Source organism: Bos indicus, chromosome 2, assembly GCF_029378745.1.
Source record: "Bos indicus isolate NIAB-ARS_2022 breed Sahiwal x Tharparkar chromosome 2, NIAB-ARS_B.indTharparkar_mat_pri_1.0, whole genome shotgun sequence".
In the NCBI taxonomy this organism is placed as follows: Eukaryota; Metazoa; Chordata; class Mammalia; order Artiodactyla; family Bovidae; genus Bos; species Bos indicus.
In genome coordinates this window covers 110974977-111119155 of record NC_091761.1, presented here as the reverse complement: position 1 = coordinate 111119155, position 144179 = coordinate 110974977, and the positions used below count along the sequence as shown (strand labels likewise).

Genomic DNA, 144179 nt, shown 5'->3' with positions numbered 1-144179 from the left:
AGGCGATGCAAGAGACATAGGTTCGATCCCTGGGTCCCTGGAGGAGGAAATGGCAACCCACTCCAGTATTCTTGCCTAGAGAATCCCACGGACAGAGGAGCCTGGCAGGCTACAGTCCATAGGGTCGGACAGAGTCAGACACAACTGAAGTGACTTAGCACACACACACGGAAGGTGGAAAGCAGGCAGCTACCAGCTGACAGTGGAAATACAACTGCTAAAATGGCACCCTACCACCCTCATCATCCACCGTCTCCTGGTTAACCCTCAGGTTACTTGTTGTCCCTCCCTGGTATCTCCCAGCTAGGCTTCCTGATGTGGATGCTCTCATTCCAAGGATCACATCTACTCTGGACATTCTCTTTGACTAGATTTTTCCTGTATTCCAATTTCAGGTGAAGGGTATGCCCCCTCCCTCACCTCTGGTGCTTTAGAGCTACTGCCGCCAAGGGAGGACCATTGGTCTGGATACTCCAGAACAAGGAATAAGGACCACTGTGAGCCATTAGCCCCTTTCCAAGCAGATTCTACTGAGTGAGGGAGCTTTCAGAACTTCTAGAGTAGCACAATCTCCTGGGAAGATCATTGTCAGTGATACTGGCAGCTAGGTTCTAAGTGCTCTTGCCTCCAGCATGACTGTCTCTTCTTTAGTCCAGAGCATCTTGCAAAAGTACTTTTTCCAAGCTGTATTCACATAAAGGGTAAAAAGATACCACACTAAAGATTCTTCACCTAAACCTGCTTCCCCAATTTAGACAGGTCAACAGTGCTGCTGCCCATTCACCCACATGGAAAAGGCAGCACGTTTCCGTATTCGTACTGAACACAGCCAAGACATTACATGCTTAGTTCTCAGGAAAAAATGAGTTGTCAGTGGAAGACCATTAAAGTCTAGCTTTTAGACTTTAATAATGGATGGCTAAATGGGTCCCAAAGGCCCTTTGGGGTTGCCAAGGTCATGTTTTCTTGTGATCTTCAGCTGAACAGGCTGGAAGGGAAGATTCCGAAGAGCTGGGAGTGAGTATGAAAAGGAAAATAAACAGAATGGAGAGACAGCTGGAGTGCGGGTGCCTGAGCTCCTTCTGAACTCTGCACAGGGAGACCTCACGTGATCTCCTCTCTTCCCTTGGAAGCAGGGACCAAAGGACAGGGCCCTGCCTCAAAGCCAGATCGGGAACCCCAACTCGCTTTTCAAAAGTCCATGGGGATTTTCCTCTCTAGTCTTGAACTTGATACTCTAATATTTAATATCAAGAAGGGCCTCGATCCTATTTGCAAAGAAGAAATAAGGACACAGATGTAGAGAACAAATATATGGACACTAAGGGGTAAGGGGGGTGGGAAGAATTGGGAGACTGGGATAAACATATATATACTATTGATACTATGCATAAAATAGAGAACTAATGAGAACCTACTTATAGCAGAGGGAACTCTACTCACTACTCTGTGATGACTTGAATGAGAAGTCCAAAAAGGAGGGGATATATGCACACGTAAGAGTGATTTACTTTGCTGCACGGCAGAAGCTAACACAACACTGTAAAGCAACTGTACTCCAATAAAAATTATTCTTTTAAAAAAGGATAGCTTTGTTTTCACTTCTTTTCTGTCTCAAGTATTATTCTCTGTGCTTTGCTATTGTTGTGTAGTCACTAAATCGAAAATCCTACTCTTTGCAGCCTCATGAACTGTAGCCCGCCAGGCTCCTCTGTCCATGGGATTTCCCAGGCAAGAATACTGGATCAGGTTGCCATTTCCTTCTCCAGGGGTTCTCAATGCTTTAATCTCTTCTAATTTCCTTCCTTTCTCTGTTTTCCATAGCTCTGTTCTTGGCCCTCCATCCCATTCTCACCAAAATAAACGGGAAAAGAATTCTCAGGAGGGGAAAATATAACTTTCTCATTACAAAAATAAACTTCTGGTGTTTGTCCTTAGAGATTATCCTAAATAACATATAGGTTTCCACTCATTCAATAACTATCAAACTCTACCGAGTCCTGTGCAGAAGACATCAAGGAGAACAGAATAAAAACCTTGCTATCCTAGGAATCCTGTTGTTAGAATAATTTTTTGTGTGTGTGCCTTAAGCCTTTCATACAGATAGAAGCCAGACATTGTGGAAATATAGTGGAATAAACTCTTAATTGTCCACAGATATATAGAAGAAAGCTTCTTAGAAGGGGTGACATTTGAGCTTAAAGGATGAATAGTAAATCTCTGTGCAGTCAAAAAAATGGAAAGAGCTTATGAGACTGAAGGAAAATCATCTTAAAACGTGAGAAGATGCAAAATGACTTGTCTATTCAGGAGACTGCGTCCAACAGCAGTATTTAGAGATGAGGCTAAACAAGTAGGTGGCAGCTGGGGGAAAGGGTCTTACGCTCTGCATTTAAAGGTTGAGACATTGTCTCATTTAGACAGGGGAAATTGAAGTGTTTAAGTCAAAGAGCATCATGATCAAGTTTGCATATTACAAAAATTCCTCAGGGGACTTCCCTGGTGGCCCAGTGGCTAAAACTCTGCACTCCCAATGTAGGAGGCCCAGGTTTGATCCCTTGTCAGGAAACTAGACCCCAGATGCTGCAATTAGGACCCAGCACACCCGAATAAATAAATTATTTTTTTTAATTCCAGCTATGGTGCTGGAGATCATGCAGCCAGGACAAGACCAAAGGCAGGGAAACTAGTGAAGAGGTACTGACAAGTCCAAGCCAGGGGCGGCGAGGCTCTGAACTAGAGCAGTGGCGAGGATTAGCAGAAGGGGCTGCATGTTTTTGGCATTCAGTTCCCAAGGTAACATTTTTTTTCTGCCTCACCCTGTGATGTAGAATCAGACGAGATATTTGCATTCTAAGGCAAGGATTGTGCATTTTCTTTGCTTATCTTTGTTAAAAATTCTCTTGCCCTGAGTCCAAGTGACTAGCTCAGTTAAGTGACTAGTGGTGACTAGTTAAGTGACGAGCTCAGTTAAGTGACTAGTGGTGGGGGCAGGTTGTCATTTTTGATGATGATGATGATTTTGATAATGCTCATGACAATCCTCATAGAATGTGAGAACAAGCTTCATAATCCTTTCAATTAAGATTGAACACCAATTATTCCTTCAAAAGGCTTGAGGTTAGGGTGAGAATACCATCATTGGAGGCCATTCTTTTCTTCAACTAAGACACTCCCAGACTCTACTAAACCTCCAAACCAAAGAACAGAAACATCTACTGAGTTTATGATGCTGAGACTTAAATATAGAGCTAGAGGCTTCCTCAGGTACATTCTTTAAAGAAAAAAAAAAACTTTTTATTTTATATTGGAGTACAATTAACAATGCTGTGATAGTTTCAGGTGGACTTCAAAGGGACTCAGCCATACATACACATATACTCATTTTTCCCCAAACTCCCCTCCCATCCAGGCTGCCAGATAACATTGAGTAGAGTTCCCTGTGCTATACAGCAGGTCTTCATTGGTTACCTATTTTAAATACAGCAGTGTGCACATGTCCACCCTTAACTCCCTAACTACCCCTTCCCAACATCCTTCCCCCACTTGCATGCATTCTTGCTGATGTTTCCTCTGCTCTTTACTGCTCCACCAACACCTCCAGGCTCATCTACTATCTTGCCCCTTCTTGTCAAACTTTCACCAGATTTTTCATACCTCTCACCCTTGAACATGTTGTTCCATCTGACTAGGCATCCTTCTCTCTGTCCATTCTGGCTGGGAGACTTCAGCTCACCTCTCAGTTTTTAGCTCCAAGGACATCACTGCCTCTGCAACCATCTCTGATTCCAGAATGGAGTTGGTTGTTCAATACTTTGTCCATAGTACTATGCACAACACTGTGTTATAGTACTTACATACTACACTGAAAGAAAGAAAACTTGATATGAACAAACCAGTGAAGAACTTAAGAAATGGCAATCCACTCCAATATTCTTGCCTGGGAAATGCTATGGACAGAGGAGCCTGTTGGGCTACAGTCCATGAGGTTGCAAAGAGCGACACATGACTGAGCGACTAACCAACAAACAGCATAATCATAGGAAAAGACAAATACAACAGTGAAGTATAGATTATAAAGCTAATATAATCCAGTAATGACCAGTGATTAAGAACTGGGACAAAGTAGCATCAATATGTGTATTTTTCTGGAGAGAGAGACAATAGCTTATGTGACTCTCAAGGGGGGTCTACAAAACAAAATATTTAGAAATATATTTGTTCTAAAAAAGTGAGAAAAAGTTAACAAAATATTCTAAAGAAAATGAAATGCTCTAATATATTTCTGTTGAGGCTTGTTATACAATCATTTTATGGAACTGATTCATTAAATGCATCAATAAGGAACAGAAATAGTAAATGTAAATACATCAATTAAAAAGGAAATTTTAGCTCAAGCAGGAAAAATAATGGAAATGATCCAATGAGCTTGGCTCTCAAGTCAGACAAAGCCATATAAGCTATCTAAAATCCCACAGCATACAATTTTAGAATCTGTAGGTGTTAAAAGTCCCTAAGAATATAAAAGTTTATAAAAGTGTATACTTACATTTCTTAAAATTCCATAAAATTCAAAGATTTGGACAAAGAAGGGAAAGACACGTACATATTATGAGCTTATCGACTTGGTGGGAGCCGTGAGCTTCTCCCATGAGACAGAGAAGTTAAAGCAAAATCAATTAAAGTGCATAACTTGTATTCATGAAAATGGAATAAGTGATCATTCGCCTCATAAACTTAAGGAATCTTTGACATTACAACATAAATACAGTTAGCACATATCCTTAAGATTACAAACAAGAATCTGGATGTATTCCAGGCCTAAATCTCTGCTGATAATACTATCAGTAGCAACAAAACAAGCTTCAAGGGCCCAAGGTCCTTTCATCTGTCCTCACATGGTCCTCAGGAACACGGCCTCTGCGGCCCTCCTAAAGGAGTCAATTCTTTTCCAGTTATTTCTTCCAACACCCAGAAGACATGTTGCTGCTGTTGCCCTTTGACAGCATGAGAGCCAGCTAACAAGCCAACAGCAAGCTTCACATCAGCACATCCTGTCCATCAAGAGAATGGGTCCACACAGAGAAAGCTTGAAGAAAGAGCTGTCTTGACGCTAGAGGGACTGGGCCCTGTGAAATTCTCCTGACCACTTTCACAGACAAAGCCTCCCTTCTAAGTCAATCAAGCACCAGAGACCCAGAGACCACAAAACTTACCCTCGTACAAAGTGCCATCAAACAATGATGAGCTTGACTCTTCTGCAAATCACAGGTACCTTAAAAATCTAGGAAGGAATGCTCATTGTCTTTGCCCTGTGGCAGCTTTAACCTAGAATACAAAGGTAGTTTTTTGAGGCACCCTGACTGATCAACATAAAACCACAAAGAGCTATGAGAAGACACAGGACAAGAAACATCAGAACTGCTAGTATATTCTGGAAAACCCCTAAACTGATGATACTCACTGTGGAATAAGAAAGTCTTGACCTTTTCTCTAGCTGCGGTTTGCTTCTGCCCACTAGGAAGGGCCTCTTTCCCTTCCTCATCTTGTCCACTTCCTTCAAATCTCTCTTACAGTAACAGCGAAGAATGATAATCCCTAGAAAGTCATAGTATCAGCTTGGGACTTTCCCGGTGGTCCAGTGGCTAAGACTCCACCTTCCAGTGCTAGGAGTGTGAGTTCGATCCCTGGCTGGGAACTAAGATCCAAATATGCCGTAGGATATAGCCAAAAAGTAAACTAAAAAAAAAAAAAAAAAAAAAAACTTATAATATCAGCTAAATTAGAGTATAAGTATAATAGAGAGGCCTGGTGTGCTGTAGCTGATGGCCTGGCATTTTTCCACCCAATATTTATCCAGAATAAGCTCCTTACTGCCAATTGGATTATCATATAGGTACTTACTACTGAAAATGTGGTCCCCAGACCAGAAGAGGCAACAGCACTTGGAAACTTATGAGAGAAATTCAGAATCTCAGAGCCCCTGCCCAGAGCCACCTGATCATAATCTGAATTTTTCTAAGATTCTCAGGTGGATTCTTGTGCATGTATTAATGTTTGAGAAGTCCTGATGCAGAATATGGGCCTCCCAGCCAGGCTGTGCTAGTAGTAAAGAACCCGCTTGCAATGCAGGAAATGCAGGAGACGTGAGTTTGATCCCTGAAGTCAGGAAGATCCCCTGGAGGAGGGCATGGCGACCCACTCCAGTATTCTTGCCTGGAGAATTCCCACGGACAGAGGAGGCTAGTAGGCTACAGTCCATGGGGTTGAAAAGAATCTGACATGACTGAAGTGACTTAGCATGCATGCACGCATGCAAGAACAGTGCACAATATACTATCTATCCTGTCACTGGCACCTGGAGGACAAGACAGGGGAATGGCAGTCACATTTCTACTTCAACTATTGGAGGAAGGAAGGAGCAAGCTATGGGCCCCAACATGTTCTTAGTACAGGAAGAGGAGATTTGGATGGTGATGGTTATATGCCACTCTCAGATAGACTGGGGCCTTGCAGACTTGAATGATTTTTGTAAATGCAATTCAACCTCACTGTACCTCTATTCTAACTAGCTAACTTTTTTTTTTTTTTTTTTTACCATTTACTGTATGCACAATTTCATATAATCCTTCTCATGACCTATCAGTCGGTTCTGTTACCACCATTTGCAGAGATGGAAGCCGAAGCTCAGAGTCATTAGTTAACTGGCTCAAGGTCACACAGCTAGGACTCTGTGTTTCCCTCCAGGCATGTCAACCACAGCATCCACGCTCTTATCCTCAACACCAATGTCACTGCTCCTGTGTGGGACAGAGGTTCACAGCATGGCAATGAGCAAAACCTTTATGCACATCCGCATTCACATGACTGAGCTACAGATGGTCAGCCAAAGAAGATAACGATGAAAGTTCAAGGTTGCAGAGAGTCAGAGGCACATATTAGCTTTAAAGAGAAAGTCAGTACTTTGTAGGGAGGGGCCTTCCTCTGGTCCCAGGGAAATGGCTCCCAGGCTGTGATGCAGGATAGCCGGGCTCTGTGAAAAGGCTGCCTTTTGAAGCATTTTTCTGAAAGAGGGATGATCAAAGCTGATATCCTCCACAGGACTTTCCTGGCAGTCCAGAGGTTGGGAATTAGCCTTCCAATGCAGAGCATGGTGGCTCTCTCCCTGGTTGGGGAACTAAGATCCCACATGCCTTGGGGCCAAAACATAAAAACAAAAGCAATATTGTAACAAATTCAATAAAGATTTTTAAAATTATTCACATCAAAAAAATCTTAAAAAAAAAAAAAAAAGCTGACGTCTTCCTTGAATGAAGCACTCAGAGCCACTGAGAGCCCCACAATAGCATCCCTGAGATGAGTGCTTGTCCACTTCTGTGCTCCCGCTTTAAGAGGAGGGTGGGCAAGGTCAGGTTACTGAGGGTGCAGGTAGAGGGAGGGGCGAGCAGTGGGGACAATGACTAATAGTGGGAGCCCTGTAAAAGGGCAGCTGGGAAGATTGTCACAAGCACAAGCGGGAGACAGGGGGCAGACATCCAGAGGAAGTGGTTTTCCTGAAGGCTTGCTAAGAGCACCAGAGGTTCTGGGAACACTGAGGACGCCGTGGGAAGGTGAGTGACCCAGAGCTTATAATATGTGTGTGCTTCTTGAGATCAGAAGATGTCTACTGACTGGCCCCATTTTTTAAATTGGAGCCCTCGTGGATAAACAAGGCTTCCAAATCTAAAAATCTTCATTTTAGTCAAATTCAGCCTGATTTCCATTGAAGGCCATGTTGTTGTGGCTTCAAGACAAGGCTTGAAAGCTCTCCTGAACTTCGGGACACAGGTGCCAGGCTCCCAAACAATTGAGTCCACCTTCGAGGATCAGAAGGGAAAGCAAGAGCAGAAGCACTTGGTCTGTTGCAAAGGTGAGTTGTTTGTGTGAGACACAGGCTGGCCTCGGGTCTTCCAGATATCAAAATCAAAGTGACTATATCCAGTGCAAGTGACTGTATCCAGGCGGCACAGCACTAAAGAATTCAGCTGCAATGCAAGAGATGCAGGAGATGTGGGTTCAATCCCTGGGTTGGGAAGACCCCCTGGAGAAGGAAATAGCAACCCACTCCAGCATTCTTGTCTGGGAAATCTCATGGACAGAGGAACCTGGCGGGCCACAGTCCATATAGTCGCAAAGAGTTGGACACGACTTGGCGAGTGAGCAGACACATACCCAGTGCGAGAGGCCAAAGTGCCCCCCACCAGCCAGATAGGTGCCCTCTGGATTCCCCAAGGCCCTTGGCCTCCCTGCAGAAACAGGGCTTGAAAAGATGAGAGTTTTCAGCAGCCGTTCCATCTGAAATCCTGGGGTTCAAAGATGTCGACAGTGTAGCTCATGAGGGAAGCTGGCCAGCAGTGTTGCTTTCTTTAATCTGAGCATTTAATTTTATTTTATATGGGAAATTCTCTTTAATCTTACAACAAAGAGGTTTATTTTAAGTCTTTAAAAAATCCCTTAAATTAAGGTTTGAGCCATAGGGCCAGAAATAGAGACAGGCTACATCAAGAGATGATCGTTGATTTGTCTTGTGTTGTCTTGTTTTCTTTGGTTTGTTTTGTTTTCTCATCCCCACTTCTTGATCTTTTTCCTTTTATTTGTAATCTATTTAATAAAAGATGAAAGTGGACTAGTTCCGAAGACAAAGCTGAAAGGTTCTTTTACTCCAGCGAGAGTGTGTCCTCATTCAGTGAACATGGGCTGGGCAGATCTGAATAACAAAGGGAGAGGGAGATTGATGTCTTACTCTACGTCTTGTTGTTCTGCTTATCCATTAACTAATTTGTGAAGTTATGTGCTTTGCTGTGCTGTGCTGACTCACTCAGTCTTATCTGACTCTGTGACTCCACAGACTGTAGCCCGCCAGGCTCCTCTATCCATGATTATTCTCCAGGCAAGAATACTGGAGAGGGTTGCCATGCCCTCCTCCAGGGGATCTTCCCACCCCATGGATCAAACAGGAGTCTTCCACATTGCAGGAGGAATTTTTACCATCTGAGCCACCAGGGAAGCCCTTGCGAAGTTAGAGACATCCTTAATTCTTTTTTTAACTTTTACACTAAAATCAAGAGCAATTAACATGCAACTATTATACTAGTGGGCTTCCCTGGTGACTCAGTGATAAAGAACATGCCTGCCAATGCAAAAGACTAGGGTTTGAGCCCTGGGTCGAGAAGATCCCCTAGAGAAGGAAATAGCAGTCCTCTCCAGTATTCTTGCCTGGGGAATCCCATGGACAGAGGAGCCTGGTGGGCTACAGTCCATAGTGTCACAAAACAGTCAGACACATCTTGGGCAACTAAATAGCTGCAACATTTCACTAGTACCGTATTCCATACCTGTCTTTATATTTATCTCCATAAAGTGAGTTTTATACTCACTAAATTGCACACATTTAATCTGTGCAATGGAGAAGGCAATGGCATCCCACTCCAGTACCCTTGCCTGGAAAATCCCATGGACGGAGGAGCCTAGTGCACTGCAGTCCATGGGGTTGCTAGGAGTGGACACGACTGAGCAACTTCACTTTCATTTTTCACTTTTATGCATTGGAGAAGGAAATGGCAACCCAGTCCAGTGTTCTTGCTTGGAGAATCCCAGGGACGGGGGAGCCTGTGGGCTGCCGTCTATGAGGTCGCACAGAGTCAGACACGACTGACGTGACTTAGCAGCAGCACAGCAATCTGTGCAATTTTTTGTGTACCAACAAAGCAGTTTAAAAAAATCTAATTAAAAAAAAAAAGAGGGGGAAGAGGAATGTCAGGCCACTTTGTCACACCCTTAGGCACGAGGGAGGAAAGTGTCAAGAGAAACTTTTAAAGAACCATGGACTCAAAGGGACTTCTGGGTTGAAACAGCCTTGGACTATATTTTAACCCCCAAAAGACTCATTGTCACCAAAAGCAGGGGGTCTGGTTGCTCCCTGCTCAAATACCATTAAAGAGTCAAAGTTGGTCAAAAGGAAAGTTTGCTTTACTTTGGATGCCAGCAACCCTGGGAGTGATGGGGGACTCCAGTCCAAAGACTGACTCCCCTCAGTAACAACCAATGGGCAAGAGCTTTTATAGGCTGAGGGAGGGGGCTCCATGCAGAAATAGCACAGTCAGCTCTGACAGTCATCTTCAAATTGTTCATCGGTGATCTGACCGGCGTCATCTTGATTGTTTTAAGTACAATTAACCTTCACTTCCAGGGTCGACTTGTTCCCATTTCCTTGAGGCCAATTCTTGGAATTGTGGCAGCTTATGTCATGGCCACAGTCTGGTCATCATGTAGTTAACTTCTTCCACCTGCTGGGGGTTGCAGACTCTACAAGACAGCTCACAGGATATGGCTCAGAATATTATCTATAGTCCTTGAGAAGAAACTAAAGGTCCTTGACCACGCTTAATGACTAAATTATTATCCGGGCTCCTTTGACTGTTTTCCTTTGTTTCTGCATTTTCTCACTTCTCTGAATTAAACTTGGCGGTGCTGGTTTAGTCGCTAAGTCGTGTCCAACTCTTGCGATCCCATGGACTGTAGCCTGCCAGGCTCCTCTGTCCAGGGGATTCTCCAGGCAAGAATACCAAGTGGGTTTCCATTTCCTTCTCCAGAGGATCTTCCCAACCCAGGAATGGAACCCAAGTCTCCTTCATGGCAGGCAGATGATTTAACAACTGAGCTATGAGGAAAGCCCTCATAACTTAGTCTTTGGCTAGTTAAACTTAGTCTTTGGCTAAAGTTTTTCCACAGACAAAAGCAGGTGGAGGACGTGGCCAGAGGGGAGGGAAAGCAGGGGGAAGGACCATAGGGTTCCACTCCATTTCATTACCACTACCGCAGATAGTCTTGAAAGTGAAACTGTTAGCCACTCGATCATGTCCAACTCTTTTTGACCCATGGACTGTAGACCCCCAGGCTCCTCTGTCCATGGGATTCTCCAGGCAAGAATACTGGAGTGGGTTGCCATTCCCTTCTCCAGGGGATTTTCCCAATCCAGGTACTGAACCCAGGTCTCCTGCATTAACAGCAGATTCTTTACCTTCTGAGCCATTCAGTTAAGTTCAGTTGCTCAGTCATGTCTGACTCTTTGAGACCCCATGAATTGCAGCACGCCAGGCCTCCCTGTCCATCACCAACTCCCAGAGTTCACTCAAACTCATGTCCATCGAGTCGGTGATGCCATCCAGCCATCTCATCCTCTGTCATCCCCTTCTCCTCCTGCCCCCAATCCCTCCCAGCATCCAAGTCTTTTACAATGAGTCAACTCTTCACATCAGGTGGCCAAAATGTTGGAGTTTCAGCCTCAGGATCAGTCCTTCCAATGAATATCCAGGACTTGTCTCCTTTAGGATGGACTGTTTGGATCTCCTTGCAGTCCAAGGGACTCTCAAGAGTCTTCTCCAACACCACAGTTCAAAAGCATCAATTCTTCGGCGCTCAGCTTTCTTCACAGTCCAACTCTCACATCCATACATGACCACTGGAAAAACCATAGCCTTGACTAGATGGACCTTTGTTGGCGAAGTAATGTCTCTGCTTTTGAATATGCTATCTAGGTTGGTCATAACCTTCCTTCCAAGGCGTAAGCGTCTTTTAATTTCATGGCTGCAGTCACCATCTGCAGTGATTTTGGAGCCCAGAAAAATAAAGTCTGACACTGTTTCCACTGTTTCCCCATCTATTTCCCATGAAGTGATGGGACCGGATGCCATGATCTTAGTTTTCTGAATGTTGAGCTTTAAGCCAACTTTTTCACTCTCTTCTTTCACTTTCCTCAAGAGGCTTTTTAGTTCCTCTTCACTTTCTGCCGTAAGGGTGGTGTCATCTGCATATCTGAGGTAATTGATATTTCTCCCAGCAATCTTGATTCCAGCTTGTGCTTCCTCCAGCCCAGTGTTTCTCATGATCTACTCTGCATATAAGTTAAATAAGCAGGGTGAAAATATACAGCCTTGACGTACTCCTTCTCCTATTTGGAACCAGTCTGTTGTTCCATGTCCAGTTCTAACTGTTGCTTCCTGACCTGCATATAGGTTTCTCAAGAGGCAGGTCAGGTGGTCTGGTATTCCCATCTCTTGAAGAATTTTCCACAGTTTATTGTGATCCACACAGAAAATACTGAAATCCCCAAGAATGCAGAGAAGGGGGAGGATAACAGTACAGAAGGGGACATGGAAGCCAATTGAGAGTGGTTCTTAATGAGGGATGGAGACAGGGTGATGGAGGGAAAGGAACCTCCAGCCTCACTACAGGACGTAACCTACACAGAGTAGTCAGGTGTTTTTACCTGATTTGCTGGGTGGTTTAAAAACTTGCTGGAGGAGGAAATAATTGCAAATGAAGCAACTGACAAAGGATTAATCTCCAAAATATACAATCAGTCATGCAGCTCAATATCAGAAAAACAAACAACCCAATCAAAAAATGGGCAGAAGAACTACACATTCATCTCTCCAAAGAAGACATACATATGGCCAATAAACACATGAAAAGATGTTCAACATCACTCATTATTGAGTGAGTGAAGTCGCTCAATCATGTCCGACTCTTTGCGACCCCATGGACTGTAGCCTAACCAGGTTCCTCCGTCCATGAGATTTTCCAAGCAAGAATACTGGAGTGGATTGCCATTTCCTTCTCCAGGAGATCTTCCTGACCCAGGGATTGAACCCAGGTCTTCCGCATTGTAGGCAGATGCTTTACCGTCTGAGCCACCAGGGAAGATCATTATTAGAGAAATGCAAATCAAAACTAGATGAGGTATCACCTTACACTGGTCAGAATGGCCGTCATCAGAAAGTCTGCAAAACAATAAATGCTGGAGAGGGTGTGGAGAAAAGGGAGCCCTCTTGCACTGTTGGTGGGAATGCAAACTGATGCAGCCACTATGCAGAACAGTGTGGAGATTCCTTAAAAAAACTACCGTATGACCCCGCAATCCCACTACCAGGCATATACCTTAAGAAAACCATAATTCAAAAGACACGTAAATGCCAATGTTCATTGCAGCACTATTTACAATAACCAGGACATGGCTAGATGTCTTAAATAACCTAGATGTTCATTGACGAATGGATAAAGCTGTGCTACATGTATACAATGGAATATTACTCATCCATTAAAAGGAACAAATTTGAGGTAGTCGTAGTGAGGTGAATAAAGCTAGAACCTGTTATACAGAGTGAAGTAAGTCAGAAAGAGAAAATCAAATATTGTATATTAACACACATATATATGGAATCTAGAAAAATGGTATTTGCAATAGCTACCATCAAGTTTTTCAACATAGGATCACTGGTAGGAAAAAATTAGAATCAAACTAAGTTGAGGGTGAAAGCAAAAGTGTTACTCATTCAGTCATATCTGACTCTTTTCGACCTCCTGGACTGTACTTTGCCAGGCTCCTCTGTCCATGGAATTCTTCTAAGCAAGAATACTGGAGTGGGTCACCATTCCCTTCTCCAGGGATCTTCCATACCCAGGGACCAAACCTGGGTCTCCTGCATGCAGGCAGATCCTTTCCTGTCTGAGCCACCAGGGAAGCCCCAAGTTGAGGGTAGGTAGGGTATTTAGTGAGAGAAGGCAATGGCACCCCACTCTAGTACCGCTGCCTGGAAAATCCCATGGATGGAGGAGCCTGGTAGGCATAAGTCCATGGGGTCGCACAGAGTCAGACATGACTGAAGCGACTTAGCAGCAGCAGCAGAAGCAGGGTATTTAGTATCATGCTGGAGTAACCGTGGGCTCCTGCAATACACCTGAAGACCAAGTTGGTGTCCATGAAAGGACCCTTTCTGCCTCTTAATTTCTGTAGCGCTTTGCTGGAAAGCTTTCTTAAGACATCCATTATAGTCTCCCTTGTTTTGTGTTTATTTGTACACTTTTCTTTTCCTTCATAATAGATTGTAAACTCCCTAAAACAGAAACCCGGTCTCTTCAACTTGTTCACACTCACTCTCACTCCCCAGGGAGTTGCACCCACCCACCTGCACCTCGATGACCACGGATATGACAGGTGGACCAGCAGCCTGAGTACACCTCCGCGGTGAGAACAGACCCCCAGGCGAGCGCACACTAGAGACAGCTCATGATACTGCAAATGCATCTTCTTGAGCCCGAGGCATTGCTTCTTTTCTAAGTGAAAATAAATTGCTTGAATTCAAGAAGACATTTCAGCGAAACAGACACCTGGTGAAGACAGCCCTTGTGGCAACATAAATAGCAGACAGAGAAGGATGGAGAGGTGTTTTGAAGGAGAAAGACAAGGTCGCCCTGCCCTCGGGGCTCATTAGTGGAAATAACACTGCCAGGAAAATAACATCCTTTAAAGATGTCTGGAAGTTTCCTGCCTGATCATAAAATTTCTGGTGGCAATTTAAAGTCTCCAGAATATACAGAGCATACTGTCTGAAAGCAACTTGATTGGCAATTAGGACAGCACAGATTCATGGAGCTAGTCTTGCTCTCTTTAGCTGATAATTAAAAAATCAGTGACATAGTAGGGCCTTGATGCTACTTAATGGGCTAACACCCTTGATGGCAACAACTAATAATATTGGTGAATTCAGGATTTAATCCTCAACTTGATTTCCTGGGATGATTAGACGATGAGCAGCAAGACAGGTCATTTATTCATTTATATCGCAATAAAGCAGGCTTCCCTGGTGGCTCAGACAGAAAAGAATCTGCCTGCAATGCAGGCAGATGCAGGTTTGATCCCTGGGTCTGGAAGATCCCCTGGAGAAGGAATAGCTACCCACTCCAGTATTCTTGACTGGAGAATTCCATGGACAGAGGAGCCTGGCAGGCCACAGTCCATGCGGTTGCAAAGAGTCAGACATGACTGAGCAACTAATACTTTCAATTCACTTTCATGATTCCCCACAGTGGGAGCTATTGCCCTCAAGTTGAGGTCAGCAGCCTTCACATACAGATGGTGTTCTTGGAAAGATGTACAAGAATCTACATTGGCCAGACTGCTTCTGGATCCAGTGCCTCCACGATGCAGAGATCATATCCAAAGCCCACAGAGGGCAGTGTAGCAAAGACGTTTAAAAAACATGAAGTCAAGAATCAAGCAGACCTGGTTCCAAGCCTAGTTCTGCCTCTCAACACCCTCTTCTTGTAAGTTTCTTAACCCTTCTGAGCCTCAATCTTACTTATCTGTAAAATGACCATAATGTTAATAACTCCCTCAAGATTGTTGTGAAAATTAAATGAGATTAGGCTTAGTGGAGTGTTTAGTTGCTGATAAGTGCTAACAGAAATAATATTATCATTATGTTTATTCATCTCTGAAGATGCCTTGTAAGTGAACCATCTCTCTTCACAGAGAATGAGCCATTTTGCAAATATTACTCCACCTGGGAAAGAAGAAAAGACCCCTGCTGATGGTGGGGAAACAAATTAAATGGACACAGGTAGACTTCTGCCTTCAACTCTTTGATCAAGGCTAGTTAGGACTTTGCAGGGAGCCTTTCAGATCCTACAGAGGAGACACTCCTTAAATAGTTCACATCATTGTATGTTTATGGTTTCAGAGTAAATGAGGATCTTTGAAGAGTGGTCTTCCATCAGTCATGTTCTTTCCTCTGCTCATAGAAAAAGATCACTTCATTTGGTGCTGGGATGTGACCATAAAAATAGGGATGGCAGACACAAGGCAGTGAAGTAAAACCCTGCCAGCTGAGTGGGACTTTGCATCATGACTAATGAAAAAGGTATGGCATGACAGTGGCCGTTCATTAGGAAACGTTTGCCTTTCCCCATCCCTGATGATGGAGTTATACAGCCAAGCTTGCCAAGAGGACATGAGGGATGAGTTTTTTGAGACTGAGACCTCAAAAGAGAGAAGGTATGAAGTCCATCATTTCAGCTGATTGCACACCAAGATGTATAAACTATGTTGACAAATTCCCACCAACACGTATAAACAACTTTGGCCAGCAGAATCTCATCGCAGCTGCCTATGTCAGGGCATGCATGTGAGTGTGTGTGTGTGTGTGTGTGTGAGTGACTCAGTCACTTCAGTCATGTCCAACTCTTTACAAACCTCTGAACTGTAGGACTGTAGATTGCCGGGATCCTCTTTCCACTGGATCCTCCAGGCAAGAATACTGAAGTGGGTTGCCATGCCCTCCTCCAGGGGATCTTCCCAACCCAAGGATCAAACCGCCATCTTTTGCGTCTCCTGCATTGCAGGCAGGTTCTTTACTGCTGAGCCACTGGGGAAGCCCTGCCAGGGAATCACCGGCCAAAGTACAATAGTGCTAAATGGTAGGGTTCATGGCCAAGATGAACTGGAAGAATTAAAAAAAAAAAGAGAGAGGAATGAAGAAGTTTGCCAGATGTTCAACAGGAATCTCCCTAAAACAAACAAAAAAATCAAAAGCCATTTTTCTCAGCTATATATCTGCTATGATATTAACATCTTCATTTAGATATCAATTTGTTGACTTTTAAAACATGGAGAAGTCAGGGTCACAGAGTTAAAGAACCTTTCCCTTGTCTAAGACCTACAATGTCTTCATTTCTATTAAAATTGGGCAAATAATTCCCAAATACCAATGGGGAGTCCAGGGCTGGTCAGAATCATCTGAGAAACATACGGGAACTACGGATGCCGTGAACTTACCCCACACAGACTTACCTGGGACCCCAGGGGTGGGGCCCCATGGTTTTAAGCATCTTGCCAACATCCGCTGGATCATGGAAAAAGCAAGAGAGTTCCAGAAAAACATCTATTTCTGCTTTATTGACTATGCCAAAGCCTTTGACTGTGTGGATCACAATAAACTGTGGAAAATTCTTCAAGAGATGGGAATACCAGACCACCTGACCTGCCTCTTGAGAAACCTATATGCAGGTCAGGAAGCAACAGTTAGAACTGGACATGGAACAACAGACTGGTTCCAAATAGGAAAAGGAGTTCGTCAAGGCTGTATATTGTCACCCTGCTTATTTAACGTATATGCAGAGTACATCATGAGAAACGCTGGACTGGAAGAAACACAAGCTGGAATCAGGATTGCCGGGAGAAATATCAATAACCTCAGATATGCAGATGACACCACCCTTATGGCAGAAAGTGAAGAGGAACTCAAAAGCCTCATGATGGATGTGAAAGTGGAGAGTGAAAAAGTTGGCTTAAAGCTCAACATTCAGAAAATGAAGATCATGGCATCCAGTCCCATCACTTCATGGGAAATAGATGGGGAAACAATGGAAACAGTGTCAGACTTTATTTTTCTGGGCTCCAAAATCACTGCAGATGGTGATTGCAGCCATGAAATTAAAAGACGCTTACTCCTTGGAAGGAAGGTTATGACCAACCTAGATAGCATATTCAAAAGCAGAGACATTACTTTGCCAACAAAGGTCCATCTAGTCAAGGCTATGGTTTTTCCTGTGGTCCTGTATGAATGTGAGAGTTGGACTGTGAAGAAGGCTGAGCACCGAAGAATTGATGCTTTTGAACTGTGGTGTTGGAGAAGACTCTTGAGAGTCCCTTGGACTGCAAGGAGATCCAACCAGTCCATTCTGAAGGAGATCAGCCCTGGGATTTATTTGGAAGGAGTGATGCTAAAGCTGAAACTCCAGTACTTTGGCCACCTTATGCAAAGAGTTGACTCACTGGAAAAGACAGATTCTGGGAGGGATTGGGGAGAAAGGGATGACAGAGGATGAGATGGCTGGATGGCATCACTGACTGAGTGAGTCTGAGTGAACTCCAGGAGTTGGTGATGGACAGGGAGACCTGGTGTGCTGCGATTCATGGGGTCAAAAAGAGTCGGACATGACTGAGTGACTGAACTGAACTGAAATGATGATTGTGATGGGTGACTAACTTTGGGAACTGTGGGAAAAGGCCATTTCCTTACCCAACTTTACAGAATCTACACCAGAACATCATCTGCTCATTTGTGATCATCCTTGGAACTTGCCTTTGGGAAGTTGTCCAGCAAGTTCCAAGAAGATAATGTGATACCAGTAGCCCGTTTCCTCTAAGTATCCAGGAGTTTTCCTGCTCCTTTGCTGCAAAAAGTCCCTCCTTCCAAAGTCCTCACACTTCCTGCTTAAACCAGCCATTATCTTGAGCTGTATCTGAACCTCTCCACTCTCAAAGCGGAATCCTGCTTACCCCTTTCCACACTGAAGTCTTTTCCTGTTGAGAATCTGGTAAATGCAATGTAAGTTTACCCTTGGAACATAGTGGTTAAATGTCTAGTAAAAGAATAGTGGGAACCCACTCCAGTATTCTTGCCTAGAGAATCCTGTGGACAGAGGAGCCTGGTGGGCTGCTGTCCATAGTGTCGCATAGAATCAGACACAACGGAAGCGACTTAGCATGCATGCCTTGGAGAAGGTAATAGCAACCCATTCCAGTATTCTTGCCTGGAGAATCCCAGGGACAGAGGAGCCTGGTGGGCTGGCGTTTATGGGGTCGCACAGAGTCAGACACGACTGAAGCGGCTTAGCTGTAGCAGCAGCAGTGCCACAAAGTGAAAATATAGGTCACTAACTACAAACCACCAAACGGTTCCATTTCCACTTAAACCAAGGTCGTACACTTTATGTCTGAACTTTTTTTATTTTTTGTCTTCATTCATATCTTGGTAGTTTTCCCTGCTTTCCAATAAAGTTTTTCTATGAGGGCTATTAAAAAAAAAAAAAAAGAATAGTGGGGAAATAATTAGTCTGACAGGTGCTTAGTAAAAGTCCTAATGCATCCATGGAGTTTCTGCTCAAAAAAAAAAAAAAAAAGACTTTTATTTAGGCTGGGGTGTGTGTGTGTGTGTGTGTCTTGGAGGGGAGGAGAGTTTTGAGTCAGATTTAAGCAAAGCAACAAATTAATTGTGTGTTCCAATAGGGGAAAAACGATTTGACCTGGTATTTGGAAACTAAGGGAAAGACAAGCTTCTCTTTTATCCTTTTGGAAAGATGCCAGGGGTGGAGAGGCAGCAGAGGGCTGTGGAAGAGTAGTTTTCTTTTTCAATCACAGCTTTTAAATGGTTTAATATGTATTGCTTTGTCTACTCCCTAAATCATATTTCAGAGGGAAAAAAAAATCCTTTAACCTCCAGCCTTTCTTTGTGAGAAAGAAAGATGTCATGAAAATATGTTTGTGCCAAAAGCCGGAGACGGTGGAAATGATAGGATTGTTGCCATGACTCCGAAGGAAGTTGTCAGTCTCCCCACAGAGTCGGTAGTCAAGCATCAGGAACGGTCCCCTGGCTGAGACGCCCTGGCCCACTCTGTCCCATTACCCCTGCCAGTATTCAACCCAACCTCTAAAGTCAAATTCAGGTTGATCAGCTCTTCCATATCTTCCTCCCAACTCGGTGAGAGATCTTCCTTCCCCTAAACATTAGCTCTTCAGACCTTGAGTTGGAGCGATGGTTCTTAATCGCAGGACTTTATGCCTCAGGAGACTTGTGACAATGTCTGGACACATTTTTTTTAATTTATTTTTTAACTGGAGAAAATTTGCTTTACAATGTTGGTTTCTGCTGTACAATGCAAAACAGTCAAAATTTTATATATATATATATATATATATATATATATATATATATGTATCCCCTCCCTCTTGAGCCTCCCTCCACTCCCCCCAGTTCACCCAGGTCATCACAGAGCACCAGGTTGGACTCCCTGTGTTATACAGCAGTTCCCACTAGCTATCTGTTTTATACAGACAGTGTACACATGTCAACGTTACTTTCTCAGTTCATCGCACCCTCTCCTCTGCACACTTTAACTACAAGTCCATCTTGTACATCTTTATCTCCATTCTTTCCCTGCATATAGGCTCATCAGTACCATTTTTTTAGATTCCATATGTATGCATTAATACATGATATTTGTTTTTTCTCTTTCTGACTTATTTCACTCTCTGTAACAAGCTTTTGGTTCATTCACTTCACTACCACTGACTCAAATTCGTTCCTTTTTATGGCTGTAATACTCCACTGTATATATGTACCACATCTTCCTTATCCATTCATCTGTCAATGGACACTTAGATTATTGCTTGCATGTCCTGGCTGTTGTAAATATTGCTGCAATAAATACTGGAGTACATGTTGGACACATTTTCGTGATTCAGGTATAGTTAATTTACAATGTTATGTTTGTTTGTACAGCAAAATGATTCAGTTATACACATACGTATATATTCTTTCTCATATTCTTTTCCATTAGGTTATTACAAGATAGTGATAACAGCTCCCTGTGCTATACAGCAGGTCCTTGCTGTTAATTTATTTTATACAGTACTGTGTACCTGTTAAGCACAAACTCCTAATTTATCCCTCCCTCTACCTTTCCCCTTTGGTAACCATAAATTTGTTTTCTATATCTGTGAGTTTGAGTAAACTCCAGGAGTTGGTGATGAGCAGGGAGGCCTGGCGTGCTGCAAGTCATGGGGTCGCAAAGAGTCAGACACGACTGAGCGACTGAACTGAGTCTATTCTTGCTTTGTAAATAAGTTCATATGTTTCCATTATTTTAGATTCTACATATAAGTTGTATCATATGATAAACCTTTCTGACTTACTTCACTTAGTACAATAATACCCAGTACCCACGTTGCTGAAAATGGCATTATTTTCTTTTTTTCATGGCTGAGTAGTGTCCCACTGTGTATATATAAATACATACCACATCTTCTGTATCCATTCCTCAATCAGTGGATGTATAGGTTGCTTTCATGTCTTGGCTATTGTAAATAGTGGAAAACTCTAATTCAAAAAGATACATGTACCAGGGAGCTCAGCTCGGTGGTCTGTGATAATCTAGACGGATGCAGGAGAAGGGAAGGAAGGTCTAAGAGGGAGGGACACATGTATAAGTGTGGCTGATCCACTTCATTGTACAGCAGAAACACAACATTGTAAAGCAATTATGCTCCAATTAAAAATATTTTATTTCAAAACGAACAAAGAAAAAGAAACATGCACTCTGATGGACACACTTTTTTTATTGTCACCACTGGGAGGGAGGTGCTACTGGCATCTAGTGGGGAGATGCTGGGGGGTGCTGCTAAAGATCTTTCAGCTCAGAGGACAGCCCCCCAACAAAGGATTTCCAGCCCCCAACATCGGCAGCTGAGGTTAAGAAAGCCGCCCTGCTGGAGGCTGCCTCGCGTGCCGGCCCAGCTGACACGCAGAGCTCTCCCTCCTCTGCCCTTTCTCCCACTTGGCTTCCAGGACACCACGCCTGTCATGTCTCCTCCGGCCGCCCTGGTTTGTCCTCCCATCCCTCTGTGTCCCCGCCTCAGTGCCCCAACTTCTAAACACCGGTGTGTGTCAGGCTCGGTCCTTGGATTTCATCCTCCCGCCCAGTCTCACTCCGGTCCACACCTTGAAATACCTGCACCCCTACCCAGACCCCTCCCCTGATTTTAAATCTTGGTCCGGACCTCCCCCCCACCCCTGAATTCCAGGTTCACAGATGTTAATCGTTTCCCATGGACATCTCCAAGTCATCTCAAAACTCAGCACATCCAAAAGTGAACTCCTGATCTTTCCCCCCAAATCCTGCTCCCCCAACCAGCCTCAGTTTATGGCAATTCCATCTGTCCAGTTGCTCAGAGAGATAACCTTGCAGTCACCTTGACTCCTCTGTTTCTCTCACACTTTCAGTTTACCATTAAATCCTATTGACTCAAAACACATATGAAATCTGTTATCACCATGGCCCAAGCCACCCTCATCCCTTGACCAAGAGCATCACAGTGGTCTCCTAACAGGTCTCCCTGCTCCTACCTTTAACCCCTTCTCAGTTCAGGAGCCAGGGTGATCCTTTTATAAGACGAGTCAGAATCCTGTCACTTCTGTATTCAGAATCCTCAATGGCTTCTATCAAAGCCAAAATAAAGCCCAGTTCCTATAATTTCTTAGCAAGGTTTTACACGATCCATCTGCTTCGAAATCCCCTAGTCTACCCCAGCAGTATCTTGCTGACTCATATCCTACTGCTCTTCTTCCTTCACTCTGCAGCCATGCTGGCCAATCAAACACACCCCCAAGTTCAGGATGTCTGCCTTTGCAGTACCCTCTGCCTAGAACAATCTCCCCCGAAAATTCCCCATGGCTTGCCCCATCAGTCTTTCAGGTCTTATCCAAATGTCACCTTCTCAGAGAGACCACATGATTTATTTTTTTATTTTTTTTAATTTTATATTTTTTTTAACTTTACAATATTCTATTGGTTTTGCCATATATCAACATGAATCTGCCACAGGTATACACATGTTCCCCATCCTGAACCCTCCTCCCTCCTCCCTCCCCATACCATCCCTCTGGGTCGTCCCAGTGCACCAGCCCCAAGCTGGCGACTCATTTCATATATGATATTATACATGTTTCAATGCCGTTCTCCCAAATCATCCCACCCTCTCGCTCTCCCACAGAGTCCAAAAGGCTGTTCTATACATCAGTGTCTCTTTTGCTGAGACCACATGATTTAAAAATTGCAGACTTCCACCTCCCTTTGTCAATTTTAATACTTTTCCCACAGTGCATATCACCATATTTTTCTTATCTAGCTTGTTTATCACCATATTTTTTTTTAATCGAATTTGTCTAATCTTCCCAAGAGGATGCAAGCTCTCCACAGGCTGGGGACTTTTGGCACAGCCGCCAGAGCAGAGCCGTCTGCAGTAAACGCCCAATGTGATGAAGGATCGAATCCTCAGCTAGACTTCAAGATGCTCTGGGAACGGGAGATGCTTTGCATCACCCCACCCAGAATTATGTCCAGTCTCTCCTTTCGCTTCCGTCTGGCACTCGTAGAGGCACTCGTACACATTCGTAATTTCATTTAATTTATTAGGAACTCCATCCACTTCTAATTGAACATTCAGTCTGAATACTTAAAATGTCAGAAGGTATCTTCGCCACGGTGAAGGCTTCATTTATCAGTCTACCAGGAGTCTTGCTGAGACTACAAATCTCGCCTCGGAGGAGAGGCTGAGAGCGGAGTTTCTGCACCATCTTGTGGACAGAGTGGGAACTACACCTCCTGGACCGGTTTTTCCTGTGTTCCAGGGCCTGAGACTCGAGGCTTTTGTTTACCTCTCTCCTCCCCATCCTAAAAGCAATGCAACTCCTTCTCTCCTCACCATCTTGACGTCCAAACTCCTCCATGACTGGGAGTGTTTTAGATTGGTGATCTCCTTTTTCAGGAATAAATCGATTTCCTCCTGGCCCAAAAAACCGAGGGTGCCTGAGGTTTTGTCTTCTCCCAAACTGTTCTGCTTAGCAGCTTCACCCAATTCTAGTCAGTAAGTCAGGACATACTACAGGTAACTTCAGTGTTTCATGTGGAAAACAGCTACCCTACGAGGCACGATTTCCATGTCATCATGGAAGGCCAACCATCTCACCCACCAGCCTGTTGGAACTGCTGTAATACGATACCTTTGATTTCACTATCAGAACTCAGGCTTCAGATTAAATACTCCTGGGAGAAGTGACAGCTTAATTTCCAATCATGTCAACTTACATGTCCGGTATCCAACCTTCAGGCATGTGTTAAAGAGTGAGGACAGAGGAAGGTCACTTGTCAGCCAGAAGGTGAAGTTTAAAGGCAGATCCCAAGGAGCAGAGCTTGGGACAAAGAAAGTTCAGCAGAGCCTTCAAATTCAACTTCACACACCCTACCCTTTGCTTCCTGCTCAGCCCAGAGTGATCTCACTACCTCCGTCCTGTGTATTTGGGCTTGAGGAGGGGAAAAGGGCAGATCAATCTTCATTTCTGAAAATTCAACATTAAAACAATTGATAAAGCAGTCCTATAACCCTTAAGAATCCCAAACTACAAATTAACTACAGCCACCAAAGTTTCACAAAAGACTGTGGACACAGATGGATGGTTTGTCATTAACCCATGAGTTGTTTGAAAGGGGCTGGCACTTCCAAAGGATAAGAAGTTTCTTGAAGCACTTTAGCCAAGATGCAGGGGGGTTTTGTTTGTTTGTTTGTTTTTGTAAGATCTGTAAAGAACATGAAAGAGTGTGGGGTCTTGAGTAAATGTAAACAGGAAGGAGAAGGGAAGAGAATAAATATTTATTGAGAGCCTACTTATGGAAAGTTCTATCTAGACTTATTACACACATAATTATCTAAATTTAACAACTCTCTTTAGAGATCAGCTCTGTGATCTTGCACTAGTAATGTAACCTCTTCAAGCCTCATTTTCCTCATCTATAAAATGATTCTGATGCTGCAGAAAACTTTGATGATTCCTTAACACCTTAAGCTTAGAACTACCCTCTGGTCCCACAATTCCTAATCTGGTGTTACATCCCAAAGAAGTGAAAGCAGGAACTCAAGCAGATATTGTACACCAGTGTTCAATACAGCGTGGTTGTCATTCAGTCACCCACTGGTGTCTGACTCTGTTCAACATAGCATTAGTCACCAAAAAATTGAAAAATGGGAGCAGCCCAAATATCCATAAACAGATGAATGAATAAACAGAATGTGCTACATTCATACATATAGTGAATCCAGCTTTTAAAAGGAATGAAATTCTGACACATTTTACAACATGGATGAAGCTTGAAAGCTGGGTGAAATAAGACAAACACGAAAGGACAATTGTTGTACATGCTGCTGCTGCTGCTGCTGCTGCTGAGTCGCTTCAGTCGTGTCCGTCTCTGTGCAATCCCATAGACGGCAGCGTACCTAGAATAGGTCAATTCAATTCATAGAGACAAAACACTGAACAAGGGTTACTGGAGGGCAGGGCAGGTAATGGGAATGATGCTAATGGGCACAGTTTCAGTTTGGGATGATGAAAAGTTCTGTAAATGAAGAGTGGTAATACTGGCTCAACCTTGTGAATATGTGAATTGCTCACTTAAAATGGTTAAAATGCTAAATTTTATGTTACACGTTTTACCACAGTGATAAACAGAAAGATAGAGAATGATGCTGAGTTATTATTCAAAGTTGTGTAACTCAGGCTCCCAAAATCAATGTTCTTTTGACTATATTGTCTAATTCCAAAGGGGTTTTATTATGGATTTGTTAAATTTGATTCTGTGAGAATATCTTGAATAGATGTTGTGAATTAACTGTGGTGGTTTTATTAATTACTGAAGCACAGAAAGAAAAGACATGACCATGAATTTTTCCAAGTACACAATATGAAGTAGAAAAGAATCTTCCAGCTTTCCTCCCAAGCTGGACCAGGCATGTCACTGGGAGACCCCAGCAGAACACAAATTTTTCTTCTTCGGCAGTTCAATGAGAAAAGTCTCCATGATGGACTTTTTTTCCATGCACAGTGTAGCAGAATGACTTTTGTCCTCTACATTTAATTGAGATGGAACATTCCAGGGCCAAGAAAAAGCCATGCATTTGAGGATGAGTAAGCTGGACATTATGGGAATGATGGTTACAGGACGTAGCTATTTGCCAAAAATGCGGCCTATGGGATTTAAGGACTGTGTCACAGTGTTCCGCTTGATAATTTTTATTTAGATGAAATGAAAGTACCAATTTGATTTTCTTTTGAGGGGAAAAAATGTCCAAAGTATACTAGGATGTGTGTGTTGGGGGGGGTGGTCATGCAGGGGTGCTCCCCAACATATTCAGAGCCATGGGGAAGATGGGACATCACCCCCGACCCAGAGAACAAACAAGATGAACTAGCCTATGTTTCCCAGTGAACCAAACAAGGCAAGAGATAAGGGATAAATGTCCAGGTTATGCTTTCCCCCGGAAAGAAAATAAGCCAAGAGGACTATCACTCTGAAGACAAGTTACAGAATGAATTTCTCTAGATAGAGTACTTACCATATTTCCTCACCTCTTTCAAATCCTGCAGAAGTGCATAGTTAAGACAGAAAATAGAAAGGCCATAAAGTGAAGATTCAAATGGCTCTCCAGATGTAAGTCCATTTTAGGAGAAATTGCACTTGTGAGGATAGATAAAATTGGGAAACAGGAAGAAAAATGGGGAGCTTAAATGTTAAAGCTCAGTTGAAAAACCTTAATGGAGCACCCACATAGAAAAAATTGGGCTAGAGTCCATGAAATAGAGAATAAACATGATCTAAAAGAATATATGCACACACACACACACACACACACACACACACACAACTGAATCACTTATCTGCACATCAAAAATTAACACAATATGGTAAATCAACTATACTTCATTAAGGGGGCTTCCCCAGTGGCTCAGCAGTAAAGAATACACCTGCAATACAGGAGACAGGTTTTATCCCTGGATTTGGGAAGATTCCCTGAAGGAGGGCATGGCAATCCACTCCAATCTTCTTGCTTGGAGAATCCCATGGACAGAGGAGCCTGGTGGGCTATAGTCCATAGGATCACAAAGAGTTGGACATGACTAAAGCGACTTAGTCTGCATGCACACTTCATTGAAAATAAATAGAAAGAATAAACATCATCTATCGCCTAGAGTAATGAAAATAAAAACAAAAATAAACAAATGGGAACTAATTAAAAACTATTGCACAGCAAACGAAACCATAAGAAAAATGAAAAGACAACCCTCAGAATGGGAGAAAATATTTGCACATGAAGCAACTGACAAAGGATTAATCTCCAAAATATACAAGCAGGTCATGCAACTCAATATCAAGAAAACAAACAACCCAATCAAAAAATGGGTGGAAGATCTAAATAGTCATTCCTCCAAAAAAAGACCTACAGATGGCCAATAAACACATGAAAAGATGCTCAACATCACTAGTTATTAGATAAATGCAAATCAGAACTATAGTGAGGGATCATCTCCCACTCGTCAGAATGGTCATCATCAAACTATCCACAAACAATAAATGCTGGAGAGGGTGTGAAGAGTGTAGAGAAAAGGGAACCCGCTTACACTGTTGGTGGGAATGTGAACTGATCCAGCCACTATGAAGAACAACATGGAGGTTCCATAAAAAACTAAAATAGAGCTAACTTATGACCCAGCAATCCCACTCCTGGGCATATATCCAGAGAGAATCGGAATTCAAAAGGATGCAAGCACCCCAGTGTTCACTGCAGCACTGTTTACAATAGCCAGACATGGAAGCAACCTACAAGTCCATCAACAGAGGAATGGCTAAAGAAGATGTGGTATATATATGCAACAGAACATTAGCCAGTCATAAGAAAGGAACAAGATAATGCCATTTGCAGTGACCTAGAGCTTGTCATACTGAGTGAATTAATTCAGAAAGAAAAAGACAAATATCATATAATACCATTTACATGTAGAATCTAGAAAGACAGTTCAGATTACCTTATTTGCAAGTCACAAACAGAGTCACGGACTAGAAAACAACTTATGGTTACCAAGAGGGGAATGAGGGGTGGGATGAACTGGGAAACTGGGATTGACATATATATACTGCTACATATAAAACAGAAAACTAATGAGAACCTCCTGTATAGCACAGGTGACTCTACTCAGTGCTCTACGGTAGGTGACCTAAATGGGAAGCGACTCTAAAAAAGAGTGGATATATATGTAGGTATAACTGATTCACTTTGCTGTACAAAGAAACTAACACAATATTGTAAAGCAACTATATTCCAATAAAATATATATTAATTTAAAAATACTCCAAAATAAAATCAAAACAAACAAGAAAAAGAATAAGCATGATCCTCAACAGCCCAGTTTTTCATTTTTAAAAACCTAGTCTCATAAGCAGAAAACTATGTTGATTTGAATAGCTCATTAAATAAATAGCATAGAAAGTTCTATATGAAAGGTTGAATATATTAACTCCTTAGTTTTTGTTAAAATGGTAACCAGAAAATTTAAGTGGACATGAACCAGCAACAGTGAAGAAAATTAAAGGGAGTTGGGAGCTTAATGATAACTTAACACAGGTCTGGAAGTGAAAAGATGGCTGAAGACATGTTAAAATGAAAATAAGAAGAAATCACAGTCTAGTGAGTCTGTGTGGAAAGGCCTCCATTTCAGGAAAAAAAAAAAAAAAAAGTTGTCTATTCTGCCAATAGACAATCCCCAGTGAGGTTCAGAACTCAGAAACAGCAGGAATGACGAATGTAGTGAAATGAAGGTACGTACAAGAAGCAGTTGCTCTGCCCCACTGCGCTCATCTAAAATGCCTGGAAGCCAGACAGCATTTCCCACCCACCCAACTCCCTAAACACCAGAGAGGTCTCCTCAAAACAAATCAAAAGGCCCCCCTAGAAATATCTCTGCATTCTGGCATTCAGTTCAGTTCAGTTCAGTCGCTCAGTCATGTCTGACTCTTTGCGACCCCATGAATCGCAGCACGCCAGGCCTCCCTGTCCATCACCAACTCCCAGAGTTCACTGAGACTCACATGCATCGAGTCAGTGATGCCATCCAGCCACCTCATCCTCTGTCGTCCCCTTCTCCTCCTGACCCCAATCCCTCCCAGCATCAGAGTCTTTTCCAATGAGTCAACTCTTCACATGAGGTGGCCAAAGTACTGGAGTTTCAGCTTTAGCATCATTCCATCCAAAGAAATCCCAGGGCTGATCTCCTTCAGAATGGACTGGTTGGATCTCCTTGCAGTCCAAGGGACTCTCAAGAGTCTTCTCCAACACCACAGTTCAAAAGCATCAATTCTTCGGCACTCAGCTATCTTCACAGTCCAACTCTCACATCCATACATGACCACAGGAAAAACCATAGCCTTGACTAGACGGACCTTTGTTGGCAAAGTAATGTCTCTGCTTTTCAATGTGCTATCCAGTTGACAGGTACTGCCCACACACAGGACACTGTGTGTGGGCAGTACCTCACACTTTAATTTGAATGAACACAAGGCTAACCAGCCATTCAGGATAAAGACCTTTATTTTTTAATGACTCCAACCAATTTAAAGAAAAATGGGGTATAGATGAGAACTCAAAAAAAGAAAAAAAAAAGAAAACTCTAATTAGTAACTGCACCATAAAGCTAAATAAAGGAAAATTGTAGACCAAAATAAGAGCTATTAAATTTTTTTAACTGTCAACAGAACAAATCATCAAAAGAGTTGGAAAATAAAACCTTGATAACTTTACCAGAATCAGGTCCAAAATATGAGAGATAAAAAATGATGATATAAAAGATAGCAGAGAGGCATCCCTGGTTGTAAAGAATCCTCTTGCCAGTGTGGGAGACACAGGTTCAATCCCTGGTCCAGGAGTATCTCACACTGTGGAGCAACTAAGCCCATGCACCACAACAACTGAGCCTGTTCTCTAGAGCCCAGGAGCCACAACTACAGAAGCCCATGGGCCTAGAGCCCATGCTCTGCAACAAGAAAAGTCACAGCAACTAGAAGCCTGCACAGCACAACTGGAGTCGCCCCTGCTCCCTGCAACTAGAGAAGAAAGAAATGAGAGAAAAGAAGCAATATACAGTCAGCCCTTTGTATCCGCGGGTTCCACATCCATAGATTCAACCAACCGCCAATGGAAAATATTCCAAAAAAATTCCAGGAGGTTCCAAAAAGCAACGAAGACCCAGCACAGCTGAAAATAAGTAAGTAAATAAATAAATGAAGCTATTTTTTTAAAAAATATGAAAACCTAGAAGACCAATCTATGGATCTAATATCAGACTAACAAGACTTCTCGAAAAAAGAGAAACAAAACAAGTAGAAGAAGATATCAAAGAAGTAATACAAGACAGTGAGAAGTCAGAGGTTCAGGTAGTAAGAAAAGATGGCAAAAGGGGGGTAGTTTTCATCTCAGCCTGGAAGGATGAGCCAGATTCTGACCCATGGGGAGAAGAGAGAACCCAAGACCTGTAAACAAGAGTTTAGACCAGGAAAAAGCATGGTTTGTGCCCATGGAAACCGCATAGAATCAGGCCATTTCCCTAGCATCAGCATCTCCAGGTACTAGTCTAAGCCCCTGCGTACTGTAGCCAGTGGAATCATCACAGCCAGCTTACAGCTCTCATTTATGGATCAGAACACTCAGCCTGGGAGAAAGAAGCAATATATAGCCCTTTGTATCCATGGGTTCCACATCCATAGATTCAACCAACCATCAATGGAAAATATTCCAAAACAATTCCAGGAAGTTCCAAAAAGCAAAACTTGAATCTGTCATTTTCCAGCAACTGTATTAGGTATTATAAGTAACCTGAAGATGATTTAAAGTATACAGGAGGATTGTGCAGATTTTATGCAAATACCATGCCATTGTGTATAAGACACTTGAACACCCGTGGCTTTTGATATCTGAGGGGGTCTTGGATCCAATCCCAGAGGAAACTGAGGGGCAACTGTGTTACACAGCTGGTTGGTGCTAGAGTAGAATTCACCCAGGACGTCCTCAGGTCCCAAATCCATCACTCATTCATTCAGCTGAGACTGATAAATGCTACAACATGGATGAACCTTGAAAATTGTATGCTAAGTAAAAGAAGCCAGTCCCCAAAGACCACATACTGTATGATTATAGACAATGTCCAGAATAGGCAAATCCATAGAGACAGAAAGTTAGTGGTCACTTAGGGCTAGGAATATACCACAATGGAAGGTCACTGCTAATGGATATGTAGTTTCTTTGGAGGGTGATGGAAATATGCTTAAAATTAGATCATGGTGATGTTTGCACTACTCTGTGAATATATTAAAAAGCATGAATTTTATACTTTAAATGGGTAAATTATATGGTATGTGAATTATACCTCAATAAGACTTTTATTTAAGGCATGATTAGATTTATGTTTGGGAAAGATCAATCTGGTAGCAGTGTGGGAAGAATCAGGAATATAGAAAACGAACACATAAAGATCAGTGAGGAGGCTATTTTCACAGTTGAGGTGGGTGTTGGTGACAGACTGCACTACGGTGGTGGTAACAGGGATGGAGATACAGATCATTCAAGAGAGATTTAGAAGGTGGGATACACAGGAGTTGGTGCCTAGTTGACTAGTGGAAATAAGCGTGAGAGAGAAGCCCAAGATGACACCCAGGTCATGTTAGATGGATAAATGGTTCTATTCACTAAGAGAGAGCATACTGAAACAGCCAAGCTTGTTTTATGGACAGGATCATTATGGGTTTAATTTAGAGGTGCTTTGGGGCTTTTAAATATAGTTGTTCAGTAAACAGAGTCTCTGGATTGGTATTCAGGGAAGACAGCTGGGGAAGGCAGTGTGTGGATGGTATGCGTGCTAAGTCACTTTGGTTGTGTCCAACTCTTTGAAACCCCATGGACTTTAGCCCACCAGCCTCCTCTGTCCCTGAGATTCTCCAAGCCAGAATACTGGAGTGGGTTGCCATACCCTTCTCCAGGGGATCTTCCCGACCCAGGGATCAAACCCACATCTCTTATGTCTCCTGCATTGGCAGATGGGGACTTTACCACTAGCGCCACCTGGCTGTGGGTTCCCAGTATGTTTTGGTAATGAAGTTTGGGGCTTGGACAAGATTACCATGGGAGAGAAGAGGGCTAGGGGCTGAGCCTGAGCAACCCTGTCTGTTTAAATGGCTGGCTAGAAGGAGGTACACCCATACAGGGAAGCTGAAGAAAGACCTAGAAATGTAAGGGGAGTGGTGCCAGAGGGGAGTTATGCTTCCAGGAATCTATATTGTATTTATATTTGTCTATGATGTTATTACCTCTTTTATTCAAATGTTCATTGCTCTATATTCATTCTCTTTATCTTCATTCTCCTTTTTGTTTGCATGTGCTTCATAATGTTCATTCTTCTATGGAGTGAGTATGGGTGTTATACATCCCATGCTGGGCTGAAGTTTTCACTCTGTGTTTATAAGCTCCATTTTTTCCCCCATAGCTTGTAACTGGCTCAATTGCTCAATTAAATAATTTTATGATTTTGTTCATTTATTTATTTTGGCAGTGCTGTGTCTTCACTGCTGCACAGGCTTCTCTACTTGCAGCAAGGAGGGCTACTCCTAGTTGTGATGCACTGGCTTCTCATTGTGGTGGCTTCTCTTGCGAAGCATGGGCCCTAGGGAGCGTGGGCTGCAGTAACTGTGGCCTGTGGGCGCAGTAGTTGCGGTTCCTGGACTCTAGGGGGCAGTCTCAGTTGTGGCACAGGGGCTTAGTTGCTCCATGGCACAGGGGATCTTCCTGGACCAGGGATTAAAAACCCGTGTCTCTTTGGATTCTGTGGGAGAAAGCGAGGGGGGGATGATTTGAGAGAATAGCATTGAAACATGTATATTACCATATGTGAAATAGCTCACCAGTCCAAGTTCAATGCATAAAGCAGGGCACTCAAAGCCAGTGCACTGGGACAACCCTGAGGGATGGGATGGGAGGGAGGTGGGAGGGGGGTTCAGGATGGGGGACACATGTACACCTGTGGCTGATACATGTCATGCATGGCAAAGCCACTACAATATTGTAAAGTAACTAACCTCCAATTAAAAATAAATAAATAAATAAAATTTTTAAGTGTCTCCTGCACTGGCAGGTGGATCCTTTACCACAGAGCCACCAGGGAAGCCCTAAATAATTTTAAATAGATGAATTTTAATAAGCACATAATAGTCCATCATAGGATTGTACCTTCATTTTAATCTATACCTCGGTGTTGGGTACAAGATTTCTTCCGTGAGCCTCGTTACATTCCCATCTGCAGACAGGCCCCGTTTGTGTGTATCTCTGCCGTGTGACCATGTCTAGTTTATTTAATGCCTCTAAGTCTCAATTTTTCTCAGCCTCAGGATTGTGTATGCACGTGGAGCACTGGTGTGTGAAGTACCCAAACAAGAGGTGAAGGGATTGCTGTGGACCAAGCGCCCAGGGAAAACAAAGATTTTAGATTCGACGTAGCTCAGCTCAAGGAGCCCAGTTCCTGGTGAGAGGATCTCAGTCCACATACAGTTCACAAGAGGCACATCTGCCTGGCGACTTTTACAAACGAACAACTACGTGAAGTGGACGGAGAAGAGGGGTCTGGGGTTGCATAGGAACACAGCACACTCTCATTCGACTGCCTCCTGAGGTGGGGTGGGGGAGACACTCCATCTACTGGTGCTCTGCTCAACAGCAGAACTGGCAAGCCACCCCCAGGGCTGCCAAAACTGGAAGAAAGATCGTGGGAAGATGACGCTGCAGCCTCATGAGACGGGAGAAGCCACAGAAGCAAACCCACCCACCACCACTCCCCCAAGCTGAGTGGGAGAGCATCGTGGGGAGGGCTGCTCTGACCATGAACCCAGAGAAGTCTGTCTGTGGTACCCAAGGACATGCCATCTCTTTCCTCCCCCATCTCTCCATCAAGGTGAAAGCGTGCATGTGTGCTCAGTTGCTTCAGTCGTGACTGACTCTTTGCGACCCTATGGATTGTGGCCTGCCAGGCTCCTCTGTCCATGGGCTTCTCCAGGCAAAAACACTGGAGTCGATTGCCATGTCTTTCTCTAGGGGATCTTCCCAACCGAGGGATCAAACCTGCGTCTCTTGTGTCTCCTGCCTTGGCAGGCAGGTTCTTTACCATTAGCACCACCTGGGAAGCCCATCAAGGTGAAAGAGCCCATAGAAAGACTGGGCGGAGGCCGGAGGGGAGCCTTCTGGGGCTCCAATGGGTGTCTGTCCCCTGTAGCAAGAGGCTTTGGGTGAAGTCGCCAGGGGAGAGGCGGCAGGTGTCTGAGGTCTCCCTGAAGGAGCCAGCCTCTGAAGCCACAGAGTTTAGAAAACCAACAGCCAGGCTGTTTGCACTGATGCCATACTAACGAAGTACCAGAGGGTCCACAGTGCAAATTCTGTCCCCTTCCTTGAGAAAGAATTTAAAATCCCAGGATGGAGGCAGGAGGGAGCAAAAGAAGCACTCAGAGTGGCTATAAATGGGCGTGGGACATCTTTATGAGGTCAGAGAAACACTCTATAACTGGCTCGTGGTGGTGGTTGCCCAACTTATAAATTGACTAAATTTCATTGAATTACACACTTAAAATGGGTGAATTTTATGGTATATAAATTCTACCTCAATAAAGTTTTGTTTTTTTTTTTAAGAAAAAGGAAACCAGTGGATGGAAAATTTTAATGGAAAATGTGGCTCTCATCATCAGATGCAAACCAAAATAGAAACTACTAGAATGACTTGCATGTCAGGAACAGGAGAGCTAGATTGCCCCCTCTCAACCAAAGTTAACAAAGCTCCATTCTAAGGGTATAGTCGTTTTCCTGTCTGCACATAGCCAACGTGTGGTACCCAAGGACCATCATCGGTTTCAACATCATAGGCAGGGAAGTGACCCCTAGTCGTGGGTGTCTTGCTACAGTGCCTGTGTCCACCATTCTCTCTGCCTCTGGAAATACACTTTCCTGCTGCCCAGAGTCCCCCAAGTCTGCAGGAGATCGGCTCTGTGTCTCTGCCCCATTAGGAAAATAAGAAGCTGCAGTTGATGACCATCCACATGCATGGTGGACAGCATCACAGGGCTGCTGATTCGTGGGAGGAGAAGGGTGGCAGACGGTTGCAGACAGAAGCATCAGTTATCCCCACGCAGCCCTTCCCATAAATGCTCCAGAGGAGGGAAGGCAAGATACACGACAGCAAGGCTGCCTCAAATTCTACAGCAAATGCCCATGTGCTCCTCTTCTGCTCGATTCATGAAACAGTATTGGGCTTACTGTTATTATTAGTCTATTTCCTAGGAAACAGAATGACTCAAAAGGCATATGAAATTATGATTTATAATCAGGGGGAAAAGGGAGGGATGGACGGAGGAAACACATGACCAAAGATCCTAACCCAACACAGGGTCCATAGTGGCTGACTTCTTTCCCCTTCTTTCCTGCATTTTAGCCCAAATTAAAGACTAAGTGATGAACGCAAATCTGTACAAAACACTTACTCAGAATCTCTTAGGAGAAAGACATAGTACACTAGACTTGGAGGATATAAAGAAATCACTACCCTCCAGAATTTAAATTTACCAGAGGAGTTAGGTTACATACAGTCGAAACAAAATACCAGTTGAATAGCCTGCAAAAATTCTAAGGTTTGATCTAGCCAGTCCACTATTAGGGAGCTATCCTGTAGATGAGTTTTAACTTAGGCACAAAATATTAGTAAGAATTGTCTGTTGTCACACTGATCCTAGTAGTAAAAACTGAAATAACCTAGATGCCCAGCAATAAAAAATAATTAAATACATAACAATACATTCATGCTATGGAATACCATAAAGCCACAAGAAGATCAAATTATTAATTACTTAGGTAAACTTATGCATGGGTTTCCCTGGTGGTTTAGCAGTAAAGAATTCACCTTCCAATTCAGGACACCATCTGCAATGCAAGAGATGTGGGTTATATCCCTGGGTCTGGAAGATCCCCTGGAGTTGTTCAGTTGCTAAGTTTTGTCCACCTCTTTGCAATCTCATGAACTGCAGCATGCCAGGCTTCTCTGTCTTTCACTATCTCCCTGAATTTGCTCAAACTCATGTCCATTGAGCCAGTGATGCTATGCAACCATCTCATCCTCTGTCGTCCCCTTCTCCTCTTGCCCTCAATCTTTTTCAGCCTCGGGGTCTTTTCCAATGAGTCAGCTCTTCCCATCAGGAGGCCAAAATATTGTAGCTTCAGCTTCAGCATCAATCCTTCCAATGAATATTCAGGGTTGATTTCCTTTAGGATTGACTGGTTTGACCTCTTTGCTACCCAAGGGATTCTCAAGAGTCTTCTCCAGCACCACAGTTCAAAAGCATCAATTCTTTGGCACTCAGTCTTCTTTATGGTCCAACTCTCACATCCATACATGACTACTGGAAAAATCGTAGCTTTGACTAGATGGACCTTTGTTGGCAAAGTGATGTCTCTGCTTTTTAGTATGCTGTCTAGGTTGGTCATAGCTTTTCTTCCAAGGATCAAGTGTCTTAATTTCATGGCTGCGGTCACTGTTGGCATTGATTTGGGAGCCCAAGAAAATGAAATTTGACACCGTTTCCATTTTGTCCCCTTCTATTTGCCATGAAGTGATGGGACCAGATGCCATGATATTAGTTTTTTGACGGTTGAGTTTTAAGCCTGCTTTTTCATTCTTCTCTTTCACCTTCATCAAGAGGCTCTTTAGCTCCTCTTCACTTTCTGCCATAAGGGTAGTGTCATCTGCATATCTGAGGTTATTGATATTTCTTCCAAGAATCTTGATTCCAGCTTGTGCTTCATCCAGCCCAGAATTTCACAAGATATATGCCACATATAAGTTAAATAAGCAGGGTGACAAAATACAGCCTTGACGTACTCCTTTCCCAATTTGAAACCAGTCTGTTGTCCCATGTCCAGTTCTGTTGCCTTTTGACCTGCATACAGGTTTTTCAGAAGAAAGATAATATTGTCTGGCATTCCCATCTCATTAAGAATATTCCACAGTTAGTTGTGATCCACACAGTCAAAGGCTTTAGCGTAGTCAGTGAAACGGAAGTATATGATTTTTTGGAATTTCCTTGCTTTATCTATGTTGGCAATTTGATCTCTGGTTCCTCTGCCTTTACTAAATCCAACCTGTACATCTGGAAGTTCTCAGTTCATGTACTGCTGAAGCCTAGCTTGAAGGATTTTGAGCATAATCTTGCTGGCGTGTGAAATGCGTGCAATTGTGCGGTAGTTTGAGCATTCTTTGGCATTGCCTTTCTTTGCAACTGGAATGAAAACTGACCTTTTCCAGTCCTGTGGCCACTGCTCAGTTTCCAAATTTGCTGGCATAATGACTGCAGCACTTTAACAACCTCATCTTTTAAGATTTCAAATAGCTCAGTTGGAATTCCATCATCTCTACCAGCTTTGTTCATAGTAATGCTTCCTAAGGCCCACTTGACTTCACACTCCAGGATGTCTGGCTCTAGGTGAGTAACTACATCTTGGTGGTTATCTGGGTCATTAAGATCATTTTTCGTACAGTTCTTCTGTGTATTCTTGCCACCTTTTCTGAACCTCTTGTGCTTCTGTTGGGTCCTTGCCGGTTTTATCCTTTATTGTGTCCATTGTGTATGAAATGTTCCCTTGGTATATCTAATTTTCTTAAAGAGATCTCTAGTCTTTCCCATTCTATTGTTTTCCTTTATTTCTTTGCACTGTTCACTTAAGGCTTTCTTCTCTCTCCTTGCTCTTCCTTGGAACTCTGCGTTCAGTTGGGTATATCTTTCCTTTTCTCCTTTGCCTTTCACTTCTCTCGGCTATTTGTAAGGTTTCCTCATACAACCATTTTGCCTTCTTGCATTTCTTTTTCTTGGGGATGGTTTTGGTCACCACCTCCTGTACAATGTTAAGAACCTCCGTCCATAGTTCTTTCTGCGCTGTCTACCAGATCTAGTCCCTAGAATCTATCTGTCACCTCCACTGTATAATCATAAAGGATTTGATTTAGGTTATACATGAGTAGCCTAGTGGTATTCCGTACTTTCTTCAATTTGAACCTGAATTTTGTAACAAGGAGCTGATTATCTGAGCCACAGTCAGCTCCAGGTCTTGTTTCTGCTGATTGTATAGAGCTTCTCCATCTTCAGCTGCAAAAAATATAATCAATCTGACTTTGGTACTGACCATCTGGAGATGTCCATGTGTAGAGTCCTCTGGAGTAGGAAATGACAACCCACTCCGGTATTCTTGCCTGGGAAATTCCATAGACAGAGGAGGGTGGCAGACATGACTAAGCAACTAAACCATCACCAAACTTATGTGTACTGACCTAGGAAGATGATCATTGTCCACTCACAATGAAAAGGCTAGTTTCAAAATATACATTGTGGTCCAATTTTGTTCTATACTAACTTGCTGGGGCTGCTAAGACAAATACCATGACCAAAATCTATTTTCTCACAATTCAGGAGGCTGGACATCAGAGGTCAAGGTATCAGCAGGGCTTTTTCTTCTGAAGCCTCTCTTCTTGGCTTGTCTCTCACGTTCTTCCTTCTGTGCACGTCTGTGTCCTAATCTCTCCTCGTAAGGACCAGCCATACAGGGTTAGTAGTAGTGTTGGTGGCTCAGCTGTTTCTGGCCCTTTGTGACTCCACAGACTGTAGCTTACCAGGCTCCTCTGCCCGTGGGATTCTTCGGGCAAGAATACTGGAGTGGATTGCCATTCCCTTCTCCAGAGGATTTTCCTGACCCAGGGATTGGCAGGTCTCTTGCACTGCAGGCAGATTCTTTGCCATTTGAGTTACAGGGAAGGCCCACTCTAAAGGCCTCATTTTAGTTTAATTACCTTGCTAAAGGCCCTGTCTCCAAATAGTCACATTCTGAAGTGCTGAGAACACATGGGCTTCAACACATGAACTGGGAGGGGCATGGGGGAGGGGGCAGAGGGGGGGAGCTGGGGCGGGGAGGCGGGGTTGGGGGGGCGGAGTCGGGGGTTGGATACAATTCAGCCCATAACATGCTCTTTAAAACATTCTGTGTGTATATGAAAAGTTTTCATTTTCAATCTATATTTCTGAATTGCTAGAAATTTTATGAGTGTAAATTCATGTTAAGTCAGCCATTCTTTAAAAACATTTTTCCAATGTTTTATGTCTATAATTACTTTCAAATGAAACTTTCTTTTTTTTAAAGTGCCAAAAAAAAAAAAAATAGTGTGTTTCAGTAGGCTGGAGCCACAGTCAGGTCCTTTAAAGATGCTTGGTGTCATCACTGCAGGGGAGGCTGCTGGCCTGGGGACAGAGAGGAGACACGACAAGGACACACTGTGCCGAGAACCAGAATCAGAAAATCAGCCAAAGACAGAACCAAAAGGCAAACGAGAACTTTTGCTTTCAGGAAAAAGAGGAGGAAGGTGCCATCTCTCTGATTTTCCATTTCTTGTGGGAGCTGCTTTTAAAGATTTGCAAATTCTCTACATCTGTGACCCTCAGACCTGTAGCTACCAAAGGAGGGGGGACAAATTAGGAGATCGGGATTAACATACATATATACACTACTATGTATAAAATTGATAATTAGTGAGAGCCAGCTGTACAGCACAGGGAACTCTACTCAATGCTCTGTGGTGACCTAAATGGGAAGGAAATTTTAAAAAAAGAATGATATGTGTATACACATAACTGATTCACTTTGCTCTACAGCAAAAACACAGCATTGTAAAGCAACTATATCCAAGAATTTTTTTTAAAGAAAATATTAGCAAATTATCTACACTTAATTAAATGAATGATCTGAAAAACAATATACCACCTGACCTGATACTGATAAAGTTGCACATTAGAGGGGAAGGAGAAGGATGTATAGGATGGATGTACATGAAGGGCCTTAAAAGGTCTGCTTGAAGGACAAAAATGTCCACAGAATTCAGTTATGGTAAAACTCAAAAAGAGTCATGAAACAGTAAATAAGAGGAAAAAATCAGATGAAGGACGTGAAAATAAAGCTATTCAAAAGAGGGAAGGAACTACCAGAGGAAACTTTTTTTTAATGTAAGGGTGGAAGATAGGGGCAGGTAATCACATATCACATTATAAAGACAGAACAAGCAGAACAAGACTGATAAGCAAGAGTGTATTTGAAGAAAGCGTTTCAAAAAACACCCAAATTCAGCTCCAAGCTGAATTGTGCCCCCTGCTCCCCTCCCTCAAAAAAAGATACACCACAGTCCTAGATCCCAAAACTCAGAAAAGAAAAGGAAATTGAAGTTCCTTCAGTTGTGTCTGACTCTTTGCAATCCCATGGACTATAGCCTGCCAGGATCCTCCTTCCATGGAATTCTCCAGGCAAGAATACTGGAGTGGGTAGCCATTTCTTTCTCCAGGGGACCTTCCCGATCCAGGGATCAAACCTGGGTCTCCTGCACTGCAGGCGGATTCTTTACCGACTGAGCCACCAGGGAAGCCAATAGGAGCTTACTTGGGGACAGAGACATCACTGATGGTCTGGTTAAGATGAGGTCATTAGGGTGGACCTTAACTCAATAGGACCAAGTCCTTATGAAAAGAGGAAATTTGGACCCAGAAGATGATGTGAAGACTTGGGGAGAATGCCATGTGAAGACAGAGGATTGGAGGATGCATCTACTTGTCAAGGAATGCCAAAGATCATGCAAACCTCCAGAAACAGAGACAAGGCAGGAGCCCAGCCCAGCTGACACCTGCAGAAACACGAGAGAATGATTCCTGTTGCATTAATCACCCGATTTGTGGTACGATTTTATGACAGCCCTAGGACACTAATATAAATACCAGATTAGAAAATACAAGTCTCTGGTTAGTTCTTTACCAAAACATGAAACAATTTCTAGCCTTCTTTCTTAAAAATTACTATTTCCAGGATCAGAAAAATAAGGCTTTAAACTAGTTGTTCTCACAGTGGTGGTTTAGTCACTAAGTCGTGACTGACTCTTTGTGACCCCATGGACTGTAGCCTGCCAGGCTCCTCTGTTTATGGGATTTCCTAGGCAAGAACACTGGAGTAGGTTGCCATTTCCTTCTCCATAGGATCTGCCCAACCCAGGGATTAACCTGCATCTCTTGCATTGCAGGCAGATTCTTTACTGCTGAGCCATCAGTTGTTCTCATAAGCTTGGATTTTTATGACAGCAGTAATGCCATTGTAAAAAGTTTTTAATAAAACATGAAGAGAAAAATAAGTCAGTCACACTTCATAAACCACCATGTGAGCACACTTCCTTCCAGGCTCTTCTCTAATGCAGTATACACACAACACATACACACGCATTTGTACATACATGTACATACACAATTTCATGACCAGAAGGACCTACTGAATTTTTATTCCCACTTTCTTTTCCCAAATAATGCATAACATTAAATATAAGAAGTGGTAGCAATACTTTTCTTGCCTATGTAATCAATCAGATGAATGTTACATAACACCTAGCTGTTTAGGTATTACTATAAACAACATCAAAATAAAGGTCTCTTGTAGGAACTCTCAAGCCACATTTCAGGTATTTTCTTAGATGCCTAGAAGTGGAATTAATGGGCAGAAAAAAATAATAATATTTTCCGCTTCTTCTGGATTTTGCTTTTCAAAATAAGATGAACTATTGATCAACTGAACAGGTTTAAGTCGGATTCTGGTGGCTACTTGTGACTGGCTATAGAATAGCTATCTTTTCTCCATTTGTGGGAATTTTTTCTTTTTTTTTATTCTCCAAGGTCTTGATGCACTCCTCCTGAGGCCAAAAGTCATTAGACCCAGAGGTAGGTAAGTGATGCTGGCGTCAGCTCTACAACTGAGCAGAGGGCTATTTCGCAGGGCAGGCCAAGTACATAAGCAAAGAAAGGGAGAATGCCCTGGGCTTGCCTGGGAAGTACCCAAAGGGTGCGTGGGGCCTGGGGTGGGCTCTCCACAGGATGGGGGCAGGGTGGAGGGAGGAGTTGGATCCCAGGGCACACACTGCTGGGCTGTTAGGGTGTTATTAATGTCTTACACATCAGCACCTTCCTATCCCGTCCCCTCCCTTTCCAACCCAGCCTGAACCCCAACCAAATGGTAGGAGTTGCTTCTGAAAGAATCCCACCAAAGTGAACAGTATTCAAAGGTATCAGTAAAAGGGGGCGTTGATGGGGGTTTGCTGAAGGCTGTTTTTAGAAGCCTGGAGGGACTAGAAAAATGCATTTAACATTAAACATGGACACACATATGCATTGTAATAATGTCAACACTTGAATCTGTTCAAAAAAGTTCAGTCCCATGTCAAGGTCCTGGGATGAGAAGTGATTTCTAAACAGACATGCCCTTACAGTCTGCAAGCTGCACATGGACCAATGAGAAGGGAATCAGAGACAGGAGTAAAGTTTGGGGGGAATCCAATTGAAGAATAACCTGTTTTCATGACTCAAATCAGGCTACACTGGTATATAGCCTGCTGTTTTTAAGGGTTATGTCAGAGGAATCTTTCCATGACAATCTTTCCATGACCTAGCGACCTCATCCTAAAAGTATAAGGTGTATTTAGGATGGTAGAAACATTAAGCTACCTATGTTTAATAAACCGAGCAAAGCTAATGACAGGAATTAGGCACAATCATCTTTTTAAACTGACTCAAATAAAACAAACATTGAAGTTCCCCAGATGTTCTATTAGTTACAAGACTACATTCAAAGACCTACTTTTTACAAAAGTTTAAGTTAGTACAAAGGTACTTATACCCAGTCTTATCAGAAACCAACATAAATGGCAGCTGAAGGCAGGTTTCTGAGACATCAGGCAGGACAGAACACTTCCTCCCACAACCCCAGGATTCTAAGTTGGCACAAAATCTAGTTATTTTATTGCTGCAAATCAGGAAAGGAATACATCAAGGCTGTATAGTGTCACCCTGCTTATTTAACTTATATGCAGAGTACATCATGAGAAACGCTGGGCTGGATGAAGCACAAGCTGGAATCAAGATTGCTGGGAGAAGTATCAATAACCTCAGATATGCAGATGACACCACCCTTATGGCAGAAAGTGAAGAAGAACTAAAGAGCCTCTTGATGAAAGTGAAAGAGGAGAGTAAAAAAGTTGGCTTAAAACTCAACATTCAGAAAACGAAGATCATGGCATCTGGTCCCATCACTTCATGGCAAATAGATGGGGAAATCATGGAAACAGAGACTTTATTTTGGGGGGCTCTAAAATCACTGTAGATGGTGACTGCACCCATGAAACTAAGACACTTGTTCCTTGGAAAAGAAGCTATGACCAATCTAGATAGCATATTAAAAAGCAGAGACATTACTTTGCCAACAAAGCTCTGTCTAGTCAAAGCTATGGTTTTTCTAGTGGTCATGTATGGATGAGCTGGACTATAAAGAAACCTGAGCACCAAAGAATTGATGCTTTTGAACTGTGGTGTTGGAGGACTCTTGAGAGTCCTTGGACTGCAAGGAGATCCAACCAGTCAATCCTAAAGGAAATCAGTCCTGAATGTTTGGAAGGACTGATGCTGAAACTGAAATTCCCAATACTTTGGCCATCTAACGCAAAGAACTGACTCACTGGAAAAGACCCCCATGCTGGGAAAGCCTGAAGGTGAGAGAAGGGGACAACAGAGGATGAGATGGTTGGATGGCATCATCGACTCAATGGACATGAGTTTGAGTAAACTCCAGGAGTTGGTGATGGACAGGGAAGGCTGACATACTGCAATCTATGGGGTTGCAAAGAGTCGGACACGACTGAGCAACTGAACTGCTTTTACCCCACAAATTTTAATGCCAAACTTCATCATCTCAAGACTTTATGCTATGTGAATGCTTACGTGCAGAAAACCTTTTATCACCAGAGCATGGCTCCTGTGCTGTCAAAACCCAAGGGAGGACAGGAAGGGCAAGGGCCCAGAGGGCTCAGGGCAAGTGAGGACAGATGCTAGCAAAGTACATCAAGAACAGAACTCCTAGAATCAAGTCTCCCTTCAAATGGATTGCCAGCCCAAGAAAGACAATTCCCCTAATGCCTTTTTCAATGAGTATTTCAGGAATGTCAATTAGCTTTTATGGAGAGAGCTTTTCTTTCTTTGGAAAAACAAAATATTGAGTTTTAGTATCAGAAAATTTTTACCTATCTTTATTCTTCAAACTTCATGTCAAGTCACAAATATATAGTCCATACCACATAGTAGCTATCTTGCTTCTTTTTGATGTGCACTCTTTCAGGCAGAAAGAGCAATAACCAAGAAAACACTGAAAATGAATTCAGTGAACAACCAATTTTCAGTATATAAAGTGTACAGTACATTCCAGTGTGGTCCATTATGTACAGTTTAAAAGTGCATCTCCTCTAAAACATCACAGATGTGCATAATTCTTATCACAAAAGAACCCACACAGAGATTTATTAAGCTTCAAAGCTGTATCACAGGGAATAATTTTTGAAAACTATAAAACCTTGTGTATTCTGGAAGCAAAGTCATTCCAGACTTAACATTGCTGAAAAAACATCAAGCTTTAGAGATCACGGACATCAAATCCATTACTTAAACCAAGTAGCATTTAGAAAGTAGCTAACTTTGTTTTGTTCTGTTGTCAATAAAACTTTCTAATGAAGTTTAAGCTGAGAAATACCAGCAGGGAGAGTGGGGACCTGGGGAGAAGGGAAGAGGGATGGAGGTGGGGGGCTGGTGCAGAGCAGAGATGGCCACCCATCTACCTGATTGTAAACTGCCATATTGTTGGGCTTCCCTGATAGCTCAAGAGGTAAAGAATCAGCCTGTAACACAGGAGACATGGGTTCAATCCCTGGGTCGGGAAGATCCTCTGGAGGAGGAAATGGCAACCTACCCAGTATTCTTGCCTGAAAAATCCCATAGAGAGAGGAGCCTGGCGGGCTACAGTCCATGGGATTGCAGAGTTGGACACGAGTAAGACTGTTTCAGGAGAGACTCAACAATTTTCTATATAGCTTACTTCCAGAAAACAACAGTTAGAAAACATTCTGTTTAGAATTGATACACATATCTGAAAAGAGACTGTTAGATAATTCTTGGAAGTTTCCCTTCAAGTTCTTCTGGTTAAACCAATATTTATTTTTCTTATATTCAAATTATAATTGTCGGGTCAGTTCAGTTCAGTCGCTCAGTCGTGTCCGACTCTTTGCGACTCCATGAATTGCAGCACGCCAGGCCTCCCTGTCCATCACCAACTCCCGGAGTTCACTCAAACTCACGTCCATCGAGTCGGTGATGCCATCTCATCCGTAGCCCACTCCCACTTTTTTTTTTTTCAAATCAACCAACTTTTTATTCTTGAAAGGATAATGTTAAAACATACAAGTTTCCAAGTCACCACAGATGGTTTGGATTAAAGTAATTGGAAAGGGGATGCTACTTAATCTCATTTCTTCCGTGTCATCTGACACCTGGTATCTGATATTTTAGGAATGACAGGAACCATAAAAAGTGAGAAAAATAAGACTGTGTACAGATCAAGCCAGCAATATTAGATGTTTCTGAAAAATAACTTTTATTCTGAATCAGTGATAAGCTACATATTCATCTGCCACTATTTCAAGTCACAATTATACTGACATCTCTCCTTTGAAACAATGAACCGTTTTTTCTACTTTCCAAACAACACTTGAAAGCAAATAATTATTCTAAAGATAAAGCATCAGAAACAAATTCTCTCCACCCAAGGTGACTTTAAGTTTCAGATCACAACATTTTAGAGATACACCATTTAATTTTTCCTATTTTTACTTCTTCTTGGCAGTTTTTTCAAACTGAAAATTTAAACTATGACAAGAAAAGCATTCAAAACATAATACAAATATATACAAGAATACAAGAAAAGTTTAAAACAAAAATATTGTATTGCAGTATCTCCAAATATGATGTGTTCTTGAAATGACCAAAAACCACAGGGTGCAGGCCCGCAACGCTCTCTCATCCTACACAGATCTATGTTCATCTCTCTTCATATATATGTGTTTTTATTTTGCCTTTTGGTGCCTAAAGTAACTGAGACGCAAAAAGATACTTAATATGACATGAAAAACAGGGTACCTATGATTTTTTTACATCCTAATCTGAACACATCTTAATTGGTGCAATATTACTCTTAATAATAGGCAAGCGATACATATGAAACGACATACTATAATACAATGTTTTCAGAATCAAACAATTTCCACAATGACATGAAAAAGCTGCAAATTAACTCACCTCATTATAAAGTGAAATTCTCATATATCATAGTAAGAATGCTACTATTAGAAGCATTCTAAAGTATCTCATTTTCTAGTGTAGAAAGGTTATGGTAGAAAAAATAAGGTGCATTTTTTAATAAGCCACCAACAGACACTTTATAGTGCCTGACACATATACACCCAGTGCAAACTATCCAAGAAAATAATCCTTATTTTAATATGAGATGTTTCACTACACAGCTCGACTAAAGGTAAAATGAGAAATAGCTTTCCATCATTAATATGGCATAATCACAGACAATTCAATGTATATATATATATATGCGGTCAGTGAAAATAAAGAATAACATTCCATCCTTTGATTTATTGTTTTTAAATTCTACCTTACCTTTTAGAATTGTTCCCAATTCTAAAAATTTAGATAGTTTCCTAGTTTCCATAGCTAACTAGAAGACTAGATATTTTGATGGTCAGCTACTAGAGATTAATGGTCCACTGGCGATACCCTCGCTGTGTTTCTTCTTTACTATGAAACCATAACCCTCTATTGCTATTGTTTCATGCAGCACCAACCCAACTTCATTTTTCCCTAAGAAAAAATAAATATATAAAGAAGACACTGTGAGGCATATATTCACAAGGTCTCAATTTCTTAAAACATAAGTATGGGTATATTTATTTCTCTCAAATGCATACAAGACAATAATTACACAGCAACAAATCTTTAGTTCAACAATGATTTGATTCAAAAGCATTTGAATGAAATTTACATAATTTCACATCCATACCTTTGCATTTTAAATACTGTAAGTAAAAAAGCCCCCCAAATAACCAATTCTTATATTTCCTATTTAGTCCTCTATACATCCAAACTTTAAAAAGTTACAAACTGAACATTATACAGAACATATAAATCATGTTTAAAAACTTGAGGTTTTTTAAAATCACTGTTCCCCAATATGATTCATAAAAGTCCTCATGCTGACAAGTGCAGTCCTAGGTGGTAAAGTAAACTGGAGGAGGGGAAGAAAGAAGAGACAGACACAAGTTTGCTGTCTTAATATTTTACTAATCCTGTCAGTTAAAAATGGTGATGTCATGAGAAATAACAGTTTAAGTTTAATATGAGGAATGGACTCTGCCTCACAGTTTGAGACATGCATTTCAAGTATTTTCCTATTTGATCTGAGCTCCCTGCAGCAAACTGATGCTGAAAGAGAATAACTATTTTCTTCCATACATTCGCTCAATGTCCGCCTGGTAATGTGTTTTAAGCTCTTTTCGTTTCAGCTTGAAGGCATCTGTCACCAGACCAGTTTCAGGGGTCCACGGTTCAGGGCTCAAACGAATTTTTACTGGAATTTCAAACTTTTCCAGACTTGCTGAGGTTGTGGAAAAAAGAAATTAAAAAGTAAACACAGAGCCATGAAAAATATACAATTAAAATTCTTAGCAAACAATTTTAACTTCCTCAGTCTCCACACAACCATCAAAATGTAAAATCTACAGCTAATAAATCTCACTTCTAAGCAATTTATCCCTCAGAAATACTAGAAGCAAAACATATATATATATAAGAATTATAATAGCAAAAAACTGTTTAGAAAATCTACATGTCCATCAACAGAATGAGTTGGGTAAATTATGATATAGGCATAAAATGTACACAATTCATTCTTTAAAAATAAGTTAGATCTATTGGTATGGGTATATAAAGATACCATATATTGTTAGGTTTAAAAAAATGATTTTGCCTTGTGTTTGAACACTATATAAACTTACATGCAACTAGATGTGTAGGATGAGGATACAGATAAAATAAACCATATGCTCGAGGGGCTAGTATCCAGGATTAAAAAAAGGAAGTGTCACTTTTGATCTTATACCTATTTGTTTTCTTTGAATTTATTTTTAAAAAATCACTTTAGAGGGCTTCCCTGGTGGCTCAGTGGTAAAGAATCCACCTGCCAATGCAAGAGACACAGGTTCAATTTCTGATCTAGGAAGATTTCACATGCCTCAGAGCAACTATGCCCATGCGCCTCAACTACTGGGCCAGTGCTCTCGAGCCCGGGAGCTGCGACGACTGAAACCTGAGCGCCCTGGAGCCCATGCTCCGCAACAGGAGAAGCCACGGCAAGATGAGAAGCTCACGTGCTGGAATGAGAGGAGCCCCAGCTCTCTGCAACCAGAGAAAAAGCCCACACAGCAACAAAGACCCAGCACAGCCAAAAATAAAATAATTTTCTAAAAATCACTTTAACAACTAAGAAATAATAAAGTTAAAACAGAAATCTAGTGACTGAGCCAGGACAGTCGCCGTGAGCTCTGAGGAAAACTGTGTGCTCCCTACTGTGTTTCTCACACACCGCTCAATATCAAGGAGATCCACAAGAGGGGAAGGATAGGGGGTGGTGGGGGAATGAGATCTGAAGAAGCACGTTTCCTTATTAAGGCTGATTTACTTTTCCAGCACTTGTTTCACAAATATTTACCAGCAAAAATTATTGTGTAAAATGCTTTAGTAAACATTGTTTTAAAATACAAAAATGAATAGTTTCTGCTCTCAACTGGTATACTATTGGGAAAAGGGTAAACACTTAGCCATAATAATACATACATTTTAAAAGAATTGAATTCAAGATATAAATGCCTTAGGAAGAAAAATGATATATTAACTCAAATAACAAAGTTTTATTCTTCAAAGATTACAAGTATTTCAGGAGTGGTTTCTAACTGGAAAAGCCACCATGAGAAAAAGCAGTACAGTAGGGACCAAGCATTAAAGGACACGAGTTTGACAGCACTGAGAGGCGTGGAGACTCGCACGCAGGCCCTGGAAGCCCACGCTCAGCTATAAACACTCAGCACTGCACTCATGATCGGACTCAAAACGATGCTAGCAACAGCGATATCATCTACACCAGGTTTTAGAAAAATGAACAGAGCAACAATCACATGACCAGTTGGGGAAATGGGGACTCTAATAAAAACTATGAGTATTTCTTCCTTATTTTGTTGTGAATATGTTTGTATATATGGTAAGCAAATACTTTTGTTTTCTTCCCCTCATTCTCTTGTCATAATATATTAATAAGTTAACTTTATATCACAGTATTTAAGTTACAGGATATCAAAGTAGCAGAGTTAAAAAATCACTCAGGGGTGTGCAAACACTTCTGGAGAAAAGGTTCATGTATTTTCAGTTGCACACAAGATAACTGTTTAATGTTAGGTGACAGTCTGACTTTGTTACTGTCTTTACTTGGAACTTAAACTATGGTTTAAGGAAATGTATGTGGGTGCCAAGCTGACAACAGGAGGACTGTGGTGGTTTTATGCCTCATCTGGACTAGGCTGGAGTTCCCAGTTATTCAGTTTGAAAGTGGTTTTATAGATATGGCTAAGTCAGTTCAAAGACCTTGAGAGCTGAGCTGAGGCCCCCTCAAAAAAGAAGCAATTCTGCCTATGGACAGGGGCTTTGACCCCTGCCTAAGAGCTCCAGTCCACTTTTTCAACAGTCTGTCCTACAGATTGCCAGTCTGTCCAGCCAGCCCCCAGTGAAAAGGCAAACCAATTCCCTACCTGAAAAGTTTCTATAGTTAAATATATTTAACCTACTGATTCTGTTCTCTGGTGTGAATTGAATATAGACTTGGCTTAAAAATGAAGTTGGATCCCTTCTTCACATCATATATAAAAATGGATTAACTCAAAATGGATTAAGGACCCAAATGTAAGGACAAAAACTACAAAACTCTTAGAAGAAAATAAAATATTTACTTGTAACTTAGATTAGGCAACGGCTTCTCAAATGTGAAGTACAAGCAACCAAAGGAAAAAAAGGAAATTGTTTCTTATAAAAATTAAAATTGTTGTACTTCAAAGGATACCATCAAGAAAGTAAAAACACAACCCAAACAATGGTAGAAAATACTTACAAATCACATATCTGATAATGGATTTGCATCTAAAATATATAAAGACCCATATAGTGACAGATTTTATTTTCTTGGGCTCCAAAATCACTGCAGATGGTGACTGTAGCCATGAAATTAAAAGACGCTTACCCTTTGGATGGAAAGCTATGACAGACCTAGATAGTATATTAAAAGGCAGAGACACCTCTTTGCTGACAAAGGTCCATGTGTAGTCAAAGCTACGGTTTTATCAGTAGTCATGTACAGATGTGAGAGAGACCACAAAGAAGGGGGAATGCCAAAGAAGTGACGCCTTTGAATTGTGGTGCTGGAGAAACTTGAGAGTCCCTTGGACAGCAAGGAAATCAAACCAGTCAATCCTAAAAGAAATCAACCCTGAGTATTCATAGGAAAGACTATGCTAAAGTTGAAGTTCCAATACTTTGGCCAGTAAAAGGAAATGAAGTGTTGATACACACTACAACAAAAATATAGAGATGAACATTTCATGCTAAGTGAAAGAAACCAGTCACAAAAACCCATATACAATATGGTTCGACTTTTACAAAATCTCTAGAACAGGCAAATCTACAGAAACAGAAAGATCAGTGGCTCCCAAGGACTAAGAGGTCTAAGGTATGATGAGAAGTGCCTGCTGATGGACACAATATTTCTTTTTTGAGGTGATGACAAAGACAATGAGGTGATAACAATCTGAAACTGATATGGCAATGTGTACAATTCTGCCAACATACTAAAAACTATTGTATACTAAATGGTTGAGATGTTTGGTGTGTAAATTATATGTCTGTTTACAAAATTTATTTTTAAAAAATATATATTAAGTATATACACTTTAAATTATGCTTGTTTCAGTATTCTACCTTACGGAGAAACAATATAGGTTTCTAACTTAATTCAGCATCAGTGCAAGGATTTTGAGTTACCTAGAAAAGCTGGAAACTATATTCAGGCTGACATGCTAAAAAACATAATTACTCCTGAAATACAGGGTCAGAATAACTTCATCTGATTAAATGAGATCTACATTTTTCATTATCTTGAATGACATATCTAAGGAGAATAAAAATGCACACTTATATTTCACTTAACGCTGATGACTCAGACAGTAGAGCTGTTTTTATTAAACCAAGAATATCAAACTACATCTCTCTGTGCCCACTCCACAAAACACACATACACATACAAAAGGGGTAGAGGACACATGATAGCAGTGTAGAAAGAGTCTTGGACGGTTCACTGTGGGCTGGGGTGTCTGGGAAGCCCAGCAGGGCCTTGGAAACAGCAGAGCAGAGTGGAGAAAGGGCCAAACCGGAAAACAGAAACTGTGAGAAGAGAACGTTCTGATACGTGTACATCAGTGGTGGGCGTGGTGGCCTTGTGTGTCCCCAGAGGAGCTTGAATGGATGGGGGTGACAAGCATGTTCTCCAAACTAATGGTAGGAAAATATGATTGGTTTCTGAGCAGGAAATGTAACCTAAGCCCTTGTAACAAAAACAGAACAAACAAGTTAAAGTATTCTCTCCCCATCTCAGTCCCAGAACCAGTTACCACTCTCACTCACCTGAAATAGCAGCTTCAGAAAGCACTTTCAGTACCTCATTCTCCATTTCACAGCTGTTACACAGCTCCTCCCAAGTCCCATGAAGTCCTTTCCTTCGTGCTAGTTCTGTTAGTTCCTTTTGATTTGGCACAACAAATCCGATGACATAAGAATGATAACTGAAATACATAAGGGACAACTTGGTTAGGGCACTAAATGGCACACCATGTTAACTGTGGTTACTGATTACACTCAAGTTTAGAAGCCAACTCTCTACCATTTTAAAGAACATACATAATATTTGCCACACTTACTTCATGCAACAGCCACTTTTACTGTCTAATTCATAACACGTTCTGATGCTTTGGCAGAATTCATTGCTAAATAAACCTTAATCTGACATTTCATGATGAATTTCAACTATGTATATAATAACTATTATGAATCATGCTTTTAAAAGAAATTAGAAAATTTAGCTTTAAAAAGTCAGTAATTCACATCAATAGACTATAAACGAAAATAAAAACTAATGAAAGTAAGAAGCTGTTTTTAAGAAAATCTGGCAACAAGTCAAACTAATGTGATTATATATTCTTTTATCATGAGAATTTGTATTCTAGAGGAACTCTAAGCACGCCCACAGAAAGCAGTCACCTGAAGAAACGACAGCATCATCAGAAGAAAGACAGTCCTGGTTAGTATCACACCAGAAAATCCAGAACTGTTAGCATCACTAAAGAAAACACTTCATGACTAACAGAGGGCAGAATCATTTATAAATCGATATGGTAAATCTCTAAAGTGGGTTGTACCTCAAACTCTATTTCTAAATTGGTTCTTCTAATATCAGATTTTATTTTTTCACAGTAAGTATTATGTTAACTGCAGCAGTAAGTCTTCTAGGCTGGCCACAAAACACCCAATCACTACCACTGGGGAATGATTGCCACACACAGTAGTGTTACGGAAAAATGTGAACAGTGTGTCAATCTGAAATTCCAACACATTTCCCAAGAGTGCATTCCTGGGATTAACTTTAAACTCTCCTTCCCAGCTGCCTCTGAATCATCATGGGCAAGAGACGCTATGTGTTAAGCCACAGCTTAACCTAGCTTAAGGGGGGAAGGAAGCCCTCCTTTGGGGTTCCTGGGGCCCCAGGCAGGCTCGAATAGAGAAGTGGTAGTAAGAACTGAGCAGAGCACTGTTAGCCGACCAATTTCCTTCTTTACTCAGCTCTCCTCTAGACTGGTTGCGGGAAGCCTCCTCGTGTAGAAGGACAAGTAGCTCAGAGAACCAAAGCAGCGGGAAGGAGGGTTTATTTTCTTCACCTTCCAATCACATGGGATTCTGCACCAAGATGTAAAACAGAAATCAGACAGAGGACAATATGGAGAGGAGCATCACAAGGCAAGAATCAGCCAGTGACTGTAATGAGAAGAGGAAAACCCATGAGAAGGAAGAGGTCTTAGTATAATTTTACAGAGAAGGCCAGCAGAGAAAGGAAGGGCCGACAGCATTACCAAATGTTTTAAGCAGCATAAATTCTATGCTCTTACCTGTTTGCATATGCACAAATGTTATCTATTAGTGGGAGATTCTTCAAAGCAGCCTCCACCTTCCCAAGAGAAACATATTCTCCTGCCTGTAGTTTTACAAGGTCCTTCTTACGATCTGTGCAAAAACAGGGCCAGGAGCAGGGCACATTGGAGGATAGTATCAACACACCTTTAATACATACAAATACTGGCTATTCCCCACAAATACTGGCCATCCCCTACATAATTTGCAATCAGTTAAGTTCCTTATAAGAGTTATACTGAAATTTAAAACACATAATAAAATGAGGCCCTTATTTCTGTACCACTGAATACATTTTTTTTTAAAAACTTAGCTTCTTAAGGGACCCCATCCTCAGGGCTTCGGGTACGTTCTGCTCGACAGATTACGTCCACGGGACACATTAATGCCAGAAAGGTCAAGAATATATACTCAAGTGCCCTGTGAAAGCTCACAGTCTATCTGAAGAGAAGCAGGATGAAAAACTGTATTACTTCAGTACAACATGGTAGTGCTAAGTGTTCAGACTCTCCAACTTGCTGATTTTGGAAGAATTCCTGCAAGTGAGGCCTGAACTGAGTCTTCAGAGAAGACTGAGCAGCAGCCAAGTGGAATGGCACTGGCAAAGAACAGAGCTGTGCCAGTTTGCATTACTGCAGCACAAAAGAGATGGGGGCAGATGGGTGACCGGGGCCACCCTCAACTGAGCCTCTGGGAGCCACTCAAAAGTTTCCAGCAGGAAAGCAGTCAGGGAGATAGGGGTTCAGTAATCACGTGGTGGCCACGATAGGGTGCATTCAGCAGAGGTAGGCACTACAACAGAAGGAATTTCTTGCAACAGGGTGGCAAAAGGTGCAGACCTGACCTACAATTACAGAAACAGGGAGAGATGGACAGAACGATCTTGAGGCATATTTTATAAGGTAAAGTAATGGAATATGGATTAACTATATGGGAGCTGGCTGCAGAGGCTGTCATCTCCTGCCAGTGTCTAGATGGCATGACTGGGATAGAAGTGCCATTAACTGAGACAAAGAACCCAAGAGGAGAAGCAGGAGAATGTATTTTTCACCTGTCAGTCCTGGTACTGAGCTGCCAGGCATTCCTTAGCTCTCAATGGCAAGGGAAGGAAATGCTTCAGACAGGCAAGAGTCTTGCCCAATAACCTCTACATACACAAAAATGATGGCTTCCCAGGTAGCTCAGCTGGTAAAGAATCCGCCTGCAATGCAGGAGATCCCAGTTTGATTCCTAAGTTGAGAAGATCCCCCAGAGGAGGGCATGGCAACCCACTCCAGTATTCTTGCCTGGAGAATCCCCATGGACAGAGGAGCCCAGTGGGCTACAGTCCATGGGGTCGCAAAGGGTTGGACATGACTGAGCAACTAAGCACAGCACACAAAAATGAATACTCCCTACTAAGAATTCGACTCTTTAAGGGTTATCTAGTAGTAATTAAAAATACCACTTCTGAACAGACCTTAAGGCCTCATAACATGTCAAGCCTTATAAATTCCGTACAGTCCCTCTTGTGCATTTTTACACTCCAGGGCTGATACAGAAACCATACCAACATTACAGAAAGATGAATTCTTACACTATTAAACAACTTCTCTAAATATACAATCTCTTTTTTGAAAAGACACTACAGGAACATCTACTTAAAGAAAAACAGTATCAGCTGGCTCACCAATGATCTTCAAACAACCATCAGGGTCAAACTCCCCAATGTCTCCAGTACAGAGCCACCTCTGTCCATTTTCATCTTCAAAAAAATCAGCTTTTGTTTTCGCTTCATTTTTGTAGTACCCCATTGTCACATTTTGGCCACCAATAAGAATCTCACCCCTGGGATGTGGTTTATCGGTATTAAAGTATCCACCTAATAAACAGAATAATTTAGAGTTAATTGAATAGTTTTATCCCTCACACATCAGGTGAATATTTGAAACTGCTAGTTTCCAAATAGGGACATCTGATTTTGATCCAATTAGGGTTTCTCAAAGTAAGGCAGACACTATGAACAAAATTCATCATTAAATCTAGCTACAAATTTTCAGTTACTTAACCATAAGCACTTCTGCTTTCAAACTACTATTCTGAGAAAAAAAATAAATGCAAAAACCCAACATCTAGTGTATAAAACAGTTACATATGTACTATGCAGGTCAGTTCCTTTAAGGATTCTGTAGAGATGCTTAAATATCATACTAATTAACTGATAAAAGTGCTAAATTGTGCATTTTGAGAATCAATCTCAGTATAAAGTCAAACTAGCATACATTTAGAGGATTTATTCCTTACAGATAACTTCAGAATAGTTCCAAGTTTATGAAACATTTTCACTAGTTTTACTAAAAGACAGCTGAAAAGTGACACCCAAGGCTTAGAATCTCTTTGTATAAAAGAAAAGTGTATCCAAACAAACCAGAAATAATATGCACATGTTAATAGGATCAAATATTTTAAAAGTGACTAGTATTTAAACAGAATGAGCAAGACAATTTTACGTAATTATAGTAAAAATTTCCTTCTGATAATTTTGGGTTGAAGCCGTCAAAGAAGAGAAAGAAAAAAGAAAAGAATAGGTAAAAATCTTCCGTTTCATAGAATGAATTTTGCGATTTTGTTTCTATAAAATAGGATCATTTGCAATTTATGGGCATTATTCATTTAATACATCTTCAAATTTTCCCCATAATTCTTACTTGCATTTATGTAATAAAACAAAAAAAAAACAATTCTTCAAAATCATCTCTGAAACAAGCATAATAAATTCACTCACAGCTCTAGATAAAAATATTTCTATTTACAAAAGACAAAAGTAAGCACTTATGGGTGATTTTATATTCTAAAATAAGGAAGAAAATGAAGTACAATTCTAATACTATACAAATTAATGCTCTGGGGTTAAAACAGGTTATTACCTTCCTCCCAGTTCTTTAATTTGATTTCACAGCAAACTAATGGTGCTCCCACTCTGCCAGTATTGTAGTCCCACACTATGACGTAAATGAAAAAAAGTATTTGATTATGGTAGTTAATAAATTGCTTCATTTTTTTTTAATTACAAAGATTTATCCCAAAGCTTAGATATCCCCAGAGAACCTTTACAAGCAGAAGTAGCACACTGGTGAACCAGGCTGTGTAGCCCACACTGAGGTGTTTTGTTTCTTTAATCTTAAGTGGTTATAAACAAGACACTTTACAGAAGAGTACAGAATCTCCAAGAGCCGTGGGTCCACATTTCCAGCACAGCAACAACTATAGCCCCTAACAGACAGGACAGGCCTGCTCCAGTTTTCCCAGATTCCATACCATCACATTTTCGAACACCCACTAAGTAGCTGCTTGGTTCATGACTCTGCCTTCCCTGCTTTTAAGGATGAAAGAGTACAATGGTTTACAGCTATTCCACTTTCTTACTCAACTTCACACAGCTTTGCAGGAAAAATAACCTCTCCAGTCTTCAAAGTGAGACCTCTGAAGCTCCCCTCACCTCAGCTTACGCTACCATACCCTATTTAAACTCATACAGTAAGAGTTCAGAGGCCAGGCTGGAGGTTCAGACTGTTCACTTTCAAAGATCTGGGGCAAGACTTCACCACTATTATGAATTACTACTGCATTAGGTTTCTTTTTCAAGGACCATTCAAATATCAGAAATAAAAGTTTGATACATGATACTTTACAGATTTATTTACAACATAAACCATCACTGCTTAATCGCACAACCAATGGAAACCTTAAAAATCAAAGAAATTACAGCTCCTTGGGAACTAAACGTGCATGTTTTTAAGAATGCTTGTGTGTTTTCTGCAAACCAAGACTTACAAGCAGCTTCCAAAAATATGAAAATGATAGAGGACATAACAGAAAACTGGAAAACATGGAAGTAGTGCAGGATAAACCTGGCATAAGAATGGTACACAAAATCACTTAGGGCAAAGAAAGGAACATGAATAAGGTTTAGTGTCTACAAATATCTAGAGAAAACAAAGGAGAAGCATAATTTTTTCTTGGACTTGAGAACAAAGTAACTTTCCTCTATAAAAGAGCACATGGGGCACTAGAGAGTCACCTGGGAACCACCTGGGTGATGGACCAGTCACCTAAACTCGTCACCATGATAAACTCTGGGAATTAGATTCTCCAGACTAAAATTAGATTCTCTAGTTTCTCACTGCACTTATTTTAACACAGACCACTCACCTCAATAAACATTTCTGAATTTGACCCTTTTATAAACCTAAACAAACACACTAATTTTTCTACATAAAAAGAAATTTAATAACTGATATAAGATCATATATGTATACAATACAGCTAATGCTTGTTACTAAACCTTCTTTTCTAGAATGCTGCTGCTGCCATTAAATGCAAGTAGTTTTTAATACTACCTATCGTAAGTTTAACATGAAAAACTCCTCTACGTGAACTAGTGACATTCAGACATACCTAATACATTCTGAAAACTGATTTCAACAATCACAGTACTTGGGATTTACACAAATATTTTAACTGATTTTCTATATATTTGCAAACAACAACCCATACCAAAAGGGCCAGGAGTTGTACCCCAGCCTCTGTTATAGGCACCACTCTTCAGACAACACTAACCTTCTGTAATTGTTCCAGCCCCACAAGATTCAGTGAGTCCATACCCCTGACCAACAGGACAGCAAAAACAGATGTTCATGAATCGCTGTGTGGTTGCAGAAAGTGGAGCACCTCCACACAACAGAAGTCGAATATTTCCACCTAGCAAGCCTCGAACTTTCCGGAAAATAAAGCTAAAAAAAAAAAATCCAATCACAGAATTTTAAAGCTGAATGGGATTTTCCAAATCATTTAGACTAATCTCCCAATTTTGATATATAGGAACACCTCGAAGATAATTTAGGGTTTGGTTCCAGACCATAGCAATAGAGAGACAATCACAATAAAGCAAGTCACTTCAATTTTTGGTATCTTGGTACATACAAAAATTATGTTTATACTATACTGTGGTTTATTAACTGTGCAACAGCAGTATGTGTAAACAGCAATGCATACCTTAATTAAGAAATACTTTATTCTTGGCAAATGCTAACCACCTGACAATAGAGGGTCGCCACAAACCTTCCATTTGTTTAAAAAGAAAATCACAGTTACTTGTGAAATACAATAAAGCAAAGCGCAACACAATGAGGTGTGCCTGTGAGACGCTGAGACCAAGTGATTTATCCAAAGTCACAAAGCCAATTTAAGAATTCTCTTGATGCACTATTTAAATCTAAATGTCTATCCAACCAAGTTTACTTGACCAAGAAAATGTGATTTTCTCTTAAGAACTGCAAGAAATATTAGAATTCAAAATTGCCAGGTTTAATTTTGTATAGTAACGGAAATCCTTTGCTTATGGCCAGAATAATTAGTTTTATATCATTATATAATACATATTCATACTGAATAACTTGACTGTATCTTCATGAAGTTTATTATTAAAAGCAAATTATTTTTTTGCTTTAGCTTATTTCATTAGAAATGTATACATATCTGTAAATAGCAATTTAGCTCTTTAGAATTTCACTAATTCAAAGTATCCGGTAAATTTAAAAAGGAAACAACTCTAATATCTAATTGAAATGCTTCTGAAAATACACTAAATAAAGAGACCGCTTACTACCTTGATGAAAAGAGGGGAAGGGTTTTGTCTGTATTTTAATAACTTTGAAAAAGGCAAAGATCAAAAGGCAACCATTTAAAATATGTGTGTATATAAATATATCTAATATATATGTGTATATATAAATATATATGTGTGTATATATAGTAGTGATAGTCACTTAGTCGTGTCTGACTCTTTGCAACCCCATGAACTGTGGCCTGCCAGGTTCCTCTGTCCATGGGATTTTCCAGGCAAGAATACTGGAGTGGATTGCCATTCCCTTCTCCAGAGGATCTTCCTGACCTAGGAATTGAACCCAGGTCTCCTGCATTGCAGGAAGATTCTTTACCATCTGAGCTACAGGAAAGTATACAAATACATATCTGTGTATATATAAATACATATATATATGCACATAAACATATGTGCACATATATATATTATGTGTGTGTATAAATACGTATGTATTATATATACATATATGTATATATGTGCACATATATTATATGTGTGTATAAATACATATGTATTACATAAATACATATATGTATATATATAAATATATATAAAATAGGTTTACAAAGCAGTTATGTATCTCACTGGAGAGATTAGTAAAAGGCAGGAAAAAATTATAAAGCTTTAAATGTGACACATTTGAAAACTATTAATATCCCCATAAAAAGTAATTTGAATGTCATCATACTGTTATTTTCTAATTTCTCAACTACTTTACAGTTAAATATACTTATCCTATTAGTGCCATGGGGGGAGGGGTGGAATAGGTCACAAAACGTTTAATACCTGGTTGCCATTTTCTATTCCTATCAAAATAAATTTAAAAGCAAAGAGAAACTACTTCTCAAAATAATTAAAATCATGTAAGTGGCCACCAAAGATATAAACACACTATTAGTACAATAAAATTTTTGGTGATATTTTTCAAATAACTGCTCATATTCTTATGCGAGATGGAATTTTTAGAGACCCTTAAGATAATTAATGTGAACAAATGATCAAATTATGACGGAGGAAGAGCCTTTTACGCACCTATCACACAGCGGAGTACTGTGCCCTTTTGAAATCTGTTCCATTTTGTAATTATAGGCCAGAATAAACAGATTGCGTTGAAAACTGCTCATTTCATTCACTTTATTCATGACATTTTTGTAGATTCGATCCATGATTTCCTAAAAATATACAAATTACTTAATATAGTCAATAATGCTCTCAGCTACCTTATTTAAAAGCTTAACATCAGATTACTATTTCCATTAAGAGAGACATTTTAAAAGAGACATTCTGTCAATAATAAACTTTTAAAATAGAGCCACACTTTGTTTAAAAATGAGATTTCAGTAAAAGCAATTTTTAATAGATGTTTAGCAGTAGTAAAGAAAGGGGAAATATTAAAAACCTTAGGGCAGTAATATGCCACCACTGATTCTTTACACTGCTTTGTTTATTTATCTTACTTGTGTGTGTACTCAGCTGTGTCCAGCTCTTTGCAACCCCGTGGACTGCAGCCTGCCAGGCTCCTCTGTCCATGGGACTCTCCAGGCAAGAATACTGGAGTGGGTTGCCATTTCCTTCTCCAGGTTATCTTACTTATTCTGAGCTAAAAACTAAACTCACTAAATAAATGAACATCTATATGAAACGACTTTTTAAATTCTCCTAATTTTATCTTATGAAGATATGAAGTACTACATTCTTGGCTCACAAAAACCATGGGGTTATTTTGCTTGCTGGTTTTGATTTTTAATGCTGCACCCAGGAAAAAATTTCCTTGCCTGAACTGTATTTTGCTTGCTACTGCTATTACTATGACATACACTTTACTGACTTGAAATAGTTTCTCTCCACAATTTTATACTATATTTAATATTCATATGAATCAAAAATTTAAAGAAAGATATTATTAAGGAAACTACATACCTACTGAAACTTCAAAACTACTGATCATTTATATTTGCCTTTAGAAAAACTACATAATAATGTGAACATTATTATGTGAACATTTGGTGTGTGCAGCAGTTCAGTCATGTCCTCCCTTTGCAACCCTTTGGACTGCAGCCTGCCAGGCTCCTCTGTCCATGGAATTCTCCAGGCAAGAATACTGGAGTGGGCTGCCATTTTCCTCTCCAGGGGATCTTTCTAACACAGGGATAAAACCAGTGTCTCTTGCGTCTCTTGCACTGGCAGGCAGATTCTTTACCAGCTGAGCCATCCGGAACATTTGGTATCCAGTTAAAATTCAAACAAAATCAGAAAGTCTAATGTAAAATGTACATTAGGGGCACAGAGAATCACTATCGCCCCATTTCTATTGGTCTCATTCCCAGGCCCCTCCCTATGCCTGACACGAAATTAAGATGCATAGTGCTTCTCTGTCAGTCATCCAGTTGTGCCCAACTCTTTGCAACCTCATGGCTGCAGCCTGCCAGGCTCCTCCGTCCATGGGATTTTCCAAGCAAGAATACTGGAGTGGGTTGCCATTTCCTTCTCTAGGGGATCTTCCCAACCCAGGGATGGAATCCAGGTCTCCCACATGGCAGGCAGACTTTACCATCTGAGCCATCACAGAGATTCTCGGACAATTCAAAGTGGCACCAACTTCTCTGTCACTTTTTTCTGGTGTCTAGGCCAGACTCTCCCTAAGGGACTCAGGAGGTGTGATTTGCTTAGGAGGAGATGATCTCCAACCTTTCCTCCTATCTCCTGCTGGGCTTCAGGTCTCTACTAACAGCAAACAGATATCACAAAACTGATTTGAGCAAGCAGCTCTTTAAGGAAAGGAATTGATAATATCATATGGAAGCTGAAACTACTATTAAGTTGACTGCTTAATAAACAAGATGAAAAAGATAAAACATGACCGAATAAATACTTCAGAGCTCAAGATAACATAGGTAACAAATAAGGAGTAAATCCTACATAAACTACCTTGTCAACAATGTCTTTTCCACTAGCAGTTACATTCTGGAGATGCTTTTTTTTTTAGCACTCAATATTGATTAATGGTCAATTCTTACCGGGACAGCTGCCATCAGTGTTGGTTTCAACATGGATGTATCTCCTTTGCTTCCTTTTTTTATTTTTGAAGACTACAAAGAGAAAACAGGTTTATATAAAGTGATCATTATTTTAAAAATTCAATGAAACACTTAAAAAATATATTTCAAAATTCTGTAATTTTAATCTGTGATGTGACATGAAAAGTCGCTCAGTCGGGTCCAACTCTTTGTGACCCCGTGGACTATACAGTCCGTGGAATTCTCCAGGCCAGAATAGTGGAGTGGGTAGCCTTTTCCTTCTCCAGGGAATCTTCCTAACTCAGGGATCGAACCCAGGTCTCCCACATTGCAGGCAGATTCTTTACCAGCTGAGCCACAAGGGAAGCCCATTTTAATCCACTCATATTCTAAATAGACCTTAAAAGGCAAGTTCTTTTGAAATGATTAACTGTTATCCTTATAGTATACTGTCATACTGAATGAAAATTGTGTTAAAGATCATTATGGTTTCTTAGTATCTCAAGGAGAAGGCAATGGCAACCCACTCCAGTACTCTTGCCTGGAAAATCCCATGGATGGAGGAGCCTGGTAGGCTGCAGTCCATGGGGTCGCTAAGAGTCAGACACGACCAAGCGACTTCACTTTCACTTTTCACTTTCATGCACTGGAGAAGGAAATGGCAACCCACTCCAGTGTTCTTGCCTGGAGAATCCCAGGGGCGGGGGAGCCTGGTGGGCTGCCGTCTATGGGGTCGCACAGAGTTGGACATGACTGAAGCGACTTAGCAGCAGCAGCAGCAGTATCTCAAATCACAGAAATTCCTTTACCTGATCTGCTAAAGTCTGTGGTGAAGAGTAGCCAATGCGGCATCCATGGGAGAGACAGACAAGCTCAGCACTTAATTCTAAGACGTGGGCCAGAGGCAAATATCCAATGTAAACATCTTTCTCCCTAGAAGAAAAGGAAGATGCAAGAAGCAACAGTCAGGTGCTGTTTCTGTGAAAAGTGACTCCAGCGGGAGCAGCTTTAAAAGGCAATGGGAGGACCCTCTGGGCTCCATGCATGCACGTGTGTGTATGACAGACCCTGGGGGTGTCAGGAGAAAAGCATTACGATACAGCTCCATCTGAAGCTGAGGAGGCAGACACACAAGAAGTGGCTCCGTTTCCAGTCCTCCTGGAAGGTGCTCCCTAACTGAGCGCTGCACAAGCAAAGCTCTACAGCAGAAGAGATCAGGACTCGGAGTGGGTAAAAACATGAGGGATTCTGAAGCACAGAAGAAATCCCCCAAGGAGTGATTTGACAACTAATGGGATATCAAAAAGGACCGTTCAAAGAGAATCCACAATTGCCTGCCAGGAATCTCAGGAAGCGATTCTTGTTCCGAAAGTTAAATTATACATTATATAACAAAATGTATATGTATACATGTGCATATTATTTCAAGAACTGTTCTCATTCTCAAAATATGAAGGGCAACTTCCTAGAAGGAACTAGTTGCTCTTAATTTTTTTCCTGAAAGTTTTGCATACATAAGAGATTTCTATCTGCATCCCCAAATTCAATTCCACAGTAACATGTGGGTATTTATAATTGTTACACTTAAAGGCAACAAAAATATCCAACTGCTGTACAAGATCAGTCATCACAATACTGATTCCATCTCTGGGAATGTTATCCTTGCTTCCCTAAAACTCTCTCCCGTCTGGCTTCCTCACTGATCTCTTTCACATTCCAGGAGACCCACTCTCCCCTTGCTACTACTCAACTGTGTCTTAAAAGGGAAAATCAGAGACTGAATACAGAAGCTCAATAAATACGTAGTGGATATATTATCTGTTCACTTGAATTATAATATTAAGGTATAAAAATGACTATGATGGTAATAATATGAACTGATTAAAATATTTAAGACATTTAAATCAGGTCAAGTCTGCACTTTTAAAGTAAAAAGTAAATATTAACAATGATACCTTTTAAATCCCACAACTATAATTATTTTGTAATTTTAATGTCTCTTTTGAAGAAATGCCTAACTGTAAACAGACTCTGAAGGACTAATTTGATCATATACTAAGAAATGACATAAATGTAAATAATTAACGTAAATAATAACATACCCGAGTTCTGGAATCCTTTCCGCCATCCCAGTTATACCAGCAATAATGTTACTATGAGAGATCATGACCCCCTTTGGAATTCCTGTGGATCCACTTGTGTACATGATTACTGCAATATCTGAGGGCGCTGGTTTGCTAAGGGGTTTGTTTTCTGCATTAGAGAAGACACATACTCCTGAGAAATTTAGCTATGTCACCAATTTTTTCATAATCATTTGTTAACTCAACAACTACTAACTGTACTCACACAAAGGCCGATAAAATAGATCAAGTCCCTGCACATGAGACATAGTCTACTTGGATAGATGTACACAAATCTATAATTTATAAGAGTTATGAAGAAAAATAAAGCAAGACCAGGTGAGAAAATGTTAGGAAAAGTGGCAGGAAACGAAGGTGAAGTAACTGCCAGGACCCCATCGTGCAGAGTCTCCAAGGTCAGGCCCACGACTCTGGATATCACACTGCGTGGAAAGCAACATCACTTTGAACAGGGGCTTGTCCGCAACAAGGATCACGTTAGCTACTGTGTGGCTACCTAACTTAAAAAGGAAACAACAGAGGGAGAGAGACAAAAGGCTATGCCAGTGATTCAACTAAGAAATTAGACCAGGGTACCGAGGCATTTGCTAAAACTGTTCTCTACTTCACAGTGTGAAGCTAACATGGCTACACTCAGAATTCTCCCCGCTTTGGCACAAGCCCAGGAACAGCAGCCAGCATCCCAGACAGGTGACACAGTAGAAAGACAAAGAGAAGTATGTCACGGGCAGCACCACTCCTCTGCCTGAATTAATCTTGGAACTACCCTAAACGTGGTCTTCTCAGTAAACAGGGAAAACATTTTAAACTTGTTCCCAAGCGCACCCTTGCTCTCGTACCTGTCAAGATGTATTTCTTGACAACTGTTATTACTCAAGTTCTTGCTTCCTAACCTGCCATTCACTCCTCTGTCCCATGGTACCATTCTCCACTGCCACCATTTTCTAGAAACTGTTCTCTGAAGCGACTCTGGCTAAGAAGTCCAATGGTGCTCTTGCAGTCCCTGCGTCACTGGGCTCCTCCAGTGCACCTGGTCCTACGAAAGACTCCCGCCTTCTGAGAGGCTCCTTCACTCGACCCCCATGAGTCACACACCACCGATCTCTTCCTTCTTCTTCGGCCAATTCGTGGTGGCCTTTGAAGGTACCTTTCTCTATGGGTGTCACCTACTCCCTTGGCTTTAATTAAAACCTGTTCTCAGCTTCTAAATCGTTTAACTCCAAACTCCAGCATACTAGACTTGAACACGCCACTGCCCACTACAAAGCTGTATGTGAATTTAGTGCACCTAAATTCAACATGCACAGAATTAACCTCAGCATAACCCTGTTTCCAAGCCGAGTGAAGTACAGTCCCACCATCCTAACAACTTTTGTGAAATCCTACACGTTTAATGACATTATTTCTAAAACTAACTTTAAACCATCTAAAAAGGAGAACAGGAAAACTGTATCATGGAAAAAAGTATTTTAAATTAATTTCAAATAAATACTACTTTTAGAACATTGATAAATTAATGTTTGTATTTTTCCTTAAGTTTTTTTTTTAAAGAGTAGAAGATGGTATACTTAGGGTGACCTTTCTTCCCAAAGTGATGATCTAGAAAACCAGTTTATCACTTGATCTAACTTTAGAATCAGATACTTGGATCACATCTAGAGAACACAGTCACTGCAGAACACACACAAGGAAGCAAGGACCCGCCACGTACCCATGCTGGCCTTGGCTCCCAGAGCCCGCACGGCCGCCATGGTGTGCACGATGACGCCCTTGGGGAACTCAGACCAGGTCGGCGGCTTTCCATCTACAGTGATGATGTGCCGCAGGCGAGGGACCAGAGAAACGATGTCCTGGAAACACACAAGGATCCACTGCAGTTTTCTCTGAACATGAGTGAACGTGTGTGCGTGCTCAGTCGTGTCCAACTCTGCAACCCCATGGACTACAGCCCACCAGGCTCCTCTGTCCATGGGATTATCCCAGCCAGAATACTAGAGTAGCTTGTCATTTCCTACTCCTGGGGATCTTCCCATGCAGGGATCGAACCCGCACCTCCTGCACTGGCAGGTGGAGGCTTTACCACTGCGCCACCTGGGAAGCATATTCTTCATTACTCTATATTAATGAGCGTGGCAAATAATCCAGGGCACAAGAAAAGTAGTTTACCATGTTTCAAATTGTTAATTTCTTGCCTCAAAAAAGCAAGGGTGAAGTGTACTGGCATGACTACCCCTTTTTTCGGATGGACAACTATTGGTTTGAAATATATGTTACTGCTTTATAACATTAGATTTACTGTGTATACCTGTTCTTTGGTATAATTTTAATCAATAAAGTTAATTCCTTGCAAAAATGGGCATATAAACACATACTGCCTGAACTACAGGGTAGCCAAATGTTCCCCATGCTTTAAGAGGCAAATAAAGATATAGGGAGAGAGGAAGGGAATATTCTTATAAACTTGTTTAAAAAAGGGGGGTGGGGGGATCAGATATTATTGTTTTCATAGAGTTCAGAAACTAAAATTCCTTTCTCTTGTAGTTTCGTAAAGTCATTAACTTTCCTTTAAAAAGTTCTGAAACTTGTACTCAATGCTTCAGAATAAGTGAATTACTAGTTTAAAAATAACGCTTAAAATTAAAAATTTATTGAACATAGACTTGAAAATAGATGAGCACAAGGTAGAAAAGCTAGTTCTCACCTTCAATTTTGTCTGCAAGAGTTCTTTACTAGTAATGATGTTGGTCACCTCTGTTTCATTTAATCCATGAACAATTGCTGGACCCCCTAGAGTAGCATACAGCGTAACAACTACAGGGAAAAGAAAGGGCAAGTCAAATACTTGACATTTCATAGAAGCACCAAGTGCAATTAAATAAAGCCTCTGACCACTGACGGAACATCTAAACCCTAAAATGTTAGATCCATAATTTGTGGTCTAATTGTGCTGTTATTCTAAATTATTTTAATATATTAACATGACGCCTACTCACTCTTCTATAATTCCCCCACAAAATTTCAACATTTAAAAATTTTTTTGTTTTCTTTCACCTACAGATGCTACTCTGAAACTGTGATGTTGAAAGGAATTATATTTGACTTCTAAAATGTCAAAGTCATAGATGTTAACTATTTGATACCAAAATATAAAAAATATACCAATAAAATAAGACACTGAATGTCATATTTAAGATATTATTTCTTTAAAAAATAGCACTAATGAGTGGTAATACTACTTATTCTAAAGTAGAAAAATTTTAAGAAAAATAGTCTTAGAAATGTCAAAATTAAATAATAATGAGAAGTTAAACAAAGTCACTTTAAGAGATAATTTAAAGCTTCTTAAAAGAAACATACTATAAACCCAAACCTATGAAAACAAAAAGGTATACCAGTTTAAAAACAAAATACAGTGGAGGCATTTACAAAAAGAAATTTGATGATAAAAAGTATCCTTTCCATTTCATCTGAAGTATAAAACAATGTCCATGTTTAATACCACAACTGACACCATAACCTCTGAACGAAACTTCTCAGACGACCTCACAGGCATCACAACTTCCACAAGTCGTCTTATATTTATACAACATAAAAAGTCTCTATCGTTTAACTAGCAGCTAGGTTTGAGTGTTGGAAGTGCTTTAGAGGCCAGCTGTCAACTGTAAAAATGGCCTAACAAGATGACACTAACTTTAAAGGACAATTCTGAGAAGGGGTAGCAGAGCAATGACCCACAGGTGTAGATTTAGTTCCCCAGACCCACAAAGTCCCCTCAGAATAGGTTCAAGTCCTCTTACTACACGGGTAATTTGTTCCACAACTGAACAAACCAGTATGTCTTAAATTGTAACAAAGGTTAAAATTAACATCAGAATTTTATCCTGGGAGGAAATACTTATCATAAATAGTAAGTATCATCTCTCCCACAACACCAGGTCCATGCTTCAAGAAGGTAAGGAAGCCCACGTACGCTGAAAATTATACATGAAGCAGGCCTGTGCAGCAACCATCCACTCTGCCCTGGTCTCACAGAAGATGGCGATGTTGGTCTTGGGCTTCTGACCCAGCATCTGTAAGCCGTTTCCAAAATTAAAGGCTCTCACAAAGACATCTTCGTAGGAAAGCCAATTATAGCTTCCAAGAATAACCTGATAAAACAAACAAAAAAACACACAAAGAGCTTTCAATCATCAAAATATTAATCTCCAGAAGGATGCCAGGATGTGTTCCAAATTTCAACAGAAAGTTATGTCTGTATATAAACTATTTTGTTCTAACAAAAAGCTAGAAAGCAAGTTTCAAGGGAAAACTCTATTTTGAAAATTAGCTATTTTGTGGTATCTTCTATGACAACTTAAAATTTTCTGCTAAATTTTTATCATTTGGGCAATTGTTTTTCTTTTAAAAATAACTTCTACTACTTAAGAATTATTGGATTTCAATATCAGATAGTACAATATGATTCACAAACAGACACTGGCCAGACCCAAGCTAACAGAAATGTTTATGGCCATTCAATTTGAACTGCTGTAACTAATTCTGGATACACAAAGTACTGATAGACAAGTCTCCACTGATACAGCCAGGTGGGGTGTAGCTACACTAGTCACCAAAGTCCCTCTGTAGAATACTCACTGGCTCAGCAGGGCTTTCAACATTTCACTTGTGCAGGTAACATCAAGTCTTATCTTAGTAGCAATCCCCTTTCAAGTGTCTAGGAATTTTCTCCAACTTAGATCAAACCATAAATCCTTAATTTTACACAGGACAGAAAGCTATTCTTGCTGCAAAAATCTATTGACAGTTCCCAAACATGCCTGTGTCATTAACATATGTCTCACACACCTTAAAACCATCTAACCATATTCATTTTCAAAAATGCATTTCGATAACAGAATTAAGCAGGTTGGATGAATATAAAAATGGAAAAATAGTTGAATACTGCCCTCTAGGGTCCAATTCCAAGTTGGACTTGAGAAATAAATTCTTACTTTAATGGATAAGGGGCTTCCCTTGTGGCTCAGCTAGTAAAGAATTCGCCTGCAATGCGGCAGACCTGGGTTTAATCCCTGGACTGGGAAGATCCCCTGGAAAAGGGAAAGGCTAACCACTCCAGTATTCTGGCCTGGAGAATTCCATAGACTGTATAGTCCATGGCAGAAAAACATCTACTTCTGCTTTGACTATGCCAAAGCCTTTGACTGTGTGGATCACAAGAAACTGTGGAAAATTCTTCAAGAGATAGTAATACCAGACCACCTGACCTGCCTCCTGAGAAATCTGTACACAGGTCAAGAAGCAACAATTAAAACTGGACATGGAACAACAGACTGGTTCCAAACCGGGTAAGGAGTACATCAAGGCTGTGTATTGTCACCTTGCTTATTTAACTTATATTCACAGTACATCATGAGAAATGCTGGACTGGATGGAGCACAAATGGGAATCAAGATTGCCGGGAGAAATATCAATAACCTCAGATATGCAGATGACACCACCCTTATGGCAGAAAGTGAAGAAGAACTAAAGAGCCTCTTGAGGAAAGTGAAAGAGGAGAGTGAAAAAGTTGGCTTAAAGCTCAACATTCAGAAAACAAAGATCATGGCATCTGGTCCCATCACTTCATGGCAAATAGATGGGGAAACAATGGAAACAGTGAGAGACTGTTTTTAGGAGGCTCCAAAATCACTGCAGATGGTGACTGCAGCCATGAAATTAAAAGACGCTTGCTCCTTGGAAGAAAAGCTATGACCAACCTAGACAGCATATTAAAAAGCAGAGACATTACTTTACCAACAAAGGTCCGTCTAGTCAAAGCTATGGTTTTTCCAGTAGTCATGTATGGATGTGAGAGTTGGACTATAAAGAAAGCTGAGCACTGAAGAATTGATGCTTTTGAACTCTGGTGTTGGAGAAGGCAATTGAGAGTCCCTTGGACTGCAAGGAGATCCAACCAGTTCATCCTAAAGGAAATCAGTCCTGAATGTTCATTGGAAGGATGGATGCTGAAGCTGAAACTCCAATACTTACTTTGGCCACCTGATGCGAAGAACTGACTTGCTGGAAAAGATTCTGATGCTGGGAAAGATCAAGGGCAGGAGGAGAACGGGACAACAGAGGATGAGATGGTTGGATGGCATCACTGATGCAATAGACTTGAGTTTGAGTAGGCTCTGGCAGTTAATGATGGACAGGGAAGCCTGGCATGCTGCAGTCCATGGGGTTGCAAAGAGTCAGACACAACTGAGCGACTGAACTGAACTTGATGGTTAAGGCAACTGAAATTAAGATACTTGTTTAACTTAGTAGTCCCAAACTCTCACTGCACCCTCCCCCCACAAAATGCTCAGCACAAGGAGCTCCAATGACTTCAAAAGGAGCTCTGTGGGGGTGAGAAAGCAGATGAGAATTTGGCCAAAACGTGTAGGATTACAATTTTTAAGAATTTCACACTCCAAAGATAAGCCTATGAGCTACCTCCTAGATTCTAGAATCTAAATGAGTTTCATAAGTTTCAGAGAATATATGTGCTCTGAAAAAGCACTAGATATATAACCCAAATATATAAACTCAAAAGACTCTGCAAAGAAATCAAGCTAAGAGTTTAATTCAAGTGTAAGGGAATTCTGAATTTAATTCTTTAAACCACTGAATTTTCTAGGAGTGATCTTTCCCATAAAGATTATATTTAAGGGACTCCCTACACTGTAATTTTATCTAATTTCTGCTAGAAAAGGCTTCTGATCCTAACTTGGTCCCTATGGTTAATCCAACCTGGAGATTAAATTATTCTATTCCCTGTCTATACTGTTGAACACTGCTGAAGAATACCAAACTTTTAAAATCCAGGATCACACATCTCACCATCCAGCAATCCTACTGCGCTTCCTTGGCATATTCATTTTCTCACCCTATCTGAAACCTCTCTCCTCAAATGTCCTCCACTCTTTCTCTCTCCCTTCTCCATTTCTACCTGATGACACTACCTCACACTCCACTGAGAAATTAGAAATTAAACCGAAACTCCCTTGCTTTCCTACCACCAAGCTCAATACCATACATGTACACACACGGTCTGCAGTCCCCAGGGCATGACAGTGGCTGAAGTGTCCCTGAAGGAAATCCAACTCACTAGGACTTTGAAGAGTTTCCTAAATTGCCATCTCTAGGCCTAACTCGTACTTGGGTACCCAACCTACTTTTTCACTTGATTATTCATCTAAGGATGACTTTAACTGATACTCCCCTCAAAACAGACACTTCCTCCATCTTGCCCTGTCATCCTAGCCCATCTCTCCTGAACTAATGAATGCTGACTGGCCAACTTCCACTCTTATTCCTCTTTAGCCCCTTCTCCCTACAGTAGTGAGTTTTTAAAAACATAAATCCACGTACTGCCCTGCAAGTGTTCTGCCTTTCCAGTAGGAATGGGATCAGAACACCACACTCTGCCTTACAAAGTCCTAAGGGCCCTAGACTTTGGCAGTGTCCCTGGGCCCATCTCAAACCCTCTGTCCTGACTCACTGCCTATAAATACAGCTTTGTCCTTTCTGTCCTTCAAAGAGGCAGCGCGGGAACCAGGATGAGGGAAGACAGGTGCTTAGGACACAAAATTTAAGGAGGCACTCAGTCTCCGGTCTGAGCGCCATTATGAACTCTGCACCCTCATGCTTCACCCAGCTGGGTTGGTTCCTACTTCAGAGCCACTGCACCATCCTGTCCCCATGCAGAGAGGGTTCCTACCAGATCTTCACAAAGCTAGCGCCTCCGTGTCCTTCAGGCCTCCACTAGGCCATCACTGACTCGAGAGGCTACCCCTGATCTCCAATCAGCTTTCTTTCTTTACAATTAAATCTGTTACCTTCTTACTTATCATCTCTCTTCCTCCCATAGAAACGTAGGATCCAGAGAAGAGTAACCTGTGTGTCTTGCTCAGGAAGTGTCTTCCAGTGCCTAGGCCACTATTAGCACATAGCAGGCACCCAGCAATTATTTGCTAAATGTGTGGAAAGAACTGGTGCAACCCAACAACTTCAGTTCACTCTGGGCCTCAGAGTCTTCCACCTCTCCTCCAGAAGACTCATTTTCTAAAAGATTTCTTTTTTAAAAAGTCTATATGCACCTGATCATTTAACTTCCACGGCTTCTTTTGTTCTGATCATCCTTCAATCGCATACGTCCTGTGCTCCCACCTCAAATATTCTTTTCTGTGACCCACAAGACATAAACATGTCTGACTGTCCTGAGTCAGGAAAATACACAACTAGTGTACCACGGAGTCTGAGCAGTTTCTTCATCTGTAAACCTACTTGGGGGCTAAAGAATCCCTCCAGTCACTTTGCTCTCTCACATTTGATTGGCTGTATTCTTACTCTGTGACAGGTGTGACATACACACAAGTAAACATCAGTGCTATCACTCAAACTGTTGCTGCCAGGGCCACAGAACTCAGGAATTTACTTTTGTTCAGGAACCTATGAAATTAGATACCTAGATTATGCTGATGAGGAAGGCCTCTTATCTCAAAAGAGGACTATAAAAATAAAATGGAGATAAGATACAGAACATGCTATAAAACAAATCACACAATACTTAACCAGTCAGGGCCCTGGAGAATGAGACAGTCTATAAAAATTAACTTTTCAGGTAGCTGAGTTTAACCTTTATCAGCATTAGAAGTTTTACTTTAACCATGCAAAATAGAGGTATTTCAAAAGTATATACTTCCTACCTTCAACAAAGTATACCTGGCTTCATTTTACATTTCTCTCTGCAAATGAGCATCATTCTAAAGAAATTATTGTGAGGGAGCCAGAGAGAGTGAAAATATTCAGTAGATCTGGACAGTTGGTGATAACCATGATGATAAGAAGGCAGCTAACCTCAACTAGTGTTTACTATGTGCTAGGCATACTGCAAGTAACACTCACAGGATTCTAAGATAGTTACTATTATTATCCCTATCTTACAGATGGGAATATTGAGATACTGAGGGAGTAAACATAATTTGCTCAAATCCCAAAGTTATTAAGTGACAGACTAGAATACGAATCCAGGCAGACTCACTCCAGAGTCTAAGCACTAAACCACACACTCCAATTGCACTACAAGAAGGAGTTGGGGTGTTACTGGGCAGGCGAGTCAGGTGGCCTGAATAACAAGTGTAAAAGGTCTGTGTTCAAATGGACTGTATTAATAGTAGAGGCAAGAGTGGAAGCAGAAGACTTGCTTAAAGGAAAGGAGGGGATGGGGGGAGTGGAAAGAGCAGTAAGGAGGGAAATGAAAAAAGAATCAGACTCTTGGGTTTCACCTTGAGCCACCTGGTACACAGTAGAGCCTTTAATAAATGACAGGGTGAGGAGCTAGTGTGGAAAGGAAAACCAAGAGTTCTGGCTGGGGAGAGTATTAATATAATAACCAACCACAAATTCTGACCAAGAGATCAGCCATTATTTTTTATACAAATCAAGCATGTAAATATCCTAATAAGTTAAAAATAAAAGTCATACATGTGCAAACGGGATAAAAATGTGACTCAAGAATGAAATAACACAAAAGCAGGCACTAAGAGGGAAAAAAAGCTAAGTCAACTCCTAAGAACAGAAACAAGTATTTCTAGTATCTTTTTTGATCAATTCAGAAGGAGTAACAGTGAAACTTCTCTTTCTAAGCACTATGACTGCATGCTGCTGCTAAGTCACTTCAGTCGTGTCTGACGCTGTGCGACCCCATAGACGGCAGGCAGCCCACCAGGCTCCCCCGCCCCTGGGATTCTCCAGGCAAGAACACTGGAGTGGGGTGCCATTTCCTTCTCCAATGCATGAAAGTGAAAAGTGAAAGTGAAGTCGCTCAGACTCTTAGCGACCCCATGGACTGCAGCCTACCAGGCTCCTCCATCTATGGGATTTTCCAGGCAAGAGTACTGGAGTGGGGTGCCATTGCCTTCTCCAATTCCTTCTATTTTCTTCTAAGGTATGTAAAACATATAGGGAAAAAATGTAAAGTGTCTCTGGTAGTTAGATCACTAAATGTTTAAGCTGGTTTCATGTTTTCTGTTTCACTGTAAAAAAAATTTTTATTCTTTGCAACTGTTTTATTATAAGTGCATGTATTTCAAAACTGTTCCAGAAAATGATCACTTCATTATTAATTAATTTCAAAAAAACATCAGTACAAGCACTTGCTCCGGGAAGTCTGAAATCAGGAGCTACCAACACTGGTTCCACATGCTTCACTCAGCCACAGTTTTATAAAACCATAGGAGACTCAGAATGACAGCACAACAGTCCTGGACAAGCTTGCTCGGCCTCAGGAACACAGCAGCCTCTGCTCCTCTGCCTTCTGTTCTTGGTGAAGCTGACAGTATCAGCCTGCCCACACTACTGTGGTATGCCCACACTACCACGGGCACAACTGTAGCAGAACCATCACCACCACCTTTTCTCCCACTTACCTTCCCTTGGGAGCTCAAAAAACAGGTTAAGATAAAACGAAAACAAAGCTTCAGAGTTCATAGATTTGAAATAAAGTTTTCAGTATCTTTGTTTCAACCATGCCAGATACATTCTAGGGTTAATCCCCAAAGCTCAGTCTCCCAAAACAGGGAGACAACTTTTGGATATTGCTCATCATTAGCTTTTTTTTCCAACATAAGATTATCTTCAAATATGGAAACTATTAAATGATGATACACTTCAGCAAAAATATTTCCCACTCTCAGTAAGAACTCTGAGCAAAGGCCACACTGCCTAAGCAACTCCACTCTTCCACTGAAGGGCAGGCTGTGAAAGGTCCCCTTCCCTCTATTCTTTCATAGCCAGCTCTGCTACAGCTGCAAGACAGTGGCTGTTAAGTAAGAAACCAAGGGGTGGGGGTGGGGAAGCCTAGTTTAAGACACAGTGGGGATACCCCTGTCCAGCGTGCAGACCAACAGAAACTGGAGTCTCGGCTAACCCACGGTATAGCACATCTTCTTGAGAAAGTTTAACAGAAAATATTTGCTTCATTTATGATACACAAAACCTACTTTCCCAATGAGTCTAATTTCAAATAAGAAGAAATATTATGTATTTTTTATATCAAAGTTTATATAAAGGCTTTTGGAAAAAGTTTGATGAATTACATGCAAATTTAATGGCAAATGTCAGTGTTAGGTAGACCCTCTAACAGTGATGTAGTAGAGACAGAAACGATTAACTGAAAATAGTTTTTCTTGACTTCTAACTTTTACTGGAGTTCAAATATTTCTCTGTTGAATAAACAATGAATACAAACGCAAGAGGGTCAAGGAGGGAGGAAAAGAACCATGTAACACTCACATACATACATACAAACACACATGCAAAAACATGCACAGGGCATAAAAACTTTGCTTGTGACCACTGGGTTATCTGGCCACATTCAAGGAACAACTATGATAGCTCCAGGATTTTATTTTGTCCTAATTACACAGATAACTTGAATTAAGAAGAATTTCATATTCACCATATTTTTCTCCTTTTCAAATACTTGGGAACTAGTTTGCTGCTGTGAGTGCTGAATGACTGATAGTGCTAACTCCATAAAACGCATGTTGTGTGTGGGGGAGACTGGAGAAAAATAAAACTTTCTGCTAAGATAGGATTTTTGTGATATACGCTACATTAAACGTAAGAGAACCCTATCTTTGAATTCAAATAGCAGGAGTTTGTCAAAGGATAGATGTGAATGTTTATTTTAGATACAAAAAGCACAGAAAGAAAGTAGTGAAAAACTTTAGCACTTAAAAGGTGTTTTTATTACCTTTTATAACTACCAGATCTCTCAGAGACAGAAAGAAGGATGGTATGTTTAATCATAAAAAGTAGTGACTAAATATGACAAAAATCAGATGCCACTATAATAAAGTATTTTGCAAATTATAATCTATAGGCTAGAGACGAGTAATCAGACATGTTTAACCATATGATCTCAATTTCTCGAAACGTGCCGTTAACTAACCACAGCTAGATTTCAACTTAGCACCCCCTCCCCGCAAAAAAAATCATTTAAGTGAGGCAAAACTAAGTCAGCAAAAGAGATAGGAAAAATGCCTTAAAAGTAGAGTGAACATAGAATTTATCCAAATCACTCTTGAGATTGCAAGGGGGGGCACTGTTAACGTCTGAGTAACAAGTACAAGTCAGGACTGTTCATATAAAACTAGATAAAACATCAGTCTATTTGAAGGTTAGGAACACATACAGATTCTGCTGTCCAGAGTTAAAATAGAGTTTTTTTAATTTCTAGGACTTACTGATATTAACTTGCTTGACATCTCCTTTATGTTTTGAAGATCACTACAATTTGTGTGGTAAAATTCATGGACCATTAAGTAAAATAATATCATTCTCAACCCCACCACCACCCCCTCCCTACACATTAAGTAAAACAACACACACATACAGACACACACACACACACACACACACACATTCTGCAGTAATGGGAGGAAATGGGAACATCTCATTCCATCGCTGTGCTTACTTGGACTCTCCTCCAAGATCTGGGACTTCCTTCATGACCGACAGGAAAAAAAGCAGCTGGAGTCAGGATGCAGTTGGAAAAGGTAGTTAAGAGAAAAACAACTTCACCTACACAGGTATTAAACCTCTAACCTAGCCAAATTCTCAACTAACAGATCATCTTACTGACTCTAAAAAAAAACTGTATCTTCAATTTTCACCTACCAGAGCTTCAAGAACAGTTTATAAGAAACACACACACCCGAGTTTAGAAACAGCATTTTCACGCCATTCCTGTTCTTCACAGGGGCTGCACCACGTGCCTTCAGTCACTCACACAGTTCTGCCCAGTGAATTCCCAAATGATAATAGAAGCTACAGCGTTTACACTAGATACCACAAACTATTCCACACACATAAGTATAGAACATACACTCACACACACAAAATCTCTCTCTCAGGCTCTTTCTCTATCAGTTCTCTCAACAGCCCTGAGCTGGGATTAGTCTAAGGAGCACAGAGCTGGTCAGCCTGGGTTCTGCCCAGCGGCCCCCGCCAGCCGCAATGCCCTTGGGCAAGTGACCTCTGTGTGCCTCAGAGCTGTCATCTGAAAAGGAGGGTGTCCCTTTTCACCCTAACCCATGGGGCTTTTTAAGTCTTATCTAAGTTGATAAATGTAAAGCTCTTAAAGCAGCCTGGCTCATCAGGAATGCTAATAAAATGTCAGGAAGGATCATTACTTCCATGTTAAAGATAAAGACCCTGGAGGCAAACTTGTTACGTAGCTTTTCCAAAGCCACACACAGCTGGTGGGCGGCAAGGACAAGACATCCACCCACAGCCTGGATCTGGAGTCCGGGCTCTGAGCCACCAGGTGACACTGCTAGTACAGGAGGTCTTATCCTCTGTTTTCAAATCAATAATGGATGGCTTAATATTTGTGAAAAGAAATTCTCCAAAAGAAAAAAAACAAGGCATTTGTCACAACCCAAGTACCAAGACATTAAACATCCAATGGAACTTACATTATAATCAGAAAAAGCAGGTCACACCCCAAAACCCAGAGCAATCTCAAGCACACAGGTGCTTCTGGAACTACCAGGGAATACAGCTTCAAACCCCAAACTGCCCTAGACCTTCTATTCCAAGCCTTGTAGACACTCAGGTGGCTCAGAAGTGCTCCACACTCAATGTCTTTGTAAAATTCAGAATAAATCCAAACCAGGGGTACAGAAAGGAAACAGACTGCAGTCTAGTCCCTCATACCTCCATTTCTCCTGCCACATCAGCAAATTCCAATAGAAGCAGGTCGCATTTGTCCCTTGTCACCATTTCTTTATTGAGAGCAAATTCAAAGGCTGTGAAAGACCACATTACCTTTTTAAAAACTTTTCCATTCGGTTGCACTTCATCTTCCTCATTTAGTATTTCACGTGTTCCCAAGAGTCTTTTGTCCTTGAATTTGTTTTTTGCATGCATAAAAACTTTATCAAGTGTATCACATCCAGGGTATAATACGGAGGCCAAACCATCCAAGCTGTTAACAGATCTGTATGCAGAGTCAGGTTTTGAATTTACAGGCTTTGCTTTAGTTCGGTTTGATTTTTCTTGTCTTGACTCAGACAAAAAATAATATGGAATGTATGTTAAAATAGTATAAAGTGATATTATGAACTGTATGAAATACAAAAGAATGGGGTTGATGGTGTGTTTCAGCTTCATGGAAGACGGTTTTGAAGACCCGTGGTTATTCATAGTGTTCAAAAAGAATTAACAGCTTTCTGTAAGAATCTAGAAGGAAAAGAAAGAAAGTTATTGGTCAAAAATCATTCTCCAATAATTTTAAAGGAAAAGTCTTCACATTAGTTAGGCAGATGACTTCCCCCGCCCCCCCCCCCCCATAAGTAGCCAACATGCTGTCCACTCCTGCTATTTGTGGGACACTTATTTTGTGCTGTTATCTATTAACCATGGAATTTTTTACAGAAAAGCTTCCACATCATTCTGTAAACAGGTGGCTTTTCCAACCTAACCTCAAGTAACCACAAAGACTTCCCAGTGGTGAAAGCAAGCCAGCAGGCCTACGACAGGATGGAGACCAACACTGCACCACTTCCTGTTCTTTGGGGTCTCACTACATTCAGGATGGCAAACACTTAGTACAAGGCCACAGTCTCCTTTCTCCCGGCCCCTGGAGCCACTGCTTTCTTTCCCAGGGCGCCCCCTTGTCTCACTCCAGGCAGCCGCAAGCAACTGGAGTTAGCAAACCGCATGAAATTCCCTTTCCACAGAGATTCTAGATATTTTTCACTTTAGACAGGTTACATTATAAAGCAAGAAGGCAGCGGACTTTGATCATTTTATATGTTGCATTTCTCAGATTTATTGAGAATCTTCTATGTGTTAAGTCAGGGACTGGAACAGGGAAGGAAACAGCCTAAGCCTCTCCTCCCGTGGAGCAGATACATTCCTTGGGAGAGTTTAAGACAACTAGCGCCAGGTGGTGGGTAAGAAACCCGATGAGGAAAGAGTGAACCCAGTCAGGGAAACACGAGGTGACCAGGCAAGGCTGCAGAGGCCGCTCTAGGATTCGGGTGGGCCTCTCTGGCCAGTGATACCTGAGCCGAGTGGGGAAGAAGGACACTAGGCAGAGGACGCAGCCTTTCTACCGCGGGTAGGTGATACTATCAGTTAACAAACTACCAACTACTCCATCCAGCTCTGCCTCCAGGATTGTGATTTCTGACACTCTTCACCTCCATGCTGCAGAAATTCTATTCCAGGAAAGTGTGGCCGAGAGCCCTGAGGAATCCCTTCACCCCGTCTCCGCTCAGGGCAGAAGTTCTACTGCTGATGCAGCAGACCATGAATACTGGGCACTGTGGTTCATCAGGTCGATGCGGGGAGAGCAGCTCCAGACACTAGTGGCTGCACACAAGGCCAGGACCAAGAGCAGAGGACAAGGTGCTGCCCCTGCAGCAGTGGGACAGAGATTCTCCACAAGCCAGAGAAGCAGGTTGAAAGGATACAGAGCCCCTTAGCAGTCACTAACTTAGGACTGACTTAGTTGGAACACAGAACAGACAAGTTCAAGCTCAATGGCACTGGAGAAAACAAAGGAGACATTGGTTGTGAGCACCTAAGATGCAGCTGGTAGGTCCACAATAGAAAACATGCCAAAGGGAAGTTTGGTATCCAGAGAAGTTCAACAGAATCATGGAAAGAGACACTGAGGAAGACCCCTCCTGGAGCCAGGGAAGCTCAGACTGCCTCAAACACAACTCCTACAAAGAGCATCTAATCTAACTGGACACACTGTGGGGCATCTTAGGGCCCACGGCTTTGTCCAAAACAAGAAAGCAACTGACTCGCTAGCAGTGGACAATATGTGCTGGGTGTGGCGCCAACAGAGGCAGGTCATGGAGACAGATGGCTAAAGGGAGCCCTACTAAAACCGTGCTGTCACCCCCTGAAGAGGGCACTTCCAAGTAACTGCATGTGTTCCCAAGGCTAGGCCCTGAAGGAGCACCATCAGAGGACACCCACTGCAGAAAAGGTGAACTTCACCAAAACCGGTCAGCTAAGTCACTAAACAAGCAAACAACACAGGAAGGTGTAGAAAAGGAGGGGGGGGGCATTAGTCTTTAGAACTGCTATCTAAATAAATAACTAAAATGTCCAATTTACAACAAAAAATTAGGAGGCATGCAAATCAACAGAAAAGTATGACCCACACATCGGGGGAAAAACAGGCAGCAGAAATCCTCGAGAGACCCCAAATGTCAGGCTCAGCAGACAAGGTATCAAAGTAGTTATTACAACTATGCTCAGAGAACTAAAGGAAACCATTATTCAAAAATTAAACCACAAATTCTGCAAATTTTAAAAGGTAAGGAACCCCTCTGAATTTGCTCACACATAAAGAAGCAGCCAAAGACTTTGTGAGTAGCCAAAGACTCCCAACTCATCTCTGGGCTCTGTTCACCATTCCCAGCTCTCTTCTTTGACAATGTGTTAGGTAGTACCTTGAAGAATGAGTCCAAAGGATCTAGATTTCTGCCAGAAAGGGAATGGGGAGCCACTGAAGGTTTCCATACAAACAAGTGGTACAATGAAAATAAGGGCCCTACCACTTCCAGGATACCAGAACTGCAGAGAACAGATGCACTTAATAACCCAGGAGAATGACAATACCTCATTAAGTACTCTGAAATTTAATACTGCATATTTCTATCTTAAATTTAAAAATACTGTGATTTAAAAAAACTACCTTTATCCACAGATGATATGACTGCATTATAGAAAATCCTAATGAATACACTGAAAACCTAACAGAACAGAATTCAGCAAAAGATTGCATAAGGTAAATATTAAAAAAAAAAATCAACTGTATTTCTATACACTAGCAATGAATAAAGAAAAGTGAAGGTAAGAAAACAATTTTTTTTACAACCCTTTCAAAAACACCTAGGATGAGATATAACAGGAAATGCAAAACTTGTACCATGAAAACCACAAAACATTGTTTAAAGATTTAAACAGAAAACATTGTTTAAGGATTTTATGACAACATTCCCCAAACTGATGTACAGATTCAATATGAAGCTTATTAAAATCTCTGCTGACTTGAGAGTTTGTTGCTCTTAAGAGAGTAATTGTTTCTAAAATTCACAAGGAAATTCAAACTAGCCGGAACAGCCTTAATACAATGCAGTATTAATCAAGACACTGTGCTACTAGCAAGAGGACATACAGACTAATGGAACAAACGGAGAGTCCAGAAATAGACCTTAGGACAACTGATTTCAATAAGACAGCAAAAAACTCAGCAGGGAAAACACAGTCTCTTCAACAAACAGTGGAACAACTGGACTGCTGCTGCTGAGTCACTTCAGTCGTGTCCGACTCTCTGCGACCCCATAGACGGCAGCCCACCAGGCTCCCCCGCCCCTGGGATTCTCCAGGCAAGAACACTGGAGTGGGTTGCCATTTCCTTCTCCAATGCATGGAAGTGAAAAGTGAAAGTGAAGGCGCTCAGTCATGTCTGACCCTCAGTGACCCCATGGACTGCAGCCTACCAGGCTCCTCCATCCATGGGATTTTCCAGGCAAGAGTACTGGAGTGGGGTGCCATTGCCTTCTCCGGAACAACTGGACAGCTACATGTAAAAGAACAAAGATGAACCCCTTATACCATACAAAAAAATTAACTTAAGACAGATCATAGGCCTAAATATAAGAGCTGAAACTATAAAACTTCAGTAAGTACTAATCACTGAGAATGAGTAGTGTTTCAGGAAGAGTACAGTAAAAGGAAGAGGTGGGTTCAGGCTTTTTCTGAAAAGTCTTCTTGGCCCAAACAGTAATTTACTATGATCTTCAAAGTGTGGACAGAGGAAGAGAGATTTTGAATAGATGATACCATATAGCGTGAACACCAAAAGTTCAGGAAACAATCAGCCACCCAGGAGAGCAGGGTAGGGATGAGGAGATGAGGGCAGGGTATTAAAGGCCTCAAATTTTAAAGGTCAAATTGTTGTGGCCTTTGATGCTGAGGAAGAAACTTAGTTTACATTCCAAAGTACAGAAACACACAGTATTAGAAAATAACTGTACACCAAAGATAACCTGAACTTCCCTGGTGGCTCAGATGGTAAAGCGTCTGTCTACAATGTGGGAGACCTGGGTTCGATCCCTGGGTCAGGAAGATTCCCTGAAGAAGGAAATGGCAACCCACTCCAGTACTCTTGCCTAGAAAATCCCATGGACGGAGGAGCCTGGTGCAGGCTACTGCCCATGGGGTCGCAAAGAGTCGGACACGACTGAGCGACTTCACTTTCACTTTCAAGGATAACCTGAAGGCAGTAGGAACTGGAGGGAAGGAAAGCACATTAAAGATAACAAATAATCCTCCCCTCCACGGTTAGGAGGCTGTGTTGAGTAGGACATGGAACAAGCAGCTAGGATCCCCAGCTCCTAACTGCCCAGCGGGTGGCAAAGGTGGCAGCTGTTCCTGCAGCCTTTCCAACTGAAATCTTTCTGCTTTAATACCTGAGGGTGGTTCTGTACCTGGATTGCAAACAGAATAAAGCTGCAAGTTACAGCAGAGGCAAGGAAAGGAGGGCAAACAGTGTGGTGCCTTCAACTGAGACCGAAATACAATGAAGAGGCTGGTCAGTGGCTGGAAGACTGGGGGAAGGGAGGGGCATACAAGTCTGAACATAATGGGTTTAAGATGTCTGTGAGTCATCCAAACACACCAGCTGTGAAAGTTACAAGAAGTCAGAGCTACCCAAAGAGAACACACAGGAGATCGCCAAGATAAGTTCAAGAACAGAAAACTTTGGAGGGAAACAAATGCCAAGACTGAGGGAGGGGAAATCCCAAGGAAAAGATCAATGAAGGAGAACTTGGAGAGGGCGGGGTTAGGAAAGTCAAGGGAGGAAAGAGGCAAGTGGTGTCAGATGCAGCCTAGATGCAACAGTCACATGCAAATAAGATATCTGACTTTTCTACAGTGATTTAGACAAACTAGGTAAAATAACAAAACTCTGCATCCTTCTATCTGCTCAAGTATCTACAGAAAATGTAGACTAGTGTTGACTGAAATAAAAAGAACACACAACCAAAAAGTCGAGTGTTTATGTTTTATTCTGCAGACATACTGAGGACTGAAGCCCAGGAGACAGGCTCTCAGATAGCTCTGAAGGACTGCTGCAGAGAGATAAAGATGGAGCCAGGGTATATATGAGTTCTGCAGAAACAAACCAGGTAGTTGCACATCAAAAGATTTCTGATAATTGAAGAAAAAAACAAACACCAAGTTAATTAATTTATTAATGCCTTTCTATGCATAGGAAGATGCAAGAGCCTGGCTCGCTGAAATCATTCCTTTGATACACACCTTAACTGTCTAGGGCCGGTATTCTGTTCTTCTCTACCCTGAATCTCCTGAGGATTCAGTTCAGGCAGTTGCAGAGGCTTGTGGCTTCCTGGCCACAACATCCTCTGTTTACTGATATGAAAGGCAACATTCTTCATCCACATTAGGAAACCAGTCACAGCTACTGCATTATGTTGCCACACCTTAGAATATGATTATCACCTTCCATTGAACCATTAAGTCTATTAATCTTTTCCTTCACAGTGTGGACGTTTCCAATCTAGTTTAAGAAGGCCTCATCCATGCCAGGATTAAACCACTAGCACCCTATGCCCTATATTTTTTCTAGTATTTGCAAATTCTTTATATTTAATCAACATGGAGTTTATTTTTCTCAATTGTAAGGGAGAAAGCTAACTTTTTCTTTCAGATGAACTGTCTGAACATTTATAAAATAAACCATCATTTTCTCAACTAACCAAAGTGTCACCTTCAATAATTTACAATTCATACTTGGATTCAGTTCTCAGCCCTGTTCTGTTTCTTGGATGTACCTGCCCACAGCTCTGCTGACACACCACACACCAGGGACAGACTCACAGCAGCGCTCCTTTATCTGTGGTCCATGGACCAACCCCTTCAGAACTACCTTAGACCATATTTAATGGAGATTCCTCAGACCCGTCTTTCCCTTTCTCACCTTCCCAATACCTACAAGCTGAAAACTACTGGTGGACTCGGTTTTAAATAGCAACCATGGGATTTTAATGGACACTAATATTTGAGAACTGCTGCTTTAAATATCTGATGAGGCCTTCACTAGTCACAATTTTCAAAATTTTCTTATCAATTCTTACAGATAAAGGAGATCAGTCCTGGGTACTCTTTGGAAGGACTGATGCTAACGCTGAAACTCCAATACTTTGGCCACCTCATGCGAAGAGTTGACTCATTGGAAAAGACTCTGATGCTGGGAGGGTTTGGGGGCAGGAGGAGAAGGGGACGACAGAGGATGAGATGGCTGGATGGCATCACCAACTCGATGGACATGAGTTTGGGTGAATTCCGGGAGTTGGTGATGGACAGGGAGGACCAGTGTGCTGCAATTCATGGAGTTGCAAAGAGTCGGACACGACTGAGTGACTGAACTGAACTGAATTATATATAAATTTTAAAGATTTAATATTTCTTTATGGTGAAACACAATTTAAAAAGATCAAAAAGGAATAAACATATATCACTTATATGGAAAATCTAAAAAATATTATACAAATGAACTTCTTTACAAAACAAAAACAGACTCACAGACATTGAAAACAAACATGGTTACCGAGGGGGAAAGGGTGGGGGTGATAAATTAGGAATCTGGGATTAACAGATAAACACTACTATATACCAAATAGGTTTAAAAAATACAAGGACCTACTGTACAGCACAGGGAATATATTCAATATCTTGTATCTATAATGGAAAAGAATCTGAAAAAGAATATATATAAATGAATCACTATGCTCTTCACCTAAAACACTATAAATCAACCACATTTTGACATTTACGGAAAAAAAAATACCATGACAAGATATACAAAGAATTTCAATAATTTTTTTAATTCAAGCAATAAAAAGGAAAACTAGGCGAAGAACACATACAGAGAAGCCCAAAAAAGGAAAAGCAGATGGCTAAAACATACAGACAATATGTTCTCCTAAACTTGTAATCAAGATTCAAATGAAGGCATACTAATTTTTATCCAATAGTTTCACAAACATGTAAAAGACTACAATATCCAGAGTGCACTGAGATAATCTGGCAGTATTTAAAAAACACACACACACCCCCTTGGCAATCCCACATTCAGAACACTATTCTACAGAAAAGCAAGTGCTTACCAAACACATAAAAACAAGCATTCAATCACTCATTTGCCAAACAAATATTGAACACAGACTCCACACCCAGAACACTTTCAGAAGACGAAGTCATGGTCATAAACAAAATCTGGGGAGCAAACAGACCACGCACAAATAACTAAATACCAAGAGGTACCGGAGCTACTAAGAAAAACAAAGCAGGTGCAAGGGAATAAATTTGGGAGAGCAGACAACTGCTGCATCATAAAACTGTAAGAGGCGGCATCTCGCAGGTTGTGAGTAGACAGTCACCTGGTACCTGGAAGAAGAGCATTCTAGCTGAGCCCAGGGAGGAAGGGAACAGCGAGTGGAGATAAGGGTGGAGAGGATGCTGAGAGGGATCAGATCCTGCAGGGCTGGCACCACCATGAGAACTGAGCTGGCTCGAGTGAGACCATCTGATCTACCGTGCAAAGGATGACTGTGGCTGCTGCGGGGGCTCTGACGGGGATCAGATGATGATACTGGCTTAGATCAGAATGGGGACGAAGGAGGCAGTGAGAAAAGACCTGCTTCTGACTGTGTTTTGAAGGTACAGCTTTGGATACAGTGAGAGAGAAAAAGAGGAGTCAAAAGCAACTCTGAAGTTTGGGGCTTGAGACATCGAAAAAATACTGAGCTGCATTTACTGAGAAGGGAAGACTGCAAGACGGCAGATTTTGCTCCCCTCCCCTCCCCGCCCCGGCCAAAAAAAAACTAATTCTGTTTGATGGAGATAACTTTGGGAATTCTCAGCCTATTTATGATATTTCAACTGTGAGACTGGCTGAGATGACCTCGGAAGTGGGAACACATGCAAATGGCAGACCCTGTGGCATGTCCACATGTAGAAGGGCCAGCAAACAGGGCAGGAGAGGAGAAGCCAGTGTTGACAGAGGAACAGGACAGTGGAGTCAAGGAGGACCGATCAGCTGTACACGTGCTGTCAACCAAGACAAATGTAAACCGAGGCACCGATGAGATGAAACTTCACACCCATTATCAAAAAGGAAGGAAAAAAAAGAATATGACAAGCACTGGCCTGGAGGCGGAAGTGGAGAAACCGGAACACTTACTAATGCTGGTGGGAATGTAAAATGGTACAGCTGCTACTGAAAACAGATGTCCCTTAAAAAATTAAACAACAATCCAGCAATTCCACTTGTGGGCATACTTCCAAAAGAACTGAAAGCATGGACTCAAACAGGTATCTGTACACCAAAGTTCACAGCAGCATTTCATAACAGCTGAAAGACACAAGCTGAATATTCAAGACAGGTAAATGTATAAACAAAATGTGACTGCCACACAATAAAATATTATTCAGCCTTAAAAAAAGAATGAAGTTCTGATACATGCTATATGTATGAACCCTGAAAACATCATGCTAAGTGAAATAAGGCAGACACAAAAGGACAAATATCTGACTCCGCTTATGTGAGATACCTACAATAAGCAAAGGCACAGAGACGGTGAGTTGCCAGGAGCCGAGGGAATGAAAGCTGTGTTTGCTGGATGATGGGAACGTCTGGAGACAGCTGACGGTGCACAACAGTGTGAGCATGCTTGATGCCAATGCACCAGACAACGGTAAACTGTTATATATACAATTTTTTTTTAAATGAAAGTGAAAAGAAAATCAAGTGAAAGTCACTCAATTGTGTCTGACTCTTTGCCACATCAAGGACTATATAGTCCGTGGAATTCTCCAGGCCAGAATAATGGAGTGGACAGCCTTTCCCTTCTCCAGGGGATCTTCCCAACCCAGGGATCGAACCCAGGTCTCCCACATTGCAGGCAGATTCTTTACCAGCTGAGCCACATGGAAAGACAAAAATTTTTTTTTTAATTCAAAAAAAAAAAAAAAAAAAGGAGGACTGAGAATTAGACACTGGATTTGACAATGTGAAGGTCACTATCAACCTTGAAAAGAACTGAGGTTAAAGATCAGAGCCCAACTGGAGACAGTTAAAGAAAAAATAAGAAGAGATCTCTAGGAAGAGGATTAGAGAAATGAGTAATAGGGCAGGACAAAGCCATTCCTTTTGTTTTAAAATTAGAGAGACACGGGAATTCCCTGGCAGTCCAGTGGCTCGAACTTGGTGCTTTCATTGCCAGGGTCCAGGTTCGATTGCTGGTCAGGGAACTAAGATCCCACAGGCTGTGTAGGGTGGCTAATAAAATAAAATTTATAGTAAGAGATAGTATAGCTTGCAAGGACAGTGATGGCTATGACCCAAAAGAGGAAAGATAAGGATTACAGTCATTACTCTGAATCCTAGGAAGACCGTTTCCAGGAAACTCCTGGGATACTCCAGCTGTCTACGTAAAATGACACAGTACAGCCAGCTCTCCATATCCATGGATGCAGATGACAGATATCAAGGGTCAACTGTGTGCAGAAGACAGTAACATCTTTGGGTAGGAGAGAGGGTGAGCATGGGACCCAAGTGGAAGAGGCTGGCCTCAGACAGGAACAGGAAGGCATGTGGGTGGGAAGGAGCTGGTGGGAGATCCTCTTCTGGGTGCTTCTATGTGATCAGAGTAACAGGAAGCAACACCAGCTAAGAGGGAGAAAGAAAGGAAACGCCTAGAAAATTGAAAAAGAAAAATGTAAGATAGTCATCTATCTTACAGGAGACTGAGTGGAGTAGGAGACACAGCAGGCTCACCTGGCAGCTCACAAGGCCCACCTGTGGTCAGCAGTCATGGATGTGAAGTGACACGGATCAAGCCAGCTGTGTGCTTCCCTGACAAGGCCAGCTGGCGGAGCACAAATACGGATCAGGGAGAGCGTAATGAACCAACAATGGGATTTTATCAGGCAAGCACCAGAACCAGTGGCACCCCACTCCAGTACTCTTGCCTGAAAATTCCCATGGACAGAGGAGCCTGGTAGGCTGCAGTCCATGAGGTCGCTAAGAGTCGGACACGACTGAGCGACTTCACTTTCACTTTTCACTTTCATGCATTGGAGAAGGAAATGGCAACCCACTCCAGTGTTCTTGCCTGGAGAATCCCAGGGACAGAGGAGCCTGGTAGGAGGCCGTCTACGGGGTCGCACAGAGTCGGACACAACTGAAGCAACTTAGCAGCAACAGCAGAACAAAACAGGGTAAAGCGGGGGCGGGGGGGGGGTGGTAATTAAGACTATTTCCAAGGCAGTGAATTAAATGACTGATAAGGGAATTTTAGCTTGAGAAAGGAATGCCATGAGGAGGGAAAGGTTTATGAGGACACAGATCAACAGAAGGAGATCCTCTCTTCCAACAGAATTGTTGGAGTTGAGGTACTAAAAAGGAGTAAGTTGGAACCACAGGAGGTAGTAAGTAGTCTGCGTAGAATGTCTCAAGTTAGGACTGCTGAGGGTGTTTAGTTACTGCTCATGGGGAGGTATACATATAGTAATGGAGAAAGGGGAAGCAGAGGCAGACTGGAATATGAGATCATTTAATAAGGACAGGAGGCCAAGGAGCGGAAAGGCTGTGGTAAGACTGAAACCATTAAGACTCAGGATAGGACAGCAGTAATGAGTGACAGAAAGCCTGAGGTTCTAGTATTTAAGGAACAAAAGGAGAGATGACTATAACAACAAGGAATTATGGTAAGCATATAGTTGGAAGGCAAGGCTTAGAGGATGTAGGTAGTACTGCTTCAAAGGCAAAAAACTGTTGAAGTAACCAGATTAGGCCCAAGATGGAGTAGCTCATGCTAAACCCCATGTTAGCAAAGTACAACCTGGCTAAGTTTCTGTGCTCAGCTTTCCCAGAAACTGCAGGCGTTTGTTATCCAATCAGCCTTGCCTGCTCAGCACAAGTTACTTGACCCGGCTCCAATCCCACCCTTTGCTCCATATAAAGGAAAGTAACCCTCTTGAACCAAGCAGCAAATGCCCAGCATAATTTCCTTTCTCTCACTTATTGTTATCTATAAAAATCTCTTGCTGGGATTTCCCTGGAGGTCCAGTGGTTAAGAATCTGCACTTTCACTGCAGAGGACACAGTTCAATCCCTAGTGAGGAACTAAGATCCTGCATGCCACATGGTCTGCCAGGGGGGAAAAAAAAAAATCTCCTGCTTCGTACAACTCTTTGGAGCTCCTTTCTGTCTGCTAGACTGGATGCTGCCCAATCCCTGAACTAATCCCCAATCCCTGAATAAATCCTACTAGATAGGAAAATTGTCTGGAAATTTTTTTTTGAACAACTGAAAACAGAAAACAATTTAAAATCAAAGAACGGTTAAAGAACTTATACATCCACAATGTAGATGATATACAGCCATTAAAAATAAGTTATATGTACATGTAGTTAACCTAGAGGGACTTCAACGTACCGTACTAATTATAAAAAAATTGAAAGCAGCTATAATTGGTCAAAGTACATTAATCTTTGAAGACTATAATAACGTCCACCTTTACTATACTCTTACAACTGCTAATTAAAATAACAAGATGAGTCAAGTTTAACTTTAGAAGATGACCCATCGTTATTTTGGAGAAGGAAATGGCAGCCCACTCCAGTGTTCTTGCCTGGAGAATCCCATGGACAGAGGAGTTGGCAGCAAACAGTCCATGGTGTCTCAAAGAGTCAGACACAACTGAGCGACTAAGCACTGGCACCATCATTATTTATGCAATGAAAGATTAGTCAACACTAAATCTTTAAATGTGAAACTGTGTGATTATACCTAGTTAGGTTCAAACGCCTGAAATGTTTTTAAAATATTCTATATAGATTGGTCAACTGTATTACGTCAAAATAAGTTATTTACATCTTACATAATTTTACTTAGCTTTTGTTTAAACTCATAATGATCAAGTTAAAAGAAAATCTTTCCCTGTGTGGTATCTATTATTTGAGAAGAACACAGGAGACTTAGAGTGGAGGCAGAAGGAGGGCAGACAGAATTATGAGTAATTGTCAGAAAAGAGAAGACAGAAGTTGGAGTTATGAAAATAATTATACATAAAGTAATGGAGATGAATACTCAGCTGCAAAATCACCTTCAAATAATATGCTTCAGGAGTATATGAAATTCTGATGTTAAATTGTTACCAAGGGGTATCAGTAATATCATAGTCATACAACCTGTATTAACTCCCCCTCCCCACAAAAAGCTACAAATCCTCATATGAAAAGCTTCCAGAGACAACGTGTTTCAATAACAGTAAAAAAAAAAAAAAAAAAACTGTAAATGCCTGAATTTATGGGGTAGGGGGCACAGGCAGTCAAAGGGACCACCTTCACACTGTAATATTCCATGGTTCTGCCTGCTCAGACATGTTCATCTACAACAATGTCACAGGCTCAGGAGAGATGCCACATAACAATGTCTCAACCCATCAACCTCCACAAGTTGGAGAACTGACAATGGAAACAGGAGTTGCTCTGAATCCACGACCCTTGTCATAGCCACAGGAGGGACAATAAACCTTATTATGTTTACCCTGACAACACAGAGAGTCTTCTACGCTCCTATACTCACCCCCACCAAGAAAATACATCTGAAACTTCAACTTCCAGAGCAGAGAAAGAACCCCTACACTTGAAAATTCTCCTACAAATTCACTGGGGGCAGAGAGAGTGACCCACACAGGGAGAAAAGGTGACAAGAAAATGCTCCAGAGGGGGCATTGTGATGCCCACAGACAATTAACTGATGTCTTGGTTAAACCTTGCCCACCACCCAATTCTATTCCCCGCTCTGTCTTCCTTGTAGCCTACAACACTAAATATGCATCCAGACTACATAACTATTCATATCTGGAAAAATATTCAGCTTAGCATTTTATCTCTAACAAAGTTTAAGTAAGTGAATTGCACAGTGATGAAAAGCAAAAATCTGTATTTGGTGGCAAGAAGTCTAACTATAATTTTCACCCAACTTGCAATAAATGGGAAGCAATTCTGAGTATCAAGCAAAGAAGTACGGTGTAGGGAGCTTTGTATCATCTCATTTTAATTGTCACAAAAACCCAATCTCAGGCAGATTGTGTCCAAAGACACATCTAACAGATGAGGTGAAATTTTAACCAAAATGTTTGACTCCAAAGCCCACCTGAACTTTAATTCCCCACACTCCCTAAACTCTAGAGCTAATACTTTATTATTAGTTTAAAAGGGGGGAAAGGAAGATAAAAAGGCCCTCACGACTTATATATTCTCCTTTCCACAAAAGTTGCAGTCACATTCCTACAGAACCAAAAGAGTCCTGATAAATTATCCAAATTACTTATTCTGAAATGAGAAACTGGGGTCACAAGGGCAGAAAGAAAGATTTCCTTCCCAGAACTAGGCTTTATGAGTTGTAATGGGAAATGCAGCCAGCAATTATGATTTGCTATCAGTAAAGCGTTTCTTTAGGCAGGCCCCTGGCTCTGATGAACATGTTTGCTTCCCAGTCTCCCAATACTAAGATCCTAATAAAATTATGAAACATACACATCTGCTTCAGAAGGATGGTTTTAACATTCACTTACTGTGCGCACTGCTGGAAAAACAAAAACACACCACCCAGACCCAACTGTAGGAAAATTTTTAACTCTTACATATAAGCTAATTTATTACCTTGACTCAGTACTGCACTTATTCTCACTCTTCCTTTACTGAAAAAGATTTTTCCTTTCTAAAACTTCAAATATTAATAAAATCTTTAACAACATTTAAAATCTGAAATCTGACCTCACAGCTGTTACTGTTTTATGAATGAAATTAGACTGTACAGCTAAAAATCAAGCCCATTAATCCATGTAAGTACTTCCTCAATACAACAAATTAAAAAGGTCAAGAGATTCTGGACCAGAAAGTCTATTAAGGACATTTTTAGAGGACTGAGTCATGTTACCATCTGGATTAAATGAACTTTCAGTTCACAACTAGGAAATGTGATGAGGAAATAATGGTTTGATCTTTTCTTTTTAAGAAAACTACAAGGCTTTTATTTATTCTAATCTCAGAAAATAAAGCTTTTGGCGCTAAAGACACATTGGAAGGGAAGAAGAAAGGGAAAAGGAGAGAAAGGAAGGAAGGAGGGAGGAAAATTCAAGTCTTCACCACAAATATATTTAAATTAAAAACTGAAAAGCAGTTAAAAAAATCCCATTTAAAGTTGTATATCAGTGAACATGTACACACTGCTGTATTTAAAAAGGAGAGCCAACAAGGACCTACTATATACTACATGGAACTCTGCCCAATTATTATATAATATATATATTATTATATAATATAGAATTCTATTATACATTCTTTACATATATATACAAGTGAGTATACATATTTATATGTGGCAGCCTGGATAGGAGGGGAGTTTGGGGGAGAACGGATACATATACATGTAGGGCTGAGTTCCTTCAATGTCCAACTGAAACTATCACAATGTTGTTAATCAGCTACACACCAATACAAAATAAAAAGCTTAAAAAAAAAATTGTGTCCAAAAAAAAAAAGCTAGAAATAAATTTAACCAGTCTCCCAAGGCAAATGAAATAAAAGCAAAAATAAACAGATAAGATCTAATTAAACACTTTTGCCCAGCAAAGGAAACCATAAAAAGACAACCTACAGAATGGGAGAAAATATTTGCAACAAGACTAACTAGGAATTAATATCCAAAATGTACAAACAGCTATACAAACAGCTCACAGAGCTCAGTATCCAAAAAAAAAAAAAAGAAACAATCGAAAAATGAGCAGCAGACCTAAATAGATATTTCTCAAAAGAAGACACAGAGACAACCAACAGCCATATGAAAAGATGTTCAACATCACTAATTAGTAGAGAAATGAAAATCAAAACCACAATGAGAATTTCCAAATAACAAATAATGGAGAGGGTGTAGAGAAAAGGAACCCATCCTATGGTGGGAATGCAGTCTGGTGCAGCCACTATGGAAAACAGTATAAAACTAAAAATAGAGCTGCCATATAATCCAGCAGCCCTACTCCTGGGCATATATCTGGAAAAGATGAAAATTCTAATTCAAAAAGACATATGCTTCCCAGTGTTCATGGCAGCTATTACTATTTACAATAGCCATGAACTATTGCTTCTGAATGTCCTAAGGAAAAGCAACCTAAATGTCCACTGACAGAAGAATGGGTAAAGAACACACACACACACACACACACACACACACACACACACACACAAATGGGATACTACACAGCCATAAAAAAGAATATCACCATTTACAGCAACATGGATGGATCTATTACCATACCAAGTCAGAGAAAGTATCATAGATATCACTTATATGCAGATCTAAACACAAAGATACAAATGAACTTATTTACAAAACAGAAATAGACCCCTAAGACACAGAAAACAAATTTATAGTTACCAAAGGAGAAAGGGAGGCAGGGAAAATTAGGCACTTGGAAATAACATATACACACCACTATATATAAAATAGATAACCAACAAGGACCTTCTGTATAGTACATAAAACTATACTCAGTATTTTGAAATAACTGATAAAGAAAAAGAATCTGAAAAGGTATTTATATTCTATTATACATTCTTTACATATATATACAAGTGAGTATATATATTTATATATATATATAACAATTCTTATGTGTATTCTTCATATATATAAAAACTGAAATCACTCTGCTGTATACCTGAAACAATGTAAATCAATGTATACCTGTAGTGGATTCATTTTGATATTTGTCAAAACTAATACAATTATGTAAAGTTTAAAAATAAAATAAAATTTAAAAAAAAAAAAAAAAGAAAGTATTCTGTAAAAAAAAAAAATAAAATAAAATAAAAATTCAGCTTTCTCAAAAGGATAAAAATAATAATAATACAAATGGATCCACATAAAACAAACAGATTCTTAAAACAGAAAACAAACTTAGGTTAGCAAAGGGGAAGGGAGGGAGGATAAATCAGGAGTATGGGATTAAAAGCTACAAACTATTAATACTATACATAAAATAGATAAGCATCAAGGATTTACTGTATAGCACAGAGAATTACATTCAATATCTCATAATAATCTATAATGGGAAAATAATCTAAAATACAGATATCTATCTGAATCACTTTGCCATATACCTGAAATGCACAATACTGTAAATCAACTATGCTTCAATAAAGGAAAAGCAACATTAAATTTCAAAATTAAAATTTTGGAAATATTTTTAAAAATTAAAAAGCTGCTGAAGAGAGACAACTTTACATAATCTTCAGTCCTCCACTGTACTTTTTAGATTTTCAGTCCTTTTATACTAATAGTTGAAATAACTTAGGACTCTTGGGTATTCTCCTTGAACTACAAATACAGTACCTTGACTTCCCTAACCCTGATTGAAATAATTTAAATTTACTACTTTTATTCCACTTTCCTTTTCTAAATAAAGTCCAAGACGGATATTTTTTTTTTTAAAAAGAAAAAATGTTGGGTCTTGGCATAAAATTAAATAAGAAACAAAGAAATTAGACAGGGGAATCTTTATCTTTTTCTGACTGACTTAGAACAAGGATTTTAATAAATACATCTGTGCACAAGAATACTCAAATACACACCTACACCAATCTCAGCTCTGCAACCAAATACTATGTCATTGTTCAAGTCACTAGACCCTAATTTGCTCACCACTAATGTTGATGGAATTAAACTAGTTCTATTCTACTGATGTAAAGGACTCCTAAAATGATTTAGAAGTACCAACAGACCATCAAACATTGGAGATTTAAATGACCTGTGGAACCCATTTCTGTCTTCTATATAAGGTACTTTCCCCTCTCCTTTGGGGGGTAAAGGGAAAACAAGTAAGAAAAGAGTTCTCAGTTTTAAATAACAAACAAGGAAAAACCCTCAATGAGAAGACTTCTACAAATTCATTTCAAAAACTTAATATTTTCCAATCAGATGAGATTGTCTCCACGGTGGGAAAAAGAACAAGTTTAAGAAAGGAGTATGGAAAGCCCTTACTTCCTTTTCATTCTGAATCACATGAATGTACTATTTAAACAGAAGTACTTTTTAACACAAAGTCTAATGATGATGTGGGTAGTCTATGAGATTTAGCTGGTAGATCCAACAAAGAGGAGAGGAGTTCAGATCTGGGTTAAATTTCCTGCCAAGTAAAGGAGAACTGCTCAAATCAACACACACAAGTTTTAATGCATTGGCAAAATCAGATTTCATACATTCATCCTGATCTCTCACATCTCTGGCCACCTGGCTAAAAGAACGAGTCAAGCACCCCAGAAAAGGAAACTGCCAGGTGATCTCTTACACAGATAAATGTATAAAAGCCTGAGGTCCACACGCAAGAAGGCAGTAAAGTGGATTTACACACTGGAATGTCCCTTCACTCTTCCTTAAGGTTGCCAGATTTAACAAATAACAAAAACTCAGTCCAGTTAAAAGCTGAATTTCAACTAAACAACAAATTTCAGCAAACATATGTCCATGCAATATCTGGGACACATAGTAAAACATTATTCAATGCTTATCTGAAATTCCGATGCCTGGTATTTTGTATGGGAACCCTACTCGTATCCCCAATCCGTCACAAAGTGGGACAATCAGGATACTCAACCACTCTGGTTTGCCTAGGACTTTAGGGTTTCCTGGGATTCAGGACTTTTTAGTACTAAAACCAGGGAAGTCCCAGCAAACCAGAATGAGCCAGTCATCCTGCCATTAATCATTTCCTGAACTAAGCAAACCAGTTACAGCCTGAGATCCACCAGTAGTTAAGTGTGATATTAATGAAATAACTTTTTTGTACCTTATTTCCCCATATGCACGAAATTTAAAGTGCAGTAGATAATAAGGGGGACTTTCCCTGGTGGCTCAGACGGTAAACAATCTGCCTGCAATGCGGGAAACCTGAGTTCGATCCCTAGGTTGGGAAGATTCCCTGCAGGAGGGCACGGCAACCCACTTCAGTATTCTTGCCTAGAGAATCCCCACGGACAGAAGAGCCTGGCGGGCTACAGTCCATGGGGTTGCAAACAGTTGGACATGACCTGAGTGACTAAGCACAGAACAGGTAATAAGGGACTCTGGAAAAATGCAAAGGCATGATAAATGCTAGTTAGTAGTATAGCTGGTTTTGGTACAAATTTCTTTTTCATGTGGAGTTTCAAAGCAGACAGGTATTTGCTTCATTTACACACTTTTTATAAGATCTACTAAAGGTCCTACTACCTGCAACACTGGTTTGATTGCACATAAAAACTGTTCAACAGATCTGTTCCTTTCAGAACTACAGCTATGCTCTAGGTTTGATGATGGCCCCTCATTCACCTGCTGTGTAACATGGGACAAGTCAATCAGCATCCCCAAGCTTCAGGTCAATCAGCATCCCCAAGCTTCAGATTCACTGTAAAACTGGGGTGATAACAAATACCTCACAAAACTCCCTTGAGAGAAAAACAGGAAAGTAGGTGAAAGCACTCTACATAAATTACAAAACACAATGTAAGTTTTAGTAGCATTTTAAATTTGTTTATATATATATATAAAACTGTGGGTACCAACATTAATATTTTGTTTTACCTTGATAATTTCTTCTTCCCTCTGATTCTGAAGGTACTAAAGTCAATTCAACTGTACTCTTACTGAAAGCTTAGGCTATAGAGCCAAAAAGACTAGGCTTGACACTTAGCTCAATTGCTTACTAAATGTCAGTCAGTCCAGTCAGTTCAGTTGCTCAGTCATGGCCGACTCTTTGCGACCCCATGGACGGCACCGTGCCAGGCCTCCTGTCTATCACCAACTCCCGGAGTTTACTCAAACTCATGTCCATTGAGTCGGTGATGGCATCCAACGATCTCCTCCTCTGTCATCCCCTTCTCCTCCTGCCTTCAATCTTTCCCAGCATCAGGTCTTTTCCAATGAGTCAGCTCTTCGCATGAGGTGGCCAAAGTATTGGGAGTTTCAGCTTCAGCATCAGCCCTTCCGATGAACATTCAATGAACATTCAGAACATTCATACTAAATGTCACTTGAGATAAATTATCTAACCCTCGTTTCCTCACCTGCAAAATGGGGAGAGAAATATCTGTATCACATAAACACCTAATGCATGTAAAGAATATAACACTTGCCTCATAATAAGTACACAATTCCCAGCGCTATTATTACTGATTTAATAAAGATTCCCTGGTGGCTCAGGGCTTCCCTGGTGACTCAGACGGTAAAGAATCTGCCTGCAATGTGGGAGACCTGGGTTCAATCTCTGGGTTGGGAAGATACCCTGGAAGAGGCCATGGCAACCCATTCCAGTCTTCTTGCCTGGAGAATCCCCATGGACAGAGGACTCTGGCGAGCTACAGTCCATGGTACCACAAAGAGTCGGACACAACTGAGCGACTAAGCACACAATAAAGATTCAAAAGTTAGAAGAGGCTGAAATCACATATATATCCTTGAGTCCCTTATAAAATAATGGAAAATAACTATGCTTAACACATCTTGTATTTGGAATTGGCACCAGTCCATTCAGCCACCTTAGCCAGCTAGTCAATTTTGGGAATTTCTTTCCATGAGTTTTAGTTAGATAATTACAAATTTATGTTTAAGAAAATACATATACTAGTATTTTTTGCATATCTAATATTCCATGCAAATACTTACATATCCTTGGATTTTATGACAAAGAACTACTGAAGCCCAGTCTCTGGATCCCACTCCAGTCCCATTACATAAAATGCTTTCTTCTTTTCATAAACTCAATTATTTTACCATTAATCTGAACAGGTTTCAAAATTAAAAGCTACTAAGACAAAGAGTTGTCTTCCTGCTCCTCTCTTCCATTCTTCGATGTGCCCAGTTTTTCCTGCCCTCTGCAGCTTTTTCATAAATGTTCAAAAACTAGTTTGTGTTTTAAAAGTAGAAGGTGTAAGAAAAAAGATAGCTATGAGAAGTATTTGGCCTAACTCTAAGAAATCTTTTCATGTGAAGTCAAGGGAGCAGCAACCTTGACATTGTCCCATCTCCTTCCAAACTTCTAATCACCTTCACATACAAAAATAAAATTCTGAATAATTCCTCTCTGCTGCACGACTATACACACAACTAATACTTTCTGCTACCATCCAAATGTAGAATACTGGATCAAGTGAAGGCCATCAAAACTTCGCTACTCTATAAAATATTTTAAATATGAATCACTAGAATCGTGGATAGAATTTCCTTTTTAATCAATATAACTGAACATCAAGAAAGTCATCAACTTGCTGTGAATCTGTAACATAGATTTAAAATACTATTGAGTAGCAATGATAATGAATCTAAATGTATTCACATACAATTCTATTTGTTAATGTTTTCATTTAAATTCTACATGTCATTTTTAGGGGGACTACTAATAACTAATATTAATGTTAACTAATAATACTACTAACAACTAGCATTAAAATAAAATTCTAATCAAAATCTGTTTAACTCTTAGAACTTCTGAATATGAGTAGCTCCCAAATGTGAAGAGGTAGAATTCTAAGTTTTAGAATTCAAGACACTGGGTTTCTCAAATCATCTATGAAATTCTATTTACTTCACAATACAATTAACCTGGTTAATTACAGTCATAATACAATTAAGACTGGTTCCAAATTAGGAAAGGAATACATCAAGGCTGTATATTGTCACCCTGCTTATTTAACTTATATGCAGAGTATATCATGTGAAATGCCAGGATGGATGAAAAAGCTGGAATCAAGATTGCCAGGAGAAATATCAGTAACCTCAGATATGAAGATGACACCACCCTTAAGGCAAAAAAAGAAGAACTAAAGAGCCTCTTGATGAAAGTAAAACAGGAGAGTGAAAAAGTTGGCTTAAAACTCAACATTCAGAAAACTAAGATCATGGCATCCGGCCCCATCACTTCATGGCAAATAGATGGGGAAACAATGGAAACAGTGAGAGACTTTGTTTTGGGGGGCTCCAAAATCACTGCAGATGGTGACTGCAGCCATGAAATTAAAAGACACTTGCTCCTTGGAGGAAAAGCTATGACCAACCTAGAAGGCATATTAAAAAGCAGAGACATGACTTTGCCAACAAAGGTCCATCTAGTCAAAGCTATCGTTTTTCCAGTAGTCATGTATGGATGTGAGAGTTGAACTATAAAGAAAGCTGAGCACCAAAGAATTGATCTTTTGAACTGTGGTGTTGGAGACTGCAAGGAGATCCAAACAGTCCATCCTAAAGGAAATCAGTCCTGAATATTCATTCATTGGAAGGACGGATGCTGAAACAGAAGCTCCCATACTTTGGCCACCTGATGCAAAGAACTGACTCACTGGAAAAGATCCTAATGCTGGGAAAAACTGAAGGCAGGAGGAGAAGGGGACAACACAAGATGAGATGGTTGGATGGTATCACCGACTCGATGGACACGAGTTTGAGCAAACTCCAGGAGTTGGTGATGGACAGGGAAGCCTGGTGTCCTGCAGTCCTTGGGGTCGCAAAGAGTAGGACACAACTGAGCAACTGAACAATTAACCTATGTGAACAATGGATCTCCTTTACCCTTTTTGGGTACCTGATCAAATCTAGGCAAACTTATGAGACAGTTATCTCTGCCACTTTGCCATAGCACTTGTTTCTCCTCTACCCTAAGGAGATGAACTAAAATTCCCAAATCACTTCTTTCTGTATCCCGATCTGGCTGACTCTCAACAAAGGCCATACTAACTGTAGTCATTTATATGAGTGCTTTACTATTTAATACCTATTATTCAATACACAGTAAATTAACTCTGCAATGTCAATATAAATCTGAATTCCATTGATCTATTCTTAGCTACAAATTTAAAATTTGGGGTTTCCAAAGAATTTCCCTTTTATTGTTGCTGAAAGAAATTTACAGAGAAAATACTATGCTCTAATATATTTGGTCACTTCTAAGCATTCCTCATTTAGCCAAGCATATTGCTTAAGAACATGTAGGCAAAGAACTGTCTAAAGTAAAGTGAAGGCACACCAATGGGCAAGGTATAGTCCTTTCTCCATCACACTTGCTTCATTAAAGGATAGCACTCCTGGACATGCATGTTAAGAAGTTTGGAAGACACAGTCCAGATTGGTAAGGGGTAACTCGAGCAAAAGAATCAGGGGACAGGGTAAATGGGATGGAAATCCAATAAACAGTGGATGTATGTATACGCACAGCTGATTCGCTCTGCTGTACAGCAGAAACTAAAACGTTGTAAAGCAACTGTACAACTAAAAAAAAAAAAAAAGAATCAAGAAGTTTCCCTGCAAACACTCTTACACTGTGTAGAGGGGCTTCCCTGGTGGCTCACACAGTAAAGCATCTGCCTGCAATGTGGGAGAACCAGGTTCGACCCCTGGGTCGGGAAGATCCCCTGGAGAAGGAAATGACAACCCACTCCAGTACTCTTGCCTGGAAAATCCCATGGATGGAAGAACCTGGCAGGCTACAGTCCAATGGGGTCCCAAAGAGTCAGACATGGCTGAGCGACTTCACTTTTCACTTTCATACTGTGTATCATTTTTAATAATGAGCACTATTTGTGTAATTTCTTACAAATCAGTAGAAAATGTAAAATCAGTAAACACAACAGATGTGAGCAAAGATTCTGAACTAATCTTCTGAAATAGAAGCTAAATGTCAATAAGCATGATTCTAATAGATAAAACGTTGTTTTTATAGCCTCAAAGCATCTGACCAAACTAGACTCTTCCTTATAACAGTTCTATTCAATTTTATTTTCATTTCTCAAAATGCTAAAAACTTCTAGACACTTGATCTTTAAATTTCTGGCCCAAAACTTTACAAACTCTAACTTACTTCAGAAGTCACAGGAAGGAAAGAATAAAACTATGCTATATTTTACTCCATGACAACTATTTAACAGGCAGCTCTTGCTATAGATTCCTTCCAAAGAACACCCACGGCTGATCTCCTTTAGAATGGACTGCTTGGATCTCCTGGCAGTCCAAGGGACTCTCAAGAGTCTTCTCCAACACCACAGTTCAAAAGCATCAATTCTTTGGCGCCCAGCTTTCTTCACAGTCCAACTCTCACATCCACACATGACCACTGGAAAAACCATAGCCTTGACTAGACAGACCTTTGTTGGCAAAGTAATGACTCTGCTTTTCAATATGCTATCTAGGTTGGTCATAACTTTTCTTCCAAGGAGTAAACCTCTTTTAATTTCATGGCTGCAGTCACCATCTGCAGTGATCTTGGAGCCCAAAAAAACAAAGTCTGACACTGTTTCCACTGTTTCCCCATCTATTTCCCATGAAGTGATGGGACCAGGTGCCATGATCTTCGTTTTCTGAATGTTGAGCTTTAAGCCAACTTTTTCACTCTCCTCTTTCACTTTCAACAAGAGGCTTTTTAGTTCCTCTTCACTTTCTGCCATAAGGGTGGTGTCATCTGCATATCTGAGGTTATTGATATTTCTCCCGGCAATCTTGATTCCAGCTTGTGCTTCTTCCAGCCCAGTGTTTCTCATGATGTACTCTGCATATAAGTTAAATAAGCAGGGTGACAATATACAGCCTTGACGTACTCCTAGATTAATGTATACAGATAGATAGATAACCATTTTCCTAGCCTTCGACCTACAGTTTCTGTTAAAATGTCCAGTTAAAAATTTTAAATAAGCATAAAATAAAAGGACCAGCACATGTTGAAATGTTACTGTCTAAATAGTGCTAAAGGTCAGTTTTCATTCCAATCCCAAAGAAAGGCAATGCCAAAGAATGCTCAAACTACCGCACAATTGCACTCATCTCACATGCTAGTAAGGTAATGCTCAAAATTCTCCAAACCAGGCTTCAGCAATACGTGAACCGTGAACTTCCTGATGTTCAACCTGGTTTTAGAAAAGGCAGATGAACCAGAGATCAAATTGCCAACATCCGCTGGATCATGGAAAAAGCAATAGAGTTCAGAAAAACATCTATTTCTGCTTTATTGACTATGCCAAAGCCTTTGACTGTGTGGATCCCAATAAACTGTGGAAAATTCTGAAAGAGATGGGAATACCACACCACCTGATCTGCCTCTTGAGAAATCTGTATGCAGGTCAGGAAGCAACAGTTAGAACTGGACATGGAACAGCAGGCTGGTTCCAAATAGGAAAAAGAGTACGTCAAGGCTGTATATTGTCACCCTGCTTATTTAACTTATATGCAGAGTACATCATGAGAAATGCTGGCCTGGAAGAAACACAAGCTGGAATCAAGATTGCCGGGAGAAATATCAATCACCTCAGATATGCAGATGACACCACCCTTACGGCAGAAAGTGAAGAGAACTAAAAAGCCTCTTGATGAAAGTGAAAGTGGAGAGTGAAAAAGTTGGCTTAAAGCTCAACATTCAGAAAACGAAGATCATGGCATCTGGTCCCATCACTTCGTGGGAAATAGATGGGGAAACAGTGGAAACAGTGTCAGACTTTGTTTTTTTGGGCTCCAAAATCACTGCAGATGGTGACTGCAGCCATGAAATTAAAAGACGCTTTCTCCTTGGAAGGAAAGTTATGACCCACCTAGATAGCCCATTGAAAACAGAGACATTACTTTGCCAACAAAGGTCCGTCTAGTCAAGGCTATGGTTTTTCCAGTGGTCATGTATGGATGTGAGAGTTGGACTGTGAAGAAGGCTGAGCGCCGAAGAATTGATGCTTTTGAACTGTGGTGTTGGAGAAGACTCTTGAGAGTCCCTTGGACTGCAAGGAGATCCAACCAGTCCATTCTGAAGGAGATCAGCCCTGGGATTTCTTTGGAGGGAATGATGCTGAAGCTGAAACTCCAGTACTTTGGCCACCTCATGCGAAGAGTTGACTCACTGGAAAAAGACTCTGATGCTGGGAGGGATTGGGGGCAGGAGGAGAAGGGGACGCCAGAGGATGAGATGGCTGGATGGCATCACTGACTCGATGGACGGGAGTCTGAGTGAACTCCGGGAGTTTGTGATGGACAGGGAGGCCTGGTGTGCTGTGATTCATGGGATCGCAAAGAGTCGTACACGACTGAGCGACTGAACTGAACTTCAAATTCTTGCCGAGATACTTAATGAAATTCAACTTGAGGAAAGGCAGGTTAAACAGTACTGCTGAACAACATGGCTCAATGTTCCAATGGGGCTCATATGGAAGTAAAATTAATAGAAAAGCTACTGTCTCATAGCTTTCATAATTCTACAATAACAAAATAGAAAATATTTCTTTCTGATGATTTACCCACATTTGGTTTTAACTTAATACACTTTACACCTAGTAGAAATTTTGTAGTTAAAAAAATTAAACATTTTTAGTTGACAATGGTAGGAGGTGCTAGTGCCTTCAAGATATGTGCCTTTGTTTCAGTACCTGTTAAAACAAACACATGAAGGCAACCATTACTACTCCTCATCTAGTTAATCTGAAAGCCAAAAATCAACCTTTTCCTGGAGATATTTCTACCTCCAAACCTCACAGAAAAATTTCTGCTGAGCTTTTCTGGAATCATCTTCTATTATACTAGCAAATGACACTTATCATGTATACTTTTACCAAAAAAAAACATATTATAAAATCCAAAATACTAACATCACTGGATGCTATAAGAATGCAGATCAACAGGAACTCTCATTCAACACTGGTGGGGATGCAAAATGATAGAGTCACTTTGAGTGACAGTTTGGCAGTTTCTTACAAAACTCAACATACTCTTATCATACGATCTGGCAAATGATCTTGATATTTACTTAAGAGCTGAAAAACGTATGCCTAGACAAAAAACAGCTGCACACAACTGTTTATGGCAGCCTTTGTAAATACCAAAACTTCAAAGTAACCAAAATGTCCTTCAGCAAGTAAATGTACAACTGCTACATCCAGGCAATGGAATATTATTCAGCACTAAAAAGAAATGAGTCATTAAGCCAAGAAATGATGGAGGAAACTCAAATGCGGATTACTGAGTGAAAGAAGTCAATCTAAAAGGTTACATACTATATGACTCCAACTATATGACATTCTGGAGAAGGCAAAGCTCTTGAGACAGATTACAGCAGAAGGTTGCCAAAGGTTAAGGATGAAGGAGGGATGAACAGGCAGAGCAGAGAGGATTTCAGACAGTGGAACTACTCTGTATGATACTACCAGTTGAGTTCAGTCGCTCAGTCGTGTCCGACTCTTTGCGACCCCATGAACTGCAGTACTCCAGGCCTCCCTGTGCATCGTCAACTCCTGGACTTCACCCATACTATAATGGTAGATAAATGACTTACATACTTGTCCAAATCCATGGAAAGCACAACACCAAGAGTGATCTCTAACATACACTGATAGTGATGCACCAGTATAGGTTCACTGGCTGTAATAAATGTACCACTCTAGTGCAGGACGATGAGTATGGGGGTGGCTGTGCAATATGGGAGGACAGAGGATATATGGGAAATCTCTCTACCTTCTGCTCAATTTTGTTGTGAACTTGAAATTACTCTTCAAAATAAAGTCTATTAAGAAAAGATATATCCAAAACTTTTTATAAAGTATATTGAGGTTTTCATTCATTGTTACGATGGTCAAGAAGAATTAGATATATAATAGTATTTCACTGTGTATATAGTAATTTATTAATACTATCTCAATGTTTTCTTAGTCATTTTTAAAGCAGATAGGTTAGCTGTCATTAGTCATTTAAAAAAAAATACATTAACAAACATCAGCCTAAACTCAGAGCCAGAAGTACAGCTAACAGTTAAGTAGAACAAATAATTAAATATTTTGAGTCAAAATTCAGCACACCACTGCCTCACTATTAAATTCCTCATTCCCTACAAGACAGCCAGATATACTTTAAAAGGGACAGGCCTTAAAATTAGATAAATCTCAGTCTAAAATGCCTGCTCTGTTTTTTATTAGCTATGATTCTAGACATGTTCATTCATTTATTCATTCAACTATCCATCTGTCCATAGGGATGGGAGGGATCTTATCAATTTAACTTATTTCTGTGCAAGTTTCCTCGTATATAAATAAGGACAGCAATTACACTGTGAACAATTTATACCCATATTTGTAGACTTCTATAAATAAAAGGCAACTCACTAGAAAACAGGCTATGTATATTCACAGGAAAAAATCCAAATGTCTATTAACTATGAAAAACATGGTCAACATCACTGGTCATCAAGGAAATACAAATTAACACAGTAAAATTTTCCCCTATCAGATTTTTTTTTAAACAAAAAAAACCACAAGTATTGGTGAGGATACAGGAAACAACGCAGCTCTTGGCATTATTGGGAGAAGTGTAGCCACTATGGAGAGCAATCTGGCAGCAAAAGCTAAAAACGTAAATTCCTATGACTTAGCAAATTCCTTCTGAGAAATTTGCCCTGGAGAAGCTTTGACACAGGTGCATACTAACTTTACCTTGTTTTGTTAATTACTCTAACATGACAAGTCCTAGAATTGAACTGACCCTCAATAAATGCTGAATCTCAACAAAGATTTATTTACCCATACATTTTTGTACAAAAAAGATCTTCATGACCCAGATAATCATGATGGTGTGATTACTCACCTAGAGCCAGACATCCTGGAATGTGAAGTCAAGTGGACCTTAGAAAGCATCACTATGAACAAAGTTAGTGGAGGTGATGGAATTCCAGCTGAGCTATTTCAAATCCTAAAAGATGCTGCTGTGAAAGTGCTGCACTCAATATAACAGGAAATTTGGAAAACTAAGTAGTGGCCACAGGACTGGAAAAGCTCAGTTTTCATTCCAATCCCAAAGAAAGGCAATGCCAAAGAATGCTCAAACTACCACACAATTTCACTCATCTCACATGCTAGTAAAGTAATGCTCAAAATTCTCCAAGCCAGGCTTCAGCAATACGTGAACCATGAACTTCCAGATGTTCAAGCTGGTTTTAGAAAAGGCAGAGGAAAAGAAAAGAAAGACAGCGCTAAGTCGTGTCCAACTCTTAGGATCCCACAAACTGTAGCCCACCAGGCTCCTCTGTCCTTGGGATTCTCCAGGCAAGAATACTGGAGTGGGTTGCCATTTCCTTCTCCAGGGGATCTTCCCAACCCAGGAACTGAACACAGGTCTCCCCCACTGCAGGCAGATGCTTTACCGACTGAGCTACGCAGGAAGCCCCAAGGCAGAGGAACCAGAGATGAAATTGCCAACATCCGCTGGATCATCGAAAAAGCAATAGAGTTCCAGAATTCTGCTTTATTGACTATGCCAAAGCCTTCGACTGTGTGGATCACAATAAACTGTGGAAAATTCTGAAAGAGATGGGAATACCAGACCACCTACCTGCCTTTTGAGAAATCTGTATGCAAGTCAGGAAGCAACAGAACTGGACATGGAACAAACAGACTGGTTCCAAATAGGAAAAGGAGTACATCAAGGCTGTACATTGTCACCCTGCTTATTTGACTTATATGTAGACTGCAGCCATGAAATTAAGACACTTACTCCTTGGAATAAAAGTTATGACTAACCTAGACAGCATATTAAAAAGCAGAGACATTACTTTGCCAACAAAGGTGCGTCTAGTTAAGGCTATGGTTTTTCCAGTAGTCATGTGTGGATGTGAGAGTTGCACTATAAAGAAAGCTGAGTGCCAAAGAATTGATACTTTTGAACTGTAGTGTTGGAGAAGACTCGAGAGTCCCTTGGACTGCAAGGAGATCCAACCAGTCCATCCTAAAGGAGATCAGTCCTGGGTGTTCATTGAAGGACTGATGTTGAAGCTGAAACTCCAATACTTTGGCCACCTGATCGGAACAGCTGACTCATTTGAAAAGACCCTGATGCTGGGAAAGATTGAGGGCAGGAGGAGAAGGAGATGACAAAAGATGAGATGGTTGAATGGCATCACCAACTTGATGGACATGAGTTTGAGTAAATTCTGGGAGTTGGTGATGCAAGGGAAGGCTGGCGTGCTGCAGTCCATGGGGTCACAAAGAGTCAGACACGACTGAGGGACTGGACTGAACTGGAAGAAACTGCAGGCAGTAATGGTATCTTCAAAGGCAGAGGTATTCAACAAAAGGGCCATTTAAGAAAAGTATCTGCCGTAAGCTGATTAACCACCTCAGAGGTATGGGGTCCTAATCCCCGGAAGCGGTGAACATTACCTTACTTGGAAAAGGGGTCTTTGCTGGTGTTATTAAAGTAAGGCATTTGAGATGAGACACTCCTGGGCCTCAAATGGCATCAGGTGTCCTTGAGAGAGACAGAGGCAGTAGATTTGACAGGCACCGTGAAAGCAAAGTGAAGATAAAGCAGAGATATGAAGACGCTGGCCTGGAAGCCTGGAGGGGTGCCACAGGCGCTGAAGAGTGAAAAGCTTCGTTCGTCTCTCAGAGCCTCTGGGGGGCGCCCAGGCCTGACAACACCTTGATTTCAGCCCAGTAACGCTGACTCAAACTTTTGGCCTCTATTAGAGAATAAATTCCTGTTGTTTTAAGCCACCAAATTGTGGCATGACAGCAGTTCTAAGAAGCAAATACTGCACTCCACTCCACTGCCCTGTGTGCCATGCTAGATGCTAAGTGATTTAGACATTATTCAGGTCTCTGAAGAGCGATTCAGATTTTTGTGCAGCAGAACAGCAGAATCATAATCTGCCTCACAATGTTAAATCTAACCCCAATGTTAAGAATTTGTTAATGGGAAAAAACTAGGAACACGAAGATATATCAGAACCAAACATCCGAACAGAAGATAAAGCTCTAAATCACCAGGTACTTGAGGGGCAGAAAATCACAATGAAAGAGATGAAGACAAAAAAGGGGCAGAGGGATGAAACGGAGGTAGGAAAACACAGGAAACACTTTAAATATGTGTATAATTTTCTCAAAGGGATAAGAGAGACCATCTTGTGGATGAAACAAGAATACGATGGCATACAGAAGACAGAAAAAGATCAGTCAACAGGTATATTAGAAAATGAAGCTGGGAATATTTTTCCAGAAAGGAAAGCAAAAACAATGAGGTAGACAACAGGAGGTTAAAAAGTTTTTTTTTTAATCAGGTGTCAAATTAATCCCAAAGGCCAAGTTCCACTAAAAGTTCTATGAAGAAAGAACAAAGAGGATGAAGAGGCAGAAATTACTGAAGCATTCTGCAATAACCTATCCCAGAGTTGATGAACCCTAGTCTTCAAACTGAAAGGGCCTGCTAAGTACTGAGCCGATGAATGTGGGGCTGGGGGGGGAGTGTGAACCTGAACTCCAGACACAGCCCTGTGAATTCTCAGACCACCAGGTGTAAGAAAGCTCCCAAAAAACCACCACCAAGTCACTTACAAATCAGGTAATTCTATAATTAATCAGCAAAGAAGGATACTTCGGAGAGTAAAAGCATGTACTATTATAAGATGAATTTGAAGGCGTTCCAGACAAACGAGGGTGTACAGTCATCCTTCCAATAAAGGAGTAAGAATCCCACTGACAACAGATGGCTCTGCAACACTGCAAGGCCATGAACAATGCCTCCCAAGTTTTGTGGAAAAAATTTTTTAATGTTTATTTATGTATTTATTTGGCTGCGATGGGTCTTAGTTACAGCATGTGGACCCTTAATTGCAACATGTGGGATTTCACACTCCAGCCAGAAATCAAACCTGGGCCCCCTGCACTGGGAGCAGAGCCTTAGCCACTGTATGCATATACTCCTTTGATAAAAGTCTGAGAAATAATTTTTAAGCCAGAATTGGTCTAAGTTTTATAATCTATTTCATAAGAGAGGTCAGTCCCACAAGACTGTTCCCCAGTTGTAGTTACAAGTCTCCAGTCAGCTATAAATCAGGATTTCCACAAACTCCTCCTCAGGTTCAGTAACTTGTTAACCTCCGATTAAAAATAAATTTGAAAAAGTAACAACAAAAAAATAATTTGCTAGGATGGCTCACAGAACTCAGAACACTCTTACGTTTACCAGTTTATTATAAAGGCTACAACTCGGAAACAGACAAACGGAAGAGATGCACAGGGCAAAGGACCAAGGTCGGGGAGTGACCACACAGCTTCCAAACTCCCTCCAGGGGTGCTGCCTTCCCAGAACCTGGACAGAAATGTTCTCCAACCTGGAAGCTTACTGAATATCCCCTTTTCAAGAGTTTTTACAGAGCTCAGTCTTCAGTCCCCTCGCTCCTTGCAGGAGCCAGGGAGACGGGTTCAAATCCTCAATGAGAAGGGTTGAAAGTTCAAGCCCTCTAATCCCTGGGTCTTTCTGGTGACCAGCCCTGTCCTGAGGTACTCTAGGGACTGGGTCCTAAGTCACTTCATTAAACTCAGGTGTGAGCCAAAGGGGCTTTTTTGAATAAGATTCTGAGAATCAGGAAATTCCAACAGACTTAGGAGTTCTGTGCTAAAAGTGGGGACAAACAGTGTTGCAATGAGCAAGGGGATGCGTACACTTTCTGAATTAATATGGAACATTTTCTTCAGATGAACTGCTGAATTACATGGTAGTTGTAGCCCCAGTTTTGCAAGGAACTTCCATAGTATTTCCCAACCTGGATGCCCACCGTCCCTCCTCTCTGCCAGGTCAATCTCATTCCTTATATTTGAGCTCCTTCTCTGAACTCTCACCTCACTCCCAACCAGCCACTACCTCTCACAACCCTTCCACCTCAAGATGCTCCTGGAGACAACATCTTATTACACCTCAAAAAAGTGTTATACAAACTAAACATTTTTAATCTCTAAGAAGAGCACTACCCGGGCACTATGCTGGAGAGTACACAGGCAGCAGCCTAGAAGGCAGGCACAGTTTCAGAGTCAACGATGAACACCAGTTCTCGGGCTCTAACACACTAGCAGTGTGGCAGTTACAGTACAAAAGGAAAATGACTCCTGGTGTAACTGCAGTGAAGGTCAATTCTCTTTCTGTAAAAATGCCCAGTACAGTTCTAAGATTAATCCACTCAGGTTCATTCTAGTTCTCTATGGAACTAAAACAAACTCCCTACTTCATTTTAGAAGGAACTCAATTACCCCAACCTTCTCCCAAACAAGAGGCAACAACTTCAGGGATCAAGTCAGTTTTCAAAGAGAACAAGAAGATTTCTGACAGTTAATGGTATGGTTAAAAAAAGAAACAGCCAAAGTCAAGGACTAGAATGAGAATCACTTCAACAACCATGATGAAAGTGAAAATAAGAAATTTCACTGATTGAAGTAGCAACTTTTCATAATTCTGGCCAAAATGATAATGAATATTTTATAACCCAGAAACAGCAATGCAGAAAAAAACAAACTGTTTTATGTTAACAAAACCAATTTAGAAAATAATATTCAAAAAGTATGACTGAACCATATTGCTGTACCCCTGAAATACTGTAAATCAACTATACTTCAATAAAATATACATATTTATAAAAAGATTTATGCAGCAGTGTTCAGTTCAGTTGCTCAGTCGTGTCTGACTCTTTGTGACCCCATGAATCGTAGCACGCCAGGCCTCCCTGTCCATCACCAACTCCCAGAGTTTAAACTCATGTGCATCGAGTCGGTGACACCATCCAGCCATCTCATTCTCTGTCGTCCCCTTCTCCTCCTGCCCCCAATCCCTCCCAGCATCAGTCTTCTCCAATGAGTGAACTCTTCGCATGAGGTGGCCAAAGTACTGGAGTTTCAGCTTCAACATCATTCCTTCCAATGAACACCCAGGACTGATCTCCTTTAGGATGGACTGGTTGGATCTCCTTGCAGTCCAAGGGACTCTCAAGAGTCTTCTCCAACACCACAATTCAAAAGCATCAATTCTTCGGCACTCAGCTTTCTTCACAGTCCAACTCTCACATCCATACATGACCACTGGAAAAACCATAGCCTTGACAAGACGGACCTTTGTTGGCAAAGTAATGTCTCTGCTTTTCAATATGCTATCTAGGTTGGTCATAACTTTCCTTCCAAGGAGTAAGCATCTTTTAATTTCATGGCTGCAACCATCTGCAGTTATTTTGGAGCCCAAAAAATTAAAGTCTGACATGACACTGTTTCCCCATCTATTTGCCATGAAGTGATGGGACCAGATGCCATGATCTTAGTTTTCTGAATGTTGAGCTTTAAGCCAACTTTTCACTCTCCTCTTTCACTTTCCTCAAGAGGCTTTTTAGTTCCTCTTCACTTTCTGCCATAAGGGAGGTGTCAACTGCATATCTGAGTAATTAGTATTTAATTAGTGAAAGTGAAAGACACTCAGTCATGTCTGACTCTGAGACCCCACGGACTATAGAGTCCATGGAATTCTCCAGGCCAAAATACTAGAGTGGGTAGCCTTTCCCTTCTCCAGGGGATCTTCCCAACCCAGGGATCAAACCCAGGCAGAGTCTTTATCAGCTGAGTCACAAGTGAAGCCCAGTATTTAATAAAACACATGAAAATGCCCTAGTAAATTACAAGTAGCAAACACGTAAACACAGGGGGAAACACAAAACGTTAACTGATAAAGTTTCAAAGAAGCTGAAAAAAGAAATAAGGCAGAAACAGAAAAAGTCTTGAGCCAAGTAAAAGGAAGAGATGGAAAGAGAATAAAAGCAAAAAAGCACTGATGGAGAAGCAGCTCACAAGAGCGCTGAGCAAGAAAGCTTTACAGACGAGGAAACAGCTCCTCAAAGGCTAATTGGTATGGGCAGCGCGACACCCACAAACAGCAGTGTTAGAAACAACTCCGGCCAGACCTGAAATGCAGAGTTCATAGGGTTCTCTTCACTTACTGGCTGCCCAGTCTCCCTTCCTATTCCCATCCCTTGCTACCATTCTTTTGACAATTACAGCTGACCCTTCAACAACACAAGGTTTTATAATTACTATATAATTTTATAGTCAGCCCTCCATATTCATGGTTCCACATCCAGGGATTCAACCAACCTTGGATTGTGTAGTGCTGTAGTATACATTGCATTGTGGGGAGGTGGGGAATCCACAAGTAAGTGGACCCACACAGTTCAAACCCATGTTGTTCAAGGGCCAACTGTACTTGGTGAGCTGAAGGAATCAATAAATGAGTCTTAGGCAAGGTCTTAATAGTCTTCATCCTCCAAGGCTCTGGTGTTTTTGTCTCTCTATGACTTATGTTTCTCTGTGACTTATGCTCACAGTTTCTCTAGTCCCCCATAACAGAGGATGCCTCAATTGATTTGTCAATCCTGCTCCTCCCCAATTGCCCTGGACATCCCCATTAGAGTACCTCTACCTTAAACCCAACTGTTTTTTTCTAATCCAATCTATGTTTCATTTGCTCAGCTGATCTTTTCCTGGCGACCCTGGTCAATAGGACCTCTTTCCTGGAGAAGGAAATGGCAACCCACTCCAGTATTCTTGCCTGGAAAATCCCATGAACGGAGGAGCCTGGTTGGCTACTGTCCATGGGGTCATGAAGAGTCAGACACGACTGAGCGACTTCACTATCTCTATAACCTCTGTATTGCTCACTTAACATTAACCATATCTTTTATGTATCTTCAGATAGCTTGAACACTCTCATTCTTAAGGAATTAGTATTTCCTAGTCCCCTTTAAGTAATGTATGCTTGACGGGTTTGCTCACGTGCTGGATTCACAATACCTTGCTACTTCCTGCCAAAAAACTACTTCTGAAGGAAAGAAAAAAAACAAGACCTCCCCTGTCAAGTCTCCCCTTTTTCCTGCCCTGTTCCGTCTGTATGAGCTATACTGCACAGTAACAGCTCGTATACCTTCTTCCCTTATACATATAATGTTCATACATTTCCTTTCATGAATCCTGAGCTCTTTTAGAGCAGGGACGATCCTTAGTCATTTTCAAATTCCCAGTGTCTTGCAAGATATGCACTAATTTGAGTAGATTCCTTAAAAAAAAAAAAAAAAAAAAAAAACTAGGACTAAAACTACAATATGACCCAGCAATCCCACTACTGGGCATATACCCTGAGAAAAACCACAATTCAAAAAGACACATGTATTCCCAATGTTTATTGCAGCACTATTTACAATAGCCAGGACATGGAAGTAACCTAGATGTCTACTGACAGATGAATGGGATAAAGACGCTGTGGTACATATATACAATGGAAAGTTACTCAGTCATAAAAAGGAACAAATTTAGTCAGTTGAACTAAGGTGGATGAACCTGGAGTCTGTTATACAGAGTGAAGTAAGTCAGAAAGAGAAAAACAATTGTAGTATACTAATGCATATATATGGAATCTAGAAAAACAGTACTGATGAACCTATTTGCAGAACAGGAACAAGAGATGCAGACTGGTGGACACAGCCGCGGAAGAAGATAGTGGGACGAACTGAAAGCGTAGCACTGAAACACATACACTGCCATATGCAAAGCAGACGACTAGCGGGAAGCTGCTGTATGACACAGGGAGCTCAACAGGGTTACAAGGTGCTCAGTGACAACCTGGAGGGGTGGCATGTGGGGGTGGGAGGGAGGTTCGAGAGGGAGGGCATACATATACACTTATGGCTGATTCAAGCTGTTGTATGGCAGAAACCAACACAATATTGTAAAGCAATCATCCTCCAATTAAAAACAAATTTTAAAAAAGAAATATATATAAATAAATCAATGCCCCCTACATATCCTCATAATACCTTCACAAACAAGTAGATAACTATAGTTAGCCAGTTTATCCAAAACATTGGTTATTTTGGTATCTTCAGCTCCAAATAAAAATTAGCAGATCAGTTAAACCCGCTGAATCATCTGACAATTCTTTATTCCTCAAAATGGGAAACGTGAAACAAAAGTAAACATATTTCAGTAAAAATAGAAGTTACAGTTTTAAACAAAAAGAATTTAGGCACTTAAAATGTCAGGAAAACAGAAGCAGTCTGAAAACGTTTATTATGAAACTAAAAATAGCACACTGAAGAAATCACAGGATTTAATGTTTATAATGTCTCCTTCTTTATAAAAGAAAAACTATGATCAAAAGTCAGATGAAAGTAGATACTATATTAAGGTGAATAAAATCAAGACTAAGTCACATGTTAAATCAGCTTTACACAATGCTGTGTAGTGAGGTTTTCTAAAAAGACTGTCATGGCTCTTTTTCGTGGCGCCTCGGAGGCTGTCGGCCGCTTCAGAATGAAGCTGAACATCTCTTTCCCGGCCACTGGCTGCCAGAAGCTCATTGAAGTGGACGATGAACGAAAACTTCGTACCTTCTATGAGAAGCGTATGGCCACAGAAGTTGCTGCTGACGCTCTGGGTGAAGAATGGAAGGGTTATGTGGTCCGAATCAGTGGCGGGAATGATAAGCAGGGTTTCCCCATGAAGCAGGGTGTCTTGACCCATGGCAGAGTTCGCCTGCTACTGAGTAAGGGGCATTCCTGTTACAGACCAAGGAGGACTGGAGAGAGAAAGCGCAAATCTGTACGGGGTTGCATTGTGGATGCCAATCTGAGTGTTCTCAATTTGGTCATCGTGAAAAAAGGGGAAAAGGATATTCCTGGACTCACTGATACTACAGTGCCTCGTCGCCTGGGTCCCAAAAGAGCCAGCAGAATCCGCAAACTTTTCAATCTCTCTAAAGAAGATGATGTCCGCCAATATGTTGTGCGAAAGCCCCTAAACAAAGACGGTAAGAAACCTAGGACTAAAGCACCCAAGATTCAGCGTCTCGTGACTCCACGAGTTCTGCAACACAAACGCCGGCGTATTGCTCTGAAGAAACAGCGTACTAAGAAAAATAAAGACGAGGCTGCAGAGTATGCTAAACTTTTGGCCAAGAGAATGAAGGAGGCCAAAGAAAAACGGCAGGAACAGATTGCCAAGAGACGGAGGCTGTCCTCTCTGAGAGCTTCTACTTCTAAGTCTGAGTCCAGTCAAAAATGAGATGTTCTAAGAGTAACAAATAAATAAGATCAGACATCAAAAAAAAATAAAAATAAAAATAAAAAGACTGTCATGAGTCAGTGAAAAGTGGCTGATTTTTAGGAATTTAACAGTTCTTGGCAATTTTCTGGAAATTGCTCAAGGCTCCATTTTGCATGAACAAGTAACAGCTTCCTGATCTATACTCAACATCCCCCCAGTCAGACACTTTCCCATCAGCATGTTTTTTTTTAAGCTTACCTGTTTTTTTAATTGAAGGATAATTGCTTTACAGAATTTTCTTGTTTTCTGCCTAATATAAACATGAATCAGCCACAGGTATATATCGTGCTACCAATCAACACTCTCCGGAGCAGTTTCCTACTCTTGCAATTCCCATTTTCCCCATCTTCCCCTTACTTCTGCTCCCCACCCCATCCTGACCATCATATCAGTATCTCCTCCCAAGGTCAGCGTGACTTCTCAGTTGCTAAATCCAACAGATGGTGCTCCAGTTTTCACACAGGAGCATTCCACAGTGGTGAGTGCTTCTCCACGGCAGCAGGGACACCTGCTTCAGGCTGTCCCTCTCACATGACTAGCCACTGTGTCCATCTCCTGGACAAACTCAGCCTCTTCCACTTCTCTTTCTAGTTTCTCCACAGGCAATCTCACCCGTCATCTCTCCACTGATGGCACCAAAATGGTAAACTAGTCATCATTCAGCTTCCCCTTCTGCCAATCCACTGACTACTATTAATTACCACATCTGGCAATTTTGCCTCTAAATCTCCCTTTTCTCAGTATTTCTGCTAATGATATAAGGCTGTAAAAATCAAATAAGCTAACATGAAAGCACTTTCATGTTAGCTTAAAAAGGGGAAAAAAATTAAATCTGAGTATTAGTATTCATTAAGTTGAAATCTCCTTGAAAGCAAGGATTTCACAAGTTCATCTTTTTATTTATTGCACATTATGCATCTAGCTCAGTACTCTGCAAATGGAATTCAGTAAAGGCACTGCAATGAGTCACTTGTACTGCTTTAATACACATTCAACTCAAAGAGCCACACATTTAACGGCTTGTATTTCCCAAACCATGTCATCATTTGACTCCTAAGAGATTAGAATTTTAAGTCACTCTGTAAAGGATAAACTACATCAGGTACTTTTGATAAATATATTGCTACTTACCTAAAGTTTGAAAAAACTGTCACCTTTTTTTGGCCTAGCTTTCCTGAAAACATCCAAATCCCAGCCTGATGTCCAAAACTCATATAAAGTTTCTTGCTTCCCAACTGCTCATTTGAACAGGGAAAGTTTAAATATTACAGGAATATTTAAGCTGTAAGTACTCAAAAGGCAGGCAGAATGACGTCTTGAAAAAAAGTCCCTCTCTCATTTTCACATCTTGCAATGTGAGCTGGAGTGACATTCTGAGGAGGAACAGACACTGAGGTTTAAAAAGTACTGTTGCTCAAAAAAGTTCCCTAACTCTTGGTTATATGTACATTTAACTACAGCACCAGAATGCAAGATTGTCATCTAGTAGTATCTAGTAGTATCTCACCAAATCAATTCAAAAATCTCCCCAGAAAAAAAGACAGGCTCTACAGTGAGTGGTGCTGGGAACGCTGGACAGCTACAGGTAAAACAAGTTGGAACATTCCTCCAAACATGTACAAAAATAAACTCCAAATTGTTTAAAGATCTAACGTAAGACAGGGCTTCCCAGGAGGCGCTAGTGGTAAAGAATCCATCTGCCAACAAAGGTGAGGTAAGCAATGTGGGTTCGATCCCTGGGCTGGGAAGAGTCCCTGGAGGAGGAAATGGCAACCCACTCCAGTATTCTTGCCTGGAAAACCCCATGGACAGAGGAGCCTGGCGAGCTACAGTCCATGGGGTGGCAAAGAAATGGACATGACTGAGCAACACAATATAAGACATGACACCATAAAACTCCTAGAAAAGAACACGGGCAAAACACTCTTTGCATAAATCATAGCAGTATTTTCTTAGATCAGTCTCCCAAGGCAAAGGAAATAAAAATACAGTTCAGTTCAGTCTCTCAGTCATGTCTGACTCTGTGATCCCATGGACTGCAGCACTCCAGGCTTCCCTGTCCTTTACCATCTCCCACAGTTTGCTCAAACTCATATCAGTTGAGTCAGTGATGCCATCCAGGCATCTCATTCTCTGTCATCCCCTTCTCCTTCCTCCTTCAATCTTTCCCAGCATCAGAGTCTTTTCTAATGAGTCAGTTCTTCCCACCAGTTGGCCAAAGTATTGGAGCTTCAGCCTCAGCATCAGTCCTTCCAATGAATAATCATGGTTGATTTCCTTTAGAATTGACTGGTTTAATCTCCCTGCCAGTCCAAGGGACTCTCAAGAGCCTTCTCCAACACCACAGTTAAAAAGCATCAATTCTTCGGCGCTCAGCCTTTTTTTTTTTTTTTTTTAATATTTTACTATTTTTATTTTTTTAATATGAACTTATTTAATTGAAGGCTACTTTACAATATTGTATTGGTTTTGCCATATATCAACATGAATCCACCACAGGTGTACACATGTTCCCCATCCTGAACTCCCCTCCCACCTCCCTCCCCTCGGCTTTCTCTATAGTCCAACTCTCACACCCATACATGACTACTGGAAAAACCACAGCTCTGACTAGACAGACATTACTTTGTCGGCAAAGTAATGTCTCTGCTTTTTAATATGCTGTCTAGGTTTGTCACAGCTTTTCTTCCAAGGAGCAGGCATCTTTTAATTGACAAATGAGACTTAAAAGCCTTTGCACAGCAAAAGGAACAGTAAGCAAAATGAAAAGACAACCTATGAGAGAAGTATTTACAAATGATGCAACAAAGGGTTAATATTCAAAATATACAAACAGCTCACATAACTCTATCAAAAAAAATTAAAATGGGCAGAAGACCTAAATGGACATTTCTCAGGAAAAAAAGACATACAGATGGCCAACACACACGTGAAAAGATGTTTGACATCATTACCAGAGAAACGAAAAGTCAAAACCACAATGAGGTAGTGATGAGGCTCACACCTGTCAGCATGGCTACCATCAAAAAGTCTACAAATAATAAATACTAAAGGAGAAAAAAGAACCCTACTATTCTGTTGGTGGGAATGTAATTTGGTGCAGCCACTAGAGAAACAGTAAGGAGGTACTTTAAAAGACTAAAAATAGAACTACCACGAGACCCAGCAATTCCACTCCAGAAAAGATGAAAACTGTAATTCAAAATGAACATTTGAATACATATATATTAGCGGCACTATTTACAATAGCCAAGACATGGAAGCAACCCAAGTGCCTGTCAACTGATGATCGGCTTAGAAAGAAATTTTCTACATACTGATACTGGGCAATCCTAATTTAAACAAAATTGGAACCACTAAAAGGGTTAATATATAGTAGTTTATTTTACATATCCATATATTTACTTTCTTAGTGTTCTATACCACTTACTATTACAAACTATTAAAAGTAAATCATAAAAAAAAAGTAACTCATAAAAGGGAAATTTTTAAATTAGTATTTAATACTAGAGGAGACTAAAATAACATGAACTCAAAATGCCAGCTGGTATCATGGACTCAATCCTGGAACACAAAAAAGGGCATTCATGGAAAAATTGGTGATATCTGAACATAGTTTATAATTTAGTTAAGAGTATAGTATCAATATTAACCTTTTGTTTTGACACATGAACCAAGGTTATGCAACATGCTAATATTACAGCAGGGGAGCTGGGCTATGGTATATAGGAATATTCCTGCAACTTTTCTATAAATCTAAAATCATGCCCAAATTTAAAAGTTGTTTTTTTTTTAATAGTACCCAGTCTAGTCACCCAAGCACTTGTCACCCACCATTTAAAAAAAAAAAACCCTCCCTAGACTAGATTTCCATCTAAATCACAACAGTCTATATACTACTCATTCACATGTTACTTTTCCTTCATTATACATATCATAATTTGTAATTATCTATTATTTATATGATGACCTGTTTCATATTCTTTCCTCCCTAAAGGCAAAAATGGCATCAATTCTGTTCTCTGCTGCATTCCCTTACATGCATACCTTACATGCTGTCTGACACAGAATAGGAATTAAAGGCTCTAAGTGAGCAATTAACTAAATAAGGAATTATTAAACAGGACAGCAGAAGAGCACACAAGCAACGAGAAAATCGTTGGGACTTTTTGGGGCTCTGACGCCCCAAACCAAGCAGGGATTGATTTTCCCCATCCATCCTTCCTTCAAGAAGGATAACATTAAGTCATCCAGTGCACACAGCTCACAAGCCCAGTAACTGAGACCCAAGGACACTAGGTGACTTGTCACCCCAACCCCGTATATCCAGTGTACATCTCCGTACATCCAGCCTACACCCAACACCGCCATCTTACTACAGAACCGACTCTTTTTACAGAAAAAGAACGAACTAGGGAAAGACTAAAAGGAAAATGCCAGTGACTGAAGAAGCCTTACTCATTCCTAAGTGTTAAGAACTGCATAAGAACACTCCAGAACACAAAAGAACAGTCTATACAGTACACTCCCGCGTCGCCACACTTATTCCCAGTAATAACCTTCTAATACACAGTTTTAGGAGCAACTCAGCAGCACCCCTCAACTCCTGAAACAAACCTGGGGAACCAGAAAAGGTTATCATCAAATGACTGCTCTCCTGGCCACTCAAACAAAACTCCACTGTGACAACTATTCAGCCAGCCACCAAAGAGAGGCAGTATAATATAACGCTTGGATAAGAGAGCTCTAGATTTTCACAGGCGGGTCTGATCACAGCTTCCCCTCTTACTTGCAGTCATCTGGGGGCAAGTTAATGTGTCCAAACAGCAATTCTCTCCAGCTATAAAATGGGAATAACTACCACCTTAGAGAGTTGTTAACAGTTTTAGAGATACTATGCAGAAACTCTTCGTAGGAAACCTGGAATGTTATAAAGACTCAGTGTCAGCTGCTTGTCATCTTATTCCGCTACAATCAATTTCACAAGGCCTATTCCCTCTCAGCTGACACTTATTGAGCCTTTATAACATTCCAGGTTTCCTACGAAGAGTCTCTGCATAGTATGTTAACAACTCTCTAAGGTGGTGGTTATTCCCATTTTACAGGTGGAGAGAACTGCTGTTTGGACACATTAACTTGCCCCCAAATCATGGCAAAGAGAAGCTGTGATTCTCTCTGCGATTCCTAGCTGACTCAGTGGTAAAGAATCCCGCTCGCCAATCAGGAGACAAGGGGGTTCGATCCCTGGGTCGCGAAGATCCCCTGGAGGAGGAAATGGCACCCCACTCCAGTGTTCTTGCCTGGAGAATCCCGTGGACAGAGGAGCCTGATGGGCTACAGTCCATGGGGTCGCAGAGAGTCGGATACGACTTAGCGACTAAACAACAAAACACACAATAGCTTAGAGCACTTTTTCCAAAGCCAGCCTGGACAAACCAGCTCAATGTTTCTGGGCCTCGGGTTCCCCATCTGTGAAACGGGCTGCATCATTCCTACCCCGCTCGAGTTGCTCGGAATTACCCATTCCATTACCGGTGCATAATTAAAATATACCTAGGGAAAAGTAAACCTTCAACTCCCAACCCCAGACAAATAGGATTCATCCCAGGCCCATCGCCTCCGATCGCGGCCAGAACAAAAACCAAGGTCGACCCACCTCATATCCCCCAATCTCTCCTCATGGCCGGCAGCAACACACCCCCCGCTCGCCCCTCCAGCCTGGGTTTCGGAAACCGCAGGGGTGTTTCCTCCCGAGGACCGCGTCAGAGCCCGGCTAGTGAAAGTGGCCAACCTCCAACCCACCCCGCCCCCAAAGCGCCCGGAGGGAACCCCGCGCATCCTTCCTCCTCCGGACAACTCGGCCACTCGGGCTGCGGTTCCCCCCGGGTTCACGTGGGCTCTGCGGCCTCGGGCCCCACCTCACCCGCTTCCCAGACCCCACGGCGGCACCTCCCACCCTCGCCGCGGGGCGGCCCGGTACCCCCGCACCGCCGGGCTAGGCGGCGACGTCGGGGATCCGGGGCCTCCAGGCCGGCCGCATCCTTTCCCCGGGCCAGGATCGCCCGTGGGGAGCAGCCCTTCCGCACGCGGAGGCCCCGCCGTGCCCACAACGAGTGCCGCACTCACCGCGACGCCGGGGCCCCGGTTCCTCAGACCCACGCAGGCCTGGGTTGCGCCCCCAGGGCACTGGCGCCCTGGGCCGCCTCCTGGGGACCCTGACGCTGCCGCCGCGGTCGCACTGCGAGGAGACGGCCGTCTGCTATTCGGTCCGCCGCCACCGCCTCGTCCCAGACCCGGCCGCGGCAACAAGCGCGGACTCGCACCCCGGCGCCGGCAGACCAGCGTCTGTTGAGCCGAACCGCCCGGGACGCGCACCCCCGGCCGGCGCTCGTTGCATATGCAGAGAGGCCGCCGCCCATTGGCCCGCGGGCGGTGGCGCGTGCGGGGCTGGGCCTATCGAATTCCGGCCGGGAGCGCGGCGGGCGGCCGGGGGCGGGGCGGGGTTACTACGGGTCATTCGCCCGAGCCGCGGCGGACGGGACCCAGCCGCAGCCTGCGCGGGGCGGGGGCCGGTCGGCGGGGAAGGGCTGGACCGCGGCGGCGGGGGAGGGGAGCCGGACTGTGCGGCCGGGACGTGGGTGGAGGAGGAGCCGTCCGGCTCGGTCTGCGGGAGGGCCCTTCCCCTAGGGTTGGAAAGACCAGCGCCTCGCCCCTCCCAAAAACTACAAACGCAGATGTTGCTGTAATCTATAAATCTTAATATAGCTCTGGAAAAAAAGTGCGCCATTATCTTCCTTCTTAACTGGATTATGTGTTTCGTTCTTGCACAGATTTGTCAGATTTTGGAAAATAAAATGATTTGGGGAAATGTCTGAAGCGAGAGGGGCTCAGGAATTCAAAGCAGGTTTTTTATTCTTGCTTTGGCTTCACCGAACCCAGCAAATAGCCTATCTCCCCTCGATGCACTCACTCTTTATACGCATTGTAGGCAGACGCTTTACCGTCTGAGCTACCAGGGAAGTCATATACAAGATTGATACTTGTTTTCTAAAGGATAAAGTTGACCCCTCAGTACTATTTTTGGACTTCTTTTTATGAAGCTGAACGCGTTTCTGTATTTTGAAGAGTTTGCCATTATATTTCACTTTAGACACTATTAATGGGGAAAAGAGTGCAGGTAGACTGCCTTCCTGCAAGCCAACAAAGCAAAACACAAATGACTAAAATAACAACTACAATACACTATTAAAAAGATGGCTTTCATTACGCAAGCTGTAGTGGGGTTGAGTTTTTTTTTTTTTTTTTTTTTTTCTCTCTCTCTCTTTAATTCAACATATTATTTAGTGGTCTGTGAACGAAGTTATAACTTTTAAGTCAGACTCGATTCCACAAGAAGTAAAACATTTGGAGGGTTTCATTTTGTTTTGAAGTAATGAAGGAGCTAGAAATAGCTACTTGAATAGTAAACCACCATGCTATGCAAAACTTATCTTTAAAGTAGGTGAAAGGTGACGTGCATGAGCCAGCCTTGGGCAAAAGCAGGGGCTCGATTTCTCTTGGGAAATCTGTGAAGCCGCCTGAACTTGCGCTGTCTGGAGTGAGGAGTCGAGGAGCAAAGAAAGTTCACTCACCTTGGGCCCCAAGCCAATTTAACTACCTAAAGGAAAGGATCCCTGACCCAGGAAACCTGCTCTTCTTGCTAGAGGAAGAGGTTCAGTTGCTTCCTAATCTGTCGAAGCCCTATCAAAGGATTAAGTCCTGAAGATTTCTTACCTAAAAGACCACCATCATTCTGCATGCTGAGCAAAGTATACCATCAAAGTGGTAGCTCTAGAACCAGGAAAAGTCTCTAGAAAATAAGTAATTTCCAAGGCAGGAATCTTTTTTTTATTCCCCATCAATAATCATAAAGCAGACTTGTAGAATTCCAGCAACATCCTAACATCTTCATTATCTCTTTCGATATTACTAGTGTATGTGTGTGGCTAAGCAGCTGTGTGGGTATGATATATACTTTTAAAAGAAAATGTTCCTTCTAAATTCTCATCCTGTTTGCTTACAGTAAACAGTAATATTTCCAGTCTCTATGATGTTTTGTTGTTTAAATAAAATAATACATGCATAACTGCTCTTCTTTTAGACAGGTTTTCAGTATATTTTTATTTACAGCATCTGAAAGAATAAGGGAATTTGGTTGTATTTCCCTTTTTTTTTTAGGAAAACTCAATTCAGAAGCTGTAATGCCCAACTGAATGAAAACATCCAACAATTCCTTTTACAGTTTTGTTATTTCTCCAAATTGCAGGACTGTTGAGAGGAGACGTCTTTGTAATTTTCATGAATACCTAATGATTGTCTTCTGTGGAGGGGCCCAGAAATAGTCTGTGATTGTAGAGCAAATGATATACTATTAGCATTTTTCATCATCAGTAAAATGTAAAACCAGAACCAGCTGATGTTTAGAAGTTCAACAGAAACTTTTTTTGTTCTTTCATTTCTGGTAGATTAGGAGGGGAAGACATTGGAGAAGGAAATGGCACCCCACTCCAATGTTCTTGCCTGGAGAATCCCAGGAACAGGGGAGCCTGGTGGGCTGGCGTCTATGGGGTCACACAGTCAGACATGACTGAAGTGACTCAGCAGCAGCAGCAACAGGAGGGGAAGACAGTGATTGATGGGCTTTCAGGGTAGCGCAGCTGATAAAGAATCCACCTGCACTGCAGGAGACTGCCGGAGCCACAGGTTCAATCCCTGAGTCGGGAAGATCCCCTGGATGAAGGAATTGCAACCCACTCCAGTATTCTTGCCTGGAAAATCACATGGACAGAGGAGCTTGATGAGCTATAGTCCTCAGGGTCACAGGACTGGAGCTACTGAGCACGCACACACATACGAGACAGTGACTGAAGTGATGTAACAGCCCTAGACCTCTGAGTTAAGATGGCTCTGGCCTCAAGGAGCAGAACATCCAACAACAATCAACTTAGATTATGACATTTATGTACCTCACTTAAATATAACTCAAGAGGCAGGGCAGATCTAAGATGGGTTCAAGGACTCTGCCAGGTCACTGAGGACCTGAGTCTTTACATCTTTCACTCTGGCTTTCTCCTTAGACCATCACACTCACAGATGGCCACCACAGTTTCAAGTGTCACATGAGAACTCAATAGTGTGTAGTCAAAGAATAGGAGAATGTTTCCTAAATGTCACTTCTAATTAAGGAGGAAATCCTTTCTCAGAAAGCTAATAACTGAGTGCTCTTCAAGTCCTATCGGCCAGAATTGGGTCATATGGTCATATTCTAGCTGCAAGGTAAGCCAGGAAAAATCAGCATTTTTGGCCTTTATAGTGGAAGGTGGACTCCATCAACACAGAAATAGCCATGGAAAGGAATAAATGTGAGAAGCCCTAATCAACAGTGTCCACTACGGACATCACTGGAAATTACCCATCTCTGACTAAAAGTGGCTAAAACAATAAAATTATCTCTTATGTCACTGAAAATGTCCAGAGGAAGGCAATTCCAGGATTTCTTCATAGGGCTCACTGGTGTAAGAACCCAGCTCCTTCTGTGTCTTTACTCTGCCACTCTCGGTGTTCATTTTCTTTCTCTTCCTGGTAACAGAATGGCTGCAACTGCTCCAAGCATTTATTTATCTATTTGACTGTGTCAGGTCTTAGTTGCAGAACATGAGATCTTCACTGTGTCACGCAGGATGTTTCGTTGGAATGTATGGGCTATCTAATTGTGGCACGAGAGCACGGGCTTAGTTGCTACACTGAATGTGGAATCTTAGTCCCCCAACCAGGGATCGAACCCATGTCTCCTGCATTGCAAAGCATTTTCTTAACCACTGGACCACCAGGGAAGTCCCTCCATTGTTTTTTGTTGTTGTTGTTGTTGTTTGTTTTGTTTTGGTTTTCTCCATTGTTATCTTTACTTAATATTCCATCCAAAGTCAGAGAGGAAAATTGGCTTCTACATGTCAGTACATGTTTCTTATCTTCCAAGATGTACTCAACCCACTTCCCCTAAAGCAGTAACTATCAAATGAAATTGCCCTGATAAGCTTAGCTCAATCATAGATCATTCACTAGGAGAATGGGAGAGTATATTTTAACAACTGGGGACAGAACATCATTTGACCTTTGGTTCAAAGCATGTCTCATATTTTGAAGTACAGGGTCCCACCCAAAAAAGTATAAACCTCAAGCTGACTCCTTAGCTGGGCCTTTCAGAATTATTTGAGTTCTGTCAGGTGGCATGCATATGGTAGCACCCAAGGATCCTATAGTCACATGCCCATTGCTGCCACTCTGCAGGAAAATGGGCTTCTTATTTGCAGATCAGAGTTATACAAGATGCCATGAAGGCAAATCAGATACTCTGTGAGCCCTCCTCAGATTGTGGAGCTAGCAAGACTCAGAAAGCAGAATTGGAAGACTCGAGCCTGGGTTACATATTAAACCCAATAGGGACAAATTACTGCCTTACACTCTGGTAGAGAGAAAGCTCTAAGATAGAGATCCACAGATGCTGTCAGAATGTCCTGGACTCGAGAATACCTGGTGGTAAATTCAGGGTGTCAGCAGAATCTGCTACAGGTGGACAATCAACAGTGTCTGCCTTTTGTTTCAAAAAAAGCTGAAATGTATTTCAAGAAATTGTCTAATTACTGAGTTTCAAGGAAAGAATCAGAATAATTCTAAGCGATCCTGTGTATCCCAATCCTGTGGTCCTTCTAGGAAGCCCTTTGCTACCCAGGTATCAGCTCAGAAAGGATGTATATGGTTGATCACGGGTTGAGACATCACACTGGGAAAACTTCATATCCACTGTAGACTATAAAGATCTCTAGGAAGTGACATTATAAAACTCAACCTCTTTCCATGACATAGGATTCTGTAAACACTCTAGTAATGTGTTCTTTCTTCAATTTAGGGTAGTTCAACTTTGTTCCACTTTAGTGATTGGGAACCTTCCTTTTGGGAACCTATCAGGGCTTCCCTGATACGTCAGAGTTAAAGAATCTGCCTGCAATGCAGGAGACCCTGGTTCAATTCCTGGTTCGGGAAGATCTCCTGGAGAAGGGATAGGCCACACACTCCAATATTCATGGGCTTCCCTTGTGGCTCAGCTGGTAAAGAATTTGCCTGCAATGTGGGAGACCTGGGTTTGATCCCTGGGTTGGAAAGATCCCCTGGAGAAGGGAAAAGCTACCCATTCCAGTATTCTGGCTTAGAGAATTCCATGGACTCTATAGCCCATGAGGTCACAAAGAGTCGGACACGACTAAGCAGATTTCAAATTCATGAAATGCTTTAAATTCCACTTTTACTTCTTTCTTTTCCAGGCTAGACTATCTTTTTTAAAAAATCTTTTCCAAATGACCTGTTTTATCTCTCTTTAGTCATTTTTATTTTTCTTCTCCCTTCTTCATTTCCTGAAAGACAAAACAGAATATCTAAACTATAGCAAGGGCCTGAAAATTGTAAAATATCTTTAAAGAATCCATTCCAAGCTCTTGCCTGTCAGAATTTCATTAAAATAGCCTAAAATTAATTGACTTTTTAAAGTGATCACATATTTCTTTTTATTCCCAGTTCATTTTGATTAATGATAATTTCCAGTTAAGGCAGTGAACATTTCTTAGCTATATATACTTCAGTTCAGTCACTCAGTCATGACTGACTCTTTGAGAACCCATAGACTACAGCACGCCAGGCTTCCCTGTCCATCACCAACTCCCAGAGCTTGCTCAAACTCATATCCATCGAGTCGATGATGCCATCCAAGCATCTCATCCTTTGTCATCCACTTCTCCTCTTGCCTTCAATCTTTCCCAGCATCAGGGTCTTTTCTAGTGAGTCAGTTCTTCACATCATGTGGCCAAAGTATTGGAGCTTCAGCCTCAGCATCAGTCCTTCCAATGAATATTCAGGACTGATTTCCTTAATGATTGACACATACTTATATGCCTAGGCTTCCCTGGTGGCTCAGACGGTAAAGCGTCTGCCTACAATGTGGGAGACCGTGGTTCGATCCTGGGTCGGGAAGATCCTCTGGAGAAGGAAATGGCAACCCACTCCAGTACTCTTGCCTGGAAAATCCCATGGACGGAGGAGCCTGGTAGGCTACAGTCTATGGGGTCGCAAAGAGTCGGACACTACTGAGCGACTTCACTTTCACTTTATATGCCTAAAAATCTCTTCAAATCCATTGTTGGACTTGTTTACTTTTTTATGAATGAGTCTCTGAATACTTAGCTTTTATATTATAATACTTTTATTAAACCTCTGTAATTTACCAACTCATATGACTTTCCTATCCATCTTTTAAGTATATCTGTAAAGAACTCTGAATTCAGGCAGTTATATTAAGCTGTCCAGTATAGTTAGTTTTCTGTTATTTTTCAAATATATTCTGGAATAGAGACTCTGCTGCTGCTGGTGCTGCTAAGTCGCTTCAGTCATGTCCAGACTCTGTGCGACCCCATAGAGAGCATCCCACCAGGCTCCCCCGTCCCTGAGATTCTCCAGGCAAGAACATTGGATTCTATATGTGATTAAAAAGACAGAGAGAGAAAACCTAGAATATCAGCTAGAATTAATTTTGGCTGCATGTAACTGAAAATGCAAAATAAGTGGCTCTAATATGAGAAGGTTACACATATTCTACAAATAAGGAGTATGAACCAGATACTCCAAGGTTAGTACAACCACTCCATGAAATTATTGTGTGTGCTTAGTTGCTCTGTCATGTCCAACTCTTTGCAACCCAGTGGACTGTAGCCCGCCAGGCTTCTCTGTCCATGGGGATTCTCCAGGCAAGAATACTGGAGTAGGTTGGCATGCCCTCCTCCAGGGGATCGTCCCAACCCAGGGCTTGAACCCAGGTCCCCCACACTGTAGATGGATTCTTTACCATCTGAGCCACCAGGGACCCAGAATGCTTCTCTCTTTCTGTTCTGCTATTCTCGGTGTGTGGCTTCTTCATATGTGACTTCCATATTCAAGGTCATAAAATAGGTGTTAGAGTTCCAGTCATCACACACACATGGCAGTTATCAAGAAGGAAGAAAAGAAGGATGTAAAAGGCAATAGAGCATTTTTAATAATAGAGAGAAACTTCTACATTTTTCTGATAAAGAACCTTCATATAATTGTGAAATAAGTAAATAACCCCTAAGCCTTCTCCTTTCATGAACTGTCTTATTTCTTTTTAGAGTTCCTTATTGAACTTCCTTATTGAACTTGGACAAGGAGATACCCCTCGTCCAAGGTAAGCAACAATGGCTGCGCTTTGCTGGAGCAGCCATGAAAAGATACCCCACGCCCAAGGTAAGAGAAACCCAAGTAAGATGGTAGGTGTTGCAAGACGGCATCAGAGGGCAAACACACTGAAACCATACTCACAGAAAACTAGTCAATCTAATCACACTAGGACCACAGCCTTGTCTAACACAATGAAACTAAGCCATGCCCGTGGGGCAACCCAAGATGGGCGGGTCATGGTGGAGAGATTTGACAGAATGTGGTCCACTGGAGAAGGGAATGGCAACCACGTCAGTATTCTTGCCTTGAGAACCCTATGAACAGTATGAAAAGGCAAAATGATAGGATACTGAAAGAGAAACTCCCCAGGTCAGTAGGTGCCCAATATGCTACTGGAGATCAGTGGAGAAATAACTCCAGAAAGAATGAAGGGATGGAGCCAAAACAAAAACAATACCCAGTTGTGGATGTGACTGGTGATAAAAGCAAGGTCCGATGCTGTAAAGAGCAATATTGCATAGGAACCTGGAATGTCAGGTCCATGAATCAAGGCAAACTGGAAGTGGTCAAACAAGAGATGGCAAGAGTGAATGTCGACATTCTAGGAATCAGCGAACTCAAATGGACTGCAATGGGTGAATTTAACTCAGATGACCATTATATCTACTACTGCGGGCAGAAATCCCTCAGAAGAAATGGAGTGGCCATCATGGTCAACAAAAGAGTCCGAAATGCAGTACTTGGATGCAATCTCAAAAACGACAGAATGATCTCTGTTCGTTTCCAAGGCAAACCATTCAATATCACAGTAATCCAAGTCTATGCCCCAACCAGTAACGCTGAAGAAGCTGAAGTTGAACGGTTCTATGAAGACCTACAAGACCTTTTAGAACTAACACCCAAAAAAGATGTCCTTTTCATTATAGGGGACTGGAATGCAAAAGTAGGAAGTCAAGAAACACCTGGAGTAACAGGCAAATTTGGCTTTGGAATACGGAATGAAGCAGGGCAAAGACTAATACAGTTTTTCCAAGAAAATACACTGGTCATAACAAACACCCTCTTCCAACAACACAAGAGAAGACTCTATACATGGACATCACCAGACAGCCAACACCAAAATCAGACTGATTATATTCTTTGCAGCCAAAGATGGAGAAGCTCTATACAGTCGGCAAAAACAAGACCAGGAGCTGACTGTGGCTCAGACCATGAACTCCTTATTGCCAAATTCAGACTGAAATTGAAGAAAGTAGGGAAAACCACTAGACCATTCAGGTATGACCTAAATCAAATCCCTTATGATTATACAGTGGAAGTGAGAAATAGATTTAAAGGCCTAGATCTGATAGATAGAGTGCCTGATGAACTATGGAATGAGGTTCGTGACATTGTACAGGAGACAGGGATCAAGACCATCCCCATAGAAAAGAAATGCAAAAAAGCAAAATGGCTGTCTGGGGAGGCCTTACAAATAACTGTGAAAAGAAGAGAAGCGAAAAGCAAAGGAGAAAAGGAAAGATGTAAACATCTGAATGCAGAGTTCCAAAGAATAGCAAGAAGAGATAAGAAAGCCTTCTTCAATGATCAATGCAAAGAAATAGAGGAAAACAACAGAATGGGAAAGACTAGGGATCTCTTCAAGAAAATCAGAGATACCAAAGGAACATTTCATGCAAAGATGAGCTTGATAAAGGACAGAAATGGTATGGACCTAACAGAAGCAGAAGATATTAAGAAGAGAGGCAAGAATACACAGAAGAACTGTACAAAAAAAGATCTTCACCACCCAGATAATCACGGTGGTGTGATCACTGACCTAGAGCCAGACATCCTGGAATGTGAAGTCAAATGGACCTTAGAAAGCATCACTACGAACAAAGCTAGTGGAGGTGATGGAATTTCAGTTGAGCTATTCCAAATCCTGAAAGATGATGCTGTGAAAGTGCTGCACTCAATATGCCAGCAAATCTGGAAAACTCAGCAATGGCCACAGGACTGGAAAAGGTCAGTTTTCATTCCAATCCCAAAGAAAGGCAATGCCAAAGAATGCTCAAACTACCACACAATTGCACTCATCTCACATGCTAGTAAAGTAATGCTCCAAATTCTCCAAGCCAGGCTTCAACAATACGTGAACCGTGAACTTCCTGATGTTCAAGCTGGTTTTAGAAAAGGCAGAGGAACCAGAGATCAAGTTGCCAACATCTATTGGATCATGGAAAAAGCAAGAGAGTTCCAGAAAAACATCTATTTCTGCTTTATTGACTATGCCAAAGCCTTTGACTGTGTGGATCACAATCAACTGTGGAAAATTCTGAAAGAGATGGGAATACCAGAACACCTGATCTGCCTCTTGAGAAATCTGTATGCAGGTCAGGAAGCAATAGTTAGAACTGGACATGGAACAACAGACTGGTTCCAAATAGGAAAAGGAGTTCGTCAAGGCTGTATATTGTCACCCTGCTTATTTAACTTATATGCAGAGTACATCATGAGAAACGCTAGACTGGAAGAAATACAAGCTGGAATCAAGATTGCCAGGAGAAATATCAATAACCTCAGATATGCAGATGACACCACCCTTATGGCAGAAAGTGAAGAGGAACTACAAAGCCTCTTGATGAAAGTGAAAGTGGAGAGTGAAAAAGTTGGCTTAAAGCTCAACATTCAGAGAACGAAGATCATGGCATCCGGTCCCACCACTTCATGGGAAATAGATGGGGAAACAGTGGAAACAGTGTCAGACTTTCTTTTTCTGGGCTCCAAAATCACTACAGATGGTGACTGCAGCCATGAAATTAAAAGACGCTTACTCCTTGGAAGGAAAGTTATGACCAACCTAGATAGCATATTGAAAAGCAGAGACATTACTTTGCCCACAAAGGTCCGTCTAGTCAAAGCTATGGTTTTTCCTGTGTTCATGTGTGGATGTGAGAGTTGGACTGTGAAGAAGGCTGAGCATTGAAGAATTGATGCTTTTGAACTGTGGTGTTGGAGAAGACTCTTGAGAGTCCCTTGGACTGCAAGGAGATCCAACCAGTCCATTGTGAAGGACATCAGCCCTGGGATTTTCTTGGAAGGAATGATGCTAAAGCTGAAACTCCAGTACTTTGACCACCTCATGGGAAGAGTTGACTCATTGGAAAAGACTCTGATGCTGGGAGGGATTGGGGGCAGTAGGAGATGCTACAATTATAGCATGTATTGAGACAAAAATGGTCCTGACCTTCAGGAAGCTTATACCCTAAGGTAAGACATTATAATAAATAGAAGGGGGTGACAGAGGATGAGATGATTAGATATCATTACCAACTCAATGGATATGAGTTTGAGGAAACTTCAGGAAATAGGGAAGGACAGGGAAGGTTTGCATGCTGCAGTCCACGGGGCCACAAAGAGCATGACTTAGTAACTGAACAACAACAACAGTAAATAAATAAAAATAAAAAGATAGTTCCAAAGTTGGAATGCTCTTCCGACATTTAAACAGGATGACTGGGAGAAAAGAGCAATAAAGAATTTTCTATAGGGAGGTCAGGAAAGACAACTCTGAGAGGTGACATTTAAGCCCTCATGAGGAACTGGCTGATATTTTTGGCAGGAAAGTCATCTTGCCACTCAGAGAGCCTCTCCCAGAAACTAAGAACATATTCTTGTGGACATGACCTGGCATTTTTAGAAATCCTGCTCAGTTTGCAGAATCCATAAATATTATAACAAGGAGCACAGTCCCATCACCCCAACGTCCATTAGATCTTGCTTTGTCATTTAAGGCATTGAACTCAGTGTCAAGTGCTCTGGGAAGCTCCCAAGCAAGATTATTTGTCCCATTCTCTCTGCTTTGTTCATGTTATTGGTTAATCGGTGAGGCTTCCTTGGGTTACAAGGAACAGAAAATGCACATTAAACTTGCTAAAACAAATAAAGTTTATTGGTTACGAATTAAAGGGAACATATATGCCTTCAGGGATAGTAAGACAGAGCTCCAAAGGATTAGAAAGAGGGGCTTTAACTTTCTTCATTCCTCAGATCTACTTCCTTGGTGATGGCATTTGCTTCATCCTGACCCTCCCCTCCCCCGATCTCTAGGACAGCAAGGTGGCTGGAGGTTCTGGAAGACTCCTATCCCACTGGAAATTCCAACTCTGCTACAGAAATCTCATTTCCTCTTGAGGAATTATATGTCCCTCCTTGCCCAACGTGTCCACAACAGTACCTGCTGTCTGTCCAGACCTGACTCACTCGCTGCATCCAGGATCCGAGGGTGGAAGTCACGAGGGAAAATGTTGGAAGGTGGGTGTAGATGACCCACAGGGAAATCAGAGCGTGTCCAATAAGAGAAAGGTGAAAGCAAACAAAAGCACCAGGTAGCATTACTATGAGATTAGTGCTTCTTGCGCCGTATTAGGTCAGCTGTGTTTATCTTTCTCTAACTGCATGATGAGCTGTTTGAGAAGAAGTACATTTTCATCTTCTTATTCCCTAAGGTCTGTCTGCTCTACGTGCTGATAGACAATACTTGCGCCAAGTGAGCTCAACAGATATTTGCTAAATTCAACTATTGAATCCTGTACACTCATGCGAAGAATAGAGGGGTACATACACCAGCCATGGTATTTACAGTACATTTAAATCTCTCACAAAACATCAAACTGTAATTTTTTTAAATTTGAGAGACTGTCCTCACACTACATTTGTTTCAGTTCTTGCTTCTGTGATACCTGCTTTACTGTTTTTTTTAAATTAATTATTCATTTTATTACTTTTTTTTGGCTGTACTGGGTCTTAGTTGCTGCGAGAGCTTTTTTCTAGTTGCGATGAGTGGGGGCTACTCTCTAATTGTAATACACAGCCTCGTCTAGGGCTCCCGGGCTTCAGAAGTTGCAGCACCTGGGCTCAGTAGCTGTGCCTCCCCAGCTCTAGGACCCAGGCTCAGCAGTTGTGGCACACGGACTTAGTTACCCCATGGCATGTGGGATCTTCCCAGACCAGGGATCGAACCTGTGTTTTCTGCATTGGCAGGTAGATTCTCTACCACGGAAGCACCAGGGACGCCCCTAGTTTATCTTAATAGTCATTCTTTCTACAGTGAGTTCATTCCTATATATATTTTTTCCTCAATCATATATTTCAATCCACATTTAATTTCCCATTTGGTAAGTCTACAGATCACTTCTAGTCTACTAAAGGTGTGCTCTGTGAGAGGTAGCATCAGCATCACCTGGTTGCTTGTAAAGAAAAAAATTACAAAATCTCAGTCAGGTGCAATCCCAGACCTACTTGAACCACATCTGTATTTTAACAAGATTTTTCAGAGGATTCATAGACAGCATTAAAATTGAAGAATTATCAGTCTCCTGCTCTACACTAGCACTGTTGTGTATGTAATTTAAAATTTTCTGGCAGCCACATTAAAAAGTACAAAGCAAATAAGCCAAATTAATTTTAATAGTATATTTTTTATAATTCAATCTATCCCAGTTATTATCATTTCAACTTGTAATCAGCTTAAAAAATAATTAATGCGACACTCTTTGCGGTAACTCATTTAAGCCTGGTGTTTATTTTGTGCTTACAGCACATCTCAATTTGGACTAGACCCCTTTCAGGTGCTCAACAGCCATCTATGGTTGGTGGCCACTGCATTAATCAGCATAGCTCTGGACTATAAGATGCATGAAAACAATAGACCACATCGTTTCACTCTCCACAGTGACCCAGTGCCAAACATAGTGCTTGACAGGTAACAGGCACTCAGTAAATGTTAATTGAATTAATACATTTGAGTGGTTGTTGTTGTTCAGTTAGTAAGTCCTATCTGACTCTTTGTGACTCCATGGACTGCAGCACTCCAGGCTTCCCTGTCCTTCATTATTTCCCAGAGTCTGCTCAAACTCATGTTCATTGAATCAGTGATGCCATCCAACCATCCTGTTCTTTGTTGCTCCCTTCCCCTCCTGCCCTCAATCTTTCTCAGCATCAGGGTCTTTTCCAGTGAGTCAGCTCTTCCCATCAGGTGGCCAAAGTATTGGAGCTTCAGCTTCAGCATCAGTCCTTCCAATGAACATTCAGGGTTGATTTCCTTTAGGTTTGACTGATTTGATCTCCTTGCAGTCCAAGTGACTCTCAAGAGTCTTCTCCAACACCACAGTTCAAAAGTATCAATTCTTCAGCACTCAACCTTCTTTATGGTCCAACTCTCACATCTGTAGCTGACTACTGGAAAAACCATAGCTTGGACTATATGGATATTTGTCAGCAAAGTAATGTCTTTGCTTTTTACACTGTCTAGGTTTGTCATAGCTTTCCTTCCAAGGAGCAAGCATCTTCTAATTTTCTGGCTGCAGTCACCGTCCATAGTGATTTTGGAGCCCAAGAAAATAAAATCTGTCACTGTTTTCACTTTTTCCTCGTCCATTTGCCATGAAGTGATGGGTCTAGATGCCATGATCTTAGTTTTTTGAATGTTGAGTTTTAAGGCAGCTTTTTCACTCTTCTCTTTCACCCTCATCAAGAGGTTCTTTAGTTCCACTTCATTTTCTACATTTGAGCAGAGAGAGATTTAAAATATTTAACTAGCACAATGAAAGTATTGACCAAATAAAATCAAAATGGACCCAAGATGTAAACTGTCAGTAATTCCTCACTGAAGGGGAGTGGCATAATATCAGCCATCCCTCAGTATCTGCAAGGGATTGGCTCCAGCAGTCCTCTGTGGATACCCAGATCCAAGGCTGCTCAAATGCCTTATATAAAATGGTGCAGCATTGTGCATACAGAAAGCCCTTGGTATCTGCAGTTAGTGGAATCCGCAGAAGAGAAACTCACAGAAAGCAAAGGCCAATAGTATGGGAACTCGTCCAATCCTTTCATATCTCAAATGAGAACCTGGAGTCCCAACAGGTGGGTGGTGTCTGCTTGGTGGTTTAGTCACTAATTTGTGTCCAGCTCTTTTGCAACCCCATGGACTATAGTCTGCCAGGCTCCTCTGTCCATGGGATTTCCCAGGCAAGAATACTGAGTGGGTTACCATTTCGTTCTCCAGAGGATCTTCCTGACCCAGGGATCGAACCCACATCTCTTGCACTGCAGATGGTCTCTGCATTGCAGGAGGATTCTTTACTCACTGACCCACCTGGGAAGCCTGGATGTCTACTTAGTTACATATTTTTGTATTACATACACTACGATTTAGACAAGCAGGTCTTAACTTCCAACCCCGAGAGCTTTCCACTATATTAATGCATTCATTCATTCATTCAGTGAACAACCACTGCATGAAAAAGCATCAGGCTGGACAGTGGGGAAGAGATGTAAAGAGGAATAATATTCATGTGCTTCCAAGAAAACTAGTTAAGGTCATTTTCATTTTCAATGAAACAGAAACCCAACTCAAACTAATTTATATGTGCGTGTATGGCTCAGCTGGTAAAGAATCCGCCTGCAACCTGGGACACCTGGCTTTGATCCCTGGGTTGGGAAGATCCCTGGAGAAGGGAAAGGTTACCCACTCCAGTATTCTAGCCCAGAGAATTCCATGGACTGTGTAGTCCATGGGGTCGCAGAGAGTCGAAAACAACTGAGAGCCTTTCACTCTCACTCTGAGTGTATGTGATATTCGCTCAGTCATGTCTGACTCTGCAGCTCCATAGACTGTAGCCCACCAGGCTCCTCTGTCCATGGGATTCTCCAGGCAAGAATACTGGAGTGGTTTGCCATTTCCTTCTCCAGGGAATCTTCCCAACCCAGGGATTGAACCTGGGTCTCCTGTATTGCAAGTGGATTCCTTACCTACCAGGGAAGCCCAAATTTATATAAAGAACAACATTTATTAGTCATATGATTGAAACTCTACAGGTAGAGCTGGCTTCTCATGCAGCTTCCTCCAGATTCAGGTGTCAGCAGGCTCCTCCATTTTTCTGCCTCTCTGGAACTGTCTTTCTTCCTGAGTTGACTTCTTAATCCATGGCTACCCTCACCCTAAGCTACTCTGTGGCAAATCACCAAATCAAGCCCGAAAGAATGATTATCTTTTTCAAAAGTCCTAGGAACATCTTTCATCGTGTTGGCCATGACTGGGTTAGTTGCCATCACTACCTCTAAAACAGCCCATACCTGTTGGGAGACAAAATATTCTGACTCAAGTTAGTCACGGCCCATCCCTAGAGCTGAGAGTGGAGTCAGCAATGGTCAACCCCAGCCAGGGTTTGAGTGAGGAAGGACTTTGAGTAAACGTGCTTCAGGTGGGGGAAAGCAAGCTGATGTTCAAAATACAATAACATCTACACCAGGACCTACATTGTTCCATTTCATTACCCCACTTTTGAGAAGGTAAAAATTAATCCCAAATACCCTCCTCTGCACTCTTCTCTTTATCTTCCCTCCAATTCTTCCTTCTTTTCTTTCCCTCTTTCCACTGTTTCAAAAGTAGAAGCATCAGGTGAACAGAATTGAGACTTATGGTCAAAATCAAAAAAGAGAAGTCATTTTAGTTTTTCTCTGTTTCTCCTCTAGATCTTGAAAAGCTTTATCATTTGCATTTATCTTAGTAAAGAAAGTTTTTAGTCTAGAAATTTTTAATGAAGTAAGGCTATGCCAGAACATTCATTCAATTTTTTAAAATGCTGAAGATTGTTTATTTTTGCATCTTGCTAGTTTATTCTCATTTATATGCTGAGTCTCTAATGATCTTGTGAACATTACTAGGATTCATACACAAATATAAAAACATTTTATATATTATCTATTTTATATACTTTGTACATAATTTCTAAATCACACCACCCTAGTAGTCCTTATGTGGTCACACCTTGCTTAGGAGCATATTTCTCAAATTCATATAAATTGTGGAAGTGTCAAAGCGTTAACCAAAGTGAGTACTTGATTTATCACACCTGTGTATAAACAGCTGTAATTCAGTTCAGTTCAGTTCGGTCGCTGAGTCATGTCCGACTCTCTGCGACCCCATGAATTGCAGCACGCCAGGCCTCCCCGTCCATCATCATCTCCAGGAGTTCACTCAAACTCACGCCCATCAAGTCAGTGATGCCATCCAGCCATCTCATCCTCTGTCATCCCCTTCTCCTCCTGCCCTCAATCCCTCCGAGCATCAGAGTCTTTTCCAACGAGTCAACTCTTCCCATGAGGGGGCCAAAGTACTGGAGTTTCAGCTTTAGCATCATTCCTTCCAAAGAACACCCAGGTCTGATCTCCTTTAGGATAGACTGATTGGATCTCCTTGCAGTCCAAGGGACTCTCAAGAGTCTTCTCCAACACCACAGTTCAAAAGCATCAATTCTTCGTCACTCAGCTTTCTTCACAGTCCAATTCTCACATCCATACATGACCAATGGAAAAACCATAGCCTTGACTAGACGGACCTTTGTTGGCAAAGTAGTGTCTCTGCTTTTCAATAGGGGAAAACCTAACTGTCAGGAAAACCTGACATTGGGAAAGAGTCCCTCTTCATTTCTATATGTTTCTGGCAGAAGTACTAGTCATTAACCCTTGTCTGCACTGGCCACAGAACCTGCCTATCAGAACATCCTATCTCCTCTACCCAGCCACTGGGTCAAGGGCCATGATATGGTCCAAGAAGACCCAAGAAGAGTCTGTTCCAAGCATTTTACACCTGTATTCTCAGAAAGAAGCTGAGTTGGGATGATACAAGCATAACGTTTGCTGAATCCAGATCAGCTCTGTCTTGGAGGCCATCAAGCAACCCAGTACAGTTCAGGAAAGAGACAGTGGTGAGAAACCCCAAATCTAGTGGTGCTTGAACCCACTCCTATTCTTTCCAGTTAAATAAGTCAGTACCTGTGTGTGTGTGTGTGTGTGTGTGTGTGTGTGTGTGAGCTTACTCTCAGTTCAATTCAGTCGCTCAGTCGTGTCCGACTCTTTGCGACCCCATGAATCGCAGCATGCCAGGTCTCCCTATCCATCACCAACTCCCGGAGTTCACTCAGACTCACGTCCATCGAGTCAGTGATGCCATCCAGCCATCTCATCCTCTGTCATCCCCTTCTCCTCCTGCTCCCAATCCCTCCCAGCATCAGAGTCTTTTCCAATGAGTCAACTCTTTCCAGGAGGTGGCCAAAGTACTGGAGTTTCAGCTTTAGCATCATTCCTTCCAAAGAAATCCCAGGGCTGATCTCCTTCAGAATGGACCGGTTGGATCTCCTTGCAGTCCAAGGGACTCTCAAGAGTCTTCTCCAACACCACAGTTCAAAAGCATCAATTCTTCAGCGCTCAGCCTTCTTCACAGTCCAACTCTCACATCCGTACATGAACACAGGAAAAACCATAGCTTTGACTAGATGGACCTTTGTTGGCAAAGTAATGTCTCTGCTTTTGAATATGCTATCTAGGTTGGTCATAACTTTCCTTCCAAGGAGTAAGCGTCTTTTAATTTCATGGCTGCAACCATCTGCAGTTATTTTGGAGCCCCTCAAAATAAAGTCTGACACTGTTTCCACTGTTTCCCCATCTATTTCCCATGAAGTGATGGGACTGGATGCCATGATCTTCGTTTTCTGAATGTTGAGCTTTAAGCCAACTTTTTCACTCTCCACTTTCACTTTCATCAAGAGGCTTTTTAGTTCCTCTTCATTTTCTGCCATAAGGATGGTGTCATCTGCATATATGAGGTTATATTTCTCCCAGCAATCTTGATTCCAGCTTGTGTTTCTACCACTCCAGCGTTTCTCATGATGTAATCTGTATATAAGTTAAATAAGCAGGGTGACAATGTACAGCCTTGACGAACTCCTTTTCCTATTTGGAACCAGTCTGTTGTTCCATGTCCAGTTCTAACTGTTGCTTCCTAACCTGCATACACATTTCTCAAGAGGCAGATCAGGTGTTCTGGTATTCCCATCTCTTTCAGAATTTTCCACAGTTGATTGTGATCCACACAGTCAAAGGCTTTGGCATAGTCAATAAAGCAGAAATAGATGTTTTTCTGGAACTCTCTTGCTTTTTCCAAGATCCAGTGAATGTTGGCAATTTGATCTCTGGTTCCTCTGCCTTTTCTAAAACCAGCTTGAACATCAGGAAGTTCACAGTTCACGTATTGTTGAAGCCTGGCTTGGAGAATTTTGAGCATTACTAGTAAACTAGCATGTGAGATGAGTGGAATTGTGCAGTAGTTTGAGCATTCTTTGGCATTGCCTTTCTGGTTTTTACTTATTCACAGCACACACTTACTGGAATACAAACAAGAAAATGAAAGAAGGATTTCAAAATGATATTCACTGACTCTCAGGAAGGTATTTTGTTACTATTATGAAACTCTGGTTATGTCTTAAGTAAACAAACAGAGTCATTTACTATATATTCCATCATCCCTTGTCTGTGAAGCAGGAGTCGCATTTCTAGGGCTTCCTTTACTCCCTGCCCTAGGTCATGCAAGCTCAGGTTTCTGGGTGAATAAAAGAGAAACATAAAACAGTGTTTCCTTTTAGACAGACCTTCTGCCTGTGTCACTCTCTCCTCCTCTGTCCTGGTTAACTGAATGGATGGTGTGAAATTTTTTCTGGACTATTCTCTAAATCAAAATGTTAGAGTGGAAAAATAGCACTTGTGTATTGAATCAGTGGTTTGTGTATATTATTTTATTTAGAAAAGCAAATACCCTAGTTAAGTATTTTCCTGTTTCATGGAAGAAAACACTGAGACTTTGTTAGGTACTGCCTGGAGATCCTGAAATTAGTGTGTGGCAGAACCTGGACACATACCCAAGTCTGACTCCCAGCTCACGATTTTCTCTACGGTACTATATTGCTTCCCAGGGAAGAGGGCAATAGTTTCAGTCATCCTGGTGGTTTGTACTCAAATATTTTGGAATTGTGATCAGCATTCTCTAAGCTTCAGTGTAAAATACTTAGCAGGTTAAATAAGATTAAGCCTGAATTAAATGAGAGTCCAAAATGGAAAGAAAATAAAGAAAACACATCCGCCACCCTAAAAAAAAAGTAAGCTGAATCCTGGAAGAGAAGGAAGAGTGATGAAGAAAGAGCAAGGAGAGGTTGAGGAAGAGGAAATTTCTACCAGTTAAAGAAAGAGAACTCAAAACAAGAATCATTCATTTTGGGACTTCACAGATGGTCCAGTGGTTAAGAATCCGCCTTGCAGGCTTCCTTGGTGGCTCAGTGGTAAAGAATCCACCTGCCAATGCAGGAGTTCAATCCCTGCTCCAGGAAGATCGCACATGCCACTGAGCAACTAAGCCCATGAGCCCAACTACTGAGCCTGTGCTCTAGAGGCAAGGAGTTGCAAGTACTGAAGCCCACACCCAGAGTCCATGCTCCACAAGAGAAACCACCACAATCGGAAGCCTGTGCCCCGCAGCTAGAGAGTAGTCCACGCTCTCTGCAACTAGAGAAAGCCTAGGCAGCAAAGAAGACCCAGCACAGCCAATAAATAAAGAAAGAAAAAATGTAAATACTTCATTTAAAAAATAATAAGAAAAATAAAAAGCATCTGCTTTGCAATTCAGGGGACATGGGTTCAGTTCCTCGTCAGGGAACTAAGATCCCACCTGCCTCGGAGCAGTTAAGCCCACACCCTGAAACCACTGTAGCCCACACACCACAATTAGAGAGACTATGCCCTGCAATGAAAGATCCCACAGGATCCACCAAAGGTCACATGACACAGCATAGATCCCGTATGCCACAGCTAAGACCCAAGGCAGCCAAATAAATAAATAAAAGAATCACTCATCAAAGACCATCCATCTCAATTTAGCCATACTTAAAACTCATATGTAGTTAAAAAAAAAAAGTTATCTAGCTTGATTTATCAGAAAAAGGAAAGAATAGATAATATGTCTTTAAAAATTACTGAGTTTTAGTGTGGGTGTTAGTTGTTCAGTCATGTCTGACTTTTTGCGACGCCATGGACTGTAGCCCACCAGGCTCCTCTGTCCATGAACTTCTCCTTACGAGAGTACTGAAGTGGGTTACCATTTCCTTCTTGAAGGGATCTTTACAACTCAGGGATCAAACCCGTGTCTCCTGCATTGCAGGCAGATTCTTTACCACATGAGCCACCTGGGAACATATCTAGCTTGATTTATCTGAAAAAGGAAAGAATAGATACTATGTTTTTGAAAATTACTGAGTTTTTAAAAAATTACTCAATTGGGCTAAAAATAGAAAAAAATTAAAGTCTAATTGTTGCCAGAAATACAACCAATCACTCAGCCTCAAGATTTGAGAAGAAAGATGGAAAAATTGAGCAGTTGATCAGGTTTGCTTTTGAAACAGTCCTGCTAGTGCTTCTCACCATACAAGCTCTCAACACCTCAGCAGCCCAATCCTCCCTCTACAGGCTTGTTGTACAAAGATTTCCTGCCCCCTCCTTCAAACCTTGCCCTGTATCTTATTACCTAAGGGCCTGTTCTCTACCTCTCATAACTTAATCCTTTAATCTTATTATACTTACATGGAAAAGTTTCTAGAATACATAGCTTCTCTCTCTGTATATATATATAAAATGAAAATGCAGAGTAAAAGAACCAGAAAAATACACAATATAATGGGGGGAAGGGGAATGGTGAGGTGGGATCATGAGATGAAGGCAGATTTTCACTTTATTCCATGTATTTATGTATATTTTTAATCTTTCACATTAAGCATGTGTTCATATGTAATTTTTACAAAATGAGTGAGAAGAAATGTAGTTTAACTTATACTTTCTTTTCCAGGAAAGTTTTTTAAAATTATATTTATTTATTTTTAAGTGATTGATGATTACTTTACAATATTGGTTTGATTTCTGCCATATGTCAACATGAATTAGCTTCAGGTGTACATATGTCCCCTCCCTCCTGAACCTCCCTCCCACCTCCTGCCCTTTCCCACCCCTCTAGGTTGTTACAGAACCCCAGTTTGAGTTCCCTGAGTCACACAGCAAATTTCCATTGGCTATCTATTTTACATATGATAGTGTATATGCTTACATGCTGCTCTCTCCATTCATCTTACCCTCTCCTTCCTTCCTTCTGCCCTTGTCCGTGAGTCTGTCTCTATGTCTGTGTCTCAATTACTGCCCTGTGAATATATTCATGAGTACCATCTTTCTAGATTCCACGTGTCTGCATTAATATATGATATTTGTTTTTCTCTCTCTCTCTGACTTACTTCTTTCTGTATAATAGGCTCTAGGTTCATCCACCTCATTAGAACTGACTCAAATGTGTTCCTTTTTATGTCTGAGTAGTAGTCCATTGTATATATGTACCACAGCTTCTTTATCCATTCACCTGTCGATGGATATCTAGATTGCTTCCATGTCCTAGCTACTGTAAACAGTGCTCCAGTGAACATTGGAGTACATGTGTCTTTTCAGTTTTGGTTTCCTCAGGGTGTATACCTAGAAGTGGTATTGCTGGGTTGTATGGTGGTTTTATTCCTAGTTTTTAAAGGAATCTCCATACTGTCTTCCATAGTGGCTGTATCAATCCAGGAAACTTTTTAATAAAAGATTAGAAAGAATCTTTTAGAAAAGATTACTAAATACATAAACGGGGTTTATAGGAAGAAACAGTTCTGGGGTTAGATGAAAATTAGAGGGAAATGTTTTCTGTAGTTGGGACTTTTTAATGTAACTTTACTCTTGGTGCATTTGTGATGAGAACCTACACAATCACAACCACCATCCCGACCTAGACACCATGTGAAAGAATCCACTATGTTCCTGTATGTGTCTACACTGAGTTATAGGGCTTAAAGAATACAAGCTGACTACAGGGTAACCTCTGGAGGGGAGTGATCAATAAAAGCCAGAAGACGTTATGTGTTTTCTATATTTTAATTTCTATAAGAAAAATGCACTCATGTTTGCTTCATAACTAAAAGTGAAGTCGCTCAGTCATGTCCAACTCCTTGTGACCCCATGGACTGTTGCCTACCAGGCTCCTCTGTCCATGGGATTTTCCACGCAAGAGTACTGGAGAGGGTTGCCATTTTAGCTTAGTAACTAAAAATAAACATAAATCCAAAATAAATTTTGAAAAACCTCCTTGGAAGGAGAGAAAATATGTGTCTCCTCTAGTCGGGCCATAGTTTCAGACCCCCTGCACCCACTAGGACAGTGGTCCCCAACATTTTTGGCACTAGGGACCAGTTTCATGGAAGTAAATTTTTCCACGAACAGGTTGGGTAGGGAAGGGGATGGTTTCATTCACCATTCACGTCCTTCTGTGTGTCCTGATTCCTAACAGGCCATGGACAGGTGCTGGTCTGAAGTCCAGGGCTTGGTTGCCTCTGTTCTAGGGTATTCTTCTTCAGCATTACTGGTTGGGGCATAGACTTAGATTACTGTGATATTGAATGGTTTGCCTTGGAAATGAACAGAGATCATTCTGTCGTTTATGAGATTGCATCCAAGTACTGCATTTTGAACTCTTTTGTTGACCATGATGGCTACTGCATTTCTTCTAAGGGATTCCTGCCTGCAGTAGTAGATATAATGGTCATCTGAGTTAAAGTCACCCATTCCAGTCCATTTTAGTTCGCTGATTCCTAGAATGTCGAGGTTCACTCTTGGCATCTCCTGTTTGACCACTTCCAATTTGCCTTTGTTAGGTAGGTAGAATAGGGGAAAGGAGTCCAAAATGGTGGTGGCTAAAAGACAAGGAAGGTCAAAGGAAGATCCAAGGACCAGAGTGAAGACTTCAGGCAGAACAAAGAGCACTCTTGGCTAAGCCCAATTTGCATAGGGCAGGCCCAGGTGGAGGAAAAAACATATACAAAGAGGAGCCAAAGCGCTTTCTCACGGACTCTCTCTCCCGCGTGCGTGTGCTCTTTTCTTTCTCTCTCTCTCTCTCACTCTCTCTCTCTCCCTCCCCACGCACTCCTCCACTCTCTTCTCTTCGAGTCTTGGATTCTCCTGCTATCTTCTAAATAAAGTGGAGCTGTAACACTGATTTGCCTAAGATCTGTAGCACGGTTTGTCCAAGACCCGAGAGCTGTGACACGCCGAGGGCTTTAATGTCCATTGCTCCAAATCTTTGTTGTGACGAGACAAAGAACCAAGGAACATACACTCGCATGACACCTTGATTCATGGACTTAACATTCCAGGTTCCTATGCAATATTGCTCTTTACAGCATCGGACCTTGTTTCTATCATCAGTCACATCCACAACTGGGTATTGTTTTTGCTTTGGCTCCATCCCTTCATTCTTTCTGCAGTTATTTCTCCACTGATCTCCAGTAGCATATTGGGCACCTACCGACCTGGGGAGTTCCTCTTTCAGTATCCTATCATTTTGCCTTTTCATACTGTTCATGGGGTTCTCAAGGCAAGAATACTGAAGTGGTTTGCCATTCCCGTCTCCAGTGGACCACATTCTGTCAGACCTCT

General features: G+C 41.3%; 2 protein-coding genes across 2 annotated transcripts; one reads left to right on the top strand and one right to left on the bottom strand.

Moving 5' to 3' along the window:
* Positions 1–44853: 44853 nt before the first annotated feature.
* ACSL3 (acyl-CoA synthetase long chain family member 3) lies at positions 44854–120894 on the bottom strand. Its single transcript, XM_019977627.2, has 15 exons — positions 120654–120894; positions 77286–77699; positions 67396–67573; positions 66127–66236; positions 65137–65275; positions 63384–63534; positions 62091–62214; positions 61282–61353; positions 59297–59436; positions 57220–57392; positions 55527–55601; positions 54290–54481; positions 52599–52713; positions 51064–51221; positions 44854–46939 (listed from the first exon to the last, which is right to left on the bottom strand). The coding sequence occupies exons 2-15, from the start codon at positions 77661–77663 to the stop codon at positions 46782–46784; spliced, it is 2163 nt and encodes a 720-aa protein (XP_019833186.1). The 5' UTR covers positions 77664–77699; positions 120654–120894; the 3' UTR covers positions 44854–46781.
* LOC109571278 (small ribosomal subunit protein eS6) lies at positions 113695–114548 on the top strand. Its single transcript, XM_019977639.2, has one exon. The coding sequence runs from the start codon at positions 113736–113738 to the stop codon at positions 114483–114485; it is 750 nt and encodes a 249-aa protein (XP_019833198.2). The 5' UTR covers positions 113695–113735; the 3' UTR covers positions 114486–114548.
* Positions 120895–144179: the final 23285 nt, after the last annotated feature.

Excerpts from the sequence above, each read along its gene's own strand:
- LOC109571278 (XM_019977639.2), top strand. The coding sequence starts at position 113,736 with ATGAAGCTGAACATCTCTTTCCCGGCCACTGGCTGCCAGAAGCTCATT.
- ACSL3 (XM_019977627.2), bottom strand. The coding sequence starts at position 77,663 with ATGAATAACCACGGGTCTTCAAAACCGTCTTCCATGAAGCTGAAACAC. Across the intron at positions 67,574-77,285 it reads ATGGAAAAGTTTTTAAAAAG|GTTATTCTTGGAAGCTATAA; the intron begins GTAATGTGGTCT and ends TTGTTTTATCAG. Across the intron at positions 55,602-57,219 it reads GGCTGGAACAATTACAGAAG|TGTGGGACTACAATACTGGC; the intron begins GTTAGTGTTGTC and ends TTTACGTCATAG.